The 121896-nt window shown below is 45.9% G+C and overlaps 10 protein-coding genes across 17 annotated transcripts; 2 read left to right on the top strand and 8 right to left on the bottom strand.

Annotated features, from left to right (window-relative positions):
• Window positions 1–2140: 2140 nt before the first annotated feature.
• On the bottom strand, window positions 2141–22670 carry mrc2 (mannose receptor, C-type 2). The gene is made up of 29 exons (XM_070981899.1): window positions 22351–22670; window positions 16876–17286; window positions 15277–15450; window positions 14933–15097; window positions 14056–14169; window positions 13658–13801; window positions 13372–13563; window positions 12643–12797; window positions 12401–12505; window positions 9748–9863; window positions 9515–9663; window positions 7878–8098; window positions 7070–7212; window positions 6893–6989; window positions 6666–6795; window positions 6421–6453; window positions 6124–6290; window positions 5726–5894; window positions 5429–5571; window positions 5191–5299; window positions 4874–5040; window positions 4677–4785; window positions 4323–4561; window positions 4054–4216; window positions 3779–3928; window positions 3377–3490; window positions 2689–2868; window positions 2575–2598; window positions 2141–2489 (listed from the first exon to the last, which is right to left on the bottom strand). The coding sequence occupies exons 1-29, from the start codon at window positions 22475–22477 to the stop codon at window positions 2269–2271; spliced, it is 4431 nt and encodes a 1476-aa protein (XP_070838000.1). The 5' UTR covers window positions 22478–22670; the 3' UTR covers window positions 2141–2268.
• Window positions 22671–24438: 1768 nt separating this feature from the next.
• On the bottom strand, window positions 24439–36675 carry tlk2 (tousled-like kinase 2). Of its 2 annotated transcripts, XM_070980772.1 has the most exons (21): window positions 35996–36675; window positions 34776–34858; window positions 33188–33265; window positions 33022–33091; window positions 32894–32937; window positions 32626–32724; window positions 31848–31949; window positions 31520–31612; window positions 31203–31313; window positions 30913–31049; window positions 30526–30678; window positions 30356–30422; window positions 30166–30263; window positions 29985–30066; window positions 29345–29436; window positions 29116–29205; window positions 28758–28927; window positions 28090–28228; window positions 26331–26442; window positions 25836–25943; window positions 24439–25732 (listed from the first exon to the last, which is right to left on the bottom strand). In XM_070980772.1, exons 2-21 carry the CDS (start codon window positions 34854–34856, stop codon window positions 25559–25561), a joined length of 2100 nt encoding a protein of 699 aa, XP_070836873.1. In that variant the 5' UTR covers window positions 34857–34858; window positions 35996–36675; the 3' UTR covers window positions 24439–25558. The 2 variants fall into 2 exon arrangements, with proteins under 2 accessions (XP_070836873.1, XP_070836874.1); XM_070980773.1 differs by lacking the exon at window positions 32626–32724 and having other exon boundaries at window positions 35996–36127.
• A 294-nt stretch (window positions 36676–36969) lies between these two features.
• Window positions 36970–40211, bottom strand: mettl2a (methyltransferase 2A, methylcytidine). Its single transcript, XM_070980774.1, has 9 exons — window positions 39934–40211; window positions 39252–39340; window positions 38595–38863; window positions 38406–38455; window positions 38236–38296; window positions 37995–38134; window positions 37789–37895; window positions 37566–37631; window positions 36970–37483 (listed from the first exon to the last, which is right to left on the bottom strand). The coding sequence occupies exons 1-9, from the start codon at window positions 40083–40085 to the stop codon at window positions 37275–37277; spliced, it is 1143 nt and encodes a 380-aa protein (XP_070836875.1). The 5' UTR covers window positions 40086–40211; the 3' UTR covers window positions 36970–37274.
• Window positions 40212–41604: 1393 nt separating this feature from the next.
• itgb3a (integrin beta 3a) lies at window positions 41605–52752 on the bottom strand. Its single transcript, XM_070980922.1, has 15 exons — window positions 52564–52752; window positions 51379–51464; window positions 50825–51029; window positions 50337–50589; window positions 50062–50224; window positions 49768–49929; window positions 49576–49671; window positions 49376–49465; window positions 49117–49251; window positions 48608–49037; window positions 45139–45361; window positions 44570–44670; window positions 44237–44356; window positions 43730–43896; window positions 41605–43437 (listed from the first exon to the last, which is right to left on the bottom strand). The coding sequence occupies exons 1-15, from the start codon at window positions 52628–52630 to the stop codon at window positions 43372–43374; spliced, it is 2364 nt and encodes a 787-aa protein (XP_070837023.1). The 5' UTR covers window positions 52631–52752; the 3' UTR covers window positions 41605–43371.
• A 5807-nt stretch (window positions 52753–58559) lies between these two features.
• Window positions 58560–60057, top strand: rprml (reprimo-like). Its single transcript, XM_070981560.1, has one exon. It carries the CDS (start codon window positions 59009–59011, stop codon window positions 59342–59344), a length of 336 nt encoding a protein of 111 aa, XP_070837661.1. The 5' UTR covers window positions 58560–59008; the 3' UTR covers window positions 59345–60057.
• Window positions 60058–63778: 3721 nt separating this feature from the next.
• On the top strand, window positions 63779–76263 carry LOC139343091 (proline-rich protein 29-like). Its single transcript, XM_070980493.1, has 6 exons — window positions 63779–63829; window positions 72957–73058; window positions 74662–74745; window positions 75194–75348; window positions 76080–76174; window positions 76259–76263. The coding sequence occupies exons 1-6, from the start codon at window positions 63779–63781 to the stop codon at window positions 76261–76263; spliced, it is 492 nt and encodes a 163-aa protein (XP_070836594.1).
• A 1896-nt stretch (window positions 76264–78159) lies between these two features.
• Window positions 78160–80193, bottom strand: tcap (titin-cap (telethonin)). Its single transcript, XM_070981621.1, has 2 exons — window positions 79825–80193; window positions 78160–79572 (listed from the first exon to the last, which is right to left on the bottom strand). The coding sequence occupies exons 1-2, from the start codon at window positions 79974–79976 to the stop codon at window positions 79182–79184; spliced, it is 543 nt and encodes a 180-aa protein (XP_070837722.1). The 5' UTR covers window positions 79977–80193; the 3' UTR covers window positions 78160–79181.
• Window positions 80194–83146: 2953 nt separating this feature from the next.
• mreg (melanoregulin) lies at window positions 83147–85037 on the bottom strand. Its single transcript, XM_070981840.1, has 5 exons — window positions 84940–85037; window positions 84583–84745; window positions 84196–84286; window positions 83952–84115; window positions 83147–83485 (listed from the first exon to the last, which is right to left on the bottom strand). Exons 1-5 carry the CDS (start codon window positions 85035–85037, stop codon window positions 83270–83272), a joined length of 732 nt encoding a protein of 243 aa, XP_070837941.1. The 3' UTR covers window positions 83147–83269.
• Window positions 85038–86179: 1142 nt separating this feature from the next.
• On the bottom strand, window positions 86180–94105 carry stard3 (StAR related lipid transfer domain containing 3). 4 transcript variants are annotated; one of them, XM_070980626.1, is made up of 15 exons: window positions 94037–94105; window positions 92373–92608; window positions 92219–92296; window positions 91903–91980; window positions 91744–91797; window positions 91350–91467; window positions 91160–91261; window positions 90981–91036; window positions 90809–90901; window positions 90126–90188; window positions 89057–89152; window positions 88886–88965; window positions 88657–88761; window positions 88435–88528; window positions 86180–87909 (listed from the first exon to the last, which is right to left on the bottom strand). In XM_070980626.1, exons 2-15 carry the CDS (start codon window positions 92583–92585, stop codon window positions 87787–87789), a joined length of 1353 nt encoding a protein of 450 aa, XP_070836727.1. In that variant the 5' UTR covers window positions 92586–92608; window positions 94037–94105; the 3' UTR covers window positions 86180–87786. The 4 variants fall into 4 exon arrangements, with proteins under 4 accessions (XP_070836727.1, XP_070836728.1, XP_070836726.1 ...); XM_070980627.1 differs by having other exon boundaries at window positions 92373–92629; window positions 94037–94097; XM_070980625.1 differs by having other exon boundaries at window positions 92373–92611; window positions 94037–94097.
• Window positions 94106–95805: 1700 nt separating this feature from the next.
• ppp1r1b (protein phosphatase 1, regulatory (inhibitor) subunit 1B) lies at window positions 95806–121588 on the bottom strand. Of its 4 annotated transcripts, none has more exons than XM_070980628.1 (6): window positions 121554–121588; window positions 120998–121097; window positions 102294–102383; window positions 101587–101662; window positions 100161–100298; window positions 95806–97982 (listed from the first exon to the last, which is right to left on the bottom strand). In XM_070980628.1, exons 1-6 carry the CDS (start codon window positions 121571–121573, stop codon window positions 97810–97812), a joined length of 597 nt encoding a protein of 198 aa, XP_070836729.1. In that variant the 5' UTR covers window positions 121574–121588; the 3' UTR covers window positions 95806–97809. The 4 variants fall into 4 exon arrangements, with proteins under 4 accessions (XP_070836729.1, XP_070836731.1, XP_070836732.1 ...); XM_070980630.1 differs by having other exon boundaries at window positions 102300–102383; XM_070980631.1 differs by lacking the exons at window positions 120998–121097; window positions 121554–121588 and adding an exon at window positions 113849–114306 and having other exon boundaries at window positions 102300–102383.
• Window positions 121589–121896: the final 308 nt, after the last annotated feature.

The following is a 121896-nucleotide window of genomic DNA, read 5'->3' as shown; positions in this document are numbered from 1 at the left end:
GAGAACATAGACTTTATTCATTTCATATAAAAATGACACAAAAACTTTTCAAAAAAAAAAAAAGTTGAACAGGTGCTTCAGGTAATCTTCACAGGGACAAGAGCCAGCATGCATCGCTAACACGACCCAGCGAGGGTCGTCGCACCTTCACGTCGTCGCCTCAGTCAGTTCACATCTACTGCATGCAAAGACAAACCTGTACAGTGAACCACCAGCAGAGGCCGGGGTAAGCCTGGGACAGACCGCTCACCCCTCACACTCCTCCTCCCCTGCACTCCTCTCTTCCTACATCCCCGACTCCTCCTCACGCCTCCCCCCTTTCCCCCCTTGTCTAGCTTTCCTTTTTTCAGTCTTCTTTCTGACCCTTCATGTCCCTGAGCCCTCCTTCTCTGATTGGTTCCAGACGTGCCACTGAGCTCTTCTTGCCGACTCAACATTCCACAGCTGGAGACTGCACACACACACACACACACACACACACACACACACACACACACACACACACACACACACATGCAGACACTTCAACTTACTCCCTCTCCTCCTCCCTTCCCCCTCTATCTTAGTCCAACTCACGGAGCTGCTGTTTTTTTTTTTCACAGCAGCTCAGTAAAACACCAAAAGCCTCAGACTGAAAAGGCTCCAAAGCATTCCTCCGAGCAAGGAGACAGAAATGCACTCAGAGGCAAGAGCTGAGGGCAAAAGAAAAATGCTCGAGGAGGCAAAAGAGCTCTGAAAAATGCGGTCATTACGCGGCGCAAATGTGAAATCTCTAAATGAACAGAAAGAGGTCCCATCGTGTAGTGAATTCACTTTAAGACATTCTTTGGCTCACATATATACAACGGTGTCATTCACATGAGGGATGTTTTTCTTTGTGGGGCAATGAGAGGTTCAAGTCTTGGCAATAAAAGTAGGAAAGTTTCCAAATATCTTTACCAGCTGTATTTAAGTCAAAACATGTAGTGAAACCTGCATCATTTAAAAGTCAAATATCCGATAAAACGATAAAAAAATACAGAAAAGTGAACTGCGGCCCATAAACATGATGAGTCAGACAAATATCAAATTGCCTTTTTTCTTGGTGCATACAAAGAGAATTAGGCTACCGTACTTGTAAATTGCTGAAACGGCTCCAGATGGTGGCACGAAGAGCCAAAATAAACAAAAGTGTGGAATCACAGAGCAGCGACCGTGCTTTAAGAATAACGACGAAAAGGCAGCGGCTAATGTTGAATTAGTACAAGATAATAGCAGAAAGTGCCTAAATGTACACAGGGACGCTGAAAGTCTGATCATTTGATGACAACCTTCAGTCCGGCAGTACCAAAAAGACAACGTGGTCCGTTTGAAGACCACCTTTTAATACCGAGTCCTCTGCAGAGCTTGGTATTAGTAATGTGCACAGTTCTAGTGTACTGCCCTCAGACGGTGTGAGGTCACCACTAACAATGGTCCCTGTCACCTTCCACACATTCACATTTGGGCTTCCTCCTCCTCTGCCTCCCTGACAGCCGGTGCTGACGTGTCAGATCGGAGAGGAGGAGAGAGGCAGGCTCACAAAAAACCACACATGCATCATCAGTAACAGTTCTCTACAGCTGCACAGATGATGGCGAATCAACGGGAAGGACGCGAACACGAGGAAACGACGGACACAGGTAAATACTGTCATGGCAAAAACAAAAATAAAATAAAGAAATAAACAATTAAAACGTTTGGTCCTGGAGATGACGGTGACTGTGTGTGCAGAGGACAGAGACAAATGGTTTCAGTTAAGAGCTGATCTGTGGCTGCGATGGTACTTTTTCTTTTTTTTGGTTTCCTTCAATCAAAATGGGAACAAGAAAGGAAATATACACCAGGCAAAAATTTACTCTGGCACCAAGGAAGACAGCGAGGAGTCATTTCATTAAACCGACTTTATGTTGAACTTTTCCAGCTGCGATAAAACTAAACTCCCAGTAGATCCATTTATGGCCTTCATGAAGCTTTTGGGGAAAAGCTGTACGTACGGAAGGATCTGATTCGTCTGGAGAGAAACTGCTAAGTCTTGGCAAACGAGGATTGAGAAGGCGGGGATTCAATTTAAAAACTAAACATCTGCTGCGCTCTACACAGCCCTTCAGCACTTTAAAAATCTTTTTTTCTTTTTTGGTTTCAAAAATCATAAATGCCACAATGTGTGTCAGAGTCAACGCATTGAAATCAGCCTCTCTGGTGTCAGCTTTGGTCCAGTCCTGGTTTGGCCTGTCCGGAGCCGCTCTGCTACTCTGGCTGCTCGTTCAGCTCCATGTCAGACACCAGGATGTTCTTCTCAGTCTGCTCCGCCAGGCTGGAGTTGGTGCGGCTGTAGCGCGCCCCTTCGTAGGACCCCCGCGAGCCGACAGCTCGCCGGCGGTACAGGTAGATCACGCCGACGATCAGCACCACCAGCACCAGGCCCGTCACGATGACGACAATCAGGGTGGAGAGGTGTTCGCCATCCGCTAGGCAGAGGCAGATGGAAGTCAGGGTTAGTCTGAATAATTCGCTTTTTGATGCAGAAGTTAATTGTAAGTGATCAGAACTTACATGTTACAGCTGAGGTTTCAGTACCTGCAAAAGGAAAAGGGGACAGCTGGTAAAAAATCAGTATTTGGCACTTGATCCTACCTACTGGGTAAAAGCGCTCTCGTGTGTGCTTACTGCGAGGCTGCTTGCAGATGACTCCATGCGTGCGATTTCTGCACGAGCCCGGCTTCCACAGGCCGCTGTTGCTCTGGATCCAGAAGCAGGAGTTCGGAGACAGGACGGAGAAGGCGACGTCGTGCGCCTCCCAGTTGCTGTACGTCATCTCCGTGTCCTCGCTCCACACTAGACCTCTACCTGCAGCACACGCACAGTCAGAGAGGCTTCAGACACGCTCAAGCAGAACTGCTTGTTTAGTTTTATCTTAAGGAGAGCTAATTTGTTATATCATGCCCTGCCTGACATCTCTGTTCAGTCAGAGGTTTCCAATATTGGATTCCGTTCTTCCCATTAGCTTAGCAAGCACATTATTTCACTCATATTATCAAATTGCACTGACAGATAATGATGCAGTTTAAATAAATTAACTTTCCCGAGATAATGCACCTTAATTTATCATGAGAGAAACTGTCTTAATCAGGTTTCCTCGACTTAATGAATTGCTTCATAACTACTCTCAAAAAGAATTCATAATCAATTAAAAATAAAACTTATTAAATTAGGAAACATAGCAAGCAGAGCAAGATAATTTGACTAAAAGCAGCCTAAACTTAATAAGGCTGGAGTTTAAAAATCTGAAGGTTAAGAAGTCTGCTGCTGCAGTGAGAGATGGAAGAAGAGACTGTCTGAAGCAGCGTTACTGGACCTCTCACGCTGATGCCCAGCCAAGCTCCATGTGCCTGTTCTGCACTGCTCTGGATGTGTTCCCATACAAATCCGTTCTCTGTCTCATCCAAGATAGAGAGAAGCTCTGCTCCCACTGGAAGAGAGAAAAACGACAGAAATACACTCAGATTGAGCAAGAGAGACACGGGAATTGATCATGGAGGGAGATTCCACGTCGGTGTGGCCGGCTCAGTGAATGACACGTCTAAATTTAGCCGTATTGATGCATTTTGTCAATTATGTTTGCAGAGAGGAAGGTCAGAGCAGTTGCATTTAATTGGCTTTCAATTCAGTGTCATGAGCTGTTCAGTATGGGCGGCACCGCAGGGGGCTGAGCAGGATGGTGGAGGGGTGTGGGGACGCTTCTGGAGCTCTTGCCTACTTTTTTTACAGGACACGCGAGCGTCCTGCTGCAGCTTCAGGCTTTGCAGGTTGAAGGCGTAACAGTGGTTTCTGAAAGGCACCCACGCCCAAACTCCAAGAGAGTGGGGGCAATGGCCGGGGTAGATCCACTGGTGAGTCACAGGCTCGTCTGGAAAAGGGGAAAAACAATGCAAATTAATTCGAAGTTACGGTTACCGAATGCTGAGTAATAACTGGGAAATTACAGTTAAGACGGTGTTGTTTGTGCATTTGTGCCACATTACACACACACACCGCTGATTTGACAGATAGCAGCCTCCAGTTTAGCATCACAGGGAGTCATAGTCCACTGCCCGGTAGTGGTCATGTGACCGCATCCAGCCATCTGAAGTGGCTCCCCGTCTTTCCAGTTTGAATATGAAACTTCTTCTTCACCCAGCCAAGTGAAGCTCCGTCCCTGAGGATATAAAAAAGTTGCATTTCACTGCAGTTTCTCTCAGTTTGTACTGTTCTAGTGTGAGTGTATTCATGAATTATAATATGATATGAGTTAATGGGCTCACTCCGTAGTTGTAGAGGGAGATCCAGGCGGGCCGGCGCAGGCTGTTGATCAGCAGTGTGAGGTAAGCCTGCTGGTAGGGGTTCTTCACCGTGGCCAGGGTCCCATTCAGAGATTCACAGAGGTGCAGGGCGCCGGTCCAGTCCAGACGCTTCTCCACGACCCGGTACGTCACTCCACCCAGCTCCACAGGCTTTGACAGGGAGGCAGGGATGAGGGCCGGGGCCGGAGGGAGACCCGAATCTGAAGAAACGACAAAGTCGCGCAAGGTGACTTGAGTCGACACACTCCTGCTAGTGGCGCAGATATTCTCTGCACCTTTAAAGCACACTGTTGTGATTATTATTCAATATCATACCTTGTTGCCTTTGACAGATGAAGCCATTATTTTCCATCTCGCAGGCCCGGGAAGCCCACATGCCGGCGTTCTTCTGCGGGTTCCCATGAATCATCACCACACAGTTTCCCTGAGAGGTGACAGTGAAATCCTCAGAACAGGAGCACATCCAGGACAGAAACCATGACATGTGTGTGATGGGTGAGTGTTGCGAGTACCGGGGTCTTGTTGTGGTGGGGTCCACTGTTGTCGAGCGGCTCTCCGGGAGCCCAGTTGGTGTAGCTGAGCAGGCCAGCCTTGGCCCACTGGAAATGACCTTTGGAGTCTGAGGTCAGACCCACCCAAAGGTCAACACTGGCATTGTAAAGCAGGGTGGTGACAAAGGCTGTGAGGGGGAGAATGGATTGGAGAGGTGAAACAGGCGAGTACAGATGATAACTCATCGACATTCGATAGAGAGGTAAGTTCATTAACTTCAATCAATCGCCACCTCCTTCATTCTAACTTTATGGCGGCCGTGTCCTGCTGTAATTACCTTGTTCCAAATGATTGGACACCACCGCCAGCACACCTCCTTGCGTTTCACATTTCAGCTTGGCTGCAGACCATGTGACGCGGTACGTCTGATCGAAGACTCTGAAACACTGCAGAAACACCGGCTGTCATTGCTCACCGTGAAGAAAGAAGATGGTGGTGAACTCACTTGATGCATTCTAGACCTCCTGCGTCCTTCTCTTGCATAAAGCTGGACTCCTGGTGTGTTGTGGCTCTACCTTGTGCTGATAGGAGGACCATCCGTCAGGGCAGCCTGCGGGCGGGTGGGGGGTTGACGGAGTTGGAGGAATGGTGCCCGTGACATTTACTCTCTTACAGATGTAGGGCAGGTCAGAGTGGCACTTCTGATCAGCCCAATCCGCTGTTGAGGGGGGAGGGGGGCGGAAAACAGAAGTTCATGTGTGTGCATTTGATTTGGCCTCCCTCCCTCCCTCCCCCTCTCCCTCTCTCTCTCTCTCTCTCTCTCTCTCTCTCTCTCTCTCTCTCTCTCTCTCTCTCTCTCTCTCTGTTCTTACCTTTGCTGGCAGACAAATAAACACATCTGCGGTCACGGCTCAGTGGGTGTGGCCTCCCAAGAGCCCAGGACACATAATTGAGCACAGAGTGGTCAGACCAGCGGAGGCGGCCATCATTCTCGTAGGTGTGCAGCCCCAGCCACCAGTTGTCACCCTCCACCTTCGCCATCTGAAGGTGAGAGAGAAACTGTGAGAAGGCGTGCGGAGGCCACAGTCAGACTTTTAATCATGCAGGGCTTTCCTGCAGAATTCAGACACCGTAATTACACAGGTTTGTACTTGTTAGGTATCTGTGACGGCTTTGCCCTCATAAAGCTAGACTGTCTGATAAAGTGTGAGCAGTTGAATGCATATTTTGATTAAATATAAAAACGATAAAGTGATAAAGTGTGCAGTGCCTTGCGTAAAGTGTTGGCCAGGAAAGCTTCCTCCTCAGCCGAGTGGACGGAGGCTAGGGAGGAATCGAACCAGGAGCAAATCCTCTGGGCCTGGTCCCAAGTGGTTCGGTGGTCAAAAAATTTATACTCAGCCTCCTGGAAGCCAATCCACTCTGGTGAACTGGTGCCTGACAGATGAGGGAAGAGAGAGCAAGGAGTGACAGTCATGAGACAGAATAGGGAGGTTTTGAAATAAGGCCCCAAGGAAGTAATTTCAGAACGCTGAGAGAAGTTCAAAGCTAAGAAAATATGACTGACCTTCAGAGACTTCTGGTTCCTTCTCAACACTACCTAAAAACACACACACACAAGGGAAACGTGTATTCATGACATCCAAAATGTCAGAAGCCCAAAAGGCAATGAATAACAAGGGAAGGAATCTGGAGACATTCAAATCAGAGGGTGATGCCCTGACATTAGGAGCTGGAGGTGGAAAAAGGATTCCTACAGGAACGGAAAATGTGCAACATGAAGTAGAATAGAGAAGGCCGGTGCTGCCGTACCTCTGGGGATCTTGCAGATCCAGTCTAACTCAGAGTCACAGTGCATGGCCAACCAGGTCATAGTGCCCAAGTCCGCTGCAGCGCACTGTCGGATGTTGTAGTAGTAGCGGCCGAAGTTCTGGTACGTGAACTGAGACGCAAGCAAAAAGGCAACAGATTGTGTTTCAAGCATTTCTCTGCACAGCAACAGTTGGCTCGCAGTTCGGACGCATCATGTCATTACTCACAGCGAGTCCGTCGCTCCACTTCCAGCTGCCGTTGTCCATGGGGTTTCTGCGGTTCAGTCCGATCCAAAACCAGTGCTGCTCGTGGTCCTCTGACTCCCTGCGGGCCACATCATCATCGTCACCGTCACCACTATCATCACATCACATCACATCACCCTGTCAGAGGTGCACACCCACCCGAAGGCCTCGTGGAGGACCTGCAGAACAAAGTGCTCCTCCTCGGGGCTGCCGACGCTCAGCAGGTTGGCTCCGTGTCTCCGGCAGAACAGGTGAGCCTGCAGCCAGCTCAGCTTCTGCTCCAGCTGGGAGGAATGAAACACCTGCACGCAGGTGATGAAGGTGTGATTACAGTTCAATTAAAAACACATTACCGGTGTCAAATGAGTATCAGTAGTACTGCAGTTACTATTGGGAAACATCACTCACACTAAATACTTGGTGCAGTCTTCTTATTACTTGTAAATGCACAAATTTCAATTATAATTTTGCTGATTCTACATTGAATTTCATTTAGGTATTACCATAAAATAACATTAACCACTGATGCATTGGAAATATGTAGCTTTTTTTGTTAAGTTAAAAGGTATTGTTTTGGTATTGGCACTGAAACTCACTTATCGTATTGCCAATACATTTAAATACTGTAAAATTAATAGATAGAATTAATTTATGCACACTATATGAGCTTTCAGAAATGCCAAATGTTGCAAATATGCATATATGTATACGTGTCCATGCCTAAATCAGCTTAACAACTGTCATCCTTCTAAAAAGTGATCACATGAACATCTACAAAGGCAAAAGAAATACACTCAGATGCACTGAAATGAGAGAAAAGTTAATGAATTTTTCAAATATTAGCCAAGGTCATTTTAGTCCAAGACTGAATGAATCAGTAAATGAAAACCGGGGTGTGAGTGAAATGAAGAGACACTTCCAGCAGAGCTCTGACGGTGTAAAGGCTGTGAAAGCCGCTGGGATGAACCTTGTAGCAGTAGCGCAGGTTGCTGTTGCTCTTCCAGCCGCTGGGACACGAGCCGCTGAGGCTCGGCGTGGGCTGAGGGGCCGGGGGCTCGGGGCTCAGAGACGTGTCCTGGTTCTGGCGGCAGATGAATTTCGCCTTTGATGACGCGCACTCCCTCACCTCCCACAGACCTGTTGCGAAGCCTGTCGCCATGGAAACGCAGCCGCCGCCGTGGACGGTGACTGAAATAGATGCAGGGTGAAACGTAGGTGAGTGGAGAGAGAGAGAGAGAGAGAGCGAGCGAGCGGATACACTGATGAAACGAGTGGAAACAGAGGGATGACGTGGAGAAAAATAACGCGTGGAAAATGTGATTATACATGTCTTATGAGACAGTTATGAGCGCTGAATCCTGCATTAAACTTTCCTCAAAGCAAGGACGACATCTCCTGTAATCCCCCGTCTGGGCTCTCTTTCTCTAATCTCCCTTAAGGAGCTTCCTTATGGATCATATGGTGGCCTATATGTGGTGGCACTGTTCTATTTCATCATACTATCTAAAAACATTATAAAACGCTGCATGCAGGAGCTTAAAATTCTTTCAACCTGCTTATATGATCTGTTTTGTTCTCATATATGAATGTCCACACGCCATTATACATGTCTATGTGATGCTTTTCGCCATAAGAACCTGCAGATAAAGTTCAAAAGTGTCAGAAAAGTCCTTTAACCAGCCAAACCTCCTAAAGCAACAAAGTGCAGCTTCAGTCTGCGGAGAGGTCAGACAGTTCCTATCTTTGGACTCGAAAGCCACAGGACTCCAACACGCCTGTTTTTGCGCCTGCAGGTCTGGTTTAGAGGCTCTGAAGCTGAGATGAATCCAAAATTCACGACTTTTACAAGGAGAATTCTGCTGCCTCAACCCTGTGGTGTGAAATGATGCAAACACAGTTTCAAATCTGATTTTGATCCACCGAATTTAAATCAGAGCGGAGTTCAGGCGGCTGCCCTCTGTCCGCTGATCAAAGCTGCTTTACAGCCACGTTAGGATGCAGTTCTGAATCTGAAGAATAAAAAAGTTGCTTCTTTGTAGATTAAATTCAAAGTTGACTCTGGTTGAGAACAGGCTTCATGTTTTGGGCTGTTGAAAAACTCCAGCTATTGATTAGGTGCACATTTGATGATCCCCTCAGGGAAGTGAACTCAACACAGTAAAAAGTAAATCAATCTGCAACTATTTTGAAAACTGATTAATCATTTCAGTCATCTTTCAAACTAAATCCTCACTAATTCTGCAGTTCCGGCTTCTCAGATTTGAAGATTTGTTGCTTTTCTTTCTTTCATATCTTCGCAAATTGAACTGAACATTGTTTATAGGAAACATAAACAACTTACGGATTGTTAGTGGATGAAGAAAGAACTTGTTTTTTACATTAATATGTACAGAATCTAGCAAAAACATGCAAGTATACATTATGAGGTGTTAACAGATAAAATAGATCAGCCTGGAATTGAATGAAGTGCCATGAAATCCGATTTCCCTTGAACATCACATCATCCACAAGCATGATTACAGTCTCTCTTTGACCAGAAAATATGATCCAAGGTGATCCAAAAATCATTCACACACTCATTCAGACATGAAGCATGCGACCCACCTGGCTGGTCTCGATTCCAGTTGGTGTAGGACACTTCATCCCCACTGAGCCAGTGGAAAGAGTCGGGGCTGCCTTGGTCATTGAGGCCGATCCAGAAGGAGTCGTCAGAGCGACCGAACACCAGGCTGTTGGCGAAGGCCTGCTCGAACCTTCGTGGATTTAAAAGAACTTTTAGACCAGCAGCGACAAAACATACTGTGAAGTCTTTGCGTGTCTCAGGATGTGTGTGTTACCTGTTTGTGATGGTGACGAGGGCGGCTCCGTGGTCCTCACAGGACTTCCTGGCCTCGTCAAAGGTAAGCAGATCTTCTCCAACCCAGTAACAAGCTGGACTGTGCCACTTCCAGCCCTGAGAGGACAGGAGAGGAGAGAAAATCTGAATCTGGATGTGCATTAAAATCCACACAGAGGCAGACAGCCGTGCAGATTTTTGCATAATGTCAGTGTTGGTGCGTTGTGCAGGGAAGGAGAGTGCAGCATTTCAAGCGTCAGAATCGCTTTTTAGCATTCAAAACAGAAGTGACTCCACTTATACCAGTCAACTGTATCCCAAACGCAGAATAAAAAGAACAAGTCTCGGCACGCAGAAATAACTTTTCCCTGGCCTCAATCCCTCCTGCCAGCTCATGTACTGTAGTCGTGGACGTGTACAGACGCAGAGTGCAGCCAACACGCAGAAGGTCAGAGGAGGTGACATTTTGCATGAGATTGATAGTGAGAGACAGTTTGTATACAGCTCTGTGTGAATAAGCTCAACCTCAGGCCTTTTGCACAACCACGTTTGGCATCCGGACAAAAACCTCAAAGATTAAAACTGCCAGAGAGGTTTGATCTGCTCAAACTCACGTCTCCTCAACACTCTTTGCTGTCCTCCTTCTCCCTGTCTTATACGACATGTTCCCGAAAACACGTAACACTAATGAGGCGTACTTCAGAATCAACTCATATGAAGTAATAGCATGAAACGCTGCACATGATTTCACCCATCATGCATCATGGCTTTCTAATCTCCCCAATAAATTACACAGAAGCTGAACATTATGTTCAACCACGTGTCCTTGATTTTTTTTAAAAAAGCAATGTACTGCATTTTTTGTAGGTGGAAATAATCCCATTAATTTGACTTTTTTTATGCAAAACACTGAAAAAACAAAGGACAGATTTTTCTGGAGCCCTAAGCAGCAAAACAGCAATGTCTTTCTTATGTAAAGTACTATATTTTTAATTAATTAATTATTAACTGTTTTTGGTCTCTACCATCTTCTGATGGAAGTGTATCGCTCTTTCCTCGCTGGCTGTGTCTCTGTGGTCTTTTTGGTGCACGGCGGGTTTTTAGAGCTGAACACTGTGAGAGCAGCGACAGTGAAGCGAAACAGTTAACAGCAAATAATGAGCTGAAACTTGTTCTGAAGCTCAGTAAAGCCGAGGGGAGCTGCAGATTCAGCTGACGGCTCTTTGTCACATGGTTTCACATTCTCATTTAATACTTTGTTATTGTGGAAATATCAATTATCATCTCAGTGAGGGGAATCTTTTGATTTTGCTGTTGTGCCTCCAGGAATTATAAATTATTAATCGCAAAACAATTACCTGAAAGAGCTCCTGGTTTCAGTTACTGTAGGGGCCCCCCGGTGACTGAGGGGCCTCCAGCAGCTGCTTACTCCCGTCTGACTTTCTCATTTATTTGTTTATTCACACATGAGTTTAAACACTAGTGTAACCAGCGACTGCTCCAGCGATAAAGTAAAATTCGAGCAATGAGCGATCCGTTCCAGATTGAGTAATGGGCCCGGCGCTGGATGGGATCATGGTTTGGAGATCATGTGGTGAAATGCTGCTGAAGCGGTCAGCAGGCTTTCTGTCATTGTTGTTTCACATGTTGCCTGAAGTGAGCTCATGTGCTCGAGACGCAAACCGCACCACCGCCGGCCCCCGCGGCGCACGCCATGCTAAGTGACCCCCGTCGCATTACCACCCATGCTGGCTGGCTCCCCGCGGAGAGGGGTAACGAATCATTGCACCAAACAAATAGTCCGGCCACAGAAAGATCTTTGTTGAAGGTAACAGCTGAGGAACAGCACGACTCTCAGCTTCGGATCGTTTACGTCATCAATCAACGCCCGGCAGAAATATAACATGGCTGACGGGCGAAGACGCACAAACACACACTTTGATTTCTTTTCTCGTCACGCATTGCTGCAAAACACTCAAGTAAATTTGCAGCAAATGTCAGGTAGAGACACGCCAGGTATGAGGAGCTTAAAGTCTCACAATGGATCCTCCAGAAGGTATTTAATTCATGGGGGTGGGGGGGTGGGGGGGCTGTAGACTGTATACACTTTGTGAATAAAGACACAAACAACATGTCCCACTTTGAATGCCTTTTTTTTTAATCTATTTTGCGTTTTGTTTTGGTTTTTTTGGGCCAATGGAAAAGTACAGTATGTGTTAAGCCAAGGGAAGAGTGTGTGTGTGTGTGTGTGTGTGTGTGTGTGTGTGTGTGCGTGTGTGTGTGTCTCGAGGCTTTAGTTTGGTAAACTTCCCAGTCTTAACGGAGTGATTTATATTACAGTTACAGACTGGGGGCGGACTGGTGGATTAGTGGAAGGGTGAGAGGTGGAGGGGAGCTCTGGGAAAAGGGGTCAAAGGTGAAGGAAGGCTGAAATATTTAGAATGATAATAATGCTCCAAGCAGCCCGAATAAAAGCACTGAAACGCTGCAGGAGATCTGAATATGGAGTGAAACTGTGAGATATAGGGGAGACAACAAACACAAAGTTCACATCTGGTACAGAACCGCAAAAAAGTCATAACCAGTAAATGTCAGGAGGAAAACCAAAATGTGTAGCGCTGAATACAGAGAGAGAGAGAGAAAGGGAGTAATACTTGTTTGCAGTCTCGGTGCTGCGGCTTCCCGTCACTCTTTGTTCCCAGTTTCTTACAGATGGAGGGCAGAGTCAGATTACAAGGGCTGTCATCCCAGCGGCCCTCCTGCACACGCAAGCGAGACACAAACAGAGAGCGAGAACACAGCTGTTCAGTAAATACAAGCCGAGGAGACTCGGTGACAGCGAGAGGCCGTTTCTGTGGGGCCTGGGGGTCAGCTGAGGGTGCGGGGGGTCACTCACCGCTCCCCAGATGGAGACGCAATCTTCTTGAGTGTTGCGGAAGTTGTTGGGTTCAAAGGGGTGCCAGTAGGTGAAGATGACGGGCGTGTGGTCGGTCCATTGGAAGTCCATTTGCATATTAGTGTCATGGAGCCCAATCCACAGCTGGTCGATGTCTGGTGGGGGACGCGGGCCAGCAGCCGGGTTACAAAGACAATTAGGGAACACAGACGCAGGGTTAAAATAAGACTGCGGCTCCAGCTATGACTTTAATATGCAACTGTCAAACTTTTCCATGAGGTTCAATAAAGACTGGAGCAACTCCATGACCTGAAATTATAATTCCTCTATTCATGCGCTGTTTTTCAGCTCAGGGAAAGAAACGAAAGGGCCTGGTTTCCGCTACATTTGCTCCGGAGGAGTGGGCATAAAATGTAGGAAAACAGCTGGAAAATACCAGTGAAAGGAGTAAATATTTTACCTTTTGCAAAGCTATTTATTTATTTATTCTTTTCAGGAGGCATGGCGGAAACGTCAGTGCATTTGGCCCCACTGCGCTTAAAATAGACACTGAAGAATAGAATTTAAAAAGCATTCAGATAGATCGGTGCGTGAACTCTTTGTGAACCCAGCGCACTTCAACATTACTTACACCTCCTTTCTTTCTGTTTCCTTTCAAATTTATGCAGAAAAACATTTGAATGCAGTTCAGAGGAGAAAGCATAAAACACTGAAAGACGGACAAATCACCTCTCTTCAGGTTGCGCATGATGAACTCGAGCTCAGGCAGGGTGTGGATGCTGACCAGGTTGGCCTCCATCTTCTGACAGGTTTTCTGTGCCGCATCCCAGTCGCTCTTCTCTGAAGTCAGCTTGTAGCAGCCAGCCTGGAAGGCCTGCCAGCCCACATCACACTCATACTTCTCATCATCTGCCCACGAGTCTGTGGGAGCAAAGCATTAAAACCCATTCAATGGCTGCAACTGCTCTATTTCACTTCGATGGAAACACAACAGTTCGGGAGCCTTCACGCTCACCTGTCGTGAAGGGGTCCAGGGTGGCGTTGGGCCTCTTCTTGCAGACATACGGCAGAGCAACAGAGCAATCGCGGTTTTGCCAACGACCGGAAGACTCGGTCCTGATCACAGCGCAGTTCTCCTCCTCAGCGTGGTTTGGCTGTTCTGAAGGTTGAGATGAAGAAAAAAAAACCTCTTCAGAGCATCCCTAATGCCAAGGTGCCCCTGTTCAAAGCATTTCACCTCCAAACGGTCGACACTAAAAGACTGTGGTTGCACTGGAATGCCGCCGTGTGTGTGTGTTTGAGCTCAGAGCAATGCGTTGCTCATTCGGCCTCCTGTGGGAAATGGATGTTTATAAAAAGATCACAGGTCCTTCAAGCTTTTAAAAAAGACACAAGAGGTGTTCACAGTCTAACCTGTCTCCCAGTTGAGATATTTGAGCGGTGAAGAGTCGGCCCACTGCCAGCCTCCGTGGATGTCCAGGTCATTGAGGCCAATCCACAAAGCAGCGCTGTAACCTGTCAGTAAGCCTGAAACAGCACGACAACACGGCGAAAGCCTCTGTAACCTCCGTTTGCTCAGTGAAAACACAGAATAACGCGCTTCCGCTTAGTCCAGTTAGCCACGATTTTAACTGTCAGCGCTCGATTGGGTGGACGACACAGCTGTTATGTAAGAAAAGCACAAGTGTGGCCTGATATCGACACCGGGGTCATGCCCAAAAATCAATGCTCCCGGTTGAGAGAGTGAATGTGCACAGCAGATACAAACAAGACTGATGCTGCACAGCTAATTTCACTGCACTAACTCGCCAGTGTCTAGGCTTGACAGACATGACAACACACTTCAGGGCATTTAATCGTTCACAACTGGACTTTGTCAGTTTGTCTTGGAAGCCAAGACAAACTGACAAAGTCCAGTTGTGAACGATTAAATGCCCTGAAGCTTACAATGACCTGGATGAATGAGAATATTCACAGGCATGACAAAACACTGTAAAAGAATTAAGAAATCATTGCCGATTTGGACAAATCCTGAAAATCCAAATTATCTTTTATCTTTATTTTTTATGTGCAGGGATGAAAATCAATGATTTATTTGAGCTCGCTGCAGGTTTTATTGCTCAGACAAACTGCTGTTTTCAGCGAACAAGCATTTCAATGATGCACAGTGATAATGTCTAATGTCAGACAAACAGCCACATTTAATGTCACGAAATGGGTTCAGGCTTTTTAAGCTCCACCGCTGTGTCACAGGTATTTTTCTACAGCGACGTGTGCGCACTGACCGTACCGTTGATGTACGTCTGCTCATGCAGCTTGGTGATGCTCAGCAGGTCTGCGCCCTGCTGCTGGCAGCTGATCCGGGCCTCGCTCCATGACAGCGTAGCCTGGAAGTTAAACTGGTAACAGCTGTTCGTCACTGGGTCAGTATCCCAGAATGTCTCACAGCCGCTGCCTGACAGTGAGGGAAGGAGATATGGAGTCCATTAGACCAGGGGAGAAAGAGGGGGGACGTGACCATACAGTGAACAGTTGGGGGAGAGGGAATTGTGGTGAGGTTTGCCGAGTTTCTGTCACCAGAATGAGCTGAGAGATTTAAGAACACAGTCCTGAACATGCAGGGCCATAACTCACTCTTGACAGGACAGAAGCCCCAGCGCTCATCCTTGCCGTAGTCGTAGGTGGTGGCACACCAGAGGTGGCCGTCCTCGCGCCCGATACTCGTGCAGTTGTGGAACCACTGGCCGTCGTACAGGAAGGGCAGATAGCAGGGGCGGCCGTGAGAGTTCCCCTGGATGGTGTAGATCTCTGGGGAGCAGAGAGGGCAGAGACTTCAAATCCCCTGCATATGGCCGGAAAGCCGGCCATGCTTGCGCTGTCTCATGTTGTGGCTGTGAGCCGCGCTGAACTGAAATATCTCATGTGTTTTCTCAGCCGCTCGTATCATCAAACACATGGTCCAAACAGAGGATGCTGTTACAGTCAAAACGGCAGAGTCAAACAGTCAGCAGAAGGAAGAGCAAATCGGCAGGTTATTAGGCCAACTAAGCAGCTTTTATCATAAACTTGAACTCTGAACTCTGAAAAAAGGTTCAAGCTAAATATTCATATTCCAAAGCAGGATCTTTAAGGCATTACATGCAATTTTTCCAGCTACTTTAACTAAAAGGTCGCTGTTGTCCACATTCCAACGTGGTGGGAAGAAAAGGGCAGCAGAGAGTGAGGGCTGGATCTGCGGTGTTACCAAAACAAGTTAGGCCAACGGAAAGTAGGGCAGACATGTTAAACGAGGGAGGAAAGATTTCTGACGCTCCCTCCCTGACGTCCCTCTCTGCTCCACCGCCGGCTGCCTGCACTGCAGTCGCCTCTCGGCTGACTCATGTCAGAGGCATTCCTCTCCGGCTGCGCGTCGACTTCACAAAGAAACTCGTGAAGATCGGCACTTGAAAGCTAAAAATGTCAATGCGGCCGACTCCCCCGCCACAAAAAAGTGGAAGAGATTTAAGAGAGGAGGGATGAGGAAGAAGCGAGGGGAGGTTTTCTGGTCTTCCGTTTATGGCAGATCTGGTTTTAATAGCAGTCAAGCAGAGCCTGTTAACTGCAGACTCGCACTATAGCTGAACAAAAGTGACATTTGATATCGGCAAGAATGGCACTGACAACGGAAATGAGGCTTAGCTGTGAACCGCCGTGGTTAAATTTAATCTGGACTGAAAACTATATATAAATACAAATATACTGGAGTGCAAGGACGACTGTGTGTTTACCGGAGTTTACAAACACCAGCCGTGTTTTCCTTGGCTTTCTGACTGGCAGACAGCCACTTGTTCTCAAAGATTCCCTAAAAGCAACATCTCGCTGGATCCATCTGATCAGATACAGCTGTGGCATCCACATCAGTAAGGCTGGCCCACAGAGGCGTCACAGCACACGGTGACGGAGCAGCTCGTCGGGTCACAGCTGGAGAAGCGAGGGCCTACGCTGCTCGAGTGGGTGCAGCATCTGTAATCCCATTTCTGTTTTCCTTTGTTCAAATTTCAATCAAAAATAATCCAGAAAAAATCATTTACAGACTCAGTTATCCATGCAGATTAAGCTAAGTGTCTGTCTATTATATTGTCTATAATATTCTATGTTTCTGAGGATTAATGGTTTTAAAAATCTGGAAGTGTAATTATTCAGCTCAGGTAAATACTGACGTCAGTCTGAAGAATCACTGCTGATGATGCTTACGCTGATATGTTTTAGAGCAGGGGTCCTGCACGCCGCCATGCAGCCTCCATTTGAGCGCCGAAGGAGAGGAGGTCGAGGAGGAGGAGGAGTTCCAAAGTGAGGGTGAGGGAAGGTAGTTGTTGAGGCTCTCCAACACCTGGCCACAGTTCCAGGTCCAGCGCACTCTGGGGGGCTCGCGGTCGCAGGTGTACACACCCAGAGGAGACCTGTCCCATTTGGAGGTGAGGTTACCAGTGGTCACGCCCAGGCACAGCGAGGAGCCCAGGTTGAACAGGCGACCCCGGGTCACCCACTTCCAACGCTGGTTGGCTGCCTCACAGGAGGCCGACAGGACCAGGGAGTGATCCCGCACCCCCAGGCACCCCTGGGCACCCTCATGGAAGAACGCGAACTCATCCGAGTCCAGCGGCGCTGTGCAGAGAGAGGGACACAGCGGCATGGGTCAATAACGCTGATGAAAACAGGACTCCATGTTAGCAGCTAATGTGACAAGAGAACAGGTCAGAGGCCGGATCGATATCTCCATTAATGGAAGCAGCGGCGGGTTAGAACGAGCCTGAGCTGAGGCCTCTGATACCCCCCCATTATACACTTCAGTGTTATTAATCCTCCATACATCCTGTCATAACCCTGAAGTCCTGTAAACACATTATGTGACGGCGCTCTCAGCAGGAAGTAATTGCAGAAATGTCATGCAACAAACCCTGAAAAGTGGTTGCACATGTTTGTAACACACGGTGTGTCGACGTGCACCAGGTCTCATTCACCCAAATCCCAAAGAATTTGGCCTGGAATTACATCTCGTTCTCTATGTTTTGTGGTGTCTATTTCTGTTTGGTTTGACTATGAGGAGAGCAGCAGCTGGTGGTTTTGGGGGGGGGGGGGGGGGGGGGGATAAACATATAGGGATGTTTAGCGTGAGAATATGTGGGGTGACTCTCACACATCTGACTCCAATAACTGAGCGTTTTAACAGGTCACAATTTGATTACTGTGATGAAACTGTAATGATCCTCAGGGGTGAAATGGGCAGTCAGCCTTCTCACGGCTTCTCACGGCTGCCGATAAAGGCCGCTGATGCCTTTATCGGCATTACTTACAGTATGATTGAGCTATAGGTGCCTGCAAGGTGTTACCCACAGAGCCCTGCAGCGCTCTCACACACACTCAAATCATATGAGGTTATCAAAAATATCAGAATGACAACAGAATTACTCCAAAAAATGTTGACTTGAATACATTCAGAGCAGCTGCCAGCCTCAGTGAGTTGAATTTCAGGAACAAAACCCAACAACCTTTCTCAAAAAACAAATGTGGTTTTCCTTCATTCCTTTTTTTTCTTCTTTCTATTTTTTCTTTAAGGATTCAGAGATTGGAAACCATGAAGCCGGGACTGTGAATATAACAGCGTGCGGTTGCGAGTCTGTGTGAAGGAGGGAGAAAGAAAGGCAAAGAAATACAAGTCAGGAGTGTAGGAGTGAGTCTAAATTAAGGTCCTGTTGAAATTACTTTAAAAAAAAAAGGATCCCAAACACATGCATAAGCCCCCTGCTCTCACATCTGAGATTCAGAGGAGAAAAAGTGAGACCCACAGCATTCCTACTCGGCAGGCTCCTGTGAGAGGCCAGGAAGTGGGGTGGCTGGGAAAAGATCACCGGGCATCTGGCTGGAAAACACAGCTCTCCTGTGTGGACGCGATGCCTCGTTTCCTACCTCTCAGCTAAAACCCTCCTGTGCTGCTTCTACACACACACAGACAATGGAGCGTCATCAGGAGCTCCAGAAACATCCCTGTAATCTGGGGGAGATGACCGACACGCCCCGGCTCTTGCACTCGGGCTTGCGGCTGTGTTTCTCAGAGGCAGCGTTAGGGCGCAGAGCGTGGCGGCAGGCTGGTTCGGCGTTAGTTTGGAAACGCTCTGCACGGTGCAATCAGCTGTAATCACCACCCTGCCCCTCTTCTACAGCCATGCATCTTACAGCAACACCCAGCTGTTAGACTCGTGTGCTGCCACTCCATTGCTTTAGACATGAGATCAGAAAGTGTGTTTCCTGACAGGGATGCAAAAACTCTTAAATCTTCCCGTAAAGAAATGATAAACTTCTATCCAAACACTGCTCCAAATAACACAAAACACCTCGGTTACTTTTGGCACGAGACAATCTTTCCATGAAGCTGTTATTCTAGGCAGTCCTATTAATGCAACACAAACCGGAGCTGGATCAACTGTAAAAGAAACGCCAGCAGAGACCTGCTTCTCTGGAAAGTCACTGTCTGGCAAATCCATTGAGGGTCGTATTAAAGGGGGGAAACATCAGTGACTTCTGTCAGCTCTTAACCTGCTGATTATTCTCTTGATTGATCGCTTGGCCTGAACAGCATAAGAAAATAGTGAAAAACGTCCAAAAATCACAATTTCCAGAGGCCAATAGGCAAATATTCGCATTTGTGAAGATAGCTGGTGAATTCTTGGATCTTTCTGAAAAATTAATTGAGTCAGTTGTAAAAATCATGCAGAATATTTCGAGCTCATGTAAAAGGCTCCACGACGGGCTCGTCCTCAGCTCTCTGTTGCAATTTAACTTCTCTGCAATTTCAGGGTGACGTCCACCACAACAGACAATAAAATGTCGCTGCGCTATAATCTTAGCTCAGGATTTAGTAACACTTGTCAGTGCAAATCAGACCCTTTGGGACACTTGAGAAGCCGGACTTACACAACGCTGAGTTGTTAACCAGGCGAGACACACGTCAATAAATCAGTCTGATGCCATTTTGTCATTTTCACAATGGGAATTAAAGCCATTTATAGAGATAGACCACAGCTGCAGTGTTGCCTGTGAGAAGATTTTCCCCACTAAAACCCAGCCCAGTGAAAATCAGCACTGCATCACGCTCTGAATTCACTCCTGTGAGCGAATATAAGCCCACAATGACAATACGAGACGTTCCTGGCGAAAGCTTTTGAAGCAGCAGACAACCTGAAGCTGAAACTCCAGATTCAAAAAGAAGTTTTAATTCCAGTCTGGAGGCGACACAACTGGATGTTTGATGTGAGAAAACTCCCAGGCAATCAGAGAGAGTGCAGAATTCCAGATTAACTTTAAGCCATTGAGCCCTGTGAACGCTAAGCCACAACAGCTCTCCTGCTGTGATCTCATCCTCTTCTTTGCCCTGTCACCCCCTTTCTTTTTCTTTTTTTTGCAGGGCTGAAGACAGTTTCCCCGCTGAAGAGAGAGGCTGAAACCCACGGCCAAGAACAACCAGCAACGCTCGCCAAGAGAGGCAGATATTCCCAGAACCTCCACCTCCTCAGTACGGTCATCTGTTGGACCAGGTTTGAGGACAATACTTTGAAACGTGGGTGAGGAATGAACTGCAAGTCTTGGCTTGAGAGTTCATCAAACTTCTTCATCTCACACGTTTTGGTGAAGCGTGCGCGTGAGTCATTGATGCTGCCGGATAATTAAGACTGAGAGGATTGTTTTTTTTCTCCCCCCATTCATTTGTTTACTCATAACTAATCTGGAGTTTGAGCAAAAATTCCTCTCCTGTAACCTTTCTTTATTTTGACAGATGGCCGAGATTACAGAAACAGGCCTTAACTGGTCAGTGTGATAAAATGGCAACCAGCAAACAGGCAGGAAATTCCAGCCTGTAGTGTTTGTTTTTTTGGTGTTTTATGGTGGTCTGGCCTCTGAAGCCACCGAAACTGTGGATAGGCTTCACCTCGTCTGGGAGGCACAGGAGAGCAGAGAGACGGAGCATATTTGCATTTTGCAGCCACGTTCAGAAACAGAGCTGACAGGAACCTCTTTGAAAGTGCGTAAAGGAGCCAAAGTGGGAACGAGCGCACGAAGCGTTTCATCATTCCAACACTTACACGCTGCGTAATGGGATAACGACTTAGCACAGTTTGAGAGATATCCAACTATGTGAGAAATCATCTTGATAGGTGTTTTGTGTGAGATCAAGCGTGGCACCAGAGGACACCGCAGAGCTGGAGCCGTCCCCATCCATGATAAATGACAAACGTAGTTTGAAACCCCACACCGCGTCATGCCCAAATAAACTGCTGCCTTGCAGTTCTGCCAGTCATAAATCAGGGAAAATTATCCATCATCTAGCGTACATTATCACAGTGCACGGAGGTTCCTGACAGGCGGAGCTGTTCTTCATCAAAGATATTTTCGGTGTTAAACTCTGCTGGCTGGGATCTGCAAAACAATTCACATAACAAATCCAAAGTGACAACATTTCATAAAGCGAATCAACAGCGCTCAGATCCCTCTGCAGCTCGTGCATTTGGTCCAAAAGTGACTGACAAGGGATTCCCAACTGTTGGCAACAGGGGAATTTGATGGCAGATGGGTGCAAGTCATTTTAAAATTAAGAAACTAAGCCTCGCCAAAAAGAGCGGCAGATTATTGAGGATGTGTGTGTCACAGAGGAAAGAGTGGGAGCGTAAAGCCACATAATCTCAGCATTTTAATCTATCTTCAAGATCAAACATTGAGGTAAATGAATGTGTTAAGGAGCAGTATGATGGCATGATGATGCTGGAAAATCCCATGTGGTAACTTTAAACCCTTCTGTGGATTAAATGAAAGTGATCTGAACTGTGTGGTTACTCATTTTCATCATGGCTGACCAGAGATGACAGCCTGAAGTTTACTCAGATTCACAGTATTTACACTTCAGTTACTTGATATTGACATTAACTTCTTTCTCTCGAGGCCAATATCCTTTTCTGAGCCAAAAAAGAGCTCCTGCTGCAGTCCACTTCACCGCCTCTATCACTTCACCGTGCAAGAGAAAAGCCACTCAGTACAGTCAAACTGGTAAATTCAGATTTCCTGTTGCAGAAACACTTGAAACAGTAACGATGAGCTCATAATTCATGAATCATAAAACAAAAATGCTGCAAATATCCAGCCTTCAACAGCAAACCGCTCAGGTGGGTCATGGCATCCCATAACATGTAATGGTGTAGTAGCTGTTCAGGACTGGACTGAGTGTTAATTGCAGCCTGTAACAGGATGTAAAGGTCACATCTGCCCGCAGGGTGCCAAATGAAGCGCGTCAGCTTTACAGTGCAGCCTAAAAAAAACCATCCGGTACAATAACGGCACAAAAAGTCAGAGAAAAGGTGCGATCCTTTGCAGCTTTAAATCAACTTAACACATAAACAGAAATCACAATAGAGACAGTGAGCCAGCAGCCCCTTCCCTCCTCCCCCCTCGTTTTTCTCCACATCTGGTTCCACTCACAGCTCGGACTTTTGGTTCGTGGCATACCGAAGCACCAAATCCAGAATACGCATCAAATATCTCTCAGAAGCGGCTTTAACGCACATTTTCTGCCTGGAAGTCGTTTTAACAACATCAGCATGCACGATCGCTCACACGTCTGCCCGCTTTTTCGACTTTTACGTGAATGAAATCAAGCGAAAGTTTGGATTTTTTCTCTCTCACCCGTGACGCTTCTCTCCAGTTCCAGACTAAAGATGAATAAATATAAAGTGCATTTGTAAAATAGAAGTTGCCGATTTGTCCATGTTCTCCTGGACTCCTTGTTTCGGTGACGGTCGTTGCCTTGCATGCTCACAACACACGCACACACACACGCTGCAAGAAGGAGGAAAAAAAAAAAAAAAAAAAAGCAGCAAACGGGAAAAAAAAGTGAAGCCGGAGCAACAACTGCTCCAGCGCGCGCGCTCCTCCGAGGACGGATGATGCAGATTTGACCGCTAGAGCTCCGTCTGCCTCCGTCAGATGAGACTGAAATGAATGGAGCAGCGTCAACAGTATGTGTGTGTGCGTGTGCGCGCGCGTGTGTGTTTTTATGGTTCCCAACATGAGGTCCGGGGACCTCCAAGAGCCTGTTACAGAACCCCCAGCAGCAGCAGTCTATGGAGGGCTGGAGCAGCTAAAACAAATCAGAAATCTGAGGATAAAAAAAATAAAAAATAGATTTTAAACCGCAGTTTTCTTTTCTTTCTTCTATTTTGCTGCTGTCATTGTTTCTTTTACAGGTTTTTCTTCTGACCACAGATCACACAGTTCAATAAGCGACGTCCAGGCTGACATGGCAGAGCTTTATTTTAAAATCTTATTATATTCCTATAATATTTCAGTATTGTTTTATGCCTTTATGGTAATCTGGTTATTGTTATTCATTTTTTAATGGCTTCCTTTAATAGCCACGTGGAGGCTTGAAGGTTAGCAGTGATCTGATTCAATTTAACTTAAATTGCAAAGACACAAAAATGCATACTTGATCCAACGCTGTGGAGCTGACTCCTGTTTCTAGGGATGCCTCTGGGTGGGCTCCTGGAGAGGATACTGCTGAGATCCTATAGGTGGGAAAAGACAAAGAAACCTGGAAGGGGGTAAATGAGAGGAACGTCTTGCCAGATCTGGACCTTAATTGAGCTTTACCAATGGACTTTCTAGTCAAACAAACAGTTTGAGCATAGGGTAGCTCATACTGATGTGCTACTAGAAAACCTTATGCCAAAGATCGAGGTCAGGTCATCTGGTCTGAAGCTGTTTGTCTTGGAGCTGTGAACTGATCACCACCTGGTGGTGACTTGGATCAGATGGGTGTTGAGGAGGAGTGCTCAATCGATCTTCGCGGATGGTTCTGACGACTTCATCGGACTGTGACCTTCAGGATGCACTGGGGTGGTTTTTCGGTTGGATATGAGGCGGACAGGATGAGAGCCACCACCTCAAAGGTGACAGGATGAGGAGGATGGAGACAGGATAAGGAGCTCTGCCATCTGGAGAGAGCTGCTGCTGCTGCTGCTCCACATCCAACGCAGCCAGCTGAGGTAGTTTGGGCGTCTGATCAGGATGCCTCCTGGCTGCCTTCCATTGGGAGTTTTCTGGGCATGTCCAACAGGAGGGGGGCACCAGGGTGGACTCAAAACATGCTGGAGGGTTTAATACATCTTCATCTCACTTGGGAACGCCTGTGGATTCCCCAGAGGAAGCCACAAAACATTGTGTTTGTTGTTTAGCCTGATGCCACTGCAACCCAGCCCTGGACAAGCAGCAGAGAACGGACGGATGGATGTCTCCGCCAGATACTGATGGACCACCTTCCATACATGCTTACAGTATGTGTCACGTAACAGCAACTCAGTGTCTTCATAGATTACATTCACCTTGTGGCCTCTTGTGCCAGTATAATATATTCAACATGTCCCACAGAGACAAATGAGAGCTTTTTCAGTGGTGTTTGTGTTAAGTTTGTCCCTCACTTCCTGACAGGAGCGTGAGGACAGCAGTGCAGTCTGGAGTTATGAATGAGAGGCCTTACTGATTGACTGCTGCACTACAGTAACATTTGGATTAATCCATGAAGTCTTTCTACATAACTGCAGCTGTTTGCTTCATTTACTCACTCAGACAATATAACTGAATCTAAATATGGACCCCTTACTCGCTGGGTGAGACCAACCTCAAGCCTCCTTTGTACACACACAGGGCTCATGAACGTCAGGTCATGGGTCAGGTGATGGTAAACTCAGTCAGACAGAAGCCCAAAACGACAAACACATTTTAACCAATAGTATTTAATGGTTTATGCAACTCTCTGCTAAGGCCCAACCTCCCCCCAACAGTACTATTAGGCAGACCAGTCCCTTGCATTTTATTGGCCAAAAATAAATTCAAACATACCTAAATAAATATGTGTTTATGGTAGGGGGGGTCAATCAAAACAATAACAGTTCTAATTAAAGGCAACTTGAAAAACACAACAGTTTTCTCCATAAAACTGGTTAAATTGAAAAGTTTTTCTTAAAAAATGTAAAAGGGGTCGTTTCTCACCAGCTTCCACTCCATATCAAGTAGCACGACTCTAAAACCATTCATTATAAAAACTGAGGTGGAACACTGCCACCAGCTGGAAGTTATAAGCTTTGGTCACTGGAGTTTGACGAGGAGATGGGAGGGGGTCGGGGGGGTAGTAGCGTCTGTCCCTCCTCGTCACAAACTATCTGGGAGTGGAATTGAAGTGGGGCGGGGGCGGGGGGGGGGATCCCAGATCAGCGGTTGGATGGCGTAGTGCCATAGATATTAGGGTTCAATACAATAACAGGCCAGACTGGTTCTCTCAGTAAGGTTCAAAGAGATGAGAACAAACGAAATGTTTGCACGTGGGGAGTTCAGACTACCTCGGACCAGAATGGCTCATGCATGGGCGTGTGTGTGTGTGTGTATGTGTGAGTGCGTGTGAGTGCGTATGGGTATGAGGCCTTCTGCAGTCCTTTCCGTCCGGCCAAGCTGAAGCAGTTCTATACTTCTTTTTATTTTCTCTTTTTTAAGCAGAAAAGAAAATCCCAAACACTGAACCCCACTTTTCACCATCACAGTGCCAAACCTCGCCCTTTGCGGAGTCGTCCAGGGCTTTGACCCCCAGAACAATGCCACCCTTCTGAGAAAGGACAGGTGGGCTGGGGTGGGTGGACATGAGAGGGATGAAAGGTGACGTGGGTCTTCCTTCCCAACTGATCCATGACTTCTCACCCACCCCCTGCCGCCGTTTGACCGGTTTCTCTTGGGTTCTTCCTGGCAAGGTGGGGTGATGTGGGGGGGGGGGGGGGGGACACACAGTATGGCGTCGCCCACACGCCCCTCTATCAAATGGTTCAGTCAGTTAAGGGGCGTGGGCTCAGTTTGAGGCGCTGCTGTTTGACGAGCTGGACGTGGAGGCCACGGCCATGCCCGAGGTGCCCGAGGAGGCCACCGACTTGCGGATGTGGGGCATGAGGAAGGGGTCACTGGCCAGCTGGTGCACATCGATGCGGTCCTCCTTACGGTAGACTAGACAGCGCCTTATAAAGGCCTGGAAAGAGACAGAAGAAGAGTTGAGTCACTGAGATAAGGATAAGGATTTTTGATGCAAACATTAGACAAAACAACAGCAGTGAGGTGAGACAGTCCAGTACCTTAGCTTCAGGTGTGACTACTGGTTTAGGGGGAAACTGCACGTCTGTTGCCTTCAGTATGGTGTTCTCCTGCAGGATGTCCTGCTGGGACTGGTTGTGGCCGAAGGGCTGATGAGCAAAGACAAGAAGCGTCACACAACAAAACACAAACCAAATAAAGAGGAAGTAAGTACATGAGTGTGCTGGTGAAGTCACTTTGTCTTCTTTTGTGTAAAAATCAAATTTTCGTTCAACATTGAAACAGTCAGAGTCATGTAGCTGACTAATTATCCTTGATTAGCTTCTCCTGAAAAGCTTTTTTAATAGCAAGCATTCATGTGTCAGGAGAAGGAATTTTTCACATGTATACAGAAAACTACACAAAATCCTTAATTATGTTACATACAATTAAAATCAAATTCAGTTAACTCAGGGAAAGTATCCCAATTGTACTTTATAACACAACAGCCGCTCAAATGTATTGTTATAACATGTTTTTTTCGGAGTGACTCCTACCTTGCGGCCATACAAACACTGGTAGAAAATGACTCCCACAGACCACACATCCACCTTGTTGGAGATTTTGGGTGGTTCCTTCCCAACCACAAAGCACTCAGGGGGCAGGTACCTAACAGGGAAAGGGGGAGCCATGTTAAGATGAATCAGCGTCAACAGATGAGATTATACTGCCCACTATCAATGTGCATTTTGAGAATAAACATGATCACAGCTCTCTGTCCCTGCACACAGTACGAAGGAGTAACATTACAGTAATTTTAGTCAACGCTGTGCACAAGGTGGTCCTCAATAAGAACACGTGTCTATCAGGCAGCGTGGTAGAAGTTACGCAAGCATCGACCCAATGGAAGCTGGAGCTTTGTGCACCCGCATACCAAGACATACCTCAGTAATACTATCACTACTGAGCAAAGCAGCATATGACACAAAGATCTTGTGGAGTAATGCCTTTTAGTCTTTTAGTCACAACAGCACTTTGCTGTGGTTGCACAACAGCACTCTGCTGTTGACAGGTAGAGTACAGTCAATGTTGGTTCACTCATGCGTAAACCCCCCACCGCCCCCCCCCCCCCCAACCTTGACATAAGCACTGTGTGCGTACAGTGACACTAACGCTGGATCTATTAAAGAATGCTGAGATATGCAGCATTCTGTAATTATGGTTTGATCACACTTTTTATGTTTATATCCACCCATGCGTTAATAAGTTGAGTCTGCGACTTGGATGTTCTTCGCATTATTTTGTGAAATGACACGCACTCTACTCTTTGCCATAAACGTATCATCTCTTCCATTGCTGCTGAAATGAAATCCGCCGTGTGCGAACCCTCAAACTGTTCAGCCTGGAGTGCTGCGTCTGGTAAACTAGAGTCAATCCAATGTGCTGTCAGAAGTGTAAAACTCACAGCTGCAGTATTTTCCAAGCGATCAGAAGGGAATGCACTAACTTGCATGCAGATATGAAAACACAGCTAGCTCGGCGGTGCAGAGCGACGCTGTACAGCCTTCAGCTGGGAAGGAGGGTTGTATGTAACAGTATGACACTTTCACAGTACAAGAACCATCTCAGAAAATATCACATAATTACTGTTATTCTAATCAGTTACAACAACCCTTACAGGAATGAAAACAGGTTTTTTTGGTTGAACACAAGCTTTATGTAAATATTTTTAATAGCACTATTATGGTAGAACTCAATACTGTAGACAAGCAAATATACAGGATAACCCTCAATTTTCATACCACAATATACCGTGAAACTTTTATACTGCTGCAACCGCATGAGGACGACTTTGGAACGGAGTTAAAAAGAGGTTTGTTATTCAGCACAACAGATATATATATATATTTTTTTTTTACGTTATAAGCATTTCTGTATTGCTCTCTGGATGAATTTTCTCACACTCCCTTGTTGCCTCCAACAATGCTTATTGCTCTCACACACCTTCATCTGTTCTTGCAAAATGCTTCTACAAAAGTTTAGATGAAGCTTCCAACTCTGATTCTGCCGTTCTGGGTTTCCCTCTATAGCATAAAATGTGTCCACGCAGCAAAATGATGACTTTTACGTCCTAACACACTGTGTTGTGTGAAGCCACTCAGGCATGGAGAAATATTGTATTTCAGCACCGACTATCTGACATAAAGTTGGCCCTTGAGGATCAAGGCTCAGTGGTAAAAATAAACAGCACAATTTATTCTATCACACATGACGGCACCCTGGTGGCAGCGTGTCATCTTCCAGCGTAAATCTTACCAGTATGTCCCCGCGCCCTGCGACGTCAGCTCCATCCCGTCCACCGAGTTGTAGCTGTCATCATCCATGATCTTCGACAGGCCAAAATCTGTGATCTTGATCTCCCCGCAGGCAGTGCCGTTCACCAGGAGGATATTACCTGAGCGGGAGGAGGAGAGGTTTAACAGGCATCAAAGAAAATGTCAGCAGAGCTCAGATTTCTATTGACATTTTGAATAAAAATGACAGCCACGCTCTGAATGGCTCAGATCTGTTGAATGATGATTGTGTTCCTATGTTAACACTAAACACTCAAATTAATCTTGATAGAATAACGGGCAGCCAAACCATTCAAATCCTCAAAAAACTGAAGAATTTTATGTTTTTACTGTCAACAACAACTTGGCCAGATTTTAATAGACTCAGTCTAAATCATAACTACAATCAGCCCATCAATCACATTGTGTGTCCGTCCATTAAGCTTCTCTTGAACAACCAGTGTTGGGGTCCATGTGAACCAGAATAAAAACTCCTTATCAGCACTGTAACAGCTGCAGCAGCACGTCAAGTGGTTAATTAAATGACAGTTTAACTGATAATTTAATTTCAAGTAGAGCTGTGCCAAGAAATGTGAAACAACACCACGAAAGCTCTTAGGTTGTACGAGCCACTGCGGTGCGGAGACCCACCGGGTTTAAGGTCGTAGTGGATAATGGGCGGTCTGATCTCATTGAGGTACTTGAGGGCATTAACAATCTGCATGATGATGGAGCGGCCCTCTTTCTCTGACATGAGCTTGTGCTGCTTCAGGTAGAAGTCCAAGTCGTTGCCCTCGCAGTACTCCAGCACTGTGCAGAACCTGCTCAAAAGCAAGGGAAAGGTGTTTCAGCACCTCAGCGGGATTTGGTACGTCAAATCAAGACGGTTAAGTTAAAGCTCTACATATTGAAAAATCAGTGTTCTGGCTTGAAATTAACACAATTTGCTTTAACATGAGTATATATACACATTGAAATAAACGCGTTTGTGTAAAAGGAAATGGCTTACGAGTCAGTGTCAAGCGAAAAGTAGTCGTAGAGTTTAACTATTCGTGGGTGGTCCAGCTCTTTATGGATTCTATATTCTCTGCACGCATGTCTGAAACAAAGAGCATTGTCAACATTAATGCCAGTAATTCAAATGTGAATATTACACACAGTCAAAGCTGAAGGGATAATGAAGAATAATCAGAGCATCATTCAAAGCCATATCGTGGCAGAAATGGCGCATCACTCACTTGTGATAATTTTCCTTCTTCTCGTCCCTCCAGTTCTTGTTTAACTGGTGGATTTTGACCGCAACATACCTTTGCTCTGTTAAGTCAAAGGCCTGGAAAATAAATGCCCCGTATTAGTTAAGAACTGCATTTGGCATTATTTTGTTTCAGCTGGAGAGACTCTCGCTTCGCATTAAAAGGCTATGTTCATTCATCATTTTTACAGTGATGACAGCAGATTCTTGGAACAGCTCACATTCTGGCACAATCATTTCCTCCGAAATGTTGATGATGTCAGCTTAGTGTAATGCAATGAAACACGCATCCTCAAATACTTTCCAAAGTATGCGCAGCACAGCCACTGCAGTTGCATTATGATTTGAGTATGTTAGTGTTCACCAGTGCAACACCGTAGGCTCTGACCCCCCCAAAAAACCACAAATCCAAATCAAAAGCTCAAAAACAAAAACCAAGCAGCAGGGCACTGGTACTCCGTGCAAGGCTACTGTGCCCTATAAGACTGCACCAAACTGTGCATATCTTTATGATACAGGATGTTTGGGCAAAGGTCAAAAAAATCTTAATATTCTTCATAAGATTAACTATTCACATCAAAGAGAAGAGGTTCTGAGCAAACAGGGAAAGATTATGTGTCTCTCACCTTGTAAACTTCACTGAAACCTCCCCTTCCGAGTAAATGGAGTAGCAGGTATCGGTCATTTAGCGTAGGGTGATCCTTGAATCTGTGCAGGGTGAGAAACAATTCAGTTTGTTTAATTTAAAAAGAGCAGAGTCACATCTTTAGGCTAACCAGGAAAGGGCCATATAAGAAGAGATCGTACTGAGAATTATCCTCGTTGTGGATCCTTTTCAGCTCGCGGATGTGAAGGTTCCGCACTCGCTCCAACCTCTCCAGCTCCGCCTGGATCTCCGCCTCCTCCTGCATCAAAACAACACCAAGACCTGTGTTATCAACGAAACAATGAACAGCCGCAGTAAGCCTGTTTTCACCTAAAAAAACATCACTGTTACCTTCTTAAGATGGCCTAGTCTTAGCTTAAAGATTTCCTCTTGCTCGTGATACTCTGCCTGTGATAACCTGCGGGGACACAGAGGAAACGTTAAGCGACTCTAAATATGCATGAAAGGAAAAAAACAGGTGGTATAAAAGAGAAGATAAACAGTAAACAAGAGCAACGCACGCTTCACTTTCCGTCCCGTTGGTCTTGCTTTTGCGTTTGTTTTGCTCCAGGCTTGGAGGCGGAGTCTGGGCCATGGAGGGCGGCTTGCGTTTGGCTAGCAGCTTCCTCTGTCTTTCAATGTCCTCTCGCTGGGAATTGATTCTTTCTTGTTGTCTGAAAGCAGACGACAGATTGCAATGACATATAAACCTCAGGCGTTAATCGGCTTGTCGGCCTCTGGCTCCCTGGTTAAGATGCTACCTTCACCTCTGCTGTGGAGGACGTGCTCATGTTAAATCAATGACGAACACGTGATTTCACGCTGTGCATTCACAAATATAAATGCATATAAAAATGACAATAAAAGCATAAAAGGAGAAGCTTAAAGTTAAAAAAGGAAGTCCTCACTTGATAAGGTTTTGGAAGGCATATCCATCTGTCCACTGCTCAGTGAAAGACGCTCCATGTCTCACTGTGGTGAAGTGACCCAGTCGAAGCCTGTCCTGCATGCTTTTGTCCCGGCACGCCATCTTCTCTTGTTTAGACTGGAGGAAGGGCAGAGAAACACAGAAATCAAACCAGCGCTAGTGATTCCATGTGGCTTAAATCAGGGAGCTCACGTCAAGAATGCGCAATGATCGACTGACTGCTGAAAGTACAAACTGACAATAAGTCACAGTGCGATTAGATGAACATACTTTTTCAATTAGCAGCTTCTTGGACATGGTGACACACTTATTTAAGCGCTCCTTGTATCGTTCCAGCATCCTCTGCTGTTCATCAATCTGTCTCCTCAGATCACAGTTGGCCTGGAGCCCAAAAAACAAACATGCAGGAAGAAGGTCAGGCAAAAAGCATTAAGAGAATTTAAATTTGTTTATACATTACACAAAGGAGGAATGTGTCGACATCTAACATGCCTTGACTGAAAAACCAAGAAGGAGAACATGATATTCTCTAAACCACTGGAAATGGCAAGCAGAGTAGCAGGGATGAAATGTAATGAGATTAGTACCCGCAGCAAATCGTCTATTCGGCCCTCCTTCTTCTCCAGGTCAGAGTTCTTGTTGTTCTCCATTGCTGTTAGTTTCTCTATAGTAAGGTCAGACTACGGAGTACAGTGAGCACAAAAAACAGTGTTTATGTTAATGCTGGATCATTCTGTGGCAGTAAAAAACTGCAGTACAACAAGGAATCCAAACTAACAAACTCTTCCAGTTGTTGACGATTCCTGAAAGTTATTGTTTATGCACCAACATAACAAATACCTTCTACGAGTAATATGTCATATAACGAGTTAAATCAGATAAACACCCAGCCGGCTCTGATGCCATGTCAAGTACCTGTGTGGCTTTGTGGAGCATGTGAAGAGAAGCAGGCTTCAGTGAACACGTCGAGTGCTCGGTGTTGGCCGAGCTGACGGAGGAGGGGCTTCCCTGCTGCACCTGTGAGGTAGAAACATCCACCCAATAAAAACTTTGCACATACAGAGGGTGTCTTAATGTGTGAATGTCGTCACATTAAAGAGTTTGTTGGGACCTGCTGCTGCCAGTCGTGATACAACATGAGACCAACGCGGCAAAAGAAGTTTGCATGAAACTGAAGGGCCTGAAACTGCAGACACACTCAGAAGTATGTGAGACTGGGTTAAACTCTCACTGAAAAAGCATTTTAAAACTCTCATTTATTTCAAGGCTTTTGAGTGATTTGTTTTATTTGAGAAGATGTACGGCCTCCAGCTCACAAAAAAGACACAAAACACCGAAAGGCGTGTGCAGGCTCATCTAGACACTTAAAATGCAATATATGTGTACACGTGGGTCCATTTGCATTTATATCAGTATTCATTCCTGCATCATGCGCCCTGTCATTATTGCCTTCCTTAGTTTTTGCTTTTCGAGGAACTTTGGCTGATAATGACAGATGTAAACACACTTTATGACTACACATGGTTACACACCGATTCTGTACAAAGAGTGTTTACAGACTGCATCAGATTCGTCCCACCTGTAAACAAACTTGACCCATTGATGTTAATAACAAGCGTGAAAGAGAGAATGGCAGGAAAGAGTGTTAGGAGATAAGAAAGCATGAGAAAGACCATGGAGCAAACATGCTCACCGTGACAGGGGGGTTGGAGAGGGAGTGCTGTGGGGAAGAGCGGACCACTGGTGGAATTCCCCTGGCAGGGCTGGTACCAGGACCACTACCTCCCGCAAACTGACAGACACGCCAGGAGAGAAGAAGAGGAAAGCAGTTCAATGGAAAGACCAAGATGGACAAAAAAAGGGGTTAGAAAGTCAGTATGAAAAGTTGCTGAAGCGTTTTTAGAGGATGTGAGGTCTGCTGGACACGCGCTCACTACGACAGAGAAGCTTCTGCCACTCACCTCGAAATAATCGCTAATTTTATGTCCCCTTGCTCCTGCTTTGCCTAGAAGAGAGAGGAGGAAGTTCAGAGAGAGGCTGATGTGTGGGGATACGTGATGAGAGGATCACAGCGGTGGGACAATCCTACCTTGGCTGCTGTCAAAATGGTCTGCTTTCCGTTTTCTCACTCTCTGGTCGCTTGCTTTCTTCTCAGGAGTCTGTCAGGGAGGTAGAGCGAATCAGCTGCATGTGTAATAAAGTAACACAGAGATGGCTGACTTTAAAAATCCTGTTCATTTGTGACAGAGACTAACCTCTAGCTCCTTGTCACTGAGCGAGCCCACGCTGCATAGACTCTGATTGGATGACTCATTTTGGTTCTGACCCGAGCCCTGTTAAATGAGGCAAGAACAACACGAAGCACAAGGAGCAATTAAATACAAAAATGCATAAAAGATGAAAGAGATATGTGTGAGGAAAACTGTATTTGCAAAATGTGTACACATGCACTTGTTGTGTATGCGTGCTCATGTGAGAGACAGCACACGCAGAGTTAGTAAAAGGGGTGAGAAACTCAGGGAAAGGATGGCGATTTGTGGCTAAATACTGTCACCATTAACTTCCCACTGAATCTAGACCCGCGTCATGTCCAAACACCCGTTCCCTAGGTGATGCCTGTCAGTCAAATGAATCACATCAGAATTCAGCAGGCACTGTCCAATCAGGGAGAGATACTTAGTCATTCAGAGCACACTGGAGCTCTCTCACTGAACCCTCCTAAAATGGCTGAACATTAGGCATGCTGCTGAGGAAGTATTCCTCGCTCTGTCTGTCACCTTTAGATAATGTCATCCATTTTTCTCCTGTTCACCGCGGTCTTAACTGTTCTTCTCTTCCCCCTCTGGAGAAAGCCAGTGAAAGATGCTTTTCTTGATCAAAGAATGACAGCTTGTTTTTACTCCCCCCCTTCAAACACAAAGATATCTGGGTTGTTTGATCAGACTTGTTCAAAAGGAAACGCATTTTCCGACAATTTCAGCACGCACCTCCCTGTTCCATTACCGAAAGGTGTCCTAGTTGTTCGACCTTAGGAAAACAATTTTCCTCTTTTCTTTCATATCACCTCAGAGATGACAGACAGAGCAGCAGTGCCACAGGGCTGTTCAAGGTCAAGAAAAAAAAGGTCTAAGCTGCTCTATGACACTGAAGGGCTTTTAGACCACCAGCCCATATTTCTTCGTAGCATCTTGTTGACACACTTCTCTCTCACTTCCCCCCTACACACATTGCATCCCTTGTCATACAGGGCGGCTGTGGCATAATGCCTTGCCGAGAGCCGCCATTTTCTCTGCGGCAGCAGCCATGCCATGCTCTGGGCTCAGCTCTGCCTATGGCTGGCACAGGGCCCACTCCTGGCGCTGACTCTCGCTCCCTAACTGTTCCAAGATCACCTTCCACAAAGACAGCCCCATCCGTGTAGCAAGCGAGAGGGTGGACGGCTAAATGCTGCCTCCACTCACACCTGGTCAAGAACTATTTCTGCATTCCTCCTCTGCCTTCGCTCCTCCTCCTCCTCCCCATACCACCCCTGTCCTGTCTGTGGCCTTCTTGGCAAGCATCGCCACTTGCACATACAGCCACTACATCATGAGCCAGGGAGCGATGCCATATCACACCAGCCAAAAAACACAGACATAGCTCAACCTTCTCCAGAGACAGACAAAGAAAAGGAGTGGGGCCAAGCTTGTCCAGGCCAAACAGAAGAATGATACTGAGGCAGAGTGAGACAAAGAAAGGAAGAGATTCACAAAAATGTGTTATCGAGAAAATCTGTGATTATAAGCACTTTGACAGGAGAGAGTCCTCATACTCCACCTCAGCGACATTTGCTGTAACACAAACCTTAGCCACGCCGACCCCTGTGAAGCGAGCCTCCAACAGCTCCTGCCGTCGGGGGTCCAGGCTGTGCAGTTCTTCCATCATGGCTGCAGAGACAAGAGCACAGATTAAGGAAGGCGTTGTGGGGTCTGGTATATTCAAGTGGGAGTGACGGATCACTGTTTCAAAAGCATTGGTTGTGATGAGTCATGGCTGTTTTTAGCTATATGGATGTGGAAAATTCCTGTTATGAGTCATCAATAAGCCTGACAATAATGTTTTCCACTATCATGTGTGTTCAAGGAGCACCAGCCATGAAACTTGAGTACTCAAGGTAAATAGTCACATTCTTAAAATGCACAATGTGGCCCAAAATATACCAAACAGGGGGTATCAAATATGCATCAAAGACGTAGGCCAGATGTGTAGAGTCATTGTCTAGAAAATTATAGCATCATGTGATAACACCCTGGCATTATAGGCCTAAGCTGCATGGCGCTGGAGTTATGAAAGGTCACTAATGGAGGGACTGCCAAGTATATTCACAGCAATGGAAAAGGCCAGTACAGACCATAAGTGTTCAGCTTGCTAGCTTGTGCAAAAGGTTAACGTTTAAGTTACACGCCCAACACTGACAGCTATGCCTGTCTGTTATCTATGGCTTGCATACATTAAATGAACACTGTAAAAAGCAGCATTCGTGTCCATTTAGGGATATATTCTAGTACTTATTGTTGTGTAACTTTACTCAGGATTGGGTTTGCTGGCTCAGTTATTAATATAACGACCAGCATAACGATTTGATACACCATCAGTGAATGATCGGCTAAAGCTAACGTTGGATAAATGAGCTAGCAAGCTTCCCGATGTTGGCCATCACTTAGCATTGCAATCTCAGAGCTAACGTTTAACGGTTGATGTTAGCTAGTAACATTAGATTTCATTTTGTCAAGTAACGTCCCAAAACAAGCCAAATGGTAACTGACGCTGGCACAGTCACGGTTTTCTACTCACATAGCGACTCGGAACATCACAAGTGCTGTCCGCGACAGTAAATTATTTTTGCAAACACACGCAGGATGGCTAGCGTTAGGTAGCCAGCAGGCTAACGTTCACTCGTCTGTCAAAAAGAAGCATCTTCTCGGTTCTGTTGTCAGGTGCTTCTGCCACGACGCCTGGACTCACTCACACAACATGCCTGTCCAGATAAGCCCTTTTGTTCGACAACCTAACGGAATACTTACTGCAGTTCAATATTTCCTCGCTCCTGCGGAGGGCCTGTTGTTAGCCCTGAAACCGTCCCCGTTGTTTCCCCGGTGCTCGGCAGACCCTCCCAGGCTAGGCCGCATCAACAGCCGCGTCCCTCGCGTGCTGATTGTAAACGATCAAGACACGGGAACGTGCGGTGTTGCTCAAGGTAGACGACGGAGGATTCCCTCGGAGGCCTCGACGACTCCGGGTATCCCAAACCCGCCTTGCTGTACTCCTTAGGCGGGGATCCCCATCGCATCCCTCTCTCCAAGGACCATACCGTGCTGTGTCGGGTATCTCGTTCCACACAATGGCGACCCTCGAGATTCTGCGTTTTTCACCAGGTATAAATTCTGTCTTTGGGTTAGCGTTAGTTACCCCTATCTTTTTCTCCCCCGGTGGTGAGATGAATTTCGGGTCCTTGCTTTCAGCTCGATCAAAACAAAGTTCGGCTCCAGTCGCCTTCCTCGCCGCAGGGGAGAGACCGATCTGTTTCGGAAGTTGTGCTGTTGCGAGCGTTTCAGTTGAATCCGGATCGATTCGGTTCGGTTCTCATGTTTTTGCAATGTAAACAATAATCAGTAAAATCTCATATTTTCTCGTGAGATTGTTCAAGTATTTTCACCTTCGTTCAGTCCACGCCTGCCCCAAATCTCTTGTCTGGACCAATGGCAAATCCCTCTGTACACAATACAATTTAACAGCGCCCACCCACACCACCACCTAAATGATCATTTACCAGTAAGTGGCCATTACCATGATGTCCACACCCACATGCTGCACTTATATAATATCAATAAATGACAAAATTAATGCTTTTTTCCCCCAAGTAGCCAATTAATTAATTAATTAATTAATCACTCAATAGCCTGTGACAGAGAGGACCAATAACACAAATTAGTGATTCCTTTCTTTAACAAAACACTTCTGGACACAGCGTTGAAATGCCAACAGAAACAACAGCTTTACAATTCAGATTTTTATTCATTTTGCATATAGAAAAGTGTCATGAAGTTATCTAAAATCATGCCATTTATCCCAAAACATCAGCTCATTAAAAACAGTATCTGGCAGAATATATTTCTACAGGGGTAACCAGCCCTTTCTCAGATTACTGAGCTCATCAGCACAAAATGAGAAATCGTGACTCTTGCAGCCAGAATTGCGGCAACACCAGGAAACAGCAGCCATAAAACGAGTCCATCAACATTATGGCAGCTGAGATCGTGTAAGGCCTTCCAGCCAGCACCGCCTGGGTTTGAGCTTCTGGTTTCAGTCGTGGTCGGAGGACAACCCAGACGGGGTCTCCCCTGTGTCTCGGCCCCGCGTCTCAGGTGGCTGAACGAGAGCTTTGCGGTACTTGCACTGGATCCACACCCGGTACATGGTGAGCTGCTTGCTTCTGTTCACCTGTAGCCGTCTGTCCACAAGGTTCTGCACTTTCTCAAGCCCTGCCTCGCTGAACATCTCATGGAGCTCGTCTGAAATCAAAAGCAGCACATAAACATGACCGCAGAGCAAAAGAATCCCAGTAAATGTTCACTAATGTGGCTTTATTTTCACCTTGAGTAAAGAAATACACTCTCGTTCCATCGCCTCGGACGTAAAAGTTTTCTGACAAACACCTCCCTGAAAGAAATAAAAGGACGCAAGATACTTATTCAAATTACAGACAGAAGCGAAACCCATTTTTAATGATCAACACAAGAACAGTGGACCTTTCTGAATCTGGACTTCATGAACAGCTGCTTGGAGAGGAGGCTCTCTGGGCTTCAGCCTGACTCACCTTTCTTGAAGCGAAGCTGTGCCATATCGTAGCGTCCATAGTCCCTGAGCAGCATCACCCCCCCGGGCTTCATCAGCCGTGCTAATCGACTGATGGATGCCTGCATCCTGAGACAGGGTGAAACTTTAAGTAAACCAGAGCTTTACTCAGTGACTCGCACTGAGTGAAAGCCGAAGAGGAGAAGAAAGGCACAGAGGAGTTCTTACTTGTTGGGATGCAACGCTGATAACACAAAGATTAGCACTATAACATCAAGGGTTCCATCGGGGACGGGGTAATTGGCTTCCACATCACTCAAGTCATGAACAAAGGCGAAGCAGCGCCCAGGGTCATATTCTGGATTAGTCTGATTACAAGAAGGCAATGTTAATTCATCAGTCAGCCCACGGCCCTAGAGACCAGCACAGCTATCAACACAACGCGCTTTCATTATTTCCATCGCCTCACCTTGACTAACTCCACAGCAGTGCTGGAGAAATCGCAGCAGTAAACAAAGAGTCCCGGGTCGCTGGAAAAAGCAACGCTGCAGTTAGAACTTGGACGTTAGAGAGACGCAGAGAACAATAAGTGCCGAGAAATGGCTTGAAACAACACGTAAATGCCTCGACTGCGCTTACTTGTTGGTCTTCAGGATTGGAAAAACTGTATTGCCCACGCCACAGCCAACCTGTCCGACAGACATCACATCATACTGCAATTATTTTGTTTACTCGAATGTTTACTCAGTGTAGAACACCAACACACGTAGCAGCAAAGCTTGCTAGAAGCGAATGAAGTCAGACAACTTGCTTTCAACCGACTCTCACCTCCAGAATGCGATACGTGGCAGAGGAGCCGGGGATGCCGCCGTCAGCCTGAGGCGCAGCTGCGACTTCCCTCCTTCGCTCCTGGTCCAGACCATCCTCCCGACTGTCGCCTGCGCCACAGAGCTCGGGATGGGACTCGTGGTTCAGGCTACACTGCGGGGCCAACTCTGGGAACTCTGTGAAGAGCCAGTGGCGGTCTTTGAAGAAGCGGTTCTCGTGGATGGTGTAAAAATCGTTCCAGTACTCATTGGCCCGGCAGTCGTACTCCTCTGCAGAACAGGTAAGGCGGCAAAGCCAGGTGTTAAAGTGGTAATCTAGCACATCTTACCATGATTACAGATCACCGCTAAAAAGCTAAACGCGGCTTAATAAGACAAGCACTGTGCACTGTCACTTATCATTTTAGTGGTTTGTCTAAAGCCAATTATTAAAGACAACTGTCAAAAAACAATTACAGCCTCAACTTTACGAGCCAATTTGTGCACACCATTAATATAAACGTTCAGTAACAATGACAAGGTCAGTCTTTTCACACTGATCACATAAAGATTTAATGAAAATGAGCGCATGCACAAAACTGAGGAATGCTGTTACTGATCCTCGATGTCAGTCGTCCTGTTTATGTGCATGAGCCATGAGTCTTAACGGCAACTCCACCTTGTTTCTCTGAAGGCAGTGGCTGGCTGTTTTCCAAGACTTTCTTCTTGGCAGATGCTTCTTGTTCCTCAGTCCACTCCACATTGTCCCTGTTGACGACAGAACACGATTATCCAGAAGTGACGCGGTGAATAACAGGACAGAAACACATCCTGAGAGACTATTCAGAGCCGACTGGGAAATAGGATGGCCATTCGTAAAATCACATCAAGTAAATAAACAATTCAAGTAAAATAACCATAAACCTTTGACAGAAAAAAGGAAGAAACCTCAGGTACATTGTTAATTTAGACAATAAGATGGAGCATGACTACTAGGTATCATAATTTTACCAAAATATTGTTAATTAAATGTGATTATATTATTATTTAATTATTATTTTTTTCAATTATGATAGAAACACAATGAAAATTGCTTGAAAATAATAAGACCTGTCCTTTGGTAAACCCCTTCAAAACAACAACAGACTGTAAATCAGCCAATCAGTGACAAGCTTCAAAATAAAAGCATTGCATTTGCTTATCATTACCCACAATCAATCAGCAAAAGCAGATCTATCATAATTATCAAATCCAGCAGTCATGTGAGTGATAATAATGTCCCAGTCAGGAGACACTGGCTCTGCCAGAGATGCACGCGAACATCTGTCTGTCGTTTTGGTTTTCCGCTACGAGTTACCGACCATGCGTTGTGCTGGAAGACCTGCCGCGGGTCTGTGAGGAACCGGGTCCCGAACTGAGGTCTCTTCACGTCTCCGGTGTCTGATTCTGCCAGAATCAGCTCTGTTTCACTGCTGCCTCCCTCCACTCCAGCCACGGCATGGGGCGCCGCCATGTTCGGACTGACGCGACGGAAGCCGTGAGTCCAATCGTGCTGCGTTCACGGGCTATCGGACTTATTTAAATCAAGGCTAAAAGTATCAATAAAACTTGGTAAGCCGTAAAATAGACTGCTCCTCTTCCTCCCCACTGAAGAGCACGCTGTATCACAAAGCATAGCATGCTAGCATAGGTATAATTAGCTGCAATCAGTAAATTTGCCATGTTATGCGGAGCACGTGAAGGAGACACGCGTCTTTGTCCAGATGTCAGTGGACGCAAGTGACATCCTAAGAGTGCACTCTCAGTCAGACGATCATCCAGCTCTGTACACGGCTCTACAGGCTGCTTGACAATCAAACAGAACTCTCAGGCTGCCTCTCTGCAGGCGAGCTGCAGAGTTGCAGTGTTTGTACACTAGAGGGAGACACATGCCAAGACTGTCTTTGCTGACACACATGGATGACGAGGGTGTCTGGACTGACGTTGCACAGGCCAACAGTGAACTCATGAGCTGAGTTTGTGTACACTGATGTTTTTCACTAGCTCATGTAACTTGTGCAGAGATTTTAAACGCTGAAACCAAATCTGACGTTTAAACAGGCCGTTATGCACTTGTGGATGGATTTTTGTGGCCTCCTACAGTCAGTTTTCTGATTCACAAATGCATGGATGCGGTGCTGGGGTGGAGCCTAGCTCAGCAGCACTCTGGAAGTCTTTGTACACGGCTTAAAGCAGCTGCTTTAACAAATAATATCTTTAGCCAGCAGGAGGAGATTTACTGATAAATGCTTTGGACTTCTGAGATGCATCCTTTGAGAGGTCACTGTGTTACGTTCATCTTCAGTGGAAGGAAATAAGGTTCTTCTACGCTCTTTGGCACATCTCAAATTCTAGCTTTTGCATGTGCAAAACTGAGATTGAGAACAATGATTAGGTGACCTGGTTGTTGTGATGAGTTTCATGTCAGGAGGAAGTCAACATCTGAACTGAGCTATTAGATTTACAAAGACCCCCTTCTGCTACTGCAAGCAGACAGACTCACTGGTTGGAATAATAATGCACGAGGATGTTCTGCAGAAGGAGGCAGAGCTGCTGCACACCAGCGATCAGACATGTTACATGTTTACATGACAGTACTGTGCCAACAAACTGATGCAGTGCACACTAACAGGACCATTAGGCTGGTGTGAGCAGGATGTGGTGACAGAGGTATATTGCGTTGTTTCAACAGGAAACAACTTAATATAGTTGTGGTCATCCTGACACTGAATTTTTTAGTATTTGTCAAGCACCTACATCCTAATGAACTTGTTTGAATTGGATGTAAGGTCTGGATTGTTTCTTTAATATGACACTTCATGAAATTTATGAATCAAAGGAGACCTACATTTCTGCAAAATATACTTCTTCCTCCGCTTTAATGATTTTCAGTATTTACATAAAGATATTTTCAGAGCTTTTCTCCAAGTTTGTTTAATAACTCATGTCTTTGTCTGAACAAAGCTGAGAGGCACAAAAAAAAAAACTCGGCTTCTCACTGAAATCACGCAGAGAAGGCATCAGTGATATTTATTATAATGTTCATCCAACATGTGACGCCAGCCACTGATGCACAGAGTGAATACAGAAAGATTTAAACAACTTATTGCCGTGGATCTGACTCTCAAATAACTTGTCCAGCTTTCGCAAGTCTGACCTTAATAAAGAGTAAAACCAGCTTAAAAGGAGCCCAAATGTCAAACCTCACACAAAAATTGGTGAAGTCAGGTATGATTTATCTTTATGCATTCCCTCTGTGTAACAGCCTACAGTGAAACCCCAAGCGTCTTTAAAACCGTGCATAAAAACATACATTTATGCAATGAGCTTGCAGGCCGTGTCCTGAGAGAGGATCAGAGCTGCACAACCACAACGCACCTCACATTGCACTCATTTCTCCCATATAGAGGTTACAAAACAGGAAGAGCAAGTTCATGTGTTCTCTCCATAACAGATGTGCAATAAATTCTGCTCATATGTCGTACACAAATAAAAAAATCTGGCATGTCAGTGTAACACAGTGCAGGTCAGTAGAAAATTGAAATTAATCCAACAGCAGTGGCAGGAGAGGTCACAAGTTTTTCATACAATTTTACAAACAGAACAAACAATAAAAATGTCCAACGAACACAAAAACAGGTGATAATGCAAGGAGCAAGAAATCAGTCAAAGCAGGTGTAAAGTTAACGTTGCTGATATGCATTTCAAAAACCACACAGACCACGAACATCAGTGTAAACAAAGTCAGCCCAGAGGCTGCAGTTCAGGCTTTTCCTCCTTTTTACAGTTAACTGTAACCACACAGAGCGCCGGGTTCACGTCAAAACCATTACCACAAACATGTCTGCGTTTGAAGAAAGGGAATTATGTACATGAAAACCCTTCAAGCATCTTTTCATAATTTATCAAAATTCCACAGCACGCATTTCACGTATACTGATCAGCTTTGCTGTGATTCGTTTGCTCTTTTCTTTAAAACAGGCTGCAGCTGCACTCTGAAAGAGCTTTCAAAAGACAAAGCTTTAGTGTAAATAATACATCAAACATGGTGGAAGACACTGTCCATTAATGTTCATTTCTATACCAACTTAATACAATCAGGTCCTGGTGATTCATTATTCTATTTTAAAATGTGAGCAGAAGAGTAATACTAAAAAACAATAAATATTGTAATGGGGGAAGAGTGAAAGTGAAAGAGTTCCTCTTACTGTAAACTGACAGTAAAGCTGTTTATGTTAATGAACTCATGTCTGATTGCATGTAATGTACAATGCAACAAAGTGGTGAACCTCGCTCCATCCTCGCTTGTGATCGACTGAGCCTTTCCATGATGCCCCTTTCACACCCAATCATGATGCTATCACCTGTTACCAGTGAGCCTGTTTACCTGTGGAATGATCCAAACAGGTGTTTTGGGGGCATTATTTACAAAAACCAATGAAGCTGATGAGTCTTTAGACTGTTTTCAGTTGAGTATAAGTATAGTATAGTAAGTGATCACAGTGTCTGAACTATTTTGGAATCGGCGTTGTGCTTGGAGAACTCCACAGACATGACATAGTGCCTAAAAGCAGGAAACATTAACGGGGATTTTTACAATATGTACAGTTATTACATCGTGTTGTTGACAGCAGTAACTGCTTCTCAGCTACAGTGGCCGGTCGCTAGACAGTGTAAAGGATCTTCTTCTCACTCATTTCTCTGCTTCTACATTCCACCTCTGTCGCTGACCCCTGAGTTTTCCTCGATGCATTCATTCGTTAGTTGCCTCGGTACGCTACGTTGGTGAAGGTGGAGGTGGCTCCTTTGTACAAAGGATTGTTAGCCTGCGAAATGAAAACAGAGATAAAGCTGTTTAAGTCAGTCTCTCACTTGATATCCGAATTTTGAAGGACAGTTTAGACTTCCCCTTGCGAGGGCGGCAGCCATGTCCTGCTGTCACGTCGTAGTCTGGGTTCAGTCTGTCAGTTTCTGTTTTATTTTGAAGGTTCCTGTTTTGTGTTGTCTTGTGTGGTGTCTTGACTTCCCCATGTGTGTGATTGTTCATTTTGCAATTGAAGCACTCCATTGATCCCTCAATGAAACGCTGTAAATGCTTTAATTCTAATTATTTCTCACCGTATCCCATTTGGCCTTTGCTCTCTCCTCCTCAAACTTGGCGAACTCTCTGCGGTCGTGGATGGTGACCAGCAGCTTCCAGATGAGCAGGCCGACAAGGCCCAGTAGCAGAATGGCTCCGGCCACCGCCAAGAGCACCACCAAGATGTCTGCACCTTCAGGACACTCTGAGAGACGAGAGACAGGGAAGGGGGCAGAGAGAGGGAAAGAGCTCATCTCCAGTGTTCCATGATGTTTGTTAGGAGGTATGAAGTTAAGCAACCAGTGCAGTCCAGTGTCAGACACGCCGCTGCTCAGTGATTCAGCACATCATCTCTATGTATCTGGCTGTGGTTGATGAACGATGATGTGTTCTTTTCCAAAGAACACATCACTGGATGCTCTGTTCCCCTGCGGCTGTAACCTGCCAGAAACAGGCCGACCTAATAATGTACCTCAATTATAATGCTCAGTGCTCTGGCAGTTTAAATACATGCACTCATACAAGCACACAAACTCTCACAGTACCTGGCTCTTTCACCACAAACAGAATGGATTTGCCACTTTCATCCTCGTAATACTGGAAGTGCTCCACGCAGTCGTTCTCATCTTTGTATGAGCAGTTCACTGCGTTGCTATCGTGGAAGCCTGTGGGATAAAGATGGCAAGAAGAAGTGATTTTAAGAAGCAATATATCATCCTGTTTATAAGTGCATACTGTTGGATCACAATGCATGTATCAATGCTGCTTTCAGGGACATTTTGCTCATGATCGGCAGCAGGAAAACAACAGTGAACAACATCATGACAGGTTAAAATCAAAGTATGCAGTAAGGAGGTTAAAGATGGATGAGTTCTCACCCAGTTCATCCACTACTTTAATTTCATCTTTGCAGATTCTATTGCAGCTGTTGTCTTCAGCGTACTGTCCTCTCTTGAAGTGCTGACACTCAACGCAATGCCTGCAAACAGAGTCCCACACCTTTATCCAGTACAGTGTGTTTACCATTAATGCTGTTTGATAGCAGTGCATGGCTTAATGTGATATGCAAAGGGTGGATAAAGTATTAGAAGCCCCTCACAGCACAGCTCCATTAAGATGAACCTGTGAAGGGTGGATATCTGCTGACTGCTGTGGCTTTGACCGTTCTCAGCTGTGCATGAAACCACACCTGAGTTTGTTTGAAATGTGTGGGAGCAGTTATCCAGTTGTTATCATCCTGGAATGTGGGAATGTTATGATGGAACGATGTTTGCACTGCAGAGTGCAGCCGGCCAACTTAGCCTCAAATTCTTTGCCAAAGACTGTTTTCCCTGCTCGGGGCCTCTGCAGTTTGGTCAGGTGACTAGTTAAGTGGTCGGCACTCAGCAGATACTGACCAATGTGCCGTAAAATTTCCTCTCTGAAGAATCAAAAGTCAGGAGCTCACTTTTTAATGGTGCAGGAATCGGGACAGGTGGGGCATTTCTCGCAGGTAGCTCCGTAGGCGCCGGGCTGAGTGCACTGACAGACCCCACACTCGCAGTTCCCCCGGCCGCTGCACAGCAGGCCGATGCTGGACATGCAGGTGTCTGTGCGTGTGGAGCAGTTGCAGTTTTCTCCTTGCCAGCCAGCGTCGCACTGGCAGAACCCACAGCTACACTTCCCGTGATCTGAAAGAATCAAGTATGAGGAGGTAGATGCGGTCACAGTCCTTCAAAATATTCTTTCATTTCACATCAGGGCGAAAACAAACCTGTAGATTTATTTAAAACTGTCGGATGCTTGTGGATGTGTTTGTAGATTCTGCAACCAGGTTATTACTAATATTAGGTGTAATGTGTAATGCTTATTTACCTAATACTTTTAAAATGAGAGTGTTTTTTAATGATAATTGATGGATTAAGTGGTTTATTTAAAAAGAAAAAGCCATTTGGAGTGGGTCATGTACAAGTGAGCTTTTGCTGCTCTGTTTGTCTGCTCACATGACAAACCTCTTTAAAACAATGCGAGTCACACAATAACTTGGTAGCTAATTGCTCTTCAATCTAATCTTACTCAGAAAGAGACGTTACGCATATCTCTTAATCATCCCTACTCGGACAAAGGCAGGAAATGTCCTGGGAAAGTATGCACTAATGATTCTCCATCTCCTCATGGGCACTACAGATGCACTTCCTCAGACTCTGCTGAAGTTTAGAAGCCCGGTCATTCTAGGAACAGGGTTACAGTGATGTAACCGTTCACCGACAGAATCCGGAGGCGAGCTTTTCTCCCTGGATTACAGAGAGACACCTCACATCAGCACAATAAGCTACCTCAGAAACAAAGGCAGAGCCCCAGAGACCGCATCATTCTTAGCAGGAAAGCAAACAGGATTTGGCACTGGATGACTAAGAGCCAAGTGAATGAGTCACAGCCCAGCTGGGTCAGACTGGGGGAGGGACTGGTCATGAAATATCACAGAGGGTCCAAGGGTCCCTAATTCCAAAGCTCAAAACAAATCATCCGCTGTTGTAAACTTGAGAAAACAATTCCCCAGACTTCGCCCTGTCTACCACGGCTTCAGTTTTAGATTGTGTTTATAGCTGTGATGTGATCAGATGCTGTCACTGCCGGTGCTGTCACTTGTTAATGGCTAATAGAGTCACGTATAAGGCTTAGCAATGCAATCACTGACTGATCTTTCTTACTTTGTCAACAAGTTAACAAAAAAAAACTTTGAAAAGAAGGAAAATCTGTGATACCTTTTGCCAAAAGATGACATTATCATTGTAAGAATGGGTACTTTTTGCAGTGTGGTGCAGTGGCCTTCTTCTTATTAGCTGTAAAGTTGATTCACACACATAAAAGGGAGTTTACATCATCCCACTCTCTCTGTGAGACTACACAGTAATTCTGCCCCATTAATCACATGTCTGGGCTTTCCAGAAGGTCAACATGACCATGATAAAAGGACAAACACAGGGGGAAAGGCAGAGCACTTGAAACAGAACATTACGCTGTTAGAAGAAGAGAGGGAACGGAATCGAGTGCAGTGGGGGTAGAGCTGGTGAAAACAGACGTCGGGCAAATCGCCAGCAGAGGAATGCAAACTTTCCTGTTCTCTCTTCCCTCATATTTTTGGGCCCTGGAGCTGTGCTTGTTGAGTCCTGCTTCCTGGTCCTGCACCGATCCCACAGCCTCTCGGCAGAGGAAGAAATGCAGAGCCACAGGGAATAGCACAGACGCAGAGCTGTGCGGAGCCCTGGGTCGCGGCAGCTCCAATTGAGCTGGGGCCGAGGGACGCTGACTCTTTAAAGACAGTAACGTCACGGCTCTGTTGGGACAGAAACTTAGCGGTCCCGAGTTGAGCTCTGTGGACTGTCTTACACCAGTTATGGCTTAATGCGTGTAGGTGTGTGGGTTTGGTGGGTTGCTGAGTGGGTGTCAGAAAAACATCCTCCTTGAGAAATGATTCTAAACTCCTCCCTGTTGATGTAAATTTCAGCCTGATATTTCACTCATGACCCTCCATGTTCTTCTTAGGTCTCGGTGCACCCGCAGGGGGCCCAGAGTATGTTTTGTTTAGTCTTGGATTATAAAACTATGAGGCCATCCATGCATGTTTACCTTGTTAACATCAGCATGCTAACATCTGCTAGTTAGAACCAGAGGTGGAGAGCTTGAGTCTCGAGTCACATGACTTGACTTAGACTTGAGACAGGTGACTCGAAAAGACTTGTTTAAATCAAATACATGCATTTTTCTATATATTTAGAAGTTACATTTGTTTTTGAAACATGATAGCAAACCAGGCGACCTACTGAGACATGGCAGACCAGCAGAGGCCAACACACGAGGCAGCTGACGTGGAGGGGGCCAGTCCTAAAATACTAACATCTGGATTCAAGGATTAATGTACGACGACTGCAGTAAGACGAGAACAGAGGTGTGCAAGGTCTGCAGCTCAGAAATCAGAGTCTTTTTAGGGAAGATATGAGCTGGTCAAACTCCAGAAAACACACTAGGCTCACAGGCTGAGTCGTGGCCCAAAAAGGTGGAGAAAACCTGAGCTCTCTTAGTTCCATTTGAATCAGATTTAGCATGCATAGATAACATTTGCTCGACTTAATGTACATAACAATGAGAGAGCAGTTTCATATTTCTGCTATTGCTCAGCCCCCCTCCCTACAGGCACAGGCCCAAACTGCTGTTACATGAAATTACCCAATGACAAAGGCTATTAAAGTTTTATCACAGTGATTGAGTAACTGTGCACTGAACTGTGCAGACTTGTAAAAGGGAGTGATAGCGCATCATGCTGCGCTGCTGTGAGCGCTAAGACCACCACTCAAACAGTACACACGCCAAGTTTACAGGCCCGACAGAGGACCGGTCATTTGTAAGCATTCCTGTTTATGTCTAGCAGCTACATCATGCAGTTATTTACACGTCCTTTACAAGCAAGCAAAGATTTAGAGACTAAAGACTAATAAATGGAGCTGGGTTTTGAGAAGGCTGTGAATTCTTGATTTGTCAAGCTAAGTATCAGAGCGCTATGTAAACCGACTGAGGTGTTTACAGACGGAAAGTGACTGGAAACAACCATGTTCCAGCGATGACAGACGATGCATCGGTGCTGGGAAAAGGAAGGGAAGGGCAACTATATCTTTCCTGCTAATGATTCACCCAAATTTAAAAAAAAGGTAACAATCTAGCCACGCAGGGAGTTTTGAGACTTCTGCCACCATCTGAATCAGCTGAGGTAAACGGTGTTTAGTTTGTGGTGCTCACAGTAATGAAGATTGCACTTAATTCACGTGAGTGTGTGGTTTGACCCTGAGGATGATTGGTGTGTTGTGCATCAGGAGCGCCTGTTTCATAGCAAGATGTCATACTTCAGAGAGAACTCGCACCAATCAAAAACACGCACTCACCAGAACACAGCGCCCCTTTGAAGCGCAAGCAGTTGAAGTCGTCACATTCGCAGTATTTGCCCCACACCTGACCGAACTCATTCGCATGGCAGGAGCACTGTCCGCACAAACAGTCGCCTCTCCCGCTGCAGATCGGGCTCCCGGGCTTCGGGATGCAGTTGGCATCATCAGACGGACTGTAGTCCTCCACTGAACACTCGCATCGCGGGCCCAGGCGACCCGGGTGACACTGGCACACGCCGCACTCGTAGGTCCCGTTGCCGTTGCTGCAGACGGAGCTGTTGGCTTCAGCCTTCGCTTCACAGTCGCAGCCACAGGCGAAGTCGACCGTGACCTCCAGCGAATCCCTGAAGCCTCGAGGTTTGATGGTAAAAGTGCGGCTCTTCTCTTTGGGGCAGCCACGCAACTGAGCCTCCACGCTGAATGACACCTGAAGAGGGTGAAATGTCCGTGACAATCTGTGCGTTTGGATACCAGGTGTGCACATCAGCACCTCAACTGATACGTACTGTGTCTCCAATCTTGAGGCCAGAGCAGGACTTCACTCCAGGGATGACTTCTCCATTTGTGCAGGTGGCATTGAAGGAGAGATTCAACTCGTCTGGGACTCCCAGGAGCTCCAGCTCCACTTTAGAGCGGATTCTCTGCTCGACATGAGGTTATTTATCGGAGGTTCATAAGTTAAACTGGGTCACTTTTTTTTACAGATGAAACAGATTACGACATTTGCATGTTCGGCTTATTGTCCTAAATTTAGAAGTCCCTTACCGCATACGCCTCCTCAATCAGCTGAATAACATTCCCAGAGTCATCGGACAGCGTTCCCACAGTTGTGCCTGGAATGAGCTGACTGTACTCCTGGAAGACAGACATGGCAGCAAGATGACGACCCAGATTTGTTTGTTTGTCTTTTATATGAGGAACTTAAAAAAATTCATGCGCTGGCACAACCAGTGCAGTTGGTTTACCTTGTAGAGCGGCAACACATAGCTGGTGACGGCAAAAACTAAATTTATATTGTTTTCAGACATTTTCTCCGTCATGAGCGCCAGCGAGGGATAGTCCTGGAAGACACAGGAAGTAAATTGTTTTTAATGGAAGCAGATTTTGTCCAACCAAACCACAGGGAATGACTCGTGTACTTAAATTTCTGGCTTTACCAGGACGGTAGATTTGTTGTAAATGTTGCTATCGTCAAGGTGACATTGTCCATCATTGGGCTGCACAATTCCAGCTATACGTCCATCCAGAGCGATGTGAGTTTTGGCGTCGGTGGTGAATACCAAGAGGTGTGAGGCATCCGCCCGCCAGCCAATCCTCTCCTAAAGGTGATGGACACAGAGTTAAATAAGCAAAGGAAAGACTAATCCGTGTGCGTGGACGCACTCAGTTTTGCAAATCGGCGAGCATGTGTGTGTGTGTGTGTGTGTCTGTGTGTAAGTACATTTTCGTACCTTGCACACCACAGCCTGCATGATAGCATCAAATCCACCCTCTGGAGCATCTCTGTTTCTAGACACCTGCTGTTTCCTCACCTCCTCGGTGAAGCGAGCTACCTTCTCCGTCAGTGACAGCACATGCTTGAACCCGAACTGAGCCTGGCAATTTTGACTAATTCTGTATGAACAGACGAATGTGGGAGAGGAAATCAGCGAGGGAGAAAATTAATTTTAAGTTGTTAAACACAGCTGGATGGACCTTTTTAGGAGATTATAAAGTCTCCACCTACCCAAAGCAGGGGTTTGCCACTGCCTCCGGAGGGTAGGTGTACATGTAAGGGGACGTGGTCTTGTCCACGAAGGCTCCGAAGCCCATGCGCAGGTTGCTTGTGGTGCGGCCCATGGTGGTGGCGAGCTCGTTGCCCAGGGTGACAAGGCGAGCCAAGTCATCCTTCATTGAAAAGGAGAGATCCATCAGATAGTAGAGGTCCACGGGGTAATCCTCCACCTGTTTGACTGACACGGTGAACTGCTTGGTATCACCTGGGAGGGAAAGAGTGGAGGGCCGCAGAGAGGGACAGGTGCATTGTAGACTGAATTAGATCGAGTTAAAAAGTTAAAAAGATTACATATTAAATAACAATAAAATCTAGAAATCATGCTCAAGATGTGCAACCAGATCTGGAGTGGCTATCACTGCATGTACAACAGTAATGGTCCTTGGTGTCTGTTCTCTTTGGGGTACCAGTGCGTGATGTCTGGTTGAGTGTAAAAGTACCTGGTCTGAGTACCATATGGAGTTTCTGAGGCTTTATCTGAGTGACATCGTCGGCGGTCCCTGAGGCCCTATCGCTAAGCGGCTCGTCCTCAGTAATAGTCAGGGTGCTGGAGGGAAACTCCACAGCCGCGTCACTGCACCCCACATTCAGCAGATTTTCCTTCAGGTCACAGCGGGACACGCTGGATCCCCCCTTCCCCAACTCCTGGAACAACCACATCCGATCTGTTAGGCACTCAGTGATGAAAGATAAAACCAGTCAAAGAAAGGGATTGTCAGGTTTGAATTTAGGAGATGATGCTGATTTTCCATCCAATGGCAGGCTCAGGTATCTCCCAAGTATGGGAGCCCAGAGGCCAACAAGTTTTCCTCTTATTTTAATCTCATCTAATCGGAGGCTTCAGTGTTACACTGTTGCGTGTTGAGAATAACCATCAGAGAAAGACAACAGGAAGAATGCAGTTGGGAAACAGGGCTTCTGTTCTGACTTGCTACATTGAGTAATTAATGGGAGGCGCGAGCAGACACTTTGTGTATGTATATGGTGTTTTTACCTCCTGAGAGCACCACGCACAGCTCGGGTGAACGGCCAGGCACTGCTGACAAGTGGTGACTCCTTGTGACGTGCAGATGTTGGAATCTGTGATAACCACAAAGACAGAAGTGGAACACAAAACAGATTTCCTCACTGAAGAAGTGGCACAGATAGATCTTACTGCTGACCGCACGTGAAAAAGAAATGAATCAATTGTGCCATGCAGCTCTCCACAAACCGATGATGAAGTAATGCAGGTGCAATGACAGTGTGGAGCATTAAGCTCTGTATACAGAGCTCAGCGCTGCACATATGCTGTATGTGTGTTGTTTGTGTCTTTCCATGTGTTGCTATGTTTTGACATAGTTTCAGAATAGCCGCCGGAGTCTTTCACAAGAGAAACCTGATGTGCAAATATTTAAGCACTTGATCGCGTTCCCGTGCAGTTTGCCCATAACAGTAACAATGCTAATCCTCATCATGCTTTCTGATAGTAATTTTCCCATATTTGTTATCTTGCATGGCCTGTGCTCTGGGTGTGGTGGCTCACCAGTGTTACACACAGACGCACAGTCACCGACGTCAACTTACCTCCGTGAGAAGTGTCAAATGTGAGGAAAGAAAAAAGCAATCTGACAGAATATATAGAAAAAGATTTCATTTGACTCTTGAAGAAGTAATGGAAGGCTTCTGAAGTAGACCTACAGTCAATACGCACATCTGATGGAGCAGTTGAACGCAGCACGCAGTGTGAGGCTCTTCAGATGGTGCAGACTTTGCAGAAAAGTATGTCACAGTGTTTTAGTGAGTTTTTGAGTTTACTGAGGAAAAGTAAAGCCAGAGATTAAACACTCTGCATTGTTTGCTGATATTGAAGCTGATGATGAGGCTGAGGGGGCCCGGGGAGCCTGTGGAGGACCCCCGGTCATCTCTAGTGAAACACACCCCGACTCTTTTCACTCCCTTATAAGGAAAGGCGGCGAAAGCTCCGGCGGAGCAGCAAAACTCCAACCAACTACACCCTAATCGCTCCATTAGAGTCAGCTAAGAGTGAATTATTCTGTTTTCCGTTTGAGGGCATTGCGATGAATAAGTGTGATCATCAGCACCTAAACTGTTCGTACCTTCAAAGATGCCCCGCAAGCCGGGTGGAAACATCGCCCGAGCAGGTGAAACTTTTCAAAGTGAATAAAAATCACCTTACCGACAACGTTTGATGCCGACGATAAGAGGAGAAACAGAAGCATCAGGCGCGGTGAAAAGGCTCCCATGGCTGCAGAGGGACGGAGCCGGCTCCTCGTGAGACGTGTGAGCTGCGCGCGGACTGCTTCACTTCCAAACTTGAACGCCTTTCCTCATTCGTGACTTGACTGAACGCACGTTGGGTCATACGGCTTTGGCTTATTCACCAAACTCTCCATCCTGCTGATGTGTGATGTGTCAGGGAACGGCTACGTTTACGACATGCTGACACTCGTTTCTTCTTCAGTAACATTTTGATCAGCTGAGGGGAAACTCAGCAGGCAGGAGCTGGAGTCAGTGACAGCTCATTTAAAGTCCTGGAAACTGACAGTCAGATCAGTTCAGGCGGACAAGTAACCTGAAGAGATCTGAATCTTAAAACAAGCCAGCAGTGTGTTTCACCTGTAACTCTTAAAGGACACGATGCGAACAACTTGGCAGTTCACCATTTTGGCATTGGTTTGCAAGAAATTAATGTGTTTTAGGCAAACAAACTGAAACTTTTGCGCACCTTGTCACAATATAAAAAAAAAACTTAATTATAGTATATAAATTAATAAACAAATAAATCGTTATTTTTCTTTATCTCCTGCAGGGTCATTCGACCATTTATAGCACCGCATTAACACATTCTCACCTTTTTCCAGCCAAGAACAGCTTTGTAGCACGGTGGAAAAAATAGCACCCATCAACACTAAAGGGCATTCAAGTATATTATTTGGTTATTTATAAGCACAAACCTCTTAAAAGCTCAAATATGGTTAGAATAAGTATAGAAGTGGACCAGCAGTGGAAGAAAAATTGAAGTTGGTTTAATGGTCATATAGGAGATAAGCAGCATTTTGGACACCTGCATACATGTGATTAGCTGCTTATTGATGTCGTGCTCCTCTCACTACACACAGGCATTATTTAATGAAGAATAAAAAAATAGCTTATACAGTAACATAAAACCCTTTGCATGTTAACCTGATATAATGTGCTGAAGTTCAGCATTTAAGTCCATGCATGAGCTGCAGGAAATGTGCACTTAATGTAAAGTAAAAGTGGAACCCCTGCCCTGAATATCCATTTAGATCCCTGGCCTCAAAACGAATGAGTCGCCTGAAAGACTTGAGCCAGCAACATGTGACAGAAGGACCCCTAGTGGGAAAATATGTAAAAGAATACAGAGTTCATCCAGGTGATGGCAATCAGCCGGCATTTCTTATTCTCTTAGGGTCAGGAAGGACTGACTTTGCCACAAGCTATTGCTGTGAAACCCTTCCTCTCTAAATGTATGAATCTGATAAGTGCCAGCCGCTGAAAGCCTCTTCCCATTCCACCGAACGATGGAGCATGCGGGCATCTGCCAACTTCTCAAACAAGAAAAAAGGAAATAAAAAGAAAATGAGGCAGAATATGGGATAAAAGATTGCCCTCCAGAAATGAATTTTGGGGGGCGTGTGGTGGCGGTGTGCGGCGGGTTTGTAGAAGCAGACAATGCTTCTTATCTCTGCACTTGTCCATTTATTGAATCTTTATCCATGTGCCCTGCTCTTATTCTTCGCCTGGTTGCTAAGTTACTGCCACCCGTGTCCAAGAATTGCCGCTAGACGAAATGACAGAAATAGAGAAATAAGTAGAAAAGCTATAATAGTCAACTGTTCTGCTGGCATTAAGCTCTCAGTGTGGGCGGATGGTGCAGGTAATACACTGTGGGCAATCAAACCCCATCTCCACTATTGACTGATTTGGATCTATTGGCAGCAAAGCCTTCTGAGGCGACCTCCCCCACATATGAATGGTATTTTGGGAAGAGCACAGCGCTCGTTGTCCTTAGTAAAAAGCCAGAGACTGGGTCAGATGGCAGCCAATTAAGACTGAACAAGAGGAAAGGAGGGGGGGGGCTAGAGGAGGATGACAGGGTCCTGACCTGTGTTACAGATCTATCTGAGGCCCTTTAAGCTTCTCACTGAGTCTGAGAACGCCGTCACAGAGAGCCAATATCAAAAAATGCGATCGCTTTCAGACAAATCAGTGTTTGGTTAACTACAACAGGCTTAGCCTTTCCTGCTCCGCTCGCTTAGCTGGCGAGAGGGAGGGTCAAGTGGGGGGATATGAGTTTTTCTCAGGTGAATGGCTGACCGGCTTATGAAATGTGACCTGGAGTGGCTGACAAGGGACAATGTGTATTTGTGTTGTGATGCTTTGCTATCTGATCTGCCTCCGCCTCCTTTGGTCCCTCTGGATCTGCAGCTTACATTTCCCTCTCGCAGGACGGCAGCTTATATGTGGAGGAAGTGAAAATAAATAAAGGACTAAACGAGGACATATGAGAGGAAAGAGTGCACGATGGCGTTTCTGTTCTTGTGTTTTTGCGTCCAGACTTCGCAACTGTGGGAAGTCTAATGCAGCCTGCTGGTAAATGTGAGAGAGGCAGCTGGAAAGAAAGACGCCGAAGGAACAAAGAAGACAAACTGGCTGAGTGTGGCAAATGAAGGGACGCAACAGACAGACAGAAGTATCATGGTAGCCTGCATTACTGAGGTGTGGAGATGTCTAAATGGAAATGAGGTTAATGGGTAGCGGCTGGTGGAGTGCATGAGATGTCTGCACTGGAGAGACAGAGCAGGGATTTCTTCAATTAGATTCATGAAATCTGCTATCTGCTTCTCAAACAAACAGATTCTCACCAGACATTCAAACACACTCAGGCTGCAGTAGGTGCCCTAAGAACACACACAGACACACACTGTCTAATATCCCCCTGCAAATCAAAGCAATGAAGTCATTATCTCCTTAAAATAACTTCAGTGACTGATGGTTGCTTAGTGTGGGGTTGATGTGGGGCACCAATCTGCTGTAGCGCTGCGTCGCTGCAATCTGTATCAGAGTGTAATTAATGACTGTATTTACCTCTGCGTGATTAAGAGTCCCAAAGGTGGCAAACCCTGTAAGATCAAAACATGACCTCAAACGCCTTCCCTGGGTTTTGTGGTACCTGGTCTCTTCATATTTAATCCCCCAAACCCACTTTTTAATGCATACTCTACTCACCGTAGTGTTTGCTGGCATTTAATTGCGCACACACTCACTCTCCAGCACACACAGGGAGGTGGTGGCGGCGGCGACGGCTTCCTCGTAGCCCTGCGTGTGCTTTGATCAGCTAATAAAGGAGCATCATAGGAGGACTCTGTCGATAGAAGAAAGGGGAGGCTGCTCCCTCTGGGGCGGAGGGGCTCGGGCGTGTCCACCCTGAGTCCTGAGTCATGTCAGGCCCTGTGGCAGCACCACAAAAGAAAAACGATGTAGGGGTAAGGAGGAGAGGCGAGGTGGGTGGGGTCAAACACCACCTCCTTGTTGCTAGGGATGTCTTCACTTAGTTTGTGTTGCTAGGCTGCCAATTCCCTCATGTTAAGTGGAAACGTCCCCCCCCCCCTCCGTCCAGGCACCTCATGGCTCCCTCCCTCTCCTTCTCCTCTAAACCAAAATAACTTCACCAACCATCTGTCACTGGGCTCACAGGTCTACTGTTGCTTAGGAACAAGTCAGACACACATTCATGTCTATATGCATCCTCATATGAATATATCATCATATGCAGTCATACTAACAATAACCACTAGTTACAAACATGTCTCTGCCTGCGACCGGTGCGTCAGTGAAGTCTGCAGCACTCACAGCAAACCCTCAATCTGATGCTCCAAAGAGCGAAGCGATAAATCAGCAACAGGTTCTTCAGCTCCTGAAGCTTTCAGAGGGCAAAACTTCTTGAAAGACATTAAATAGTGACATAAAGAAAAAATGTGATAATTGCTTCAGAAGGGCAACGCGTCCATTGAAGTGTCCTCCTCCTTGACTCGGGAAAAACTTTCTTCTCATTTGTAAATTCTTTGAAGTTTTTGCAGCTGAAAGCCTCAAAGAGGCATTGTTATGTCTCAGCTGTAGTGGAGGATTTACATATTGACAGAGAGATGAAGTGTAAGTACAGGCTGCAGCACTTTCCATAATCACACTGCAATGAATAATAGAACAGAATCAAATTGCGCAGCCCTGATTTACATGCTGCCAATTAATTTGCAGCAACCAAATCCAACGGCTAATGAGATTGTTTGAACTTATTGTACACATAAAATACTCCTTGTTCTTCTGTTATCAGCCATTAATAAATTATCAGAAAGTAAACCACCTCCAGGCTTATGAAAGGTATTTGCGGATGGGGCTAATCGTTGTTTGTACACACGCTTGTCACTCGGCGGCTGAAAGCTGCTTACCCAGACATCAGGAGCATCCCAAATTGAATTTCACGGCCTTTGTTTTTAGACAAACAGCAGATTAATTTGACGGGCTCGGCAGACAAGACCCGAGGAGTTGTTTCAAAATGTTTCAGACAGTTATTTATTAACCTGTTGAAGTTCATCACTCCAAATCTTCCATTTCACATCATCGGCAGGTATTTTTAAAAAACAGGACGGACTGCTTCTCTGCCGTCTCTTGTAAAGAACATTTGAGTCTTTTTATACACAATATAATTATATTAGCAGTTTGGGGCAGTTACAGGGATGTGATTCGATAATAAATATTAAATTGGTACACAGTCAGCCAAGAAGTCTCCTTTAAGCCTCCTTAAAAATCTACACAGGTATTTTCCTAAATGTATTAATAAATATCTACTTATATTCATCAGGAAAAAAAGAGAATCTTCCAAACTTGACAGTTCTGTGCATGAATGGAAATAAGAAAATCACTAAAGTTATTTTAGATTATAGGTAGAAAGACAGTAGGACTAATTAACTGCTGACCTTAAAGAGAGGGAGTTTCTGAGCAATTAACCCAAAACTCATTGCTGTTTCTTTAAAGTCTTAATTATTGGTAAGAGAGATAACACTTGGCATACTATTAAACCAAAAATAAAATAAAAAGTAACTCAAATATTGTGGCACTATGGATTTTTTTGCAGCCTGTCAATACAGTATTGACCTCATAAAATGAAACCTCACATTATGGATGCAGAAGGAGGTGAGTAAAGAGAAAGAATAACTTTGGCTCCGTACAGATTGAAGAATACTCTATTATTGTAATAAGAATCAATACTGATTTCAAACTTCAATTTTCATTTAATGCAGCAAATGTTATATTTGCGCACAAACATGCTCAGTTCTTTACGGATCAGGTTGCTGGACTTTCACCTCCACCTCAGCAAGCTGGCGTCCCAGGCAGCTGCACTAGTTGCACACAACACTTGAAAGACAAAGTGATATTTGAATAATGCTTTCCAGTGAACGCACAGAGCTATCTGCACTTCAGGGGTTTCAGTTCAGCTGCTGCCAAGGAAGGGAAACAGCAGGCACAGCCAAAGCAGGGGAGCCAATATTAGCCAATGTTCAATCATAGTTCACTAATTTATGTCTTCATTTCGAAGTTATAGCTGGCTGTGCCCATTGGTCTCTCTGCCAAGGCCCTTAAGATACAGATCTGGTTTTAAATGATTTTCAAGCCTTCAAAATGTATGCATGAATCAACGCTGGTGAGGATTTATGCTGGTTTCAGAAGTGCACACTTCAAAATATCCGTGTTTATGAGTCATTATCGTCACTCATTCTTCAAAACTGATGGTCTTGAATTGAGAGACCAACAGGAAGAACCTCTTGTTTGAAATGCATTCACTCGTTGAACAGGTTTTTAAGAAACATTTTGCTTCAAGGCAAATAGAAAAAGAAATCTGGGAGAGCATAATATTAATTTCATATCCCATTCCATGTTAAATTTTTATCAGACAGATCTAACTTTACTCCAGTAGAAGTTATTCGCAAATGTCAGATAAAAGTAATAAGCAGACGAAATGTCACATTAAAAGTGGTTCAAATTGATCTTTTTCTCTCTCTTTCTTTCTTTATTTGCCTTTTTTGTACATCGGAGGAGCAGCGTATTATCTGAGCCCATCTGACTACCTCCCCTGGTGAGGAGTGGTGGTGTGGTCCACGGGGAACTCATCATCACTTTAAAACGCGCCAGAGACTTGGCACAAAAGAAGCGCTCGCAGGCGAGCAAAGGCGCAAAGGGACTGTCTCTTATTACACCGACGGGAAACACGTTTCGCACCTTGCGCACTGTCTAAGAAGACTCCATTAAAGTCATAAAAACGTGGAATTTGAGTTGAAGAAACTTACTTTGGCTGCACCAGATGCGACGCTCTTTGGCTGCAGCAGCAGTCCGGTGATGTGGATGTGGTCATTACGCACGAACTCGATGTTTACCTGTAGATCTGGACTTTAACGAGCGCGTTGCTTTTTGTTTCATTCCCTTTATTTTTGTCTTAACAGTCACATGACGCAAACTGTTGTTTGTGGACCTGATTTTGTGGTGAGACTGTGTGCCTGCCAAGTGGAGTCGCGTGTCTGTTTGCCGATAACCCGCAAGGAAACATGAACGTCTCCTTTTTCGACGTGACCCAGGGCGCGCTGTTCAACGGGAGTCAGACCTTCGCTGGGACTCTGGCCACATACTCCGGCAATGGCACAGACAACGTGGTGACCGGCGACGGCGGAGGGTCCCTGGTGCTGGTGCAGGACGAGCGCAAGCTCTTCGTCATGCGTGTGGTGCAAATCGCGGTGCTGTGCGTGTTGTCGCTCACCGTCGTGTTTGGTATATTTTTTCTTGGGTGCAACTTGATGATCAAATCCGAGAGCATGATTAACTTCCTGGTGAAGGACAGGAGACCCTCCAAAGACGTGGAGACGGTCATGATCGGGCTCAGCTAGAGAGCTAGACATGGCACTGTGGAGAGCTGGAGCGGAGATCCGGTATGAGGATCCGGTACGCGTTTCCTAACGCAGGTCAAGATCAGCATCTGCATGTAGAGACGCTCTCTCTGTGTGTCCTAGTGAGGAAAGATATGCAAAAACACATTTCCTTCCGACACATGACTACAGGAAAGTAGTCCTACGACCAATGTTTGTGCGTAAAGTTTGTGCGTAAAACACGGGCAATTGTTTACACGTGGGCCGATCTGTTGAATCTTTGGAGTGAATTTAATGTTGCCAAATTGAACAAAGTGACGAAAATGTTTACAAGCTGTTACCTCATTTTTTCTTGTTTCTTTTCTTCTTTTCTTTCTTCTTTCTTTTTGTAACTTTGAAATGTCAGTGAATGTTTTCCAAAAGCATGATTGTGAATTCTTATAGTTCCACCTCTGCCAGTGTATGTGGACGTGGTGGAAATGTGGATATTCTCTATACAAATTTTTCTTGGTCTTGTTTGGTAAATATGAATAAAAATACTGAAATCTTGCACGTTTTTCAACGAACTCCGTCACAGCTTTATGGAGTGATTCCTGTTGGCATGCTCGCTAATTGATCTGTAAAGTGATTTTTGGACCCGTTTTGCACTTTTGAAATCACTGATGCTGCATGAATTATTTTGTACCAGAAAAAAAAAGGAAACTTGAAATTGCAGCATGCAATTAAAACACTGAAATGTCCATATTAAGTTTTGTCATCTGTTAATTAACATCATGCAAATCATTTAACAAGTGCTGCGTATTTAGTTTTTTATAGATTAATTTTCAGAAAAATATACTTGCACATATATTTTTCTTCCATCATCTTTCAGCTGAGAACTGAATAATACCAATCTCTGAAATAACGTGATCCATATCTCCCTCCACATATAATCTTCTTTACTAATGCACAAGATGCAACCATTCGGTGAACACATTAACACGCTATGGTATGTGCACTTATTAATTTAATAACACAGTTTTGTATTCATGCTGACAAAAGTACACAGAAAAGTATATTTTGCATCGTTTTATGATGTTAAAGTTCAGATAAACATTTTGAAGCAGTAGGAGAGAGGCGATGAGAGGCCAGGCTGTGTGATCCATCTTGCAGACAGCAGGCTGAGCTCATATAGGCTTCACAGCATTTAATCTCTGAAGAGTGACCAGCTGCCATCAAGAAACATTCAGACTCACCCTGACTACTTAACTCTCCAGTAGCTCCCACTGCTCCTTAAGAGTTTAAGTATGGCAGCCAGAGAGGGTCATGTTCAGAAAGTGTGTAAAAGAGAGTATAAATGTGAAGAAGCTAACGGTGACGGAGGCTCGGTGCAGCTTTAGAGGGATTTCACACGAAGAGGACATGCAGGGACATCCAGCTGTCATTGTGCTTTAAGATATCATTGCTCTTCCTGGACTGAGTGTTTGCACATCACACACACACCTGTTTCCTCTCTCAGAAAAATAAACGTCACAATTTCCCTTCCAGACAGACAGAAAACCCACAGACCGTTTCACTGTAGGTGTCTGATATTAGGTTTCCATTGTATCGAGCTCAGCCTTTTGGTTCAATTTCACTTCTATTTCTTCTCTATTTTGGTCTGCACCCCCTCCTCCTTCCCTCTCATGTGCCCCACTCAGGAGCAACCAATGTTCTCATTATTATTTCAGTACTTGTTAGGAGAGCTGGGGTAGATGAATCCTTACAAACACACCCATGCATCCACACATGTGCCCATTCACCGTGCACACATTGGACACTGATGTGCAACAGACCAGCAAATTCTGACCTCAACCAAGAGTATCTCACAAAAACAGCATGAATAAATAAAACTTATTTGATAATTAGACTTTAACGACTGGGAACAACTCTACCGTCTATCTCAGGTACAACACGTTGTACTGCATAGCATGTGTGCGTATGAAAAATACTTAAAACATGAAATATGCTGACATAGGAACATCTACTGCCCAACAAGTGCATTGCTTTTGCTTTAAATTTTCCGGAGCATGACAAAAATAAAAGCATAAATGATTATTCACACTTCCATAAATGAATATTTAAAGCCTGAATATCATAAGTTATTTGAAGGGGGATGCTTTAAGCACTTGTTTAAAGAGTAAGTCTGTGATTTCAGTTGAATACAAACAGCGTATATCAGATTTTATGGGGAGGAGGTCAAGAGGTCAGGCTAAATTATCTCCTGCAGTATATGCAGTCATTCTGGTGAAGAGAACTGCTTTTAAGAACATGTATAATAGGCCTGTATAAGCCTATTTTTCTTCCAAAGCCTATAATAAAAAATAAATGCATTTGTTCTGGTAGTGTTCCAAAGCACCAGATAGTGTTTATTGGGCACAAGGAAGCATGCATGCTATTTTTAGAGTTAATTGTTCGGTTATTAACTTGTTACACTGAAACTTATTGGATAGGCAGGCATTGCCTCATATGCAAATTTAGACACTGTGCTGAGAAAGCGGGGCTGCAGATGGTGGTGGTGGCGGTGGTGGGTGGGGGGCTGAATAATTCGGGGGGCCCACTGACAGAGGCCCTGGAATGTGGCAGATGTGTAGATGTGTGTTGTTTTGCTGATATCATGGGGCCCAAAGTTTCTAGCAGCACCTCTGCCTGAAGTTTACCTTGTTCCAGACCTCTGAATTGGTGCACACAGATAGATCCGGTGTTGTCCTCATCGAGGCCCGTTTCCCAGGTAGGGAACAGCAACAAAGGCAGTCACAGCTTTGTAGGCGGGGATGTCAGAATATAAGAGCGGGGACATCATCTTTCTGTGCTCCAACCAAAAAAAAAAAATAGCAACATAAAAATGTCCAGAAAGATGAAGCGTGGAGATCAACACAGCTCTAAAAGTTGTTGTAAGCTGACTTACAGACAAAACAACTTGATAAGTTAAGCAGCGGCTAAAACTGATTTGTATTGACTGAAAATGACTTTGGAGGGACAGATTTGTCACTCGCTGACATTTCAGCAAGACCGCAACCATAGAAACATAGCAGCTAGCATCCATCACTAGCATTCTCTGTAGCAGAACAGTGGCCACATCAGCGTAAACAAATCCGGTAAGATTGATATTTAGCCTTTGACAAGCGCTCAAACATGTCTCCAAAGTTCCTAAAGTAAAACTATAGAGTCTCTGTAAAGTCAGTGCTTGTCTGCAGTAGCCAAAGTTTTGATTCACACAAAGGGTCTCTGCACAGTTAGTATGTCACACAATATACAATCAGGCATCAGCTTTCTATGAGCTGCATGTGAAATAACCGACTTGCAATTTAGTTTGCATGAACTAAATCTGAGACAGAAACACATCCCTTCGAAGCAAAAGGCAGATATGCAAAACTATCACACCCTCACTTCACTAAGCAAACATTACACAACCAATATCAGCGCTGGCACTGCACAGAAACCTGCTTCTTTATGAGCTGCTTCAAGTAGGAGAATGCATTGAGCAATTGAAAGAACCTAATTTTTCTCTGATTGTGTAAGACCACATTCTCACACAAAAGTCTCCTCTCTTGACTTGGCTGAAATTCAACTCAAATTACTCACCGTCTTGCCTCAGATCCACTTAATGTACTTATTTTCTCACCTCGGAGGCACTATGAGTCGCCCACTACCACGAAGCATATGCTAAAGAGTTAGCATGGTGCACCATCCATGAAATATTATGATGCTTCTCTTCTCCAACTCAATGCTCTGAAACAATCATTTTGACAAGGATGCATGTGCTGTTGGACTGCTTGACGAGGAGTCATTGTTATAATGAGTCAGTTTGCACCAGCAAAGGTTGTGATGTAGTTAATTATAACAAGTGCACGAAGAGGATATTAATAAGCTAATTTTGCACCGGCAGTGCCGGAACAACACATTAACATGTTAACCCTTCACCCCAATCAACATGTGTGCGGCTGTGCAGGTTTGGCGTGTTTCAGGCTCTCTCTCCATAAAGCCACTGTACGTTTTCTTGTCAGGAAGCATCACCGCTGACCTTTTACAACAGAGACCTCGCAGAAAATAATGAACCATGCACTGGCCATGAAATCATGACAGAAATAATGGTGATTAAACTAGCAGTGGCATTCAGCACTTAACTGCAATAAAGATAGCTCTGCCAAGAAGCTTGGCTTTGAGTGAAAATACCTAATAAATCAGAGTGAAGGTCTCTTGTACCTCTTCGCTTTTCACCAGAAAAGTTTGACACAGTACACATTTGTCAGCGTCTGCGACACTGTGGGGGAAGCCATTTTTAATTCCCTCTGCTGGTTTGATTAGAGGGCAAGATACACAAAAGATCTGTTTTCTATGCAGACGCAGATCCCACAAAGATGAGGTGGCCTTTCTCAGCGCCGTTCAATCTGTTTCTAATGGGATGTGTTGCATTCAAAGGAGGAAGCAATAACAATGCAAGCACTGACCGTGAGGAATGGAAACGGTGTCTCATATCTAACACAGGTGAGCGCTTGTAAATACTTTTAGTCCTCACTACACACACACACACACACACACACACACACACACACACACACACACACAGTTGCGTTTCCATTATTTCTGGGGACATTACATTACGTTCGTTTCCTGGAGACTTATCCTAACCATAACCATAACCATAACCATAACCATAACCATAACCACTACTTGCCTAACCATAAATCTCACCTTAACCTTAGCCTAAACCTAACCTAACCCCTTTTGAGGTGGCATGGTGGGACAGTGGTAACACAGTCGCCTCAGAGCTAGAAGGTCTGAGGTTCGATTCCCACCGGGGGCTCTGTGGGCACTGGGGGCGTGTCCTCCACCATGACTTTGGTGCCTGCTGCTTGAGTAAAGGGGCCTTTCTGTGTGGAGTTTGCATGTTCTCCCCATGTTCACCTGGGGTATCCTCCATAAAAAACCCCACTAAAGATCACCACCTGACCAATGGTGACAAAGAGGAACTGGGTCCCCGGGCAGCCCACCACTCCTGATCCCCCCAAAATTTGGTAATGTACATTATGGGGACTTAGGATTTGTCTCCATAGGGAAAGGGCGTCCCCACAATGTGACCTGTAAACAGGTTTATGTCCCCACAACATGAGAAATACATGGACACACATACACACGCAGTTATGTTTATTTTATCTCTTGGGACAGCGCATAGACTTAGATTCATTTCCTGGAGACTTACCCCAAACATAAGCACAATCACTGCTTTCTAAAACCTAACTCTTACCCTAAACTTAACCCAAGTCTTCACACTAAAAGTCAACAGGTTGTGTTATGGGGACTTAGGGTGAATCCCATTTCTCTTTTCTACCCCTACCCCTTAGCCCTACCCCTTGTCCCTTGCCCCTTGAAACGAAGTGCCAAGGGGTAGGGCCGAAAGTCAACCCCTCCGAATTGGGACACCCCTTCGACAATCGCGTACGTCATCAGTAGTCGCCACTGCCTCTTACGTAGGCAGATGCGACGAGCTAATGCTACCGTCACATTCGATTTGTGTATGACATTCCTGCATGTTGTATCCCACAACGCTGTCAATGTAACTGAATACCAGCAGCGAGGTTGCCGAAGTTATTATTGATAACGTTATCACTGCAGATTATCATCAGGGCTGCCCACAGAGCACCGCTAGTGGCATTCAGCCTGGCAACGGTAACCACGTAACTGAAGCCTTGACTACTATCGATTTTTTTCGGGGGGGGGGGTTACGAGGAAAATGACCACTACACATTGAAACAACGTTAAAATAGACAATAAAGTGGTTTTCGTACATTTTAAAACTTCGTTCATGGAGAAAATACCGGTCTGAGAAATCTGTCGTACCCCTCCGTTTGGAGTGTGCCTCTCCGTTGGGAGGGGTACATAGCCCTACCACTTCCCCCTACCCCTCCGTCATAATGGGAATTGGGACACCCCTACCCCTCCACGTGAACGCGCAAAACGGAGGGGTAGGGCCAAGGGGGAGGGCCAAGGGGTGAAATGGGATTCAGCCTTAGTGTTAGAGTTGTCCCCATAAGGAAGGGAGTCCTCACATCATGAGTAATACATAACCCCCACACACACACGCACACACACAGATGCACAATAAAAAGTGGTATAACTTGGCAGTCATTTTAAACAGTATGCCACCACCTGGCATCTGCACTCAAATATTTTACTTTCATTTCACTTGAACACAACCTGTTAAAGTTGCTTCACTTATGCTGCAGCCAAAACAACAATATTCCCCGAAATGCATTATTTTCTTAAAGCAAGTATATTAATTAGATTAATTCTCGTAGTTGTTGTGAGGCCCCTCACTGGTTTGAGCCTGTTGAAACGGGTGTGAATTTCTGGAAAACACTTAAGGTACATTGTCTAAACATGCACACACAGAGCACGCACACACACATACATACATACAGCCAGGCACACACCTTCCTCCACGTCCCCCCAGGCGAACCGGTGCTGCATCCAATTCAGCAGGGAACCAATAGTCCTTGCATTCAAACTCATGAAATTTTAAATAAATCTATTATGTGCAGGCAAATGAACAACAAACAACAAAATTGCCTCATTCTTTCCATTACCCACAACACCATGAAGTTGAAAAGTTGGCGATTGTGCACACACACGAATACACACGCACGCACTCACACAAACACTTAACTCAATTAATGCATTTCAAACCATCCACAAAATGATACACCTACATCATTTCACACTCACAAATGTGTTTGTGCTGCACATATTCTCTGCGTGAATGTGAGCATCGTTTGCCAACGTGGCTGTTCGTTGAGTTCATAATAACACCGTGCTGTCAGCTATAACCCTCAAGGCATTTTCAGTCTTTCGGTGATGTGATGTGTCGCTGAGCTTTTTTACCTTCCCAGTCCTGAACTTTGCCTGCCAGCGTGTCAGCAGCTCTGTCCCTTCCCTCCCTGATCCTTTCTACCCGTCTGCACGCGCCGAAATGCCTCGTTCTCAGACAAAAGCCGTTGAACTCATGCAAACACATGTTGTCATGTAATAACGGATGAAACGAGGAGATGATAAAGGACGACGGGAAGGTGGCGGTGATAATACCCCGGTGTTTGTTCTGAAAATAAATGAAAATGTGGCACCAAAGCAGAGGGAATTTGCCACTGAAAAGAGGGAACAACAAAAGCTTTATAGTTAAAAGAAGTTAATTATCCTCCTTCTTATTAACTTCTTCTTCTCGTGAGGACACTTATTTTATTGGTGTGTACTTTTTAAAAAAGCAAAACATTAAGCCCTGCCATAATTTCAGGGAAGTGTTGTTTTTTTTTCTACATTTAAAAGGTGGTGCTCCGGTCCATTTTGCATTACAGTCATTACAAACAATATGCAAATCAACGCTTAGTATTCACAGGTTTGGCTCTCACATGTGTTATTTTGTGAAAAGAGCTTAATCATATTCAGAAGGAACAGATGCCTGCAATAAAATGAAACAAACAGAGAGAAAGCCGGTGGTAGTGTGATCTTTAACAGCCCACAATCTGATTCTGCAGCTTTTACGCACTGAGAGGCAGAACAGGTACATCAGTCTGTGCCTCACTCTTATTCAGTGTGACATGTGCTTTCTCCTGCGCCCAATCTCTCATGGAGGAAATCATAAACTATTTTAAATTAGATTATCTAATGAGCCTCCAACCCAAAGGAAAGTTTCAGATGGAGCATAATACCGCAAAGGCTCATTGTCTGTGCAGGCCTTCGGCAGTAAGGTTAAATCTAATTCTCGTGAGGGATGGCGAGTCATACGCCGCACCACACCATCTTTCATTTCGCTTTTAACCGCGGATCACGTCCAGGTCAATCCTGCATCTGGATACGCGCACGTACCCCGGCGAGGGCGAGGAGACAGCTCGGCACTGGGGATGTCAGATCAAAACAGGAGAAGGGAGCTCGGCGCAGGTTTTGTCTGATTAAGTCAGCGTTCAGAGAGGAGCGCCGGAGAGAGGGAGCTGAGACGCGGTGACACCAGCTTGACTGCCTTAGGTGGAGACAGTCATCATGGGACTAATCAAGCCCACAATAAACACAAAGCAAACAATCAACAGAACCGGAGCTCATTCTGTTTAAGGCGGATGGCATTAATATGCTTTTTTCTAACGGCCGTGTCCTCTCAAGGGGCTGGTGGGTGTCTCATCCCATTGCTTTCCACTGAAAATCACTTATATTGACCATCAACTGATGTACTGTTCTGCAGCATCATTACAAACCATTCCCATCGCCTACAACACACCTCCCCCAACCACTTACATTTAAATGGCCAAATGCAAGATAATTAGTGTCCGTGCCAAACTAGTTTATTATGTATTAATAAACTCAGAGTGTGCACGGAGACGTGTTAATTGGCTCGAGTTGGTGGTAGGCACCATACAAAGCTTGTCCACAGCCGAGGGAGGAGGAGGGGGTGGGGGTGGTGGGGAGCGTCTGTCAGTCAGCCCTCCTCCTGAGGGAGAGGAGGAAAAGGAGAGAGAGGAGATATATTCAAAGCCTTATCTCACATTGTCTACCTCATCCTTACATGGCAGGCAGCGGAGGCAGAGAATCACATCCACCCTCTATGGCCCGTCCTTCACTCTGCTTCGGCTGTGTGATGTCATCATCTGTAGATATCACCTCTCTTCATCTCTTCTCTTTTGATTCGCCATTACTGAACGTCGCTATTGCGGAGGAGCCAAACTTCTGCTCTCCTGAAGGGGTCGAGGTGACATTGGATGGCCCCCGACGAGAGAGCGCCGCGTCTCTCTGACCGTCCAGTTGTTCCCATCAGAGGCCAATCACATGCCGCAGAGATCAATCAGACAGAGTTACAGCACAGCCGGGAACTTATTATCAACCCGCAAACACACGCTGGACGGCAACGTGTGAGCAAAACTTTGCGCGCGTGCGTGCTGACTGTTCGTTGTCTCCGTTGAGGCTGGAAGCAGCGCGCGCTCATGAGTGCCAGGCGACGTGAAGCCTTAAAAAAAACTGATTGCGCTCCTCGCTGACATTATCTACGCAGACGTCAGCGAGCCACGCACGTGCACACACACCCGCACGTGAGCGTGGACACACACATGCATGCGCGCGCGCACGCACGCACACACACACACACACACACACACACACACACACTGCTACCGCCACACGAGGACTGCAGGGTGGTGTTGCCATAGTAACGGGGAAAGGTAATGGCCATGTTCTTGAGCTGATGCCGCAGGGGGTGAGGGGCAAAAGAGGTGTGTGTGTGTGTGTGTGTGTGTGTGTGTGTGTGTGTGTGTGTGTGTGTGTGTGTGTGTGTGTGTGTGTGTGTGTGTGTGTGTGGAGGGACTGCTGGGGGTGTTGGCTTGTGAGTCGGAGCCATGATAAGAGCTTTAATTTTAAATCCGGCATCTTACTGTCGCCATCCATGGACCAACAGGGGCGACGGCCCCTACAGAGCCCCCGCGTGCCAACATCTGAAGAAGGACAATAAGTTCCGTGCAGCGGTGATGCCACGCGACTTGTTTTTAATGCCTTCAGCAGAACATCCAGCAAATAGTTAATGCCGTTAGCTCTGGTGCAGAGAGAGCTGATGGGCAGTGGCCTTCCCTCTCCACCGCCGGGTTATGAATAAATGATCCCTAATGCAATGAGGTAACCCTTTAACCAACACTGATGACCATTTCTGTGTGTGTGTATGTGTATGTGTGTGATTAAATATTACTGAGAAGTGCGAATAATTTAATCATACCTCAGCAGTGCGGTCCCTATAGAGAGCTGCTTAAGTGTCAGCAAGCTCCAGGCTCTCATTCATATTTGACATATGCATATGGCTGCTGAGATGATCTAATAATAACCTGAAGATGCTCAGAGTGAGCTCCTATCATGACCTGGTGTCACCTCGCTGTGCTTCATTTCAGCTCTGGGTGATTTGGTTTAAATCAATATCATTATGAGAATAATGAGGCCTGTGTCAACAGTGGTGGGATGGAACTAAGTGCATTTGCTTTAAGTGCTGTACTTAAACTCGATTTTGACATATTTATGCTTTAGTTGTACCCATATTTTCTTTTTATGCTCCGTCTATAAACTTCTAGCTCATGTCATATAAAAGATTGATTGAATGAACGTTATGCACTGATACACATTAAACCAACAGCATATTAAGGAGTTAAAATTAGCTTCACATCGACCAACTTCAACATTAAAGTACTGCTGACATATTAATACATCAACAATAATGATCCCATAACAATTTAATACACGGAAATAATAAACAATGCTATTAATTAAAAAAAATAATAGTGTGCTGATAACAATTTTAGTAGCTTTCAGCTTCAGTTTCCAGAATTCTGTGAAATGACGAGTTATGATGCTGAAGTCTGGTTTTACGTGATGTTGTTGAAGTTTTCCGGGGATGATTTTATTTAAAATATTCTCAGAGTAACATGATTATCTGATGGCATCTCTGTGTTGGTATTCATGAAGCACTTTTCTCACTTTTTGCTCCTATAAAAAAACAATCTGTTATTCCAAAGGCGTTGATGCGAGGCGTGTGGGCCGCTGGATAGCAGGATGAGAATCATCTTTTGGCCACTCTGCCAATTAAAAATAGTTTCTTCGTCTCCTCATCCCTCTCAGAGTTGGTCATCACCTGCGGTTGTTCCCATCTCCCCCCTCTTCCTCCATCTCCTCCTCCTCCTCCTCTCTCACTGCTTGGTGCCTCCCTTTGTGTCACTTTACCCGCATGATGACAGGGAGCTTTTAAAAATAGAGACGATCCACCCAGATTACAGCGTTTTAATTACAGAGCTGGAGATGCGATGGGGGTGTAGAGGCCCCTTCCACTGACAGCGAGTGGGGAGGGATGAGGAGGGGAGGGGAGGAGGGGAGGGGAGGAGGGGAGAGGAGGTGGCACACTGAATGTAAACTGTGTGCTAATTAGTGTCGTCTGCCATAGTGAAGCTCAGGCTGTAAGCTTGTATTATCCATGCATTGTTGGCTGTGTCGCATTTGGAGCGCTCCATAAACGCACACCTGTGGCCACATCACAGTTACTGGAAATTAAAAAAAAAACACTTTTGGGGAGACTGGGGGCAGTTTAAACAAGACAGCTGCATCACTCTCAGCTCCTACAATCAACCCTGCATTTTATCTTAGCAATATAAATCCCCACAATTTCTTACCACAGCTGTAAAGTCTGCGAAGTATTCATCAAAGTAATTACTGATTATTATTAAAGCATTTAAAGTGATTACACATACATCTTTCTTAGTAGGTTTAAAGTAGATTATAATGCCCTGACGTAGGCTGCTCTTCAAAAAAGCATGAAGAACATGCGATACTGTATCATCAAGCCTTCATTAACTTTTTATACACCAGTAATGGGTGGCCCACAGGAGGAGCAACAGTTTTTAACAAATACAGACACACTCATATAAACCAATTACGTGCTGCAAGCCTTGTGCTAACTGTGCATGCGCTGCTAGTAAATGCTAAACAGTAAACAGGGGGTAAGAATTAAACGCTGGCCAGTTTAGATGTAATCTAAACAGCTCTGTAGAATCTCTAGGCTGCTGATTATTAAGGATGTAGTCCATGTTATCACCTGTTGTAATGTTGTAGCCATGAGGAAGTGCATGAATATTTTATTATGTAACTGAGCCACATTTTGACTCACATTTTGAGTGTGTGTGTATGTGTGTATTGATGGACGCTATTGTCCCAAATGCAAACGACACCCCACAGTGGGAAAACTTGTGTGCAGTGGTGCAACAGCTTCACAGACAGATCACAACACAAAGACATAAGATCATAAATCTAACCTGTCAGAATACTGCACTGTCCACATACAGTGGCACACAAACCAGTGCATACATACACAGATGCATATACATGTACTGCATGTACCACATATCAACAAAAGTGTTAATACTATAAATCTATTTAAAATAGATGAGGCCTCTCAGACCAGTTCTCTTCCATGTTAAGTGGAAGCAATCTGGGTAAACATCTCATTAGCACAATAATCACTGGTATTTTTTAACTGGCTGTTATTAGTTGTTGACTCACACATTTGAGTATTTCAGCCTGTTGCATTTTCTTAAAATTAGAAACACATTCCTCCATCCTGAGTTCACTTTACTTCACTGAGTAGCAGAAACCAGGAACCCATTAGAATGAAAAGGCGCCTCTTAAGTGCCTGAATGTGCCACCTTACTGTTTATGTCACAGCAACGAGGCAGAAATGCTGCAGCGCACTTCAGCGGGTTTTATTGTTTTGCATTTTTGCGTAGACTCGTTCCAAGTGCACAAGGTTATTCCAGTTATGCGATAAAAACTATGCAAATTCCTTATACATGCTTGTGTAGGATAGCTTCATATGCAGAAATACAGCAGTGCTGGTCAACCTTATCTTCTGCATGTGCTCATTGGCTTCACACCTGATGTCCTCTCTTGTTATACGCCTGGAAACGATCTTTCTGTCTGTCTCATCCCTGGCAATCTAATGCACACGTGTCCAGCCATCCAGCATTCATTCCATCCAAGACGTCGCAAACTTTCTGCAAGAACTGAGGAATTTAGAGTGAGGTGAAAATGTCCAGAATGTTTTGGATTTTGCCTCATTTGCGTCCTTTCATAGCCCGGAAAACAGGCGCTGAGTCACAATAAGGAGCTGCTTTTTTTCTCAATTTCATGTTGCATGAAAATGAAGCACGATGTAGAAAATTACCGTCCAATTTTCCTGAATTTCTGTGAGACGTCTATTGTGCTGAATGTGTGAAGAGCCTCGAAAAAGTGGGCTCAGAAATGTGCTACCCATGGTAAAAAAGACCCCTGTAATATCTGAAGTTGTGGGTGTTTTTTTACTTTGACATTTAAGAAATAGACTTTTTGATCCGCATCATAAAAAACTAATTGCGCCCAACGAGATTCAACAGTAAGACATGAAAAAGTCCAGAGTGGGTGGATCCTAAATTCATTTTGTTTCTTTTGGTTTCCAGCTGCTCTGCTTTGGCTTCCAAAGTGAGCTTAATTACACAAAGAGCATGCACACTGTGGGTCAATCACAGATGGAGGGAGTGTGTGTTTGTTTGCTTTGGCGTGTGCGTGTGTGTATGTGTTGTGTGGGTGAGCATGTGTGCATAGGCGTGTGCAGACTGTTGCTTGTGTTTTGGCACCTTGGCAACCTGCTACTGTGTCCCTCTGCATTTCAGCAAACAGGTTACGATCACATACTGAATATGTTGTAAATAATATCAGCTGAGGCCCTCACATATGGCGCGGACAGAAGATATTTACCCACACTTGGACTATGATCCACATGCTTTTCAGATATTTCTTGTAAGTGTGAATTATTTTAACACGTTCAGACTGTCAGCTGAAGCTCTTTATCTAAGCAACAACCAGCCCTCTGCTCTCTCTATATCTCCAGCACAAACTCTCATTTGTGGCATTTGAAGAAGTTTTTTAATAATGTTTGCATACGGGGAGATACCCCTTCGACGTGTCCCTTCCTGTGGAGTGGAGCTTCACCTCCTTTATGGGTATCTGCTGCAGTTTATTCTCAGCCACTGCGCCTCCAGGCAGAGAGCCTCATTACAGCCCCATCTCTCCTCCCCAGGCTCCCCAGCAGCCCCCCGCTGTCGTGCAGCAGCTCCCAGTGACCACAGTGCCTCCTGGCTCCTCGGCTTCCATTAGACCCGGTGGTCACGTCAAGGAGGGGATGGCAGACTGTCAGCACACACGGACTAAATCTCTTGATTTCACACTCGCAGCTGTTCTTGCCTGTCTGTCACATTAGCAGCTTGCTAGCAAGCATTCAGATGTATTATTTATGGTCTCCCCTTGAGCTTGGACAATTGGATAAAATATATGTGCATGAGTTTGTGTGTGTGTGTGTGTGTGTGTGTGTGTGTGTGTGTGTGTGTGTGTTAAATTCATGTCCAAATGATGCAGCATGCTCCAGTCGGGCCTGTTAACAGCTTCTAAAGGTGTCATCTTATTACTCAAAACAAAGTTTTGCAAGTAGGTGACAATAAGTTCAGCAATTCAACGGTTAAAAAGTTCCCATAAAAGTGGATTTGGGTAAACGGTTATAATGGCTGCCTGAGTCCAGCTAGTGGACAATCCTGTGCTCTAATTTCAACTGAATTAATTCAAAACTTGTGGTTGCACATGCTGAAATTTTGGATTTATGGATCAAGTGCTTTAAAATGTGTGAATAGTTTGAAGAACGCCACAACGCAATCGAGTAATTTGTTGCATGTGTGCACGGCTTAAATTCTGTCCTCTTGTCACTGGAAAAGGTAAACGATTCACCAGGGTTCATCCTGTTGAGCGGACGGTTTGATGAGTCAGTTTTAACTTGTGTGCACAGACAATGACCTCACCAAACACCAAATTTCTATTAGGTGCAAGGTGCACATGTGCAGGGTCTCTGTGTCTGGTGATGCTACAACCTGACTATACGGCTGACTTAATCATGTCTATTAATTGACTGCCGGTGTTACCAGTGCTTCAGTTAAAACTGTGGCTTTCTGGAGTTGTCAGTCTGAACATGTTCTGAATATCAACAGCACAATCAGATACGTTTTTGTGCAGCCAGTGAGAGACAGAACATTGAGTCTGACACTGCAAATGATTTTCAATTTGACAAAATGTGGCTAAAACGATGGAGGGTGACAACTCTGACAAAACAATTTCCCCACAGCGAATACAGCCGCTGGATGTTACGTTTAAGAAAAGCTCTGCGCGTGAGCTGATGCAGCCCAGCCGTGTTTCACCCAGTCACATGTCCTTTGCATGCATATTCCTCAGACCTCCATTAGCTGACATTATTGCTATATTATTTATGAAATTGACTCAAGATGGTGAAACATCACAAATCGTCGAGTTACTGAATGTTGCATCACCGAGCTAACAAAGAGCTGATGTCATTCATATTGGCTGGAAAGCTTAACACTTGGTGGCAGCAGGTCCAGGGTGACAAATGTTACTCAGAACAGCGGTCAGCCACACGCGTGTATATGTTTAGTTCAGAGTTATAGTAACTTGAACTGACTTCTCTAAATCTTGGTCGGATGGAGTATTTATGTTGCTGTGAAGGTGTGAAATAATTTGCAGAGGTGAGTCATTGTCAAACAAAATGTTGACGCACAAGGAGGAGAGAAAATTGAGCGTGGCACCTCACATTCACCACCTCAGTTTGACACAATGTGGGTTAATCACCTCGTCACCTCGAGGGAAGAGGACAGAACAGCAGGCTGATAAAATGCATGAGACAGTCAGATAGTATGTGCGGTGTGTAATATTCTCAATATGCAGACCTTGTAGGGCTGATGATGATCCAAAGCACCACGTCACATGACCGTGTCGGCCCTCAGCTCGCACCCCGGCCCTCCGCCTGGCGGGTACGAGACGAGGCTCAGGGTCCACTCGGTTAATAGTTGGAGCCAAATTTGATTAAAATGGGCCACAAGGTGGAAAATGAAGCTAAGTTTGAGTGTATCACGCTTATCTTGATACGATAAGATGCAGAGGAAAGTGGATTGAATCCTATTCAGCTTCAACACAAACTCAAATTCTGCTGCTCCGCGTGCACAAACAGTCAACAATCAAATAATTTCATTGTGGCGTCCCAAATTTCAATTTCAGTGTCCTCCAGCAGTTTGATTGTCTCCTGTTTCATGGGGAGTTGTATGTACAGGTGTATAACTCATATTTGCTGAATAGACCTGGAAAACTATGGACTTTTTAAAATTTCTTGCAGCCTGAGCTGAAACTTTAGCAGAGTAAACTTTGTAATGATCTTAGTCTTGCACTCACTAAAGCAGGGCTGTTTTTCTCCCTCACTGTCAGGCTCCCAGAGATCTGGTGATAATTCAAGAAAATGAGGCCAAGCTGGAGGTTTACCACCACTATTACCAGCCTGCCCAGTGCCTGTCCTACCCCGCATCAGGTCACGCTGGTCCAACAAACCCACCTCTCCTCCACCACCCAGGCCATCAGAGCATGTCCGCTGCATTTCATGACAACTCACTACCTGCCAGATGAGCTAAAAAGTCAAATGCACATTCATCACTCTGAAACAAACTGACAAATAATCCAATTTGTTCTGTTAGGAGGCCGTTTCTATCAAATCATCACCTGCTGGCAAGCTGACACGTTATTTATAGCGGACAGGAGGATTTAATTTGGACAGACAGATCAAATCTATGAGATTTCAATTAAAAGAGAAGCGACATTTTCTATGCAGAGGCTCCACTTTGGGACGCAGAGTTATTTCTCCCATGAAAATCTGCTTTTAGAGAGAGTAGATGTCTGGAAAGGTTGACTGACATTAGCCTCGCCTTGCCTTAATACAACTCCTATAATGCACACATTCATTGTCAGTGCGGCTCTGCAAAAGCTAAGGAGGGAGATGCGTCATGTCTTCTGGGCTGTGCTTGACGAAGCTCTTCTCACCTTTTTAGTAACTGTCAGTGCTATTAGAAAAGTATGAAAAGTAGTCAGTCATTGTGCATATATCCCTAAAAATCACTGCAATAAGCTCCTTTCTCTCTGCCCTCCAGAAAAAGGCTTCTCAAAATCTCAACAGCAGCTTTAAGAATAGCGACAATGGATCAATAATGTATTTATTAACAAATACACTTTTTTTTTTAACATTTCTCTTTCACATCATCTTGATAAAAACATCCCAGAGATGTAAAACACTGATGAACATTTTTGCGTCTGGTGTGACCAGGCCTGCTGTCCCTCCTCCTCCTCCTCCTCCTCCTCCTCCTCCTCCCCCGCCCGCCACCAGTGGGATCGTGGGAGTCGACATCACTCCCGCAGCAGGTAAAGCCGACCACACATTAACACCCAGCCAAGAGCCGATTAACACAGTCTGCTCCCGTGGTGTCATGGGTGCCTCCCAAACAGGTTGACAAGAGGCGACAGCAGCGAGGTTCACAGCAATTAGGACGAGAAGGGTACTGATTGGAGATGCTACTAGTGATTATGGTGATGCTGATTGTGAATGGCTGAGGAGATGAGTTCATCAGATGCTTTAGATCTGTGTGATGTAGTATAATGTTCAACCTACATTACCCAAATTATCCAGCAGGGAGCAGCAGCACATGTTAAGTGGGATAGCAAACAGACCACAAGCTACACAATATACAGTATACATATATACATAAGATGCACTGTATTGACAAGCGTTCAGTGACTCTTCATGCTGAAGTGCTGATAGGTCATTGAATACCACCACGGGCAACATAGCAAGAGTGTGACACCACATAAGATCAATTGTTGTGTAACACTATGTGACCTTGTCTTAAAATACACCGTGATGAGCAGTCAGAAGAATAAGAGCAGGATCATTACACAGGTGATGACAGAGCGAGCAATAAAACCATGAAAAGAGCACGAAAACAGTGTAGTGCACAAGCTGAATTGAATATTTAGGATATAACAAGTGTTTGCCTCACTGGTTCAAACTCGTGTAAAAGGGAGAAGCGTTGAGGTTAAGGTTTGCATTAACTCTTTTGCAGGAGCAGATCGGTTGAGTTTGCCAAACGGGATAATCCAGAGAGCAGCGTGCAGCAGAGACAGCTGAGGCATAGGAAAGAATTTCAATGTCAATTTACTAGATTTGTCTGCAGCAGCACACGCTGGCTCGTTTCCCACATTCCTTGGCCTACACTGAAAATAGTTTCAGGATTTGGGGGTTCATTTGGAGTTTGAGAGCTGGATTGCACCGTGGCAGCGCAGGGTGGGGAGCACCGGGTTTCAGCAGCAGTGTGGGAGGGGGATTTCAAAGAGAGGGAGCAGAGGCGGCACCCAAAGCTCTCATAAAACATGAGGATTAAGAGCTCAAATGGGAAGAACGTGCCGATACGGCTGTCTCTCCACTGTCTCCAGGGTAATGCCAATGTTTACCCAGCTATTAATATCAAACCACCACACGCCGCCTATCATAGAGACCCAAGTGAGAGTGACGAAAGAGGGAGCGAGGGACAGTAGGTCAGAGGGGGTTAAAGCGAAAAACATATTCAGGAGGAAAGGGAACTAATGCAGGAGTAATAATTAATACGTTAGATTGAGTAAATTGTGGATTTAGAGAGTAAATGAGAAAGAAGAGGCCACGCAGTGCATCCATTAAAGCCCTGCACACTAATGAGGGAACAGTGCGCTCTGTTGAGAGCAAACACAGGAGGTGGGACGTGAAAGATTAATGAGGGATGTAAAGTGTTGAAGTGGGGATTGTTGGAAGGGTGGAGCTCGCTGTCACACTATGTACAGTATGCCTCCAAGTGATGGGTGACAGATACCCAGCAGTTCATTTCAGCCTGCCGACCAAAACTTTCCATATTGTTCCTTTTGCTGCTGCTGTTATTCACATATTTTCTTTTTTCATTCATATTAGTTAGATTATTACCACTTCGTATCATTCGTCAGGTTATAACCTCTTTTTGCTGACGTGATCAGCCCATTTCCTCTGTGTTGGGTCCCATTTTGCTCTGTCCACGACTTAATGTCTCGAGGGAACAATAACGTCTAATCCAATCTCTTACACAGTGTTCTACAGTGATGAATCTGCCCACAGCTGCAAGACTTAGTGTTGCCAGAGTTATAACGCTGTCCTTCCAGCTTAACTCAGCTGTAACTGCCTGGTGTTGATCCTTGTAAGCAAAGTTAGATGAAGCCTTGAGTGCTCACGCTCTATCTTCATTTTCCTCCGTGGACATCTTTTGATTCAGCAGCCTAACTTTGCCATGAAGCCTCCTCCATGCACTGCTGAATATACTCAGAAATGAAAAAAACAGTCACAGAGGAGTGATGAGCAGCTCAGCTTTTATTAATAAAAATAATAAATATCAAGGAAAATATGTCATTATTGCACACATTTCAAATTCATTTACAACACTACATATTTCCAGTTAATGCAGCGCATGTTCCTCTATCGTCTACATATATATCTTGAGCTGCCACTCAGCTGGCGCGGCGGCTCGGTTAATACTCAGTAAAGAACAGGTTATTAGTTTTTCTAAGTCCTCCTGATTAGAGGCGTCAGACGGCGCACACTCACACATAAAGAGGGACGCACACACGCGTATGTACAGCTGCAGTGTGTGATTATGCCGGAGCATTCTGTACTCTTCACAGAGACCAGAGGCTGTCAAGGACGTGTGGAGGCCTGGAAGGTGACCAGCTCCGAGGCATGCTCCCTGACCCCTCTCCCCTCCCCTTCCCCTCTTTCTCTCCGTCCCTCTTTAAAACCTGTCTCTTCCTTTTGCGTGTCATTTTCCACCTGTCACTTGCATCATTGCACGCCTTCGCCACCTCTTAGCTCAAAAATTCCATGAATACCATCACCTCAAGAACACTTCCATTTGCTTTCTGAGGATATTTGCACTTTTAAATACAAAGTAAAGGTAAAAGAAATGGCATGCGGCGTGGCTGAGGTGCACCAGTGCGTGCAGGCGTTGGGTAGCAGTGATTCCACCGAGAGATCAGCAGATGTGGTGAGGACAGCCGGCCGGCACAGGCACCGATCAGCCCGTGGCACAGCTGAGAACACACACCCCGCCTCTCCATCACAATGCCTTCACATGGCCATTTCTAATACCGCTCACCACCAAATGCCAGCAATGACAAAGCGTGACATTTACCTGGTGCTGTGCTCGCCGAGAAACACAGAAAGTGCTAAAGATCTACAGTATTTAGGGTTTTAGATGGATGTCACTACAGATAAATCTATATACACCTTGTCATGCTTTTTCCAGACACACTCTGCTCAGTGATTAGCCTTTCCCAGCTGTCACCCTCTTGGTCTCTTCCGGGCAGCCCGTTTTGTTTTTCACCCTCTCTGGGCCTCTTGGGACATGGAGCGACCCAGAGCTTTGGGTGCTTTGGCGAACTCCATGAGGGTTGGCTTGACCGGCGGGAGGTCTCTTGTGATCTCGTCCACGGTCCTCTTGCTGGGACAGGCTCCGTCCGGGGTGGGGAAGGGCTGCAGGTCCTCCTCGGTGTGTGGGGCTCCACGCCCGAGCCTGACACCCAGCTCTGCAGGAGTGAAGATGGGCAAGGGAAGGGTGTGTCTCTTTGGCAGCAGCTGGTGCTCCCTCACCCCTCTTTCCACGGTGCCCACCCTGAAGACACCAGAGGGGCAGGTCTGCACCAGCGGACGGGCCTGCCACTGCCGGGACAGAGTCTCCCTCCGAGAGCTGTCGTTCATGTTCATTGCCTGCCTGTGGGCATCGGAGAAAAGTTCAAGTTAGAAGCTGCGGAGCACAACTTAATTAGACAATCGCTGCCTTCAAATATGAGAACAGCTCTACCGAGAACAGCCAAGGAAATGAGCAAACAGATCTCAATCCATATCCACGGATGGTGGATATCACAGGCACACAGGATACCCCCTCCACCCCCCACCCCCCCGTTCAGTGACGTACCACATTAAAGGGACCTTCATGTTTTCTGGTCGGTCTGAGAACTCTCACCTGTCCTGAGGTTGAGTCTTCAGAGTGACACTAAGCCAGTCGGCGCTGTAGCTCTCCCTCTGAGCCTTGTTCTCCTCCCGAACAGTGCAGGTCAGCTCAGCCCCCACCACCTCACCGTTACGCTTCTCCAGGACGGTGCAGACTGGCATCATCTCTGCTGTGTGAAGATCTGTCTCTGATTCTCTGTCTCGAGGTCTGGTGATGCGGCCGTCTGCTCGAACAGTGATGCTGCAGCTGGCTGTCTCTCCCTCTGGCCTCGGATCTGTCCACAGCTTTTATACACGTCCTGTTGCTATTTCTGATCCATGTTGTCACTCTACAATCAGTGTGCGCTGACATCCGACACCAAGTGCTCCATGTCTCATTCCCAGAGAGCTGGAAGCCACTCTGAGGAGGGGTTAAGGGTAATTGGGCTGAAAATCCCCTGATTCTCAAATTGTATGCCCAGCCACCTCTTTAATCACTCAGCCAAACGCTTTCCACTTCAGATGGGACCGCAGGGTCTTAGAGGGCAAAGTATCGTGAGGGCGTTCTGCATGGAGATGATGAAAACATGTGACACACAACAGGTTTAGTCCACAGAGAGGAATCTTAAAAAGGTTTTAATCTTGATGTGCACGAAGCAGCAGGACGCCGCGCTCGTGTGGAAAGATAACAATGATGCAGCAGTTATTTGTGCACAGGATATTTCAGGCATGGAGGTCTAATATGTGTATGGATCAGACTATAACACATCAGGCAGCAGGAGATAAAAGGTGATCAATAGGAGAAATTCACGGAGTATCCTGAATTTTAAATCATAATGCAGCTCAGGGGGAGTTTATACAACAGCTGTGCTTTGCGATAACATCGAACCACCTCATTAAATGCCATCACAGTGCGCTGCTTCATGGTAGCAGTGAGAGCTCCATCTCCAGTGATTCATTACCTCAGTGACAGAGCGCCACGCAAGCCATAATCAACTCAGGTTACAGACTGTGAAGCCGGCACACACACACACACACCTTCCACAGTTGTCTGCTGGTGTGATGTTACGACCGGTCCCTGTCTCTGACTCATTCATCCACATCAGGTTCTGATATCACCAGATAACAGATATCAGATATCACACACACTCATACAGTTTTATGATCCTTATGACAGGAAGTCTGATCCGTCACACTGTCGTTAAATGTGTTTTTATTAGCTTCACATGTAATGAACAAAGTGTGCAATCTGCTAAATCAAATCAAATCAAATCTACAGCTGTTCTAAATGACTGGCATTTCTTTCTACACACCACTCACGTCTTGTCTTATACAACAGTTAAATGCTATTTTCCCTCTGACTGTCAAGAGCGGCAATATTTCAATTTCCTGTCTAACTTCTCAGCAGGGCGACGTCGCGTATGTAAATTATTGCTCAGAGAGAAAAGAGAGCAGGAACACCATAGGCAGCCCTGGGGTCGCGCATTCAGTCATGTTATGACACCATGGCAGCCATGAAATGCCATTTCAGAAACCCAGTAAGTCACTATGCAGGCTCCTTCAGCGTTGAGATCATATCTTTTTAGGATTGGCTTGAAACCGAGCACACAGAGCGATGCTTTTATTTTGTATTTTTTGTTCTGATTCAGATTCTCACCTGCTAAACCTGCAAGAGGACTTCACCCCTGTGCTGTTTTCAGGTGAGTCATGCCACACTAATGAAGCCAGGGGTGTGGAGAGTCTGTCAGGGCGAACAGTGATGAGGTGGGCCCAGTCACAGTGATCACCCCCCCCTCTGTCCTCATCTCATCCCTCCACCTGCACCAAGCCAGGCCCAGCCAGGAAGAACTCAGCGTTGCATAACAACACTGCCACAGCTGCTGGGAAGTGACATTTAAATGAGCTGTCACCAGGAAAGAGACGGGGGAGTGGGAGGGAGAGAGGGAGGAGAAGGGCAATTGCGGGATAAAGCCTGGGCCTGTCAGGAAGTGGTAAATAAGGCAAAACCTTGTCACAGTGCAAGTTTTTGAGTTTTCTGTGGCTGAGGAATGTAAGGGAGGGCAGAGAGGAGCCCCCTATGCAGGTCATCCTGCTTAGCAGTAAGAGGGAAAGCTAACTTTGTATTGATTCCTGCACACAGTCGTCAGCTTGACTCCAGTGCTTCACCAGTGTCGGGTGTTACCGGCTATATGCGTGTGTGCCAGCGTGCCAGGACTCTGGTGCCGTGCTCGAACATGTGCCCCCAGCAGTGTTTCTCTTACATAACAACAACAACAAGGAGAAGCAGCTGACCGCCATCATCACCATCCAGCTTGCAACCCGGTCCGGTCCCAGCGGGACGGCCAGACGCCGGACGGGCCAGGATTTGTGGTACGTGTGCGGATCAGAGTCCAAGCCAGCCAAGGGTACACAGCTGAGGGTCCACGTGAGGACAGGAGCAGAGACAAGAGGACCCTTCTACTTCGCTTTGAGGGAACGTTGCTCTCGTGCTGCAGTTTCTGTGCGATCACGGCTCAGCGCTCACTTCCACACAGCAAATTCTATTTCAGATTTCCAGTCACGCAAATTCTTTTATTCTTTGTGTTATTTTTGAATCGCTGGGAAGTTGTATCACTTCACTCGAGGCATCGCAGCAACATGTGACACTGAGCACATAACAGGCGTCAGACTGGAGCTTTACTTCATCATGAACCGGACACCAGAACACACACACACACACACACACACCCCCAAACTGTCACATGACTAGAAATCCCTCACATTTTCTGTAAATTCCTCCTTCTCCTTCCTCACCTGAACGACACCTCAGTCCCACACAGACCACTTTAAAACATACAGTACAACCATTGAACTTCCAGCTGCTGTTTTTAAGATTTTTTTTTTTGGGGGGGGGGGGTATTTCTGCTTTATTTGTGATAGCGACAGCTGGAGAGAGACAGGAGAGAAGAGAGGGGATAACATGCAGCAAAGGGCCTGGACTGGAATCAAACCCACAACCTACCAGGGGAGCTCCTGGGCGGCTATTTTTCAGAATGGTTAAAGCCAAACACAGACGTCAGTGGGTGTCAATTAAACGAACTCGGTCTTATGGAACTCGTACAAATCTGACAGCAGATTACTGGGCTGTTTATTCAGTGCTGTGGCAGATCATGTGACTGGATGAAATGAGTGCTGATCATCATAGGACAAAATATAAAGAGGCTCTGCTCAAAGGAACATTGCTACCCTGAAGGTTCGCAACAGCTGAACAATGAACAGAGAAAGAACTTTGACCAGAGAAAAGAAACCAGAAGCGGCACATCTGGGGGAGAAAAGATCATTTTTTCAGCCTGAAACTTCCAAGAAGAAGAAGAAGCAGCAGCAGGTGTATGAAGCAACAGACACTTAAAGGTAAGAGCAACGATTCTGTCATCCAGGTCTCCAGGGTTGATGACTACTGCCCCCTGCCTCGTGTCTATTATCATTGCAGCCAGCAGATCTTAGGATCTGTCACTCAAGTTCCCATCTTCTCTTTCGCTCTGGTCCTCATCGTCGTCCTCGTTGCCTCCCCCATTCATGGCCTCCACCCTGGCAAGCAGCAGCGGCAGGTTGATGGCAAGGCCCGGTGTTTCCTCGTCAGAGTCTTCCTTCGGAGGATAGAAGCGCTTTGCCTTCGCCACAAAATCATCGGCAATGTCGAGGTACAGCAGACGGTCCTGTGGAGAGGTGAGGAAGGGGAAGAGAGTGTGAGTATGGGGGTGTTCAAGGGGCGGGGTCTTCTGCTGCACTGCAGGGACTGAATATCAACCTATGTCCTGCTGGGATTGTGATCTGAACCACTGGGACGATTTTGATTCATTTTTCCTTTGACCAATTGCAATAGAGTATTTTTAGTTATAGTACATCTTGTTTGAAGGAGCCTTTTCCTTTGGAGTGCAGCCTACAGAGGATTCATCGCAGGTTCATCCTGATTTTCATGCCCAAGCTTTATAGAAAAATGTAACTGGCACTCAATGGATTTTTGGAAATATGATGCTAGACCTTTTTGATAAGACAAGTTCCCATCGCTGTGGCCTGAAGCGCAGGCCCCTGAGGTTACGTTTTAACCCTAAACTCAGGTCACAGCAGGGACGCCCTCAGTCAGTGTGAGTTCATTATCGCTGGGATTCCCTCTGCTCTCACCAGGATGAATAGATATCTCTCCGGTGGCGGTTCTCTGGAGTTAAAGATGGAAGTCTCCGAGTGGAGCATGTTGAGCATGGCGCGTGCTGCCGGGGCGTTACGCATGCGGTCGTGCGAGGCTCCGGCAGACACCGTCAGCAGCGTCTCTGCCTCCGCCATGAAACCTAGAAGAGAAGGCATTTCCGGTCAGTCTGTGTGTGTAGAAGCGACAAGTCTGCGCCGCATCACGTCTGCCCAGCGTTACCTAAGTTCTCCAGGATTGTCTGCCATTTGTCTCTGACTTCTCGACGGGTGTCTCTCATGGCCTCGATGTCCACACTCAGACGGCGGTAGCCCTGAACAGGAAAAGGACAAAGCCTTTAAAAACCATTTCTGGTTTTCTAATTGGATAATTTCATCATTGTCCTGCTGACACACAGTTAGGTGGAATAACTGACCATCATACTTGACTTATCATTTATGCCTTTTGTCTTTTGGAAATACATTTCAGCCCATTTTTGCTCCAGTTAACATCACCTAGAGTTCAGTTCCCCTCCTGCAAAAGCTGTTTTTGGTTTCTTTTTTCAGCTTTGGGTTAACATGACCGTTAACTCCAGACTCCATTGTGTTTGTAAAATCCTCCCTCACATACCGAGGATCCCATGCGGGTCTTGTTCCTGGCCTGCAGCAGGCCGTAAAGGACCCGGTCGTCATCTCTCTCCGAGTGGCTGGGGTCTCCCGGCGTACTCCACAGGTTGGTCTCCTCATCCCGACGCTTCTGGACTTCACGGTTAAAGTACTCTAACGGATCCTGACTGCGTGGTCGGCCAACACACAAGCACCAAGAAGCGCAGTTATTACACATTCATGCAGCGTTTGATATCGACGACTGATCAGATTAATCACTTGCTGACTGTAAAGGATTGTCTGTGCATTATATTCTTCTCTAGGTGATCTGCTAAAGTGGAAAACACCTTTTCTGTCTCTGGCCTGTGTAGTGTGTACTTACGGTACTAAAGGCTGCTTTTCATCATCGTCGTCGTCATCATCGGCGCAGCAGCAGCAGCAGCAGAACTGCACGCAGAACCTCTTAAAGGCTGAACCCATCTGTTACCAACAGAGTCAAATAGGAGTTCACAGTGGCAGATAATCCAGACGGAAGAACGTCCCGCTGGTTGTCTTTAACTCCGCAGTGCTGCTGTTCCTGTAGATGCTCTGAGGAGATTCCTTAGAAAAAGGGTCTTATTCAAAGCCTAAATTTCAATAAAAAGGGAGAAAAGGCAGCTGTCACAACAAATACGTGGTCCACTAGAACGAATCTTAGAGGAAGAGCACCTCAGGTCAAAAACAAAACAAAAAAAAAAAAAAGGGATGCCCAAACTCTACCTAATGTTCAGCTTCCCATTTTCAGGACCGTCCCCACATCCAGCAGAGGTCTGTCCTCCAGATCACTGGCCAGAGCCGGTCTGGAAGCTCAGGCAGATGGCGGCCCAACGACTGGTGTTTCTCATCAGCCTTACATGGAGAACAATGAGAGCAGTGAGGCGCTCGCTCTCTCATCAGCCCAGAAAAACCCTCGTTCACACACCCATGGCCTCAGAAGACAGTCACAGCACAATCATGTGAGCTGCTCCGACTCCTGGCCTCAGCATTTTGTTTTGCCCCGAGGACATCCCCTCTTCAACAGGGGGTTTAATTAACGCTCTGTGTCCGATCCACCGTGGCTGTATTGGTTTAAGGATAATATCACTTCATGGTATGTGGTAACTGAGAGTCTTTAACCTCCAATCTGTGTAAATGTGGTTAGATAAGCATCTCTCGATGGACTGCTTTAAGTTTCTGAAGATTATCTCAGTATCTAAAAGTCTGGTGGAGAAAAAGCAGAACTGTGTGTGCGTAACGGCCGTGATGTGGAGGGCGACTACGCCCAGAAGCCAGACCAGTTCTGGAGTCCAAGTCATGTCCTTTTCTTTTACAACAGCGAGGCTGCCACACGTGACGCAGGCTCAAGTCACAGGACTGTTCATGACATAAACACCCGCAGGGAACAATGGTGGAAAAAATGTGGCCGGAATCGACTGCGATAATTCGAGAGTCATCCAGTATCACCTGCCTGAATGCAGTCACGGTGGAGGGAAAGCATGTGGATCACCTCATTTCCGCTGACGTTAGGATAAACCGCACATACGAACAGGACACAGAGTATAAAAGACTCACAGCTGGCAAGTTAAAGGAAGCGGGGACGGTCATGAGTTTGTAGATTTTATTAGACATAAGACACTTGTTAAGACTCAGAAACTGTTGGTCAGTGTGATGGCTTTAAATTAACATGCTGGATGAATGATCCATAGACACATACATTCAAAAACTGTTATGAAAGAAAAGAGGAGCTGAAGCCCTCAGGCAGGCTGCATCTGCGCACAGTTTACCTCCGCTGAAGGCGCCAAGCGTCGAGTTAACGGCGTTAAACCAATGCAAAGCAAAACAAAAGGCTGGCGTGTGATGCTGCGATAAAGGCACCAAATTGTTGATATCACTGATTACTTTCATTTGTCATTCCCTCTGCACAGTATGAGGCTAAAATCCTGAAAAATGATCCAGTTAAATCTTGATATCGACATAAGAAGAAGGAGTAATTCCAGACTGTACAACATGTAAAATGCCTCGAGGCCACGTGGCCGTGCTGCGAGCGCGGTGCGGTGAACGACCACATCTTAGTCGAAACATCACCCATAAATAGGCTCCTTCAAAGCAGTCGCTCTCAGCTCTGCAGTCCTTTGACCCAACAGCGAGACCTCGGCCCTTCATAGCCGTCATAACACTGAGGCGCATCGTTTCTATACTATTAAAAACAACATGAAGCTCCACGATGCAAGAGACGACCCAGTGCTGAAATCATATCTGTTCAGTCTTCTGGTGACAAATAATGAGTTCTGCTATGTTACCACAAGGCCACTTGAGGTTATTGGCACAAAAGATAGCATTAGGAGGTAAATACAGCATCCTAATCGATGGACGTTATCGCCATTCGCAAAGCAGACCGACAGCCTCCTGATTCGACCTCCCGGCTGATCCCGAAGTGCAAAACAAAAGCTGTATTAAAAACGTCCAGGAACAGTGGATTACACGTGAGCGGACAGACGTCTGCACCCGGGGACGGGGGACGATGTCAAACCAAGAGGCTCTCCCTGCGTGGATCAGTGGGGTCTCCCTCTAGTGGTGATCAGACAGCGAGTGACGTCAGTGTGGAGGAGGAGGATAAACTGTGTGGAAAGAGCTAATGTGGCTGTGAAGTGTGGATTTGTTTTAGGGCATGAGCACCAGAGAAAGTCTCCTTTGAGATGGTGCAGTGAGAACATCCAAAAACAAACCAAAAAAACAAAGTAAAGCAGCAAATCAAAGGCTAACCGTGTGTGCAGTCAGATAAGGCTCAGAGACACAGCTGCTTCACGCCACTGCATTAGTTCGTTTGTAACGAGAGAGGCAGGCGCCCACACGAGCGACACTCACTCACGTCCTCAGTCAGGGTTTCTTGTTTCAGTAATGTCCAGCCTGCCGCGTGACGGCGGCTTCTCATTGCACGGCGAGGGACACAGCAAAACAACTACAGGTCCACATAAAAAGATGCATGTGATCACGGAAACGACACTGAAGTTTGAGGAGGAGCGGGAAGACCGAGGTCCTCCTCCTCTCCGGTACGTGGTTTGTCTCCAACGCTTTGAAGTGCGGTCTCCTCAGTTCAGGCAGCGCATCCCTTCAGCTTCGACGCATCAAAAGGGTTCAGCTACGCCCGTTTTTGGGAGTTCGCTGGAGGAAAACAGCGGCGGCACCCCTGAAGCAGCCGCGTGTCCTGTTTTTAAAAGTGTTGGTGGGAGCGGAGAGACGGCCGCAGCTCAGCGATCCGCTGCCGCAGGTGGGCCATGAATTCAAACATGGTGGCAGCCAGACTCTGGTGGATGAGGTAGCGGGGCAGTCGGCCCTGATGGGACACAAAAAGTGAATGTTAATGGTGGTCACATCAGCACATTTTGCTCACCTGTAATAGCTTTGTCAGTGCAGCCACTTAGCATGCTGATGTTAGCATTTAGTCCAGCTAACATGGCTCCATTGTCTATACTGACTATCCCTTTTGGGGTTGTGGGGGGGTTGGAGCCTATCGGACGGTCAACGGATGAGAGGCGGTGTACACCCTGAACCCGTCGCCAGCCGATTCTCACACCTAAGGACAATTTCAGAGTCACCAATTAACCAAATGAGCATGTTTTCGGTCTGTGGGAGGAAGCCGAAGTGCCCGGAGAAAACAAGCAAACTTCACACAGAAAGGCCCTGCCTGACCCGGGGATCGAACTGGCGACCTTCTTTGTGTGAGGCACGCACACTAACCTGCTGTGCCACCGTGCCACCCGGCTGCAGACTCAAATTCAGATTTTACTAATCGTCAAAGTTAAGACCATCCGATCTTCATCAAATAACCAAAAATGGTGGAATAACTGCATCTTCCCACCTTTAAGTCTGTGTTGAGGACCCAGATGAAGGTGCAGACGGACGGGTTACTGCTGGATTTGAGGACCACGAACCCTCCTGGACCGTTCTCCCCCCTGAGGCCGGCAATAAGGGAGGAAGACAAGACGGAGAAGTTCAACACAGCTGCACTTTCATCAAATCGATGGGATGTTCTTATTTACTGGATCAGTGACAGGCGGTCTGGCTAGAGGGATGTTCTGACCTGACGTAGCGACCGCTCGGAGGTCTGGCCTCGTGTTCGGTTGCCATGCCAGCAGACAGGTAGCAGTCTCGTTTGCGCTCCACCCGGCGAACATTAACAAAGTCCCTTCAGGAAGAAAAATCAATCACTCGATCAATTCACTTTCTTTCAGTCTGCATGAGGATAAGATGAAAAGGCAGAGAATGGGAAGAAGAAGAAGAAGACGCCCGCTGCACGCCGGCCGGCGTACCTGGCAGACACGACGCCCCCTGCTGCTCCGGAGGAGACATCGTACGACACCAGAGTGTTGTCGTCAACCCTCTGGAGGATCTGAGGACGAGCAGAGAGCACGGCTCGACGTCAGCGCAGCACAAAAAAACACAAGGAGAAACACTGAAAAGGAAAGAAAAGCCGGCGTCACCTGGCAGACGGAAACCGTTCTGTTCCACTGGACCATCTTCTCCGGTTGCAGAATCACTTCCTGATAGACAAGCTCGGCTGGACACTGCATGAAGGCCTGAGCAAGAACAACAACACACACCAGAAACGAGTGCGTCTGCAGCTGTGAGTCAAGAAATATGGCGTCACTTCAGACCTGAGCGCGGCTCACCAGACCCCGCACAGCACGCACGAGAGGAAACGGCGTGAAAACGTGGAAAATTCGACAAAAAGATTACACATCTCATCAGCTGCGGCAACACCAGAGTGAAATGATAAGATATTATTGGTGGATTTTTTTATTTTAGCAGACAAAATGTCACATTCTCTCAGCTCACTAGCTCTGTTAGCAAAGGGAAAGACTGTATGTTTAAGCTCTACAGACTCGTGTGTCTCTCTCTGAGGGACATTTTTACAGTCAACGTGACGTATTTCTGTCTCAACACACTGACGCTTCACACCCAGGTCGATAACTTCTCACCACGCCGGAAATGTCTAACAGGAGCACAGGCTTGTTTAGCACGGACAGTGAACGCTCCACAGGTCACAGCTGTGTCCACGAGCATCCTGTCAGTGCAGACTCCCTCTCTGGGAAATACACACTAAAGGAACTCCTGAGCAACGTGACTCCGGTTAATCTGAAACTAGTGCAACAGCACCAGGAAGTCTCTGTAATATCGCATTTAATCTAACACCCCATTAGCCTCCATTATTTCACCGCTATGCCCTTCAGAGGTTGTTCAAACACACGTATGCTGCAAAGTGTGCTTAATTCGGTTTTGGCAAGGTGTTAAAAGGATTGCGAAAGCTGAGCTGAAGAGGGCAAAAATCAACAAGACGGAAGCCTCTTTTAAAGCTGCGTCAAACAGCTCGAGAGCACATCTGTGTTAATGTTGCTGCTGCTTTGTAAATGTCAAACGGCTCAAATCTAAATGAATGAGCACGACGGATAAACACAGGATCGTGGCTCTGAACGTGACTCGTCCGGATCGCTTCCACAGCACACGTTTGGGCGAGTTTCACCGTGAGTGCACAAAGGGCTGCTGCTGTACCTTGAGAATGAAAGTCTTTCCGTGGAAGGGAATCTCCAGAGTGTAGACAGAGTCGCCCATGTCCTGACAAAACAGGAGACAAAAGACGTCAGTGTCACGATGCTTTCGCTTTCACTTCAGCCCGTCCGAGGAAAGACGTGATGCCCGTGGCAGGAAGTTACAGTAGTCGTACTCTGAGCGTCCAACTTCTTCTCCACCACTAAACTGGATCAGTGAAGGTTTAACAGGATTCATGTCCAGCACACAGGACAGACTGCGCACTGCTGCATTAAATCAAATTTTTTTTTTTAAATCTGGCACCTGACCTGAACAAACACTCTTGAAGCTGATCCCTTGGATTTGTTTTTCTGTGACCTTTCAGTGAAAATCAACCCGTCTATGACCTCAGACCGACTCTGACATCACTGCGCTGAGATTTGTTCTTACTGATAGCGACAAATCTGCAACGTGCTGAAAGTCTGCTCGTCCTGCTCCAGTAGACAAATTCAAAAGTGGATTCAGATTCATTAAACTGCCGTCAAACTCCAGCCTTTCATTTGGTTTGAGGCAAAATACACTAAGTTTTTGGTTTGGGAGCAACAGCAGGTGCAGATAGCTGCTTAATCTAAACTCTTCTGCTCATCCCGACCAAAGAGGAAGAGGAGACACACATGAAATACGCTGAAGCTCAATCACGAACTCACGTTGTTCTTCTCAAACTTCCAGTTGTCCTCCTGGGACAGGATCTGTTCCACCACAGACATGGCCTCACGACCCTGTCGGACGTACTCCTTCTCCTGGAAGAAGAGGAAGAGGAGGAGAATGATCAGTCACCATCGGGTGAGGAGCGGAGCGGAGCGTGACGACTCCCGGTACCTGTGCAGTGACAGCTCTGCGGCCAAGACCCTCCTCATCCAGGTCCTCCTCAGAGCCTACGCAAACAGGATCACATCCAAAACTCAGTTTGTGGCTCAAAGAAGAAACACAGCGGACAGACCTGAGACACTGAGACAGGAATGCAGACAGACGGATGAAAGGAGACAAGCAGACATCACCTGCGATGGACTCGGGCGGCGAGTAGAACTGCCCGTCTGAAACAGCGCGGGGGTAGATCATGGGGGCTCGCTCGCAGGCTGCGTTCACCGCCGCGAGGTACGCTGAGGTCCAACAGAGACATGTTTCAAAAAGGACAAACGGATTTTTGCCGAGTCGTGCTCAAACTCGTCGGGAGTTGTCCTCTCTCACCTCTCTCGTCGTCGGCCTCCTGCGTGAGCACCTTGAAGTCGAGGAACCAGGTCTCCAGCCAGGCCACCACGAAGGAAGTGATGGGCAACACGTAGCCAAAGGCATTCTGGGACAGGAGCTGTGTCGGGACAGAGAGCGTCACCTAGACCTGAAGGGTACTGAAAGCACTAGAGGTGCTTTTACGGCTTCCGTAAGAGGTGGCAGCTGCTTTTAATGCAAACCTAATAGTGATCCGCTGTGTTGCGTAAAAGTGTAAAATCAGAAAAGTCTCATCGTCTGGTCAAATTACTGGCATAAATGCAGAAGTCAAAAGTTTCAGCAGTTTCAACTGACGCGCTTGCAACACACACACACACAAAAAAACTGCGCAAGTGACGAGGAAGGGGACACTCACGTTGGATATGATGACCTTAACGACGAGGAAGACGCTGGTCACTAGAGTGGTCACCTGTGGAGGACGGAGGATTCAGAGTGAGCTTCAACTCACGTCCACGTGTGCTAACGAGAGATTACTCATCGGTTCATCCGTGTGTGTTTGCCCGATCTCACTCACCGCAATGACCCACCAATGCTTCAGCCGAAAGGCAGCGTAGCCCACTTGCAGACACAGGAAACGAAAGACGGCGAGGAGCTGAGAGGAGGAGGAGGAAGAGGAGGAGGAGGTGTCAATAAAGGCAGATCAGCTGTAAAAGCTCGTTCTGGTGCTATAAATCAGATCATATAACAACAGAAGTCTGTTCTCTCTGTAACATGAACAGGTTTAACATGAGAGTCGGCTCACTGAGGCACCGAGAGGGTTTCCACACATCATCAGGTGACACACTAATAAAATGCTGTTTTTCTAGCTTGAAATCCAAACGTGCACTTACAAAGATGTCGAAGAAGGAAGACCTGTAGTTATAATGGATGACCTCGTTCTCTAAGCTGTCCTTGATGGAGCTGGAGATCTGCGGGAGAACAGAGTCCACGTCAGACAGAGTCTAACTCGCCTCTGAGACCATAAAACCTGAAGCCCACGCTCACGTTCAGCTCAATGATCCACAGCAGGGAGATGAAGAGCAGATCGAACGTCACGAAGAGGCAGAAGGTGCGGCGGACGTCGGAGATGGCCTTGCGCTCTGCGGGCGGCACCAGCAGGTACGGGGAAGGGAGGGACAGCGACGTGGAGTAGGAAGCGTTCAGGGAGGCGATGGCAGGCAGGCTGCCCCCGAGCTCCCCGTACTCTGCGCCCGGCATTCCTGTGGTGGGACAGGAAACTCCTGCTGCCGCAAGAGATAAAGCTGTTGGTCCACGATGGTTAGAATTAGAAACAGTGTTCTGCATTGACCAATGAATGAGGAGGAAAAGGGCATGCGCTGTTCACCGGATATGGATGGAAAAAACTTAGAAATACTACAGCAAAAACAGGAAAAAGGGTGGTGAAAAACAGAAAACAGGGAGCATGAAGCCAACTGGAAATATATTAAACTTATTCAGTGATAATGAAAAAGCGCTTTTGGCAAGGAAACATCCCGAAGAAGTCGAGAGAGCTGAACATGTCTGCTGCACAAAGCAGCATCTCTTCAATAGTAATCTGTCATTCGTTTGTCTGCACCTTGTGTGTGTGTGTTTGCAGAAATAATACACAGCAGATCACTGCAATAAAAACAGCAGAAGACAACCTGCTCTGCATGTCGTCTCATGGCTTTCCTCCCCTCAACACAGGCCTTTTCATCAGGCCTGAGAGCCAAAAATGATCCATTTGTTTGGATTTTAATGTTCAGACAAACAGCTGATGACGAAGTGTTAAAGAGGTCATTGTTAGCTTATTGCCTGTGTTGCACTTAAGATAACGTTTGTCCATTTTAGAGACCACGACACTGAGACTATAATCTGGACCAACCTGAATATTGTGAATCCGTGTAGAAACCAGGATGTGATCTTATATAGGTTTCCACACTCAGTGAGGCTTTTTAAAAGTACATGATGTCTAATTATCAGCATACTTCACGATTAGAGCTTTTGCTGAAAGCTGCTTGAACTTTGACCTCTGATTTCTGGCAAGATAATCGCTTTAAACAGGAAGTGAGTCTGTTATTCACCAACAAGTTTGACCATTAGACCATTGTTTACCCACTAAATGACGATCAGTCACGGCTGAGTGACTTTCAGTTGTGTCTTCAACTACTCATAGACAGTGAACTTTATGTTAGCACCTATCCCGGAGCCTCGTCCTACCTAGAAAAAATAGATTCGTTAGATTTAGTTGTAGTGATTTCAGACCCCATGACTCCCCCGCCCCTCATTTCTGCTAAAACCAACAAACTGTCTGACGGTACTTCTGTATCTGCTAAGCCAGCTAGCAAGCTAACTAACCCCTGTCAGCCAGTGTTTAAAAACAGACAGAAAATACCCACTAGGGTCTCTTAAAGTTCACTTTGGAAAACAAGCCCTGATCGAACGAATATTCGCTGGCTAAGTAGCCGCCGATGCTAGCCGCTCCGGTTAGCATACAGAGCTAACTTACCTTCGTTTGGAATCAAGTTACTCTCATTTGCTAACTGCTACACCGTGGAGAAAAAAATGACACACACACGCCATGTGTCAGGTGAACAGCTACAGGAAGTAACGACAGAAAATAAGAAAGTAAAGACAGCTTAACCCCTTTTCCTTTTCATAAAAAACACTATTTAAAGCATAAAACTCACTTGTTTTACCGCATCATCGCCGCCTGACAAATCTTCCGGGCTAACCTTTCAAAGACGAAATAACGCAGCGAGATGATTCACCAACTCTCGCCAGAACGCCGCAAATCACGTGACCGCCAACACGTAGCGTATCTTCACTTTCTCATTTTTTTTGTATTTATTTGTTATCAGAATGCTAATTGCATTACATTGTAACTGCTCATCTTACTTTTTTATTTATGCTTAAGGTTTTTAAATTATTATAGTATGATACACGGTGAAGTAGTGTAGCTGTTGCTGTCTTAAAGTTTATGTTATAGTGGATTCAATATAGTGTTAAACCGTGAGTAACCTTTTTCTTCTTATATTTAGAAATTATTAAAGTTACGCCTTAAACCGTTTGCTTTGACAATATTGTATTTGTACCTTTGTCATACGAATAAAGCAAATTCCGATTAAAAAATTTTAGATTAAGTAAGTCAACATTTCTGCCTTTGACGTTTCATAATAGAAGTTTCGTTATTTTAAGAATTTCCGGATGACTTTAGTGTTTAAATCGTGGACAAGTGCAGAGCTGGCTTTTTATTGTTTTATTTTGAATGTATAACCGGAAGCATCTCTATGATATTATGACTAACTTGACACTAATAGAGTGTAATTACAGAATGTGACCGATATAGGGAAGGAAACTCACTGTTATTAATACAACTGAGAGGGAAAGAGCAGTCAATTTAAACAATGCTGGCTGCAATTTTATGGAGTCAGACACTGAAGGGAATAAAGACTTTCCAAATGATTTTTTTTTTTTTTTATAGTTGACAGAGGTATAATTACACACTTCGCCCAGAGTAAAGGCAGATGTAAAAACCTCACACAACAACTTCCGATAAGGACATTCAAAATAAAGCGTTCAAACTAGACAGACTTGTGCACATGCACCGATTTACGGAAATAGAAATGTGAGCTCAGAACAGGCTGCTGTACTCGAATCAGTATCGTCATTTCAAAGCCGAAGTTCCGTAGCGAGATAAAGACACCAAATCAACACGTCAAAAACATCGCTTACTCTGTCGAACAATGCAAGATATTAAACTATGATATACTTCCGGTTTCGTTAAAAACAGAATTTTGCTGTTAGAAAAAAAACCAGTCAATTCAGGAAAAGCTTAAAAGAAGCTGCATGTGAACAAATAAATGTCTGTTTAATATTTATTTAGATTAGCAGCACCTGCTTTATGGTATTAACTGATGTGAGATTTTTGCATAAAAAGATGCACTGACTCTTATTGGTGCAGAGATACTCACGTTACTTTGAATAGAGTATTAAATATCGTGTATTTAAAAACTTCTTTGGTTGTCAATACCGAAAATGGACATGGCATGAAAAAAGTCACTAATTTGCTTCATATTGTTCCACTTTTTAAAGTTTATTTAGAGCTAATTATATAAAAATAAGTTCAGCTCGTGTCACATGAGTTAGCACAAACTTTAATGGGGGCTGGATTCATTTAGTTTAGTAGAACGCAATAGTGACTATATGTATGTGAGTTCACCTTCCTCTATCTACATCTGTAAAAATATGGTACTTTCTGGTTTACTTTGCATCAGAAAGAGCTTTTTCTGATTTCACATGAGAGTGAAGTTAAAACCAAGTGATTGACTCATTATTCCGTGAATCACTCTTAGCTTCAATGCTGAGTTTTATGTAGAGAAACAGAGAAATCTGTGAAGCAAAACAAAATGAATGAACGCTCACAATTCAGATTCCACACACACTCCATACAGATCAGTTTAAAGGAGAAAAGGAAAAACAGTTTATTTCGATATCATATTGTTGCTCACTTCAAAACAACCACATCACATTGAGAAACAAGAGAATGGAGAAAAAAAACGAAATAAAAATAAAGACAGAATAAGCGTAAGAGTTCATACATGTCTTTCCACGGTTGCTTTCCTCTGACCCGGAGGAGAGGAGAGGTGGACAGAGAGCCGAGGAGGGAGGACAGCGTCGCCGCAGAGCCTCAACACACAACCCGCTCGTCCAGTCGTCCCACAACTTGGGCAGGTCAGAGGTTAAAAAAAGTTTCACACAGTTTTTATATACAAACCGCAGCCCAGATGATACAAACAGCAAGATTTATTCATCCTGTGGCACTACAGGAAACCTTCTGATGCAACAGATGCTGGATCTTCAGTTAAACTAAACAGATGCTGACTAAAAACACTTAAAAGCTGTTGTTGATGCCAAGAAGTGAATATCTGTGGTAAAAAGACTACAGGAAGTCTGTGCAGTGGCTGCTTTGCGCTGCATGCTTTCTGCAGACGGATGAGCTGGATGCACACAGTAGAAACAGGACAGAGCTGAGCCACTGGACGTCAGATTAGAAAAATAGCTCTTACAGCAGATCCATTACATACAAATCATGAGCGAACAAGTCCAAAGGTGACAATAGAAAAGTGTTAACGTACAAAAGGGAATCTGTGAGCACTGAGAAATCCCAAATGAGTCAACAGCATTGGAAAAGATTTTAAATTATATATTTATATTTTTAAATTCCTCAACATGGTGTCAGTTCACAACGAGTTCAAATGAGTGATGCGTTCAGGCAACGTTTGGGTTCTGCAGTTCAAACAAATCAGAGGTAGCTTTGCCCTTCAAAGATTAAATTTAAGTACTCTGAAAAAGGAGAAGTGTGGTACAAAGTGACCACACACACGCACATACACACAGACACACACTTATTTGTGGATTTCATGTGATTAAAGACGAACATTTGGTGCTTTTTAGTCATGAATAAAGTGACACTCCACCTGAAATGTTTTCAGTATTTTTTCATCGTAGATTCACTGACTCCACATTGACTTTTTGGAGAATGCTACTAAGCGTGTGGTGGACACAGTAGAAGCATATCATGATAATAGAGAATAAAAGCACTAATTTGATCAATGAGATGCTGCATTATTTCCCACGAATCCCACATTGGAGTAGACACTGCTGTACAGAGAGACAGTAACGCAATGTGAATCCAACGAATAGCTAATTTCCACCATGGCGAGCATTAAAACTGATTTAATTCCATGAAAATATTAAGATTACAGCTTTATAAGCACAGGGCGCAGTGATGATGATGGGTTGGAGTGTCTCTTTAAACATGTCATTCTAGTTTCCACCACAAGATGGCAGTACACGCACATTTAATCACTGGGCCAAAAACATTGAACCGCTGCAAATCAGAATAAAGACTTTCAAGTGCTGTTGAAGGGACCTGTGAGAGTCCTTGTTAAAAATGAGCCCATGAGAGTTTATAGGTGTGTATGTTGTGATTACTGTGGTATTTATTAGCCTCGTTAAAGGAACATTTAGCTCTGTGCAGAAGCTCTAAGGTGGAGGGAGGAGTGGTCTTACAGGGTATTTGGTCATGACCTTGGCCCCTCCATTTTCATTGCAAACAAAGGGACATACATTAGGGCCAAAGTGGCGTCTGTAGTCTACTCTGTCAGTAGCTCATTCCTCACCTGCTCATAAGGGCTGACTCCTAATACACAAACTCCCTCTCTGTCCTCTATTTGAATCCACCTCACCCTTTAGAGGTGAAGCAGCGCAGAAATCTTTGCTCGCTCACGTGTTTCATTTCATGGAAGTTATCTTTCGTTCCGCCGACCCCCCTCCTCACTCGGTGCATTCAGCCTCCACACACAGAAAACAGCACACCCTCATCTCTTCTGAGTTCTTCAGATTTTAACCCCTTCACAAAAACTCTCCCTCCAAACGTTTTCCCTGCTCTCCCTCTGTCTCAGTTGCTCCCCCGGCTGTTCTCCTCTGTCGTTTCCTTGATTTTGTCCCCCTCCCCGTCGTCCTCCTCCTCCTCCTCCTCCTCTTCCTCCTGTGCCGCTTGGATCTGCTTGGCCGTCTCTCTCACGCTGGAAAACTTGTCTGACTGGCCGGTGGTCGCCGTCTCTTGGTGATCTGAGGAGACAAAGAGGGACGGTGAAGCTGTAAGCTGATGTCAGTGCAGCATAACTGTGTGTCTTTGCTTTGGATGAAGATGCTTGTGGGTTAATTCTGGTGAAAGAAAGGCCTTGTGGGTAATATTCAATTAATTATTAACTTGACAAAAATAATTGATGACTATTTTGATAATCCATTAATCATTCCAAGTCACTTTTTAAACAAAACCATGTAAATTTCTCTGCTTCACGCCTGTTGTATGTGTACTAGGAATGTAAAAAATCTACATTTCGGGTGATTTTACATGAATTTAATGTTTATGGGTTCTTTTCTAAGCTGCAGACCCACTTTAGAAATTCAGAAACACACTGAATCAGACTGGTTATTCTTGCAAAGACTCGATTTTCCTCATCCTGGGAAAAGGAAAGGAAACTGGACTGCCTGAAGGGGCTTCTTCGGTGGAGAGTCCAAGATTTTTAATCTCTGTGGGGTCTCTATCAAGGTCATTGATGCCACTTGGGTCGCTCGCGCTCCTGGCTGTGTAACAGCAGTCATTAGAGTCACCTGAAGCCAAGGACGGCACTGTAGGTGGAGGATAAGTGGAGTCGCGGACCTCCTCTTCTGCTGAGGGATGGTTTCTCTGTTTGCACATAAATAACCAAACAATCAATCTGTCCCCCTGTACAAAATATGTAGGTTTTTGTCCTTGAGTGTCCCGTATCTTTCAGGTGCAGGTAGACGAGTCTTGACCTGAGGGGTTGGTCTTCCCGTCTTTAGTTTCTCTGACATGAAGCCTGAGCATTCCTCCCTGCTTTTCTTGTGTTCTTACTGGATGTTGTGGCTGCTATCCACAAGCTTTATGTGCATCCCTCAGATGTTTTTGGTCCTTCTCTTGGACTTTTATTGGTGAACTATCAGCTCCGTTTTGCAGGGTTCTGACTGACTTACACTGCAGTGGGTGTAAGAGTAAGTTCAGTCCAAAAAGACGTCTTGATGTTGAGTTAATGTGCTCTGCGAAGGCTTGTACCTCGTGGGTTTTGATCCCGACTCACGTGCGGCCCACATGTCTGAATCCTGGGCTCGGTGCTGTTCTCCTGAGAGGCTCCACCTTCTTCTTCTTCTTCTTCCACGCAGAGGTTGGCTCCAGTGCACAGCGACGCGTTCGTCTCTAGTTTCTGTAGATTTTCATCAGATGCCAATCTTGTGATAAACAGCAAGCTGATTTAATAACTTGTTTGCTGAGATTTGTCTTCTGTCTGTGATAACGCGGGCCGAGCCCAAACTGTGTCGCTCGACTGAAGGAACAGATGAACCGTAATCAAAGGAGCCAATCAGGATCCTTCAACATGCTGTTTGAGGCACTTTGTGTTTCTCCGGGCTTCCACAAAGGGATTTATTGAGAGAGTCTGTCATCTGGGCTGACAGAGCTATATTTCTGAATGATATGCCTCCGGCCTCATGTGATATACTGGAGATTAAAAACCAATAATTTAGCAGCATTAAACAAAATACTAAGAGGGCGTATCTGCAAAAAAAGTTCACTTCAACTTGAGATCTGGGAACTATTTGTTTAGTTTGTTTTGCTGGAGATCAAACTATTTTGTAGCAGCACATAACTCAAAATCAATCTTTCACAGTCTGCGCTGATGTGCAGAATGCAGATCAGGATCAGCACAGGCTGCCTGATCTCTGGGCTCATTAATCCGGTCTGGCCTCTGGTCTGGGATAGGTGTCGGGTCCAGATCTTTAGTCAGCTGCAGTTTAACAGATTTGGGATGAGAGATTTGTTCTCAAAACCTGAAGGAAAAGCACACCTTTAGATACTCTCACAAGGCAAATATCAGCGGCCTGTGATGCCCTCTGCATGATGCCTGACAAAGGACAGACACTTTAGTGTTTACTAGAACCATTTCCCTCATTATAACGTGTACATTTGTTTTTCAGCTCCACTAACTGAAATGCATGAAAGCGTTGTCACAAAAGCTGATTTTTCTCTAATTAAACTTGTACTGATTGCTGTGCCAGAATCTGACATCATGCATCTCATCCTCAGTTGTCCTGAGGAGATGAGCTGAAAATACACAACACCAAAGGCCTGGAAAACGAAGGCACGACGCCAGCCGTTCTGTTTTTAGCGCCGTGCTGTTGCTGCTGTTGTGGTCCCAGCCAGGCTCTGCCACAGAGCCTCCCCCTCACCAGCAGCTTTGGTGGGAGATGTGTCCTCTCCCTCCTCTCCCTGCCAGTGGTCCTCATCCTCCTCCCCTTCACAAGGGTCTTCCAATGGGGGGTAGACACCTAGGTTCTGCATGTGTGCTTCAGCCATCTTCTGCACAGCTACAGGTAAACACAACACACACAGGCGCACACACACAGACAGACAGGGAGACGGCCACACAAACACATGGACGCAGACATGGGGATAGAGGGATATGTTGTTTTGGTTTTACCACGCTTCAACACCGTCAGTTTTGTATCAAGCCTCGCAGGTTTTTTTTTTATGCATGCCAGTTAGGCAGGAAGCCAATCAAACACATGCACTGACAGACAGACAGACAGACAGACAGACAGACAGACAGACAGACAGACAGACAGACAGACAGACAGACAGACAGACAGACAGACAGACAGACAGACAGACATGCAGGCGGCTGCAGAACGGCAGAGCCTCCCTGCTCTCCCATCTGTTTGTTTGTACCCTCGTCTTTCCTGGACTGCCCTCCCTCCTCTCCCTTGGCGGTGCTGACTCACACTCTCCTCTCCTTTGTGATATTACCTCCACCCCCCCCCCCCCCACCCCCACCCCCACCCCCACCCCCCCCCGCTTCCTCTGGGTCACCTTGGCTCCTCTCTCTTTCGCACCCTCGGAAACACAATGCAGCACCGAGGCAGGTCGCTTCTTCTGGCCTGGGGTGGGTTATGTAATTAGAAAGTAGCTTTCACTCTCTGCATCTGAGCTGATGAAGGGCAGATTTCTGATGCGGGAGCGATGCTTCCCGGCTCATTATGTCATCACTCGACATGCAACACACACCCACAAATCCCCATTAAACGAAGCTCCGCTGACAAGCTCGACATTGTAGATTTTTTGCTCCTTTAACGACCAAATGCGACACGCAAGAAGCCACATGCATAAAGACTCAAAAGAAAGTACATGTTTGTGTTTATGTGTCTCTATCCTGCCTATATATGTGTGTGTTCACATCTGTGTGTGTGTGCCACAGCTGTATACACAACTGGCTGTAATCCTGGATGATCCAGACTTTCCTAGACTCACACTCACTGTCTCACAGCTGTCACACTAATCTCTCTCTTCCTTTCTCTCTGTCACACACACATATACGCTCACTGTTGTGGAGTGTACACGAAGAGCAGGAGCACACCGAAAACACGCCGATGCATACCACGCATGCACATGCACATAAAGGAGGAAATAAAGGCTTTTTAATGCATATCTACCCATCTGTCGCATGCATTTTTTTCCCCTTTGCCAGCTATCATGAAGCATCGAAAGCAAGGAGGCGATCGACTGCAGCGAAGCACGGTAGAACAAAAAGGACTTGAACACAAGGAAGAATCACAACACACAGCCACCACCTGCAGCATCAGCACTGCTCACACCTACCTTTGAGCGATGGAGGCTGATACACGTTTGGGTTGACACGTTTTGGTTTGAGCACCCCGTTCTCTCCCACGACCCACTGCGAAACAAAGACAGAAACATCACCGCCGATTCTCCCCCACATCCATGGTTTAACTTCAGTCATTCTTCACATATCAGACTGAAGGTGTGCACAGGCGGAGGGGGAATCAAAGTCTGCAGATACACTATTCTGCAGCTCAAACATTCAAGTGAAGAAAATTATGTACTTAACATATTCTTCGTCCCAAAACTTCACAGAAGAAGGCAAATTAAAAGACAATGATGAGGTTTATAAGCTGCCATACATCAAATAGTCTGCATGTCTTAAACTCCCTTTATTTCTATGGAATAGTCGCTACATGAGGCATGTGAGGTAACATCTGCAAGGTTTGGCTTTTTAGAAACGTCAGTACATGTGCCACCTTTCCCTGGAGCCAAAAATATTTCTAAAAAGTTCACGAACGCACGACAAGTTTGTGACGATGGACACATGAGAGGATTCAGCAGGTTTACAAAGAAAATGCCAGTTGGGAGCTGAGGATGATGAAAAACACATGATGCTGCTCAACAATGAAAAGACAAACTCCAAGATGCACTTTGTGGGAGATTTTTGTGGTTCGTGAGATTAAAAAAAAAAAAAAATGGAGGACGGATGAGACACTTATTATAGAAAAGTGTTTCGACTTCACCTTTACCTGATGGGTGGACTGATCGTCCTCGGGAGATGATTGGTCAGCTACTCTAAACAGCGTGGCGGGTGTAGGCCTCCTGCGCCGGATCTATGAACACACACACACACACACACACACACACACACACACACACACACACACACACACACACACACACACATAAAGAACAGCCATAAACAGATGAATAATTGAACTGGTCAACACTGTATAATTGATAATGCTTAGCACAAAGACTTGTCAAACAGGCTGCTGCAGGGCATGCTGGGACCTCGCTAGCTTCATTAGTGCTGCCGCCCATTTCCAGGCAGTGTGAGCGCTCACTGCTGGTCGGGTCAGTGGAGCAGAGGAAGGATGATGACATCGACAGATACAGTGAAAGGCTTGGAGGAGTTGAAGCTCCTGATATAGGTTTTATTGGATCTGAATGACCTCTGCACCTCTGGCGCAGTGAGTGTGTTTGATCACCTGAGTGCAAAGCCTACGGTCATCTACGCCCTCACAAACAGAGGCACCATGGAAAAGAGGGTTTTAGACTGAATGAGCAGCAGCAATGGGCCCAGACACTCCCCTCCAACCCGACACACTGTCCCCTGGAGGCTGAAGTCAGGTCTGAGAGCAGACGGCCAGACGGACTGCAGGCCGGCACTTCACCTCTCGTAGATGCGACTGCATACAGTGAACTCTGTGTGTTACAGGAACAAATGCCCGGCTGTGCCCCTCCAGCTCACCAGTATCGCGCCCTGCCTGTGGGACTGCGCTCGTACACTTTGGTATTTCTTCTGACAACAACACTGTTGAAGCTCACACTCAGTTTAGCCCTTCGAAGGGCAAACTCCACCAAAAATCCATCAAACACTGAGCTCTTGAGTTGAAAGGAGGTGTAAAAAGTTCAGAGCTCGCTGACGCGCTTAACAAGGCTGTGCATGAGGACTGAGACAGAGGTCGTGTTTAGCTTTATTTTTGCAGAAATAGTGCAGAAAGTTAACTGCTTCTCAGTCATTAGTGTCAACTTGCTTTGGAAAATCTGATTGACATTTTAAAGACTAAATGGTAAAATGATTAATTGGAAAAACTGTGATGAAAATGTTCGGCTTGAGAAGTTTCTGCGGACGTTTTGTTTCCTTTTTTCCGCCGTGAAAATGTCACAGTTGGACTCGTGGCAACTAACCAAGTGTAAACCCACTGTGACGTCACCAATTGGGGTTTAAAGCCAAGAGTTTGGCACTATGGCCGTCGCCATCTTGGTTTTTTGGAGCCACAAGTGACCATATTTGGACGATCAGGTACAGCTGGGGAAGATATGCAAACTCCTAAAGTGACTTATCAACCACAAGGCAGCCACGCCCTGAGCTTTAACCTCAATTTTACTCTAAATGGGACCATAATTTACAAAATGATCATCACGCTGTTTTGAAGAAGACTTGAAACCAGCAGCGATTTTCTCATAAGCTTCCATACAATCAGATGTCTTTTTGAAGCCCCCTGCTGGTCATTAGAAATAATGCAGGTTTAAGGAACTTGCAAAACTTTTACAAGCTACCTTTGAAGTAAACAGGAAGGGACTGTTTGGCGCTCAAAAGGCAAATGTAGGGTGGCATATCCCTTTGATATCCATACTGAAATACTCTGAGGAGGATATATGAGGCTTTTGCTCCACAAAGAAGGAGAACTCAATACTTCGACTCCCTTTCCAGCAATTCTACAAGGTTAAAAGCTGACATATAAAACTAACATTTGGAAAACTGCTGGATAAAAGTGCACTGAGAATAAAAGCAGCTCAGCTAAGCGGACTTGGCAGGTCAGACAAGCAAGGTATTGAGAAGTGTCCTCTGTGGAGCGTGCCAACCTTGGCCATGACATGAACCTTGGCACTGCTGTTTACGGCACCACATAACATCACAGGAAGAGAGTTAAGTAGCCTGGCTGTATTTTGTGTAAAACTGCTCCGTACGGAGAGATGTGTTTGTGTTCGGTTCCCCTCCGCCTTGTTAAGCGAGGTGTGCGTCATGGCAGCGCGGCACATGTTGCCAAAGCAGAGGCTTGCCGGGCCGTGCGGTGGAAAGATGCCACCGTCAAACACGACAACACGGAGTAATCAAGCGTGGATTTCACCCTTATTTATGACACCAGACGGCTTAATCTCCTCACGCACTTTCCAGATTTCCTGGATCTCCGCGCTATCCGTCTTCTCTCTTTCACCTTTCATTTCAGCCTCACTTGATCCTCAGCTGACAGGGACATTAGTCCCACTTTTCCCTCCATCACCAGGATGAGTCACACCTGAAATCGTTTTATTATCCGTTTGCTTGTGGTCCGTCTTTCCCTTTCCTCAGCTGATACCTCTCTATCTCTACAGACAGGGAGCATCCACAGGGCTTCCTTTAACCCCCCCTCTGCCTCTCACATCTCCACCCCTGGCGAGGTGTGGAGGCCTGGGGCTCCATTCTGCTGTGAACCCTGCTGCCTCTGCCTTCCTGACACCTGCTACCAGCCTTGCAGGGCAGCCTGAGGTGGCTCACGCAGAGACTCACCAGAGAGAGCAGACGCCAGATGTTGCCATGACCAAGCCTATGCCCAAGTCCTGTGGCATTAGAGCCATCAAACTGGGAAAACCTCTGGATTTAGTGCTGTGGTGAGGACGGTATAAGGGACAACCGGATGGTTTAACTGGTCATGAGCTGAAACAATCTGACAATGAATCGATTAGTTGATCGATGCAAAAAAAATTAGAGCTTTTCTCTGCTGCTTCTCTCTGTTTTGTGCCATTTCAGGCTGAATGTATTTCAATCTTGCACTATTAGTCAGAAGATGAAACAATAATCAATGAATCAGGACAATAATCACAAGATAACTGATAGTGAAAACAACTGTTTGCTGCAGCCCAAATTATCTGCAGTTCAAGTATAAAATTCAAAAGCGATGTATGTGATGTCCCAGGCTTTTCGCTGTTTCTATGAAATCTATGAGAGAAAAGCAGAAAACCTGAAAGCGCTCAAAGCTTTTCCTAATAAAGCGTCATGAAGAGACAGTTCCAGAGCGAGAGCAAGAAAAGACGAACAGCGCTTTCATTTATTCAGATGAAGATAAAAATAGGAGCGGTGAGATGAGATAAATGGGAGGTGAAATGATTTTGTGGGATAATTGAGGTCACTGAGAAGCGAAATCTATTTACCTGAACCTGTGCTCGTGTGTGTGTGTGTGTGTGTGTGTGTGCGCGTAGATGACCATCCTCTTAATGTCATCACGTAATCATCAGGGTGGTCTTGTGAAATGTGACGTGACCTCATAAGCCATAAAAAAGACAAACAGTCTACCTCGCAGGTACATTGTAAAACAGGCTGTAAAGTTGACGAAAGTACACGCCGACAGTGAAGCAATGTATGCATAACACAGGACTCTCCTTCTTTACGCGTTTACGCACGAAGTGATGGCGTCAGTGGCCGTGGCGGTGACGTGCTGCTGTAAGACACTTGCAACGCCAGATGACATAAACACATAGAGTAACTCTAGTAATTTTCCAGCCTTAAAACCACCCCACTCTCCCCAGGTTACATAATATGTATGTGACTTCCTCATTTGTGCCAACACTGGGGCACAGCGTGTGAGATTAATCCCCCTATGCTTTATCCCCCCCCCCCCACTTCTCTAAACCCCCCTGCCCCCAATCTCCCAAACCCTCTCCTTCATTGGCAGATATTGTTTTTGTACCAAGATCAGTCGGGCTGCTGTGGACTTGCACTGAGCGGCTCTAAGTAGGCTGCTGCGGTGGCCTTTCAGCGGCTCCACAGGTGAACGCCTGCAGGCTTCACCGAGAGGCAGCAGCGAGGGGTCTCACGCAGAGCTTTGGACTCAATAAAACCGTTGGCAGATGGATCATAGTGCAGAAAAGAGGAGTATCAGTTCATCTAAAGCCGATGAGTGAATAATGTGCTGACTCGGCACGGTTCAGCTGAACTACCTTTATGTTTGTCTTTAGATGTCTTCCCCTTTTACTATGTTTTTCTGAAGCAGCCGTGCTTTTATATTCTTTATTTTCCCTGGTTTGTTGATGCTTTTCTGTAAACCTCCATAAAGCTCTTCAGCGCTATGTTTCATAAAAATCTTATGCCCAACTTGTATTTTTATAAGTTCGTCAAGTGCAATGTGAGGCAGGACTCCAATACCTCCGTCTGTGTGGGGTTCGTGACTCACCGGTAAACTTTGCACATGCATGTATGTGTGCACAGATATGTGCTTGTTGCAGTCTTGCGCAGCAGCCTGGGTGCAGATAGGCTGATATGGGTCTGCTCCCCAGAGGCCGTCCTCTAAGCTGGTGCTCTCGTGGTCTGGCCTATAAAAAGCAGCAGTAGTAGGACAGCATAAACTAGATCGGAGGGGTCTCTGGGGGCTCTGTGGGATGAGACAGAAAGGCTCGAAACCTCGGCCCCGCACCAGCGCTAACAATCGAGCATCTCGAGGGGAGTGGGCAGCGCAGATCCGGCCTCAACATAAAGCCAACAGACAGAGAGACGCACCTCAAATCCCTGTCAGCTTGCAGCTCCTGTACCCAGCATGCTGCACTACACCAGGCTGTCCTGTGAAGCAGCATCGGGTCCATATGAAGCTTTTCTGACCCACACTGTGTCCCTCATGGCCCAGCTGTAGCCCAGCTCCGGATGGACAGATATGGATTTGTACAAGATTGATTACAGTTATGGCATCTGCCCACAGGCGCATGCCGCTACATCACTCAGAATTAAGCATTTGTGTATGTGCATGGACTACAGGACACCAGTGGGGACATACTCAAAATGTTCAGCCACAAACATTTGAAATGCAAAGAAAAGCAGGTGCTCCTCCTTCGAATGGTGTTTCTGGGTGGTGTCGCTCTGCTGTTCCCAGTCAAGACAGATGACATTGTTGGTTTGTGATCCTTTATTTCTTTAGCTGTAGCTGTTTCAGTTTTCAGCCTTTAAACAGACTCGGTTACGTCTCCTCTTGAGGCGTCTTGGCTCTGTGCGGCTTCAGGTGAGAGATGCTTCCCTCTCTCAGATCTTTAGCCTGTTTGAACTCTGAAAGGTCACTCAATTAAAGGAAATCTCCTCTTTTTTCAGAGCCCTGCCCCACCCAGCCCACTGAGCCTTTAAAGACCACGTGGCCGGGCCCCATGTGGTGCTGTCATGTGTGCAATCTAGCAATGAGCTCAATAACACAATAAGGTGAAAAATGATCCCTCTCAGCTGCGTGTATATTTCAAGTGCAGACACACTCTTGACAAATAAAAAGCATGTTTTAAGGATATGATTGCTGGATACGCTTAAAGGTGTTGTTGCCTATATCTTATCTACTGGTGTGAATACGAGCGTATCTATTTATATTTTGTCAGCGGGAGGCTAAAAGATAAGACACCAAACAGATTTGAGCTCCAAGATGCGAAATATCCGCATGGTTAACTGACATCATCATCTCTGCCTTCTGTTTTGTTTGTAACTGGAATTTAAGGAATTTTATTTTTAGGTTTTGCTCAAAGAACTGGACTCACAGTTGGCGGCCGAGGGGATTAAACCTAAACCTAAATACCAGACCGCGCTGCCCCTTCCAGACAAAGCTGGCAGACAAAATGTTTCCCTAAGTATGACAAATACACAAGCGAAGGCCAGTGATCAGATCCATGAAGTGACAAACAGCTCTGTCAGGCCACATCCAGTCAACACAAACAGACGATGCTGCCAGGCAGCTTTAACAAGGCCTCGCTGAGTAACACCCGCTCGTCGACTTTCCAGCTGTTTTAAAGAGGGTCAAGGTCGCGGCTATGCAAATTACAACCCCAACTGCAGCTCACTGAGGTCCGAGGTCTGTCAGATATGCGTGGTGCGCTCATTCCTATTCAAATTATCAGCAGCATTGAATTCCCATAAGTCTGGGAGGCTGCTGCTTGTTGCTTCTCAACATTCACATTACACTTTTGCGGCGACCTTTGACCCCACAACTGGCTAACTGAATAAGCAGATGGGCAGGAGACAGCATCTGGAGGGGCTCTCCGATGACCCAAAATAGGAAATGTAATTATGCTGCACCCACGGGCAGAATGATATCATACTCAAATGACCACCCCCATCTCCCCCTCCCTCTCCTGGGTCACACAGTACCCCCCAGCATTTACGTAATTAGCTGCTGGTAGCTGTTCGGCCTGTCGTTCCAGAGACTGTTGGAAGAAGGGTTTACCCTCACAACACAACAGAGGTAATGTGCCAGTAGCTGATGAGTGACAGGAAGCCACCTGCCACGCCACAGCGCAGCACACAGGGCGAGGCGACAACAGGGGAGGTGCCAATCAAAGCCTTCGCGGAGATGATGGCACGGCTGGCGGCCCGCAAACACTCGTTTAATTCTCCTTTTCTTGTCCATGCGCTCACATTCAGCGGCGTCGCATTGTGCGGTTGACAAAGACCAGTTCCAGAGGTCAACAGGCAGGCACAAACAAAGGACAAAGTAGCTATAGTTACTCATCTGCAACGTCATGTGTACCCACAGGCGGTAAATTAAGAAAAAGGTTACTGTTGATGGTTGCCGTGCAGCGTTCAGGCCATTGCTTGGATGCAAAAGGCATGTATGAACTCACCAGGTGCGAAATTTCAGCATCACTGAGGATCGTGACCAAGACTTGCTGCACTGAGCTGAAATGGTTAAAATATATTACCTGACTGCACGAATCCTGAATGTTAGCTTTGTGTCTCGGGGAAAGAAATCATTTGTTTCTGTGATATTCGTGCATCACTTTGTCTCGGCTTTGGGCCACTCCTCCCCTAAACATACTGAGGATGACCTGGTGTGCAGATAAACATGAAAAAAAAAAAAAGTCTCAACCGCTGTGATGAAAATCAGATTACAACAGGCGCAGCAGCAATAACACAATGCTGTGTCTTCTCTGTGTTGATGAAACGGGGATCGAGACCAATCCCATTTGCTCTGAGTCACGCCTCGGCGCTCCTCTCAATATGCCCGCATCAGTCGTTGGCGAGGGAAAGGGACCCCAGCTCCTGACCCCGACAGTGAGATCAGGAGGGAGGAAGGCAGCTGAGAGGTGCAGGTCGAGAACCTTTTAGAAAACAGACTTAGGATCAGTTCTCATCTTAAGTATGACTCAGCAGAAATGTATGAGTAGTCATTTGTAAACCCTTACTCTGACTTTGTCAAAGCGACGCCTGATGTCTGATGACATTTGGTGACAAGTCAGCTCCAGATCCTGTCCAGCCCTTACCCCCCCATCCCCATTTCTCTCCCCTGCTGTGCCGCTGTTGCCTTCCTAATCCTCTCCTCTCATCACAGATATGATTGCTGCTGCCGTTGCTGTAGCCAGAGTTAAAAGATGAAGTACTTCAGACGCACTGTGATTTCTCTGCATAGTCACAGATAGAGAAATATATGTGCGGATGTGCAGATAGAGATGAATGAACGCACCTTGGTGGGCTGTTTCTCTTCAGGCCCTGACGTCAGCCTGACTTTGATTAACGCTGATCCCTAAGTGAGTGACGGAGTGGGATAATGACACCAACTGACAACAAAGGATTTGTTGACCGCAACGTGAAAGCCTAAGAGGAGGGCGTGCTGCAGCTTTCTGTGAGGTTCTGTGCATGCCGGAGGCGCAGCGGGCATTATGGCACATTTTCAGCTCACTGTGTACACTGTCATCAGGTGACAAATCGCTCTGCCCATGCTCAATATTTATGTTTTTTAACTGTGTACACATTACACACATCCACGCGCACAGGAGCCAACAGAGGATGATTGATTGCTACAGTTAACATTATCATTAACATGCTTTTTGGAATAAAATATAAACAGTTAAATGGAATAAATGGGCTTTGGTGCACAGAGGCCGCTAAGAAAGTAGGACATGGAAGGAAACTTTGTGCTAAACGGCTGCAGACAGACAGGCCACGAAAATGTTTCTGCAGTCATTAACAATCAAAACGCCTGAGCCGTCAAAAACAGGGCGCAGCGAACACAACTCACAGAAGACAGAGACCCCATTGAGTGTGTCCAAACTGTTATTACAATCTGCGGCTTCCAGCAAGGCAATTAATCTTTTTTAAAATTATTTCTTTCCCAATTTGTTTTGCCACTACAAACATCAACAAAGTGCAATGGCAGGCAACTTTGAAAGGAACATCAAGATTAATTTTCATGAAGCGTCACTGGGCAAGCTGAGTCACACCACTACAGTGACATTCCCGACGGTCCACATGCAAGGGAAAGATCACTGCACCCTCTCGCCCAGTCCCAGCATGCTTTGTGCTATCCAACAAGATGTTCTTTCTGGGAGTGCATGTTGACAGTCCCCCAGACTGTTAATGTTTACCCACAAACACATGCTGCACCAAAGGTCGCTGTTTGACGTTTAACCCAGAGACTGAGACCGCGGAGGATGAGGGATAGGACGAGGAGAGTGGACGGGTCAGGAGAACCTAAATCATGCCCTCCATGGCCCCGTTAGGTTTAATATAGATTAACGCCGAAGTGTTTGTCGTTGGGAGGCTTTGGACCGCTGCCCTTTCCTGTCCTTTGATATTCCCTTTCATATTGTGAGTTTCCTGTCAATTCAAAGGATCAACATGAGCTGACCAGATCAGGATGAGCTGAGAGAGGGGAAACATAGAGACACGTCCACGGGGAGGCAGACTTGGAGGGAATCAGGGATGCAACGTCTGCACCATGACCCTAATCTCTGTCCATTATGCACATTACCCGACATCAGTTGCAAAGCACGCAGGATTGGTGTGTGGGTGTGTGTGGAGTGGGGGTAGGGATGGTAAACACAGCCATGTGCTTTCTCGTCGTCGTTGCGGACAACCACAACTTTGCTCACGACCTCTCAATGCGAAGAATGATCACCTTTTAAAGGTTCAATGCGGATTTCATGAAGGGCAGAACAAAAGTGCGCATATGCTGAAAGATGGCCGAGTCGAAAAATAAGAAAATATGTTCCTGAAAAAGACAGGTGAAAGCACTCGACGGCTTGAAGATGACCTTTAGTTGGAAGGACTCACACAGTGATCCAGTTGTGAGTCATACTAACTTCAGTTTTCAATAGCTGGAAGGAAATCTGTCAGTGAAGCGACAAAACTTCCCTCAGTTTTCAGAAACCAGGAATCTGCTCAGAGTGAATGGGTCAACGGTTAATCTGAGTATCCTGGAAATTAAAATTAAACAATAGGTAAATATCAGTGTTTTGTGCACCACAAACAAGATCCCATTCACCTTCAATGCGCTAAATAAGATGCAAGCAACACATGTCTCACACTAGCTAAATAAAACTAAGACAGGCTGCACGGCTAGATAAGAAAAATGGATTTCTTTTGTTGTTATGTGGGTCACCTCTTTTCACGGCAGACCTTGCTGACATTAAAGTAGAATACATTCCTCCAGAGTAAACATTCACAAACAGGTGAGAAATGTGCCGCATCTTACACCTTTGAGGCATGTACAAATAGCTGCTGTTTCCTCCCACAATGTGCAACATTTCACCGAGTGGGAGGCGAAGAAGCGTCTCTCACATCAACAGCCAACCTATCAAAGAGCATTCACACGTACGAGTCCACAAACATGGATGCAAACGACCTATCAGACAGACGGAGCCGTCCATTAAAGTTGACCTTTTAGATGCCAACTGTGCGGGAGCTTTGGGCGGCATTAGTTGTGCAGCCCGTCTCCATGGTGACAAGGCCCCGGCAGTTCGGTCGATAGCGGGTCTCGGAGTTTAATGCCATCGGAAAGAACAGGAAGGAGTTACCGGTTGTGTAACAAGTTCGGAAGAATGGTATAGTCATTGCAACTCATTAGCAAAGACGGACTTGTGGGCGACAGTAATTGCTGTGGGAGGGGAAGGGAATGCAATGAGTGCCGTTAACCATCACCCCTGCCCGCCCACACGTCCCCGGAGACTCCCATCAGCTGCATTGTAGATGCTATCTGCTTTTAAACACACATAAACACATCCTCCCCTGAGCGCCTTTCGGGTTCCCGTACTCCCCCTCGACCGTTGCTAGCAATCAGCATTTATCCACCCGCACAAATAATCACATGCAAAACAATTCCTCCAAATAGATCATCAACAGCCAACCTGTGGCTTTAACTTGTTGAAACATCTGCATAGATCTTTGAATGAAGTGGTGGATCAGAGGCGGCAAAGTGACACAGAAGCTTGAGCACACACAACCTATCTGAAGGCAAAGGCCAGGGCCGGCCTGCTGGAGGAGGCTAAATATAGCTGATCGCTGTTTGACCATAAGGTGATTGAGCAATAAGGTCCTCCCCAAAACAGACGGAAGTGAGAGATTTTTTTAAAATGAAGGAGAAGCTCACATATGGCAGATTGATATCCTGTGGTTTCTTGGAAGAGACGATAGGGATCAGAACGTGATGACAGGCCATGAGAGATAGAGGAAAATAAAGAGGTGAAGCTTCTCGACGCGTTGCAACATTTCCTTTTTAGCAAGTCTTTCAGCCTATAATTCAGTTTCAGTGTCTCACTCGAGACCGTGAAATGATAAGCAGGCCGCACAAAGCGAGAAAATCACGCTAGATTCAAGAAACGATTTGCTTTGGAAAAAGTGCAATTATCACACTATCTTGCACAAACACACTTGTTACTGTATGAGAGTTTCTGATCAGCCAAAGGAAAGATGGAGCATAATTGCAGGTCACTCTAGTTTATTAAAAGCCGCTTTTATGCAAGCTGTGAAACAAGGACAGTTACTGAGGGAGCTGACCCCAGACAGGTGAGCCCAGAGTTTAGGTTGTGTGTGTTTCTCTCATATAGAGCATCTCTTCCTTGCTTTCCCGCCCCATCTCTCATCGAGCTCTCAGGAGGGATGAGCCATTGGCCTCGATCTACCTCGGCACCAAACGGTTCCTGCTCTGGCCCACTTTCCCCTGCTCTAAAATAAGAGCCACCAGCATTTGAGCCAAAAACGAAAGATCCGAGCTATCCAGTCGGAAACACTACGCAGGTTTGGTGCAGGCCACACTGACAGTCATAGAGAGAGAGTGATGAGCAGCCAAAGACAGAAAAACAGTAATTATTAACAGCAACAAGAAGTCAAGGGATTGTTGTCCCTGCTGAGTTACAAAACCGTGAACTGGCTTCATGCGCAAGATAATGCCTTCTGTGTGAATGTTACACTGTCGAACAGGTCAAGATGAGATGAGGCAGCGAGGCACTAATCTCATGAGGAAACAGAGAGAGGGAAATGTCGTCATAATTTCTCAAACGTGTGGCACACAGACCCAGCAAACGCAGCCCTGCCTCAGGAACTTGTCAAAAATTAAGCAAAGCAGAGAGAAAATGTGATGCAGGGTGCTGACATGAAGCCCAGTAATGGCAAAGCACTTCAGAGCTGCACTGAGCTGACCGCAGGCAGAGGGGAAATTAGTCAGTAAGACGCTGCGAAACCTTAAAATTTGAATAAAACACAAAAAGAAGTCAGAGCTGCAGCTTAAATCTTCAGAGATATGAAATGTTTTTTTTGTTTTCTTCGGGTCAAACACCAATCTGTCCACCGCCTGCTCACCATCTCCACTTGCCGGGGGTCCAGGTTGGTGGGCGCGGAGGCCGGCACAGCAAATTGGATCTTCTTCCTCTCCTTGGGCTCCTCCTCGACCTCGGTCGACACGGAGGGATCCATGGCTCTGGATCCTGGGGGTCTGACTCCCAGTGGAAAGGAGAGGTCGCTGCCGAAGATCGCTATAACCCCCCTGGAGGAACCTCCCACTGCTGGGTAGTCCCACTCCTGAACACTTGTCCTCTCTCTGCTGGCTCACTCCTTCACAGCCTGGCTCCCTTCCTCTCGTCAAAAACAATAAACTGATAGACTGACTTTTTCTTTTTCCCTCCTCCTGTCCTCTTTCTCTCTCCTGCAGTTGCTGATATTCTCCTCTACCTCCCCCGTTCTGCCTCTTTCACTCTTTCTCCCCTCCCTCACAACCTGTGCAGCTGGAGTGAATGAGGCAAGTCCTTAGATCTGGCTGTGAGTGAGAGAAGTGGGTGGGTAGAGGGTGTAGGGGAGGGGCGAAGGTCCAAAAGAAGGTGGAGACATCAGGAGAGAGAGGAGGAGTCAGAGGAAATAGGGGTGGGGAAAAAAAGAGAGGGTGGGGGGCTGTGTTATTTTTTCTATCTATCTAAGCTGAGGTTGATTTGTAATCAGAAAAAAATAATCTCATCGCATCAGCTGAGCCTCTTTTGGCCTCTATTTGTGAATGAGAGATTTATGCTGAGAGAGGGAGGGAGCAGCGAGCGCAAGGAGGGATAAACAAGAGGAGATGTGTGGAGTGTGCGGGGGGGAATGTACATGAGGACCCAGCAGCTAAGCCCACGCTTCTGACATCACTAGATTTATTAGGCTGGGTGGTGTTGCTGTACGTGATGCTATGGCCGGTGACTTTCAGTGAAAGCCCCGTCCTGGTTACAGCGAAAGGCTGGAGCCTGTGGGGACTCGTCAATAACTGAGACAAATCCCATTAACATGTTTATTATCCTGCAAGCAGCACATATAAATCTCATGAGATGAATAATAAAACATCAGAATATGTGATGACATTTGGCTCTTTGACTGAAAAGCGCAGACTGTGGTGGAGGTGACGGAGGACGGAGAGAGGAGGCAGATTGTCGATGGCGATGTAAAGGGAGCGAGAGGGGCCGTTCCAGTGCTATTTTCAGGGCCTTGCTGTTATTTCACTCACATGGCAGAGGGATTTGGACAGTGAAGAGAAGTGGATTTGGCCTCAGGGCAGAGCTGAGCTTTGGCATGGGCTGCTGAGGAGGAGGAGGAGGAGGGGGAGGAGGAGGAGGAGGAGGAGGAAGAGTGCGGTGGCTGGAGGGGCTCGGTGGGCAGAACAGAGAAGAGGGTCAAGGTGTAGGTGGTGCTCTGGGAGTGTGTGTTGTCTAAAGAGTCCAGAAACTCATTAAACAGCCAGTGAGTGTTTATCCCGCCGGTCAGAGCGAGCCGAACATGCCAGCGTGCTATTTATTCACTGTTTCCGCGCGAGGGTGGACGAGGGGGGTCGGGGGCTCGTCTTTTAAAAGGCTGGTCTGGGTGTTTGTCTCCGCTGAAGAGCCACTCCTGTCCAAAGCACTACCGCCGCATGCCTGCAGGGGGCAACTTATTGTTGCATCTCTTCATGCACATGAAGTCTGAAAGGCTGTAGCTTAGGTCAGAGCGAGCCGGACAAAATACGGACTGCGCAAGCAGTTGCTGAGGAAATTTAAGCTTTTTCTGTCACATGGTGCCATTTGATTTTGCTCAAGAGTGGTTGCATAACTTAAGAAGGAATTGTGCAATATTTCATGAGGAATGCGTAATAGGCTCTGTTAGAGGGACCAGCTCACTACAAGACACAGCATTCCTGCATTTAATGAAACCACTGATTGAGTAATTATCATATAACGAGCTCTGAAACTGTTTTTCATTTAAAAGCCTGGATCAGGGAGCGAGGTGGAGCCTTTCTCTATGAATCAGAGACGCCTCGCAGAGTCGTGATGGCACGGTGTCTAAGCGGGACGTAATGAGCACAGGTGCACCCCAGCGCCTTTGTTCTCCATCTAAACAAATAAGATTTAGGATTGAATCTCATCTGTGCAAATATGCTGAACACTTGTTTGGCTTGAGGGCAGTGCACACAGCAAAGAGCTGATTAGCTGGTCTCGGGTCAGCACTGTGGTCATTAATGGCAGCAAGACAAAAGGCTGAATATCAGAGGAGCTCCTCTATATTCTCCCTGAAGACACTGAGCACTGAGAAAGCGTGTGGAAAACATTTTAAAACAGGGCAGGCCGCAACTGCAAATATGATATCTATGAAGCTAAAACTAAACCCAGTGGCTGCACCTGTAACCACCCTAACAGTGATGTCATGGCGCCCTGGAGTACGTTGGTGCATCACAGGAGCAAGACGAGGATTTAAGCTTGATTTTCCACGGGTGTTGAGTTGCTCCTTAAAGCAATCCTTTGTGCCATCTGCAGACTTCCCTCTCCAAATATATTTTTAACTATTCTGTTGGCATATGCTGATACTGTCTGTGTAAGCTCATGGAAAATTTCCACATGTGAATCATTAAGTTTCTGCTCAATTCTATTCAACTTTGTTTGCATCACAGTATCGAAAGAGTTTGCTGCGCAACCCCAGCGAGCAAACCTGGGAGCACGAGCCAAGAGAGAAACTGGAGAGAACATGAAAATAGTCAAACAGACTAAACAAGCAAGTGCAAGGCTGGCGCAGCAAACATAAATAAGATGACCAGCTGTGATCTGAGACTCCAATAAAAGATGAGGCTTTTAATCTCCAAAAATAATCACAATTCTCTGGCAAAATAAAATGCGTCTTTCAAGCCTTGCTTTGTGGATTTAGTGAGGAAAGTGAGTGCAGATAAACACAGAGATGTTTGTTTAGAAAAGGAGTGATGAATAAAGTGAGAGCGTGATCACAAGGAAGAGAATAAAAATCAGGTCAGTGACCTTATAACGACTTGTCAGAAAAGAGGGACCGACCGCACTGTTGCTCAGAGGAAAATAGTTAACTTAAACCAAGTTTGATGCATATGAAAAGATTTATAGAGAAGGACATTAGCTCATGTGGAAAACTTACAGCATGAGCAAGTGCCTATAACCATATTTTACTAAAGGTTGACTGAGAATAGAGACTTTGTGCTGAATAATACATACTGGCTGGATTAGAGCACCAGAAAATCTAATTTACGGCACCAGTAAATCAGATTTTTTTTTTTTTAATTCAGACAACACATTCTGTCCTTGGACAAGTCCAACAACATTTACTCCAGGGAGGTGCTCTACCCTGTCAGCTCGCCATCCGCAGCTCCACAAGAGCAGTCGGGTTAAATTAAGACGTGAAGCCGTTTGGCTGTGCGCAGCGTGGGAAAGGTAGAGGCTTCTGCGAACATCAAGACGTCAAAGCAATGAAAGCGGAGAAAATGAGCAAATTGAAAATGTCTAAAATGTCACACCGCAAACGTGAGCAGCCTCCGTCTCTGCTGTGTGGACGACAACGGAGACGCATTTTCAGGTAAGCTTTCAAATAAACAGGGAAGCGTCAGAGCAGCCAGGCATTGTAGAGCCGTGCCGTCTGTCACATCAACAAGATAACTCCACGTTGCTGATACACTGACAAGTAGAGCAAACTGCTCTAATTAGCAAACTGCATGGATATTCTTCAGTACATGAACTCACTTGTGCATAAATGGACAAACAAAGGAAATCACCTGCTCTCTCAATCTTCATGCACCTCAGCTGATCTTGATATTTCCTACAGCCTGATGCTGTTGTGCTTTCACTCAGTCTTAACATTTGATCTGTATACTGTTACGTAACATGTTGCCTCTCTACATTTGTACATTTGAACACCACTGGGAATATTTGTATTTGTTTGTACTTCTAAATAAGTCACCTGCTCTGCTCGTGATGCTGCTGTGTGTATTTACAGACATTGACTAAACCCATCTATGCTCGTGTGTGTCTGCCTCTATTCTTACTGCGCCTCGCTGTGTTTACACATCTTGTTTCAGGCATGTCCTTAAATCACTGTGCTGGCAGAACCAGAGGAAAAACCTCAGGAAGACAGGTCACACTTGCAGCCTGGGAACGCCGAGCGTGATAATAACTGAAGCAACAAGCAGGGACAGGCTGTACAAAACGTGTGACATGTGCACTGCACACACACACACACACACACACACACACACACACACACACACACACACACACACACTGGAGACACTCCAAGCCAGCTCCAAAGACAGATTAGGAAAACTGTGTAATTCTATCTCCTAAATGGGACATCTTGTACCATGTGACAGTCAGTGGAGCAAAAGCTGACAAAAACCTCCCTGTTATGAAAGTGATTCAAAGGCCCCTCGGACCCCCGGCAGACGTTACCTGACCTGCTATGGAGAGCAGTGCATTCTGGGTATGCATCCTGAATGAATTAAAGCTGAAGAACAAAAGGGGCGAGCGACGATATTGAGAAGAAAAAAAAAACAGAGGGAGAGAAAAGTCTAAGAAACATCGTGATTACAGTCCGCTTCCCTCTCTTTCGTGCTCCCTCATTCTCTCCACCTGCCAGGTGCTCCGGCGGTAATAAGCTGATACTTTCACAGGGGATTTTTAGGACAAGCCTCACCGTAAAAGGTGAGATATTCCATTAATCAGATCACAGAGAGGCTTTGTACCGTCATAGCAGCTGTCCTGGCAATTCTGTTGAGGGGCACTGCCCGTCAGTCAGCACCTCACTTGACTCGTCCCTCATCCCCCTCCATCCGGTTATATAACATACTATCACACAATGAACAGGTCCTGTTCGCATGAAGTCAGTCACACACCTGGGAAAGCTGCACTGCCTGCACTTTCTGTACCAGCTATTGGTGTTGTCGGTGATGAAGGACGCATGTGCACCATCTGCTGTCCTGTTGCTGTAATTACAATTTAAAATGGCTTGCTAATTTTATTTATTTTGTTCTCTTTGCCTCCATCCAGAGATCAGAGGTCAGTTCTTTACACTCATCATATCCTGTTCCTGTTATTTTGATGCGTACTTCCCTTTAACACTGTTTCTTCTCTTTGGTTTATATGGATGTAGATGTTTTCTCATTTCATTCTTTTATGCATGACCTTTTTTTATTAGGACAACTAAGAACTCTATAACCCAGTGCTATAAAGTTTCACATACTATTTCAGCAGAATGGATGTTTCACTCGACGTCTGCATGTCTGATTGAAGGACGGCTTCTTCAGCCGCTGTTTCCACTCTGTGGACGACCTGGACCAAAGCGGTGCACTGCAGCACTGCACATGAAAATAAGAGAGAAAAGCAGAGGGACAGCGAGGGGATTACCCCCTCAGCTTGTTATCATTGCAACATCAGACACCAGGGAACCAATATCCATCTGGAATGTGTTGGGACAACACAGTGCATGATGGGATAATCCCTGAAAATTTAGAGAGAGGATCACAGGAAGAAGGAGAGAAGAGAAAAGTAACTGAGAGGGGCGGTGGATAAGAGAAATCTGAAAATGAAAAAACTTACAGAAACAATAGAGCACAAAGTTTACACTTGTTTAGCGTCAATGATGAAGGTTGGACAGGAAGTGTGGTTCCCAAACTGGGGTCTAAGGACCACCAGATGACCTTGTTGACGGCTTCGCTCTCTCCTCGGTTGTCTACACACTTTGAAAAGACACCACAAATGTGGGAGTTTGAGATATACAACATAACATAAAAGAGGGCTTGTGTAACTCCTGCATAATTTAAATCACTACATCTTACAGTGAGATGGAAAATGTTATAAAAATGATTTTGTCACCAAAGATTTTTGCTTTTCCTCTTTAGGGCAAAAGAAAATTGAATGCATTACCTTCCAACAATTGATTCTTCTTGGCATAATTCTATTTATTTGTGTATTTGTTTATTTTACAATTTAATTTGGTCAGTTTAATGTTAAACAGAGTTGCTGTCAAAGTAAAAAGAAGTGGCATGGTAAGAACAGACGATACACTGAGCATCTATCTGATGAATGGCTGCACGGACACGATGAAGGCGATGATTGGAGATAGATTCCAGTAGATGGCAGCCTGCTGTTACATTTGGCTCTGAAATGGGCTCATCCCCTGTTGACTGCAAAGAGTTTCCAAATGGGGTTTGAAATTGAAACTGAGGCGCTCATTTAGGATGAGAGCAAATTTAAAACGTGTCACCACTGCGGGACATTGAATAGACGTACCAATCAGCTACCGACAGCATGTGGCAGGATGCAGACAGACGTGCAAAGAGACAGAGAAAATCCTCTGATGTGACTGAGAAGCAAGAGGGTGTAGCACTGATGTGAGGTACCCATGGTTGGGCGAGTGGGAGACGTTTTAAACATAGATTTGGAGATTTCGGGTAGACCTGGCAGACAGAAAAACAAATACAATCATTAAAACTGACACCAGAGTGTTTGTCTGAGTGACAATGTGTGTGTATATGTGTGGGTGGGTGTGAGGACTAAAGTGGAGTGGGGTGTTGGAGACGTAGCAGGTGGAAGACATGGTGGAGGCAGAGACAGAGGAGGACGTGGCAGTAGGGCAGTGATTTAATTAGCACCCTCTACCCCCTCCAGCCCTTCACTCATAGCATCAATAATGCATGCCCCCTTGTTTCCACTGCCATAATTAATCCTCTCTTACTATAATTAAAAGCCAAAAATCCCACAAGATGGTTCAGCTTGGCCAGGCACGGGTTGGGTTGGCACGGGAACTGATGAAAAACTCCAGAGCTTCACACACACACACACACACCCTGTGGACCAAGAGACAGACAGACAGACAGACAGACAGACAGACAGACAGACAGACAGACAGACAGACAGACAGACAGACAGACAGACAGACAGACGTGTTGACAGAGAGATCAATAGTCAACCCAACTCCAACACAAGCAGCGACTGAGGCATGGAAGGAAGCTGAGCAACGTGGAAAATGCGACGCGCAGGCAGATTAAATGAATGGATCTGACAGACCGGCGACGAGAACCGCTCCTCGCAAAATGTGCTTTTGTGCATCATCTTTGTGAATGAGCGAGACAGTGAGCCAAGCACAAATCTACCAACCCCAGCTCCACTCCCTAGAAAGGAGGACGGACGCGCAAGTGCAAAAACACACCTACATGCACATACTTACACAGGCATCCTGCTCCCAGATGAGGTTCGTCTCCGCTGCAGCCAAGACAGACGAGAGGGAGAGGTGGAGCTTTCTGATGCAGCAATTAGGACCACACTGTCTGGGCGAGCAAACAAGAATGAATATTTCAGTCCGGAGATCTCCATGGGTACCTATGGTGGGGGCCTGGCACACCTACAGGCACACACACACATCCAGACTCCCACACACACATAGACAGATACACAACTTTCCACGGCTGCCAGAATTATTCACCTCCCAATCACAGATGCCACAATTATCACATCAGTTTCACTGCGCAAACGATGCCAACTGTTATGCTCATTGAACTATTGTACAAGGTTTACAATACCAGTATAAATATGCATCAGTAGGAGCAGTCATAGCATGTAGCCGGTGCTTTCTCCTTTGTGAAAATAGGTGCAAGAGCATCCAAGCTTGGCCACATGCCAGGAAACAGTTGGCGGAGCAGAGGTCATGTCTCACATGCAACCTATATTTCTCCTCCTCTCGCTCCACCTTCCTCAGACAAAGAGTACTCACCTCGCTCACTCACCTCTTCGGGCTCCTCAGCATTTTCAAACGGTGCTTCACCCCAGAAGCTCCGGTGTGCACATCCTCTTCACCGCACACTCCCAGTCACACACAGGACTTGTACAATGGGAGCACTCCCTCCGGTGTGGGTTCATTGTCGATGCTCCGTGCAGCCCTCCTCCTGCCCCGCCGTCCTCGGCCCCATCTCCACTTGATTTATCGCTCTAAAATACCACTGCACTAATTAGTCAAGTAATTAATTAATAGGCATTTGCATTTGTGCATATGCAATTAGGGGGCTGGAGAGAGGAGAGTGCAGATGGGGTCCGGGAGTCTGGTGGGGGTGGGTGGGTGGGTGGGTGGAT

This window comes from Chaetodon trifascialis, chromosome 15, assembly GCF_039877785.1.
Source record: "Chaetodon trifascialis isolate fChaTrf1 chromosome 15, fChaTrf1.hap1, whole genome shotgun sequence".
Taxonomy (NCBI): Eukaryota; Metazoa; Chordata; class Actinopteri; order Chaetodontiformes; family Chaetodontidae; genus Chaetodon; species Chaetodon trifascialis.
Note: the sequence above shows the minus strand (reverse complement) of the source record. Positions and strands in the feature narration are given on the sequence as shown.

Coding starts and splice junctions, on each gene's coding strand:
- mrc2 (XM_070981899.1), bottom strand. CDS start 22,477: ATGCAAGGCAACGACCGTCACCGAAACAAGGAGTCCAGGAGAACATGG. Junction 6,990..7,069: donor GTCCTCCACGAGGCCTTCGG/GTGGGTGTGCAC, acceptor TGTGGCCCGCAG/GGAGTCAGAGGACCACGAGC. Junction 3,929..4,053: donor TGCTATCTGTCAAATCAGCG/GTGTGTGTGTGT, acceptor CCCCTTTTCCAG/ACGAGCCTGTGACTCACCAG.
- tlk2 (XM_070980772.1), bottom strand. CDS start 34,856: ATGATGGAAGAACTGCACAGCCTGGACCCCCGACGGCAGGAGCTGTTG. Junction 33,266..34,775: donor CAGGGGTCGGCGTGGCTAAG/GTTTGTGTTACA, acceptor CTCATTTAACAG/GGCTCGGGTCAGAACCAAAA. Junction 32,725..32,893: donor AAATTAGCGATTATTTCGAG/GTGAGTGGCAGA, acceptor CGTGTCTGTCAG/TTTGCGGGAGGTAGTGGTCC.
- mettl2a (XM_070980774.1), bottom strand. CDS start 40,085: ATGGCGGCGCCCCATGCCGTGGCTGGAGTGGAGGGAGGCAGCAGTGAA. Junction 39,341..39,933: donor GTCTTCCAGCACAACGCATG/GTCGGTAACTCG, acceptor TGTCGTCAACAG/GGACAATGTGGAGTGGACTG. Junction 38,456..38,594: donor CCACGTATCGCATTCTGGAG/GTGAGAGTCGGT, acceptor TCTGTCGGACAG/GTTGGCTGTGGCGTGGGCAA.
- itgb3a (XM_070980922.1), bottom strand. CDS start 52,630: ATGGGAGCCTTTTCACCGCGCCTGATGCTTCTGTTTCTCCTCTTATCG. Junction 50,590..50,824: donor CCATATGGTACTCAGACCAG/GTACTTTTACAC, acceptor TTTCCCTCCCAG/GTGATACCAAGCAGTTCACC. Junction 43,897..44,236: donor GTTTGTGGTGAAAGAGCCAG/GTACTGTGAGAG, acceptor CTCGTCTCTCAG/AGTGTCCTGAAGGTGCAGAC.
- rprml (XM_070981560.1), top strand. CDS start 59,009: ATGAACGTCTCCTTTTTCGACGTGACCCAGGGCGCGCTGTTCAACGGG.
- LOC139343091 (XM_070980493.1), top strand. CDS start 63,779: ATGCAAGCACTGACCGTGAGGAATGGAAACGGTGTCTCATATCTAACA. Junction 63,830..72,956: donor GTGTCTCATATCTAACACAG/GTGAGCGCTTGT, acceptor TCTCCTCCCCAG/GCTCCCCAGCAGCCCCCCGC. Junction 74,746..75,193: donor CCCGGCCCTCCGCCTGGCGG/GTACGAGACGAG, acceptor CCTCACTGTCAG/GCTCCCAGAGATCTGGTGAT.
- tcap (XM_070981621.1), bottom strand. CDS start 79,976: ATGATGCCAGTCTGCACCGTCCTGGAGAAGCGTAACGGTGAGGTGGTG. Junction 79,573..79,824: donor AAGACTCAACCTCAGGACAG/GTGAGAGTTCTC, acceptor CGATGCCCACAG/GCAGGCAATGAACATGAACG.
- mreg (XM_070981840.1), bottom strand. CDS start 85,037: ATGGGTTCAGCCTTTAAGAGGTTCTGCGTGCAGTTCTGCTGCTGCTGC. Junction 84,287..84,582: donor AGACCCGCATGGGATCCTCG/GTATGTGAGGGA, acceptor TTTCCTGTTCAG/GGCTACCGCCGTCTGAGTGT. Junction 83,486..83,951: donor AGAGATATCTATTCATCCTG/GTGAGAGCAGAG, acceptor ACCTCTCCACAG/GACCGTCTGCTGTACCTCGA.
- stard3 (XM_070980624.1), bottom strand. CDS start 92,672: ATGCAGAACACTGTTTCTAATTCTAACCATCGTGGACCAACAGCTTTA. Junction 91,798..91,902: donor AGCATTGGTGGGTCATTGCG/GTGAGTGAGATC, acceptor CGTCCTCCACAG/GTGACCACTCTAGTGACCAG. Junction 89,153..90,125: donor GAAAGACTTTCATTCTCAAG/GTACAGCAGCAG, acceptor GTTCTTGCTCAG/GCCTTCATGCAGTGTCCAGC.
- ppp1r1b (XM_070980628.1), bottom strand. CDS start 121,573: ATGCTGAGGAGCCCGAAGAG. Junction 121,098..121,553: donor ATGCTGAGGAGCCCGAAGAG/GTGAGTGAGCGA, acceptor TTGCTCGCCCAG/ACAGTGTGGTCCTAATTGCT. Junction 100,299..101,586: donor TCAGCCTCCATCGCTCAAAG/GTAGGTGTGAGC, acceptor GTTTACCTGTAG/CTGTGCAGAAGATGGCTGAA.